Source organism: Rhipicephalus microplus, chromosome X (assembly GCF_043290135.1).
Source record: "Rhipicephalus microplus isolate Deutch F79 chromosome X, USDA_Rmic, whole genome shotgun sequence".
NCBI classification, from domain to species: Eukaryota; Metazoa; Arthropoda; class Arachnida; order Ixodida; family Ixodidae; genus Rhipicephalus; species Rhipicephalus microplus.
In genome coordinates, this window is record NC_134710.1 from 342,255,002 (window position 1) to 342,399,180 (window position 144,179).

At 43.3% G+C, this 144,179-nt stretch overlaps 4 protein-coding genes across 7 annotated transcripts in view; 3 read left to right on the plus strand and 1 right to left on the minus strand.

Moving 5' to 3' along the window:
* Positions 1–5,992, plus strand: part of SLO2 (slowpoke 2) — a 630,174-nt gene extending 624,182 nt beyond the window's left edge. For all 3 annotated transcript variants that reach the window (XM_075879797.1, XM_075879795.1, XM_075879796.1), the window contains exon 28: positions 1–5,992. This exon is cut by the window's left edge and continues 794 nt beyond it. The gene's annotated coding sequence lies outside the window, so the exon portion shown is untranslated.
* A 15,525-nt stretch (positions 5,993–21,517) lies between these two features.
* LOC119162342 (polycystin-2) lies at positions 21,518–88,689 on the minus strand. Of its 2 annotated transcripts, none has more exons than XM_037414763.2 (16): positions 88,315–88,689; positions 73,560–73,673; positions 72,283–72,413; positions 70,716–70,966; positions 66,321–66,545; positions 65,362–65,524; positions 61,089–61,154; positions 58,462–58,692; positions 57,349–57,470; positions 56,671–56,791; positions 55,742–55,840; positions 53,201–53,331; positions 50,453–50,692; positions 46,131–46,278; positions 39,279–39,383; positions 21,518–35,614 (listed from the first exon to the last, which is right to left on the minus strand). In XM_037414763.2, the coding sequence occupies exons 1-16, from the start codon at positions 88,559–88,561 to the stop codon at positions 35,594–35,596; spliced, it is 2,415 nt and encodes an 804-aa protein (XP_037270660.1). In that variant the 5' UTR covers positions 88,562–88,689; the 3' UTR covers positions 21,518–35,593. The 2 variants fall into 2 exon arrangements, with proteins under 2 accessions (XP_037270660.1, XP_075735913.1); XM_075879798.1 differs by lacking the exon at positions 88,315–88,689 and adding an exon at positions 79,560–79,631.
* An 18,556-nt stretch (positions 88,690–107,245) lies between these two features.
* On the plus strand, positions 107,246–109,266 carry LOC119165474 (uncharacterized). The gene has a single exon (XM_037417643.2). The coding sequence runs from the start codon at positions 107,329–107,331 to the stop codon at positions 109,123–109,125; it is 1,797 nt and encodes a 598-aa protein (XP_037273540.2). The 5' UTR covers positions 107,246–107,328; the 3' UTR covers positions 109,126–109,266.
* Positions 109,267–121,354: 12,088 nt separating this feature from the next.
* LOC142777269 (uncharacterized) lies at positions 121,355–124,075 on the plus strand. Its single transcript, XM_075881587.1, has 3 exons — positions 121,355–121,561; positions 122,231–122,275; positions 122,826–124,075. The coding sequence occupies exons 1-3, from the start codon at positions 121,423–121,425 to the stop codon at positions 122,990–122,992; spliced, it is 351 nt and encodes a 116-aa protein (XP_075737702.1). The 5' UTR covers positions 121,355–121,422; the 3' UTR covers positions 122,993–124,075.
* The last annotated feature ends 20,104 nt before the right edge of the window (positions 124,076–144,179 follow it).

The following is a 144,179-nucleotide window of genomic DNA, read 5'->3' on the forward strand; positions in this document are numbered from 1 at the left end:
GTATACATTCCCCGCACCACCACCTGACTATCTTTTGTTTTAGCGCTGCGATGTCTCAGCAAACTCGCAGTTTCTACTCCCGCAAGCAAAATACCTATACTGTGGCATCCGTTTCGCAAACCAGCCACCCTGTGAGGCTAGGCGGGATAGGCGATTCATTGAACAAAAGCGCACATTAGGCTACATAAAAGCGTGCTGTAAACATGCACTTGGTGCACTTTCTCTGCTGGTCACGTTTTGCGCCATTGATTAGTCGCCATGTCAGCAAAGGTGACTAGTACGCTGCACGGAATAACGGAATACCTAAGTCAAAGATACACTACTTGCTTCAAAGGTCTGCAGAGAGGTCGCCTACTGCATGTTATGTTTTCTTTTGCGTGACGTTAAGTCACTGTGACCACCATCTTAGCTAACTAGCTAGGGCTTACGTTGAACCTCTTGACTTCAGTCGAAATGAGCGTCGCATTGAAAATGCTCGTGATCTGCAGCCAAAATATGAGTATGGCTTCTCTGACGGTCTCCATAAGTTGCTTAAACGGACCCTGTACTATTTACATTACTATGGACATTAAAAAACGTACATTATTCTTGAGCATTATTGCCATGCCTTGCCCTTGCGTCAAACAGTTCATGTACCATGATCATGACTATACATACAGTATGTGTGTAGCAGCAATGAAACATCCTATGTTATCTTGTGTTCATCAGTACATGTTTCGTTGGATCGGTTTGAACATGAGCACGGCTACAACTTTTCCTGTATATCTCGGAATGGTGCGGTGTTTCATGGTGACAAGCCAGCTTTAGTGATATTTTGTGATGGAATGCGTGTGTGATAGTATATCTTTTTTGTGTATTTTAACCAACAATACTCAGTATTTCGAGCATGCAGGCACAGATACTGCAAGAGGGGAGAGGTGGTAATTACATAAATGAGATAAGGAAGGGGTGGATAGGTGTAAGGAAAAGCTGAATTTGTGTATCACCATTCATTAGTTCACACTGTGCCATGTGGTGGCGCTGGCAACGAGTAAACCATATAGCTGCCACGTTAAGCGCCGCGCGACTGGCAACATGACCCACCCGGCAACCACGTTTAAACCTGCGGCGAATATGCCCGTCTACTTTGACACATTAACCATTTCTGATACTGACCACTTCACTTGTGCTTACTAGTGACGTCGAGCTTTTTGCTTTAATTCTCAAGCCTTGTACATTGTCGCGTTTCTCTGGTAGCGAGCTGTTGTGATCGAGAGATTTACCTCCTCCGTGCAGCATGTTGGAGCCTGCCTGTATACCGAATGCCCTCTGGGAGTTCGGTGGGTCAGTGGGATGAGTAAGTTCATTGTTGCTGATTACACCTCCGTGCTCATGTAGCAAAACCAGGGATGTACGCGATACAAACCACATGTGTGAGATCATTTTCTTTCTGTGACTATATTTGCGATGCACGATTCAATGGCGCCTTTGTGATATGTGACTCATGAGGAAGAAAGCAGAACTAAAGCATGGTGATGTGATTAGCCACTCTGTAAATATTCGCGCTGTTAGAGTAGCGGGTGTATATGAAACGTTACGTTACGCACAGCCTTTGCATCTTTCGATAAAGCATCTCTCAGCCTGCCTTGTGTATAAGTGATACAGTTACTCGGTGCTTGCCGGAGCGAAACGTGTAGTAACAAGTCCGTATTTGTTGTTGCATCTTGTGCTCGCGTTGTGTTTCGGCTCCTTGTTTACATACGTCGTTCGTAACATGTCATCGTAGCTTTAGTAATACTGTGAAAAGAAAAATGAAGAAAAAAATAATATTTGTTTGAAAATTCATCTTTCATGAACAGGACACATGGAACGGCGTTTTTCACTGCTTCATAAACTGTAACGTTCCTCCCTTGTGAATGTATGGTCTTTACTTCACGTAAATGAAATCATTGAGAATGAAGGCATGAAGAAGTTTTGCTGCGTCTTACAACCGAAATTAATTCATTTGTCAGAGGAAAGATTTTACAGCACTTGCACGGCTTCTTTGCAGTAACATAGAAGTGTGCTAATCTATCCGAAATCGGGAGTGATTATTTTGCAGCGCTGCAAAGATCATACACATATATTGACCAACTTTAGTGAGCACCAAACGCCCACCAGTTTCCCATCTCTGGCATCTACAGCAGCAGAATTAATACTTACGATGAGGTTTCCAAATGGTTACAGTTCTTTTTTTTTTTTTTGCCTCGTCCGAGTAATGCCTTCATACATGATGCTGTTTTCACAATGTGACTCTACGCCGATCCCTTACTGTCAAGACGAGTATGAAGCAACTTTGTCACGTTCGAGAAAATACAGTCTGGGTGGTCTGCCCATTATTTCATTCCCCGTAATCACACTTCCATATTAAAGTACAATACTCCATGAGAGAACTTCTCATAGTTCAACGTCATACAGTAGACGGCGCCAAAGGGCTTGTACCTGGCCCTGCGAATATCACTTCTATTCAAGCTCAGATAACTTGCCGAAGGTGTCCTTCGTATTCAACAAAGCGAACCGCACTATTTTTAGCGTAGGCAATATCTGCCACTGTAGTGTGAAACAGTTTTAAAAATTTTACATGCATTCGTTGCTTTGGTTAGGAAAAGCAGCACCTTTTAGTCACCGGGGTACGTGCCGGCAAAGCTTTCCTTCAGAGTCTAGTCCCTTTTTTTCCTTTCTTTTCACTCGAAAAAGAACTGTCACACGTGCGGCACGAACTGTCACACGGTCGTGTTGACAGTTATTCATTTCACTACCCCAGAGCGAAAGTGGAGCAGTTTTAGCATCCGAACAAAGCACCTATGGTTGTCCAATGTGCGCCGATTTTTTTACACAACTGTACACGCGTGACAATTTTCAGGAACTCTCTTATTTTATCACATCGGAACGCGAAGACGGCCCTGCCTGCACTTAGCGCGTACTTGATATCTCACCTTTTTCACCCTTCGACTCTTTCCTTACTGTGTCAAGAACCCGCGTCGCCATTTTGCCCTTCACCTACGCTGCGTCAAGCGACTCCGCACGAAACAGTTTTCCTCCTTCCCGTGTTCTTTACGTGTGTCCCATTCTAAGACGTTCTTCAAGACTACGGTACGGTACGCATCTGTAGACGATAGTCAGAAAAAAGCTGAATGTGTTTACTTTACCCGCGTGTTCATTCCAGCCACACACAAAAAAAAATCTTTATTCCTTCCCTCTGGCTTCTCTGTGACCCATCGCTTTTTTCTTACAGACATAGTTTCTTTCATTTATGTAAGAATACGTATGGAAGAATACGTGCATTTGTTACGAGTTATATCTCTAAGATCTCACGTATATATTATGGACACACCCGTATACTGCCACAGATTTTTTTTGCCATTTATCCTTTGTGCTGTTCAAATCCTACTCTGTCATAACATCCGTAGAACACTGCGTTGAGATGAGTAACTAATTCCTCAAACGACATTAGTTACATGTGAGAAGGTGACGCGTGTTGGAAATGGAGTGCATGGCAAATGCATTACTAAACGCTCAGGTTTTAAAGGTTTACATATGGCTCGTCATAGCTAGACTAGACGTAACAGCGGTAGCGAATTACGTTGCGAAAACGATCTCTCGCTCTCTCTTTGACGTGCGTGCGCTGTCTTAGTGATCGGTGCCTCATTGGCTTTGTTTGCCGGCGTCCTTTCGCGCATGACACGTTCGCAAAAGGTTAGAACATTGTAATCTTGGCTTCGACGCTTCACTTTACACCACCCGTGACGCCGAATTCACAATCTCGGTATTTTAGTATTCTGGACACTCTATTCAAAACCCCCAACGCACACTTTTCAAGTACGGGCCGAAAGACATATTTCTTTGAATTTTTTGTGCCTTCTGTTTGACGGCCGGGCTAGGAATATTGGGAAGAGCTATATTTCGCGAAGCGTTTTTCTTTTTATACTTGCATACTGAATGGAGTTGGTACTTCACAATGAAATGTAATTTCACCTTAGTTTCTCCGACCCTTCGTATAGACTGACGTGAACACAAACCGAATGTTGTAAGGCATCGGCATAATAATGTGTCATTTGGATGGAGTCTTTAATGTGGCACTGCGGGCAGACAAGGTACGTGGACGAGTATGGTGCTCATGTTGTTTCTAGTGAATTTTAACCTGGTCGGACGTTGCTAAGTACCGTCTAGCATAAATCAACTTAGTATGCCAGACACGAGCAAGTACAGAGCTAGTAGGTTTAAGGTGGTGTTTGATATTAGTGAAACGCATTTCGTACACCCGTCAAACCATTTTTATGCCCTATCACATCTTGACAAGTTTTCATTCATCCCGTTCCGCTGATGTAGTTAAGAGATTATTTTCCACATCCCGATGTTCTAGCTCGGATTTGTAACTGCAGTTCGCATGGTCAATAACGAAACGCACACCCTAAATTATAATCTAGTAGACTGCAGAGCCACAAAACATTCAATGTTTAAGAGTAGGCGAGGACTGATGCCAGTCACGTGAGGTTTTTTTGTTTTGTTTTGTTTTTTTACAAAGCGCAGCTATATGGGAGGTAATTTCAATGGGTGACCCCGTGATTGTGACGCAGAAGATTTGAAACCACACGATATAGACGTCCAGTGATAGTGGTCCCCGATAGAGTATCTCGACTCTCCAACACACTATCAAAACACTGCGGAAATTTGTTCCGAAAAAAAAAACCGTGTCACAAGGACACTCCTGGTCATTCGCGGAAGTTTGTACTTAAGAAAAAAATGCGTATTTATTATGCTCTGTTTCCGCTATACCACAAAGGAACCACTCTTCCCGGTATACTCGCTGCCGTGTTTCTGTTAGATTAAGCAGCAGGGTGCTCTAATCAACAATTGTGTGTAGTGGAATATCGGGACTCGTCCTCTCGCTCATTGATTGGTTACATCAATGATCTACGTTCGTGGATGTAGAAGATTGTGATATTTCAGGGGGATCTCGGTTCATATTCATCGCCGTCAATGTTTCCGCCTGGTCCACTTACCCCGTGTTTTGTTTGTGTCAAAATAGCCGATATTAGGACAAGTTGGTAATTTTCACCTCAGGGGCGGCAACATGCACAAGCGGGCGCAAGCGAAATAGTACGGGACGGCGACTCAATCCTTTCGTTTTCACGCCACGTTGTCTTTGTTTCAGCATCCCCTCAACTCTGATCTCACACGTTGTCGAGTGTACATGAACTTATTATAGCTACCTTCATGCGCAACAATGCTGCGTATTTCATTTAACATTCCTTGTGGCTGAAAAGTGTGTATGCACTGCGACCAGGAAAGTGTCTGCGCCATTTTAGTATCGCAGTTTCTGATTAGCACTCTGCAAGTTGTTCTGCTATACCTGCACCATGGTAACAGGCATATGCTTGTCAGCTTGCGGGTATACTTGCGGTGGTGGTGGACAGACGAAGAGGTATTAAGCAAAAACAGTGAGCTGAAAGGAACACCTTCATGGAAGCTGCCATTCGTGGTGCTCGCAGCATTTTGTATCCCTTTGCAGGGCGTCGCACTTTTGCGCATGAATGAAACTGGTTTGTTCGTTAACCGTATATGGAAGATTAGTATATAATCATAGTATCATACAATGATTTCGACCCTGAGTGTGGTCAAACCGTCAACGGACCAGACGTTTCGGATCGTGAATGTTCTGAGACAAAAGAGTTACAAATGTGATTCGCCTCCTGTTGAACGCTCGTTGCCCTGAGCTTGGTGTGTGCGTTCGAGTGCAGTACACGTGGCATGCGCATATTCCTCTACTCGACAAGTCTGCTTATCGACGGCAGGCCCGGCGTTTTGTGCGCTGCATTTTTTCACACCAACCATGTGTCGACCTTTGCCTTGTGCTACCTAAATGACTATTTTTGGCCACCCTCCGATAGAGTGAGACTAAAAGATTATCATATCATGTACTGACTATGTATCATGTTTCCATGTGTAAAATAAAAACATTTTGATACACCTACTTTTGAGTGCATCTTACTGAAGTCTCGGCTGAGTGGCGTTATCCGCACAGGTTCTGCCCGCCTGCGTATTGAATTTGAAATTACAGAAAATAAAAAAAGAAAGTTGTAGTGACTTTCTTCATTATTCGCCATAACCCCATCCTCCCTTTGTTACAGCGGCAACGTCCAGGGGATTGTCAGCCGCGATGGTGCAGCACTTATGGTGCTCGCCTGCTGACTCGAAGGTCGCAGTTCGATCCCGGCTGCGGCGGTCGAGTTTCGATGGAGGCGAAGCTCTAGAGGCCCGTGTATACATGCACGCTAAAGAACACCAGATGACCAAAACTTCTGGAGCGCTTCACTACGGCGTCCCTCATAATGATATTATATTGATAATGCTTTGAGGTGTAAAACCCGAAGTGATAATATCGACGTCCAGAGGGTCGTACATACTGCAGCACATCTTAAAGGGGCCCTGCGACACTATTGCAGCATGTATTTTTCATTGGTTCTTCAGGTGCTCTGGAACGCGCCGAAATCGTTGCGCAAATGGCAACGCCGAAAGCGACGCTGTTATAATTTTAATTCACGGGACAAACATACCTTGGTTTCAGACTGCGGTGCCACACATCGGATATTTTTCTTATGGTAAGTGACGTAATGTCATGTGACGTGACGACAAACACCATTCACTTTTGATTGGCTGGACGCGAGAAATAGCGTGCAATAGTCATATGGTGGTAGCTAGGTCATACGAGTGAATGCTAAAAACACCAAAAACCTTTTTTTATACTTTCTCAGCAAGAAATCATTCCTGTTTCGAAACTATGCATTTGGAGAACAACGAACACAACACAGCCTGCGAACAAGGCTATGGTACGCCAGCCAGCAACTAAACATGGAAAAGCATGCCACGTTTTAGCGAGCCAACAATGCGACGGGCGATTGGCGCTGGCGTTGACGTAGAACGAGTTTTGCATGCAAGCTGAGAAGTAACCCCTGTCCATATTGTATGTGCGTATTCTACACAGTGACCGTGGGAGCATCTTCTAAGGTTCTACTCGTCGCACGTTGTTCATAGTAACCATGCTTACGACGCCGTCAAAAAGAGCGGTAGTGAGGTATTTTGTGAAGACCACCATGAGGTGACATTTCCGGAATGTCTTTATGAGACGCGCACTGTGACTGGAAGCGGTCTTCGACGTCAGCAGGCGAGTGAAATACGAGAGCGCTTCTCCTCGTCCTCTGCTCAAGTTTTAAACTTTGAGGACTCATAACTTCACTGTCCATGCACTAATTTGCATCCTTTTTGTTGTATTCGTCTCAGTAATCATCGATACGCGTGGTCCGGTGCTAAATAAAGCTGTTCAAAAAGTGTCGCATGGCTCCTTTAACGATGTATGGGCGATGATGGCGGAATGATGCTTCTCCTGCAAAACGGCTTGTACCCACATGGTAGACTCGTCAAAAAATTGACAGCTGAGGAATATTTAGTTACCCTTATGAAATATTTCATAATAATTTTCAATTTGAAAATTAAGAGAAAAACTTTAAAATATATCTATAGACATAACCTACACAGAATGTCGCTTCTGACTGCCACTCTGCAGTAAGAAGCGACAGATTAACAGTTAATTGAAATGTAACACTTGGGTCGGGTTATACTGCAATTTACATGAATCTTCATTGTAATTTACTTCCTCTTCAAGAAAATTATCAAACTAATAATCAAAATCGTATACAATTTTTGCCTGTGTAAAACCAGAAGCGGCATCGAAGACGTCCCATGGCTAAAACCCGGCACTGATTCTGCGATAGTGAGAATGAATTCTGAATTTTATTGTAAACTTATACTATTTTAGCAAGTGGAATTTCGGTTTTATGTCATATACAGTATTCCGGCGGCATGATAAAAGAAGCAATGTTCAATAGTTTCTGTCTCTAAGGAAAAGGTAGCATAGAGGCAATATCGTCAGACCAGCCACGTGTGAAGATAAGGCCGCAAAATCTGGTGAGCCTTTTCCGACTCTTTAGAAGGACGCCACTGAATATCCAACGGAAATTCAAGGCTCTGAAATTCCATCCATGTTGTCATTATGCTTTGATGGCGTCTCGATTATTTCCACATTGTCGATATACAAAAGTCCTTATTTAAGTTGCTACTGGAAGAACCAAAGTTGTGTACCCACGCTCTTTGAGATTATCCCATGTGGAGCCCACAGACCATTTTCACAGCGGAGCTGTTATGGTCGAAATGTTCAGTGTGTCGTATATTTGAAAAACTGGGGGATTTTTAAGCTTCACCTTTAAAATTTGAACGCAATAGCGATATCCTGTTTCTATAGTGCTGTCACACAGGTCCCGTTAATTAGGGAGGCGATCGCCGGGCTAATTCCAAGGGCCGAAGTATCGGCCCCCCGAACCGCACCACGAAAGCGTGGACAATTTAGAAGTGGTCCTTTTTGGCGCGCCAGCGGACGCCAGCTGTGGCCCAAAGAACAAGTCAGAGCCGAGAGTTGATAACCAAAACAAGACTATATTCTCAATAATGGCAGATCTAAAACTATACACAAGAATGCACACTCCATAATAGTTGAGTACAATATGTCACCAATCAAATAACGTACTACACAGTACAATCAGCCACACTCGAAACAACGGACACAGACAACAATACACACTACAATGCAGTCGCATGCATTAAACAACCAAGGCACTTAAAGACTAAAGAGATAGAAAACCCATTCAGTCCAAAGTTCTTGGAACAAAAGTCTGGATGATGCTCTTCCGAGAATCACCCACTCAAAGTCCAGCGTTGTTGTCGTTCCGCTGCCCCTGAAGTTTCTCTTCCAGGAAACCTCGCCGAAGTTTCTCTTCCAGGAAACCTCGCGTCTTCAATTGGCCTCTCTCCAAGCTTCAAACTCCTTCGCCGGAAACACGTCGACTTCACACACACAGCTGTTGCCACGCGTCTTAGCTCGATAGCGGTAAACACACACTCTTGCCTGTAGCTCGAGTCGTCACCCCTCAGGTGGAAATCATCTTCTTCTCCTGGTTTGTCTCTACAGACAAAACCTTCGCCGACTACACGGCGGAATCCCTACGCGCTCTGGCGCTAACTTCCGTCTTCTCCTGCTTTGTCCCTACGGACAAAACCTTCGCCGACTACACGGCGGAATCCCTACGCGCTCTGGCGCTAACTTCCGTCTTCTCCTGCTCTCTCGTCTCGGCTGCTCGATTAAATACCTTCCGCGCGAGATTCCAGAAGGTTCTCGTCATTTCGTCGGCGCGATACGCAGCGAATGCTGGGGAGAGGGCGAGACGGTTGGGATGCCCTCCGCGGCGGATGACTCAACTCGGTATGACCACGCCCCTTTAATTCTAGAAAAAATCGAGTGCTTGCTCGGCCGCCATTGTGGGGTGAGGAGGTTCGTCGGCGAAGCCACGCTTCCGCGGGGAGAGGGAGCGTGCACGGGGAGCTTGTTTTCTTTTTTCTTTTTCTTTTATCGTTGACCTCGCGGCGTCACTCCGGCGTTTCGTCGCGAGGAGTTGGCGGCGCGCTCTTTTTGAGCGCTCGTTCTGTGACAAGTGCATACTTAAGCCACTTAGTGAATACTTTTTATTGTATGATGTTGCTCGAGAAGTTTAAGTTGCAGATTACAATGAATTACTACAATGATTACTACAATTGATAAAGTTGAAAGCAGCTCGTGTCAAACTTTCGCATATGGCTGCATTTTGTGTAATAGGTAGCATGTTTTAAACCACGGGAAATTATTCGCGTAAAATCTTTTATAACTTGCTATGCTTCGTAAGGTCATTATCATAATCACATGTGATAATGGGTGATGGCAATGTTCACTTGTAGCGCGCAATATTACTGCGACAATACATGATGTATTGTGCCCCGCCGCAGTGGTCTAGCGGCTAAGGTACTCGGCTACTGACCTGCAGGTCACGGGATTAAATCCAGGCTGCGGCGGCTGCATTTTAGATGGAGGCAAAATGCAGCCCGACATGTCAATCAATTACATGTATTGTGAACCATGCATACAGCTAGGACGCGTGGCTTTTAAAACATGAAAGTTACTTTCACTGCATTTTCTAGCCGACGCGTGGCTGTGTGGTAGAACACCTGCTTACCATGCAAACCACCCGAGTTCAACCCTCACAAGAGTGGACCGCGAAGTAGCGTTTTAAATTATATGCCAATTTCACTCACAAGTGCTGCATGCAAAATACTTGAACATGTTCTGTCTACCAATATAATGATTCATATGAACACGTATTCCTTACTTAATCCTCAACAGCACGGCTTTCGTAGTCTTTTTTTCCTGCACAACACAGTTGCTTGAAATGACACACGAATTATCATCTGCTTTAGATAAGGGTTTCTCTGTTGACTGCTTGTTCCTAGATTTTTAAAAAGCATTTGACGTCGTACCCACTATTTATTGATTGAAAAACTAAAATGTGTAAAGTGAACGATATGGTTGTGAACTGGATGAGCGAGTATTTAAATTTAAGGAGGCAAAAGGTTGTTTTCAATAGTAATTCATCTCAGGAAGTTGATGTGTCCGCTGGAGTGCCTCAAGGGTCAGTGTTGGGTCCGCTATTGTTCCTCATCTACATAAATGACATTTGTTCCGTAATTTCATTACTTATCAAATTATTTGCCGACGACTGTGTTTTGTACAGGCTTATACATAGCTCCCACGGTTGCACTACTCTTCAAAACGATCTTGACACGGTTTCTGAATGGTGTGGAAAGTGGCGTATGCTCATTATTGCAAAAAAAAAAACAGCGCATATGTGTTTCACTAGGAAAGATGTACAACAAGACTCATTTTACACTGTAAATTTAACCAGACTGCTAACAGTTCGTGAACACAAGCATCTCGGTGTATATTTTACACCGGACCTTTCCTGGAGCCATCGCATCAATCACGTCACAAGTAAAGCAGGACGTGTGTTAGGTTTCCTGCTCAGAAACGCAAGTAAGTTACCACTTGAGGCCAAGAATCAACTATATATGACTAACATTCGATCTGTCTTAGATTACGCTTGTGCTGTGTGGGATTCGTGGAAGGCATGTGATGTGTCCAATTTAGAAAGAATTCAAAACATGGCTGTTTGGTTTGTCTGCTCTGATTTCACCAGAAATTTCAGTGTTTCAATACCAAAAGAAAAGCTTGGTTGGGAACTTCTAGACAAGCGAAGGGAATATCTGAGGTTGGAGCTTTTTCACAACATATTTCATAGCCGTACAGGTCTGGAACCCTCACGATACCTTTGCAAACCGGACTACGGTTCACAGCGACTAGATCATGCCATTAAGATAAAAGAAATAAGCTGCCACACTGACGCATTTAAAATGTCATTTTTTCACAGGAAGATAGCGCGGTGGAATAGGTTGCCTTCTGAAGTAGCAGAGGTTACCTCACATGAAGTATTTTCAAGATTACTTCAGGGTCTAGAGTAGTGTACTTGCGAGGATGTGTAAGGACAAAACGGTATTATGAAGCTGCTTTGTATTGTCTGCTCCCACGTGCCGCATAGTTGACAATGAATTGCGTTATTATTGTGTTGCAGAAGTGCGAGTAGCTGTATTCAGTGTTGAAATTTTGTATCCCCCCTACCACTCTAATGCCTTCGGGCGCTGTGGGTACTAAGATAAATAAATAAAAATCAGAGCCGCAACTTTTTGATCTATTCTATTTTAATCTTACTGGATTTTTTGTTTACGCGCAAGATGGCGATTTTGAAGCATTAATTACCTGCACTAAGCCTGTTCTAGAATAATAAGTACGATGACCTCTGTGATTCGTTCTGGCCGAGCGCCTCATAACATTGCGACCGCAACTTAACCTGAGGCCACGTGTTAATTATCAAGGTCAGCCTGTACATTCTAGCACGCTGCTCGGCTGATACGCGCTTCTTTGCCGTCTTCATTGTCCGCTAGCACCCGAGCGTGTGCGGCCAGCTAATTAGCAATATTTGACTGGGCAGTATACTTGGCTAGTTAGGCCAGGATATGCTATGACCAAGGTAATTAAGGCAAGTCGCTGTAAGACCAAGGTGACTGAGCCACTTCTTAATTAGACCATGCCCGCAGGTCGCGGGATCGAATCCCGGCTGCGGCGGCTGCATTTCCGATGGAGGCGGAAATGTTGTAGGCCCGCGTGCTCAAATTCGGGTGACGTTACTTTCGAACAGTGGTTACGTGGCTTCCAATTCCGTCTGTTCTTGAGGAATTTTCACCAAAATTTTATTTCTTCCCCTTTCTTTACATTTCTTTCTCCATTTCTGTCACCCTCGTGATACACGCCGCTCATCTATTACCCAGTTTCTTAAGCACCTACCCGTTCATGATGACGACTGTTTGGGATCACGACGTTACACCGAGCTAAAACAGCCTCGCTTGTAAATAAAACGAATATTGTTATGCAGCAGCAGTACACATTATACTCTGTTTCAAGTTTCAAGTTTATTGTTTTCCAAAAACAAGTTACAAAATCTGGGATATACAGACGAGGGTCCCAGAGCCAGAGACTTTAGTGGGACCATCGGTTTGTCGTTACAAATGACAGTAAAATTTATACAGAGCAATATAAAATTCTTACAATATACGGACATGAAAATACACTTTTATATCCTAGGATATCCTAGGATGTATTAGCAATAACGTCGCGGTGTTCAAAGCAGTTGTTTGCATCACTCGTATTTCGTGCTATTTAGCGATCTCGGAGAGAGTGCAAAACGTGTAGCACCAGTTATATGATGCAATTGCTTTGTTTTTCGCACCCTGTTATGACATAACCACAACGAACATGAACGGTGGCCACCTAGCCTCAATCAGTGCGCCCCCGTATATGCAGCATGCCAGCTCGTGCATTAAGCTGGCTCGTCAAAGTGAACGAACTGGAGCACTATCACGCCGTACGTCACGATGGCGCCCAGCACGCGAATAACAAAACCGCGCGAGAGGTCGAACACCTTCCAGACGGTTAGCTGGACGTAAGGTCTCGAAAAACGAGACAGCAGCGAGAGCACCCGCAAGTGTGCCTCGGAAGCGTCGACGTCTTCCGCATCGAGAGTCAGCCTCTCGACCTCGGACAGTGCCAGCGGTCCCTCCTCGTTTACCGCTGCCGCCGATGCCGAGAGGAGAATGAACAGAACCACGCCAAAGCCAAAACGGGCGTAGACCACCCAGCGCCGTAACCAGTACACACGGTGCGTGGGGCTGGCGAAGTTGTTGAGGTTATGGTCGAAGAAGTTGTACAGGTTGTTGCAAATGTCCGCCACGCTGGCCACACAAATCCAGAAGACCATAGGAGAGAAGACATCCTCGAAGTGCTCGGCTGCTTGAGCGAGGCGCAAGTGCAGTCGCTCCACGCGACGCAGCTCGTTACAGAGCGATTCGAATCCGCGCCAGTTGGTCACACCGCGATGACGGCGCCACTGAAGGGACATCCTGAAGTCGCACAGCCTGGCCTTCAAAAGTGCGCAGCAGACAGTGTACATCACGGCCACGTTAAATATATAAACGTCCGCGCTGAGGGCATACACGACCGATTCAACGGCCCACAGTGCGTCTGCTATCGCCGGCTGCAACAGACTGGCCTTCAGACCGAACCACAGCTCGGCGAGGTACGCTTCCCGCGCCTTGGCGTTCATATCCGGCAAGAAGCTGTGGGCGGCAGCAAAGATGACGTTGAAGAAGGCGAACACGTTCGCAACCCAAACGAGCATGTTGATCTTACGTGGCTGCAGGCTCGGAGGATTCAACTGCGGAAGACATCGGTAGAGGAATGCTAGTTGACACTTGGTTGCGGTCACGGAGGTATCACGTCGGAACATCAACGACGCAACGACTACGCTGCAGCCGACACGAAGGCACGCGAGAGCTCGGCGTATCGCGGAGTGTTCCTTACGCTCGATAATAATGGTTAGGAACAAGAGAGCCACGTGGTGCGCTAGAACCACTCCAAGCAGAACTGCCACGAAACATGCCTTGATCTTCCGTTTGAAATTTTTCGTAGCACCTGGGCAAGAAAGTCCCTGCGGAGTGCCGGAGTCGCAGACCACGGAGTTCAGCAGTGACTCGACTTCTCGTGGCAATGGGGCCTCTTGATGCTTGACAAGCGTTGCCTGTCGCGGCTTCATAACAGCGTTTTCTTCTTGTCAGAGGAGCTCTTTGACTGAACTTTACGAACAATTTTTCAAAGACACGTTGGGCGTCCTTCTGCTCAAGAAATCCAGACTGCAACGTGCGAGTACTTAGACGTGCGATCTATAGGCCCAAAGCAACGAACTAAAGCAGTGGTCGTAGTTCGGTCTTGCGTATGCAACAGAGAGTCAACGCTTAGTTTGTCAGGTGGGTGGGACGAGCGTAATGACGTCCATCAAGCAAAGCTGGTCGATTATCATCGTTTATTAATACGACAGTATCCCGTATTGATTACGCTTTTCAAGTGGCGAGCAGGCATGTTACAGCGAAGTTGCTTGGCGGTCTATGACTGGCATGAGCGCATAAAGAAGTGGCCAGAAACCTCACGTCGTATATAAGCACAGGCGGCTTTTCTTTTGCTCGTGCAAGTCGAAAACAGCTTATGTGCGGCGTAGTCAAACCCACCTCACTAGACCGGTCTTGCCAGAATTTTTTTCTGTGTGCGTCCTTAGCTACTTACTAAGAAAGAGCGAGGAACGGGAAGGTGGTCACGTAATAAACAGCGGAGAGGTGGTGCAACTGAAAAGTGGAGCGCACAAAAACTTGAATTTTTTTTTTTTTTACTGATGAGGCATTTGGACTCGTGTCGAAATTTCCGGAGCCCTCTACTACAGCGTCTCTCATAATCATATATGGTAGTTTCGGGACGATAAACCCCACATATGAAATCATCCCTTTTCACCCTCTTCATCAGGACTTTGTGCCAAAATTGCAGTACCTCCCCCGCCCCTACCTTTAAGATTTTTTCACCTGCTTCGCAAGCCCACGGGTGCTACGCGGGATGGCCCGAGCTTCATAGGGCGAAGGAGTTTGCTTTGAGCTCGCTCTACGGTGGCCATGACATCAAGACAGTGCGGAGCACGTGATAGCAGCGCCGATAGAAAGAAAGTCCCTGTTTCGCCGCAAGGGCGAAGCAATAAATGCGATATAGCAACAGCTTAGAATGTAACGCTGAGAACGGCAAGAAGATCGAAACGTGCAACGCGCTGTTCACGCGTATACGCGTGAATAACTAGCATACTAGTTATTTACTACAGTACCTTTTCTAGTGCATTATACGTTTACGCGTTTTTGCTATATATCTTGTTATGAGACAATGTTCCACAAAAGCGGTTAGATAGGGGCGGAGAAAGACGACGTGATTTTGGTGTAGGGCCCCCTTTGTGGGTATGCGCCGGGGCAACAAGTATCATCATCATCAGCTTTTGTTTTATCATTATTATTGAAGCGTGGCGCGATGTTTGAGAACAAGATAAATAAATAAATTTATTTATTTATTTATTTATTTTCAATACTGTTAGCCCTATCGGGCTGTTACAGGGTGGGACAGTTTACAATACAGAAAAAGTAAATGCAAACAGCATAAGAGTATACAAACGGGATTGCACAAACAGCACAATGCAAACTAAAAAAAGCAGGTATACACAGCGTGTAAAAATTTATAAAAAACAGCACTGGAATCATAAGAATTTTCGATATTAAACACCCAGTGACTGAAGTTTTTAGTCGGGACTCTCGAGCGAAATCACACCATCAATATTTCCGGGCTTAGTTTATTCCAGTCTTCAATTGTCTTCACCAAGAAAAAAATGCTCGCAGACATCAACTCTGGATGCGTAAGGTCGCACAACGCACAACATAAGGGTGGGAGCACCGAAGTGATACTCTGTCTGGAGACCGCAAGTAGAGTCCGGGATCGATGTTTAGCATACCATAATACAGTTGATATAAAGTTTTAGTCTCGCTATTTTTCTGCACGAAGCTAAACTTGGAAGGTTTGCCTCATTGATCAATGCAGTGATTTATTAAGTCCTTTTGTACTTGGGAAAAAATAAAGCGCGCTGAGAGACGCTGCTCTCGCTCGATAATTTTTAGCGTTAGTCGGTGCGGGTCCCACACTATAACCGCGTACTCCAGGGTGTGTCGAACAACCACCCTGGAGATGCCTGTTTTAATTTGCGTCGTAGTGTTCCCAGCTTTCGTTGAGCTTATCCACAAATGTTGACAACATGCTAACTCCAACTCAAGTTATTCGTGATAGTAACGCATAAGTACTTCATCTTCATTGCTCATCGAATTTCCGAACTCCTGATTTTGTAAGTAAATTGTGAAAGTGATTGCTTTGTTGTGACACTCATGCAGACTTATTTTTCAAAATTTATTTGCATGTCACATGCTGCACACCAATCGCAAATTTTTTAATGATTCATTTAACATTGATTGTTCATATGCGCCCTTAACGCGACAAAATAACACAGTCGTCTGCAAAGAGGAGAACTTTATTCTGTTGATTCACGTTAGCAGCAATATCATTGACAAAGCGAAAATAACCGGGGTTCTATCACAAAATTTTGGGGCACCCCAGAGGTCACAGGCAAGCATGAGGAGTATTCGTCGGCTATTTCCATAAATTGGCGCCTATTACACAAATACGCCACAATCCATTTTATGGCCATGGAACATATGTCATACGTCTTCAGTTTTCGTATTAGTTTCACGCGGCACACTTTATCAAACGCCTTAGATATATAAATCTAAGGCAATAACATCAACTTGTTCTTTTTGGTTTATAGCATTTATGAAATACTGTGTTGTCTCAAAGAGGGTTGTGTAACTGTTCATAAGCGTTGGCGAAAACCATGTTGCTTGGAATAAAAAGAGTTTCTTCTGCGTACTGAACCAAATATTTGCTAATGACATCTTCAAGTAGCTTACATGCAGCGCATGATGTAGAGATAGGACGATAATTATTTACTTTCAGTTGTCTCCAGATTTAAAGATTAGAACCACGTGGCCTATCAACCAATCATCCGGTAAGGTACCGTTTTCAAGATATGCTATAAATATTTCAACTAAAAAATTGGAGACCCATTCACCGTTGCCTTTTAAAAAGGCATTCAGTATTTTATTGGGACCAGAGCTTCTCCTCACATCTAGTTTAAGCAGGAGCACTACAATTCCTCCTTTGGAACTTATCACTTGTACGTTCTTCATTTACTCGAGCGTCCTCAACAGGACATTCACGTTTGTTGAAAAACACAGCGACAAAGTAGTTGTTAAATGCCTCTGGCATTCTTACTGGTTCACTACGAACTGCCCCATTGACTATAGCACTATCTATCTTTGATTTTAAAAAAGACAAGTACCTACCTCAAGTACCTCCAAAAATTTTGAGTATTATGAACCATGTAATCAGCAAGCGTAGTTGAAAATAAATGAGTTCTTTCAACTCATTCCGTATTTTCACGCTAAGCCCTGAAGTCTTTACAGCTATCCAAGGAATCTTTTTGCATGCACATCGCATTCTGCGCTTTAAATGAATAATATTGCCAGTTACCCATCGGTTCTGTTTCTCATCTCGTTTTACTTTTCTCGAAACAAAGCGCGATAAACAGTCCGATACAAAAGATTTAACGTACTGCCATACAACGATAACATTTTTATCGTGTGGAACCATGTCAAAACCTAGTTCTATGGCATCCAAAATCGACGTATCATCAGCACGTTGAAAATCGTACACAGAGGCAGTCCGCGCTTTCTTTAGCATTTCATTCATCACACTGAGAACAGCTACTACTGATTTGTGACCTGATATCGTGAATTCGACAGTGACGTCATGACTAAATGTTTTATCTCACAAGAACATTAGGTCTAAAGTTGACCGACAAAGGTGATTTGATTGATATGTGGGGTTTAACGTCCCAAAACCACCATATGATTATGAGAGACGCCGTGTGAAGGACTCCGGAATTTTTGACCACCTGGCGTTCTTTAACGTGCACCGAAATCTGAGTACATGGGCCTGCAACATTTCCGCCTCCAAAGGAAATGCAGCCACCGCAGCCGGGATTCGATTCCGCGACCTGCGGGTCAGCAGCCGAGTACCTTAGCCACTAGATTACTGCGACGGGGCTGTCTTGTATTAGTGTTGGACCATCGACTACTTGGACGGGACTATAATTTACCAATAATTCTAGCATTAGTTTTGTGTGCGAACGATTTAAAGAACCTGAAATTCTATTACACCAATCAACACCCGGTAAATTAATATTGCCCATAAGTATTATTCAGCTTCTGCGTGTTTGCGTTAAAATAGCCATCAAATTTCTTTGAAACCTCTAATGAACTTACTGGTGCACTGTCTACAACACCTATAAGTATTGTAGCCTCGCTAAGGAATAACCTACACCAAATACTTTCATGTTTTCAATGTCCGGTAGCAATTTATACATCAATGCGTTTTTTTATCAGCAGAGCAACACCACCGCCTCTGTTTGTCCTGTCTTTGCGAATAATGTTGTAGCGTATGGGGAATACTTCCTCACTGCTAATGTCAACGTGGAACCAAATTTCTGTTACTCCTAATAAATGAGGGTCATGTAGTAAAGCTACGTATTCTAGTTGTTCCTCATTGTCAACAATGGTTCTGGCATTAACGTTAATGAGTTTTATTTCCTGTAGCTTGTTATGCCATGCACTGTCGTGAGACAATGAAGTGGAATTCTTAGGTAATCGTACACGTACCTGGGCGTACAGATCCAATGTGTAGGCCATTCCATTTATAAATAGTCTGTCGTTACCAAGGTTGACTTTTGCGCCAGCCTGTTTAGCTGATGAGCCAGACAGTTGTGCTCATTCTGCAACAGTCCATAAATTCATCCCAAATTTGCTTCCATCATATGAAGAACATTATTTAATGATCCTAAAAAGTGCCATTCCTTAGGGCGACACCACGAAGCACTCCCATGTGGGGACGTATAGACTTGTAGCCTAACCATGGCATGCATCAGTGGTAGAAATTTAAGAACTACCTTCACAATCCTCAAGGCAGATGTGCGTCTCGGAAGCTAGCGCAAGCATTGAAAGAAACTTTAGCACGGCAGCGTGCATACGTGATGCAACTATGTAACTGTTTAAAGCCGTAATTTTTCGATAATTTGATTTATCACTAGATAACAGGCGAAAATTATACTATATATGCCACAAAAACTTATAGACTGTATATACTAGCAGTGGCGTGATGTGTGAAGCGAATGCTATATGACAGTCTTTTTTTTTCTCCCTTATGGCTGCTTATACTTATTCCTAAAAGCTGCATGTAGGGCACGCAGTTCGTTATAATGTTTATCTAGGTTATTACGGTTACTACAAAGGTCAGAAGTATGCCTTTTTATTTTTTATTTCTCTTACTGTGGCAGGATGCTGCTATGCTGAAGACATATGCTATATATACCCAGAGAAGTATACGATTGGCATAGTCATTAGCTTGCTTTAATTGGTAATAGATGTGGGAAACCAAACAAAGAACTATTGCCTTGTTCTTTGTTTTCTTTCTTACTGCGCTCCCTATTAGAACCGAACTCATGCTGCAAACTATTTTCCTTGCTAAAATATGTGTTACAAAATGCCGTTGATGACCCCCATTGTATCTAAAGAAAGAATAGGTACTGTACACCACTGCCAAAGGAAACGTTCATTGTACCCAGTTTGTATTTTGTTGCCACTGTGAGCCCCTTTTTGTAAGAAATTTCCGCAAGTTAAAGCATAATTGTGAGTGAAGCATGCACCAAGAAAGTGCAAATATTTTGTAACACCTTGCTTCGGATTCTATGGTCGCACCAGACCACCTAGACTTTTGGCTCGAACACCTATGGGTCCGATGAGTTGTTGGGCCGGGCTGCTGCCGGGTAAGCTAATTTTTTTCTACGGCTCAGGCCGCGCCTAAGTCTCACTCCGTGTGACTGGGCCGGATTCGTGCGAGTGAACTTGAAAGAAGTCCGGGCCCCAGCTGGCCGGGACTAGGCCGAGTATCATAGCTCATGGAGTGCTCTAACTCGTAGTCGCCATCCACGACCGGTTCGCAGCGACCACGCGTTTTCCTGCGCGGCGGTTACGGCAAACGGTGGTTTCGTTTTCAATTTGCGTCTGCCAGCCGCGCACGTACCATCAAAACTACGGCGTTTGTGGCCATCTATCATCGCATCTGCCGCGGTTTTGACCACAGAAGCAGCGATACTTTGACTGGCTGAGCGTTGAGCTCGGTTGCACTTATGGAGTTCCATCAGTTTCATTGTCGTCAGATAACCATATAAGTCAGACAGCGTGCGCGCTGGGCGCACGCGTATTTCCGCAGCTTGTAGCATGCTGCTCTCGGCCGTCACTCAACAGGTTTGATGCTAAAGTTGGTATCAACCTCCACACGGAAAATTGTTCGGAACATTTCAGTCCATCGGACACAGTAGGATTCGGCTGAGGAATTTCGCGAGTTCTTATGTGCTGGTTTCGTATAACCGAGATTCTACTGCATGTTTACATCAATGTCTACTAGTACTACTACATTGGTTTACATGATGCTAAACACGATTGGTTCGCAAAAAGCGTAGACTGGAATCACTGGATTGGTTTTTGTCAACGTGGCCAGAACATGCACAGAAATCTCGATTGCCAGAATATTTTCATGTCAACCGTACACACGCAAGAAATGGTAGAAATCCGGGAGTCTTCCGGAAAATCTCAAAGGCTTGGCATGTATGCGAGCTTCTTCTTGTTTCCAGTCGTGACACTCTTTCCTCACCCCCCCTTCAAAGTAGCATTTTACGAGTCCTTTTCAATCCATATTTTTATCATTCATAGGTACTCTGTCACCAGTCTGTAGAGTAACGCAGTCATGAAAGAGGCTAGAAGACAGAATCAACCAGTATTAAATATAGCTAGTTCATTGTGTTGCTTTGGAATTTCATTTGGAAGATTGTAAAAGAACTTGCTGTTGGGCTAATTGGTACAACATTTCTAAAAGTTACTTGAGCATAAACACACGACACAATCACTCACACACACGCACACCCAGGCATCAAACACACACAGCGCTGTGTGTGTTTGATGCCGGGGTGTGTGTGTGTGTGTGAGTGATTGTGTCGTGTGTTTGCGCTCGTATTACCTTTAACAAATTTGGACGATCGATGGCATCATGCAATTTTTTTTGTTTTTTTAACACATATGCACAGTAAAACCCCAGGTGACCTTCACAGTGGGTGCATACCAATTTCAGCGCCCCAGAGAGCTGTCACATTGTCTGCACTTCCTTCAGTTACCCTCAGTAAAGCGAACAAAACAGCTAAATTCTGTCCAGTCAAGTTGCCAGCCTGTAGGACTAGAGTATCGATCCTATGAACATTTTTTTTTTTCTGAGCATGTTGGGCTATGCACACAGTTGGCATTAATTGTACATTGTAACTCATAATGTTGGATGCCCTATGACATGTCGCTGCTTTAGCTAAAACGATAAATGACAGCAAGTACACACATACAATGAAGGTTGCAGTGAAGAACCACTTTATTTGTCAGTGATGCAATTTGTATCTACATATACAGCTGGTGTAAACGGTTGCTCATGACTATGAAATTAACACTATGTACAGACGGACACAAGTCTGAGCTATATTTTTCGGTGGGAACGTTTGCACATTATTGACTAGGGTTTTTTATCCATGTGCAGTTACAAGATAAAGTGCCAAGCACTAGACCAGCATCTAGGACATATAGCTGCATCACTTACACAACAATGATGACAGTAATACGAAAGCCCTTTTGCAGTAAGTTGACCTCAACAAGAAAACTACACACATTTTCTATTGCTGAAGCTTGGGCAATAGGGATATAACTATATGAGCAATATGCAGCCACTTTAAAATACAACCACTACACCAAACAGCTTACAAGATGTGTGTGTAACACAGGGAGCAGATAATGTGAAGGGGCCATGACACTAAAATTTTTGAGGTTGAACTGCATGTTAAATATTATTCATTGAGTGGCAACCTCACTGCCGTATTTCAGTGAAGCAGGGAGTTCCCACACTCACATTTTTTAATGATAAAACTGAGAATAGCTAGACGATTGAGTCATGGCCCCTTCAACCACAGGAATGCATTGTTATGTAGAGAGCCAGCGATCATATTGCGAGCTGTCAAGTTCACACAACGAAAGCCATATATGCATGCCATTACTACAAGTATGAATGCACAATTCAGGAATAATGTGAGAAATAACAATATCGTATTTCATTCATATGTGGGGTTTAACGTCCCAAACAATATCATATTTGCCAGTTTTGATTTTAGAAACCCAATCAGCTTGAGGCACCATTTATGCTACTATACACAGAACCTAACATCATGAAAAGAATGCCAAAGCAGGATCAAATGACCCAGAGTCCGATGTAGGAAAGCCTAAAGGGTTTAAATGACAGAAAATGTGTAAAAAATAGTTAAATGTTTAAAAACATCAACTGTGGTGTTTACAATCCAAACTGCACATTGAATTGAGGAATTCAGTAGTGGAAGGCTCAGGATTAATTTTGACCACCTGGGGCTCTTTAATATGCACACAATGCATAAAAATTTTTGCATGGCGCCGCCATTGAGCTATAGCTACCACAGTCAGGTTCAAATCTACAACCTTGTGCTCAGCAGTGCAACATGTTATATTTAAAGCAGCATCACGCTAATAATGTCAAATTATGGCACAGTGCCACAACATAAAGAGTGCTATCAAAGTGCCATTTTTTTATCACACATTTTACATGAAACAGGTGCACCAATGCTGTGAGACTTCAGTACTTCTAATAGTACTGCTTTTACTCAAAACAAAGATGGCACCTTCCTCTCTGTATGAAACGAAAACAACCAGAATTTCAATTAATGGTAGAGCTAGTGGAAACCAGCATTTTCTTACATCTTTGACCTGTTAACCTTATAGAAATATATACAGCTAGTAACAGACCTTTATATGTATATTTAGAGCCACAAGATGTACACAAAATATCCTGTTCTAAGAAGCCTAGCATCTGTGCAAATAACATGTGCTTTCTATAAAGAGCTTTATGTTGTCTATATGAGTATTAGCATTCATAGAAAGCTGGAGGCATAGTTCTGACAGATGCAGAAGTTTTCAGAAGCTTGAAGTGCCCCAGTAGTACAAGGCTGATCTTTAAGAGAGGCAGCAATAAAAAGAAACGTGATGTACGCTTGGCAATATCTGCTATGTCGGTGCTATACAAATTATCCTGCTATATTGCACAGATATCTGGGCGGAGGACTTTCCTTGGGGCACTCGAAAAATGCTGTTCAACAGGAACGCTGCCTGGAAGTTCATCTGTTTGTGGTGACACATGCTAGAGAAAATTGCAGAGAAAGGAAAAAAAGTATTTTATTGGTTTTACTAAATTTCTTGTAGACTTACGATCCTGTGGAGCATTACGTGTGTGAAGGCACATGGTATACTTGCATACCTAGTGCAAATATACAGAAGATCCTAAAGGCACTACCGTACAAAGGAATACTGAAGTGGAGTTCCGCAGATTTACTGCACAACCAATAAGACTGCTAACAAGCCATGTCTGGGTTGCTCTCTCATCTCTGCACTTTACACTTCTTGTTGCTAAATAGAGAAAAGAAACTGATAAAATGTGACATGGGTCCTGATAAGCACTACTGGAATTGAGAAGCTGTTGAACTCCATTGCCTGTATGCCCTTTTCTAAGCTGATTACATCACCCTCATAGCCATTGATGCAAGAGACCTACAGAGGCTGATGGACATGTGCTTAGAGGAAGCATGGACCCTTGATACACACTTGAGCTCTGCCATGCAAGAATGATTGGTGATGAATTAAGAAAAGACCATGCACAATTTAAAAATGAAGCTGAAGCTCCAGTGTTGCTCTACTGAACATACTATAACCACCTACAAGAATATGAGAGTTATATTGCCTCTAGCCCCAAACTGCACTCAAGACTATGCAGTCATGCTGAGATGCAAAGCTATCTGAAACTATGACTTTGTAAGCTTCAGAGTACTCTGGGTTTTCAACAGATCTTAAGGTCACCAGAAGCTATGAAAGGTGGCTGTATTACCAGCTTTGCCGTTTGGAAGCAGTGTGATATGCCAGTGGTCTGTGACAAGCCAACAATGGCACTAAGAATTCACAATAAGCTACCTGACAAAGTAACACAAAGGGGAGATGGTTCGCCTGCGCTCGGGGCACAGAAGGCAGTTGCATACCTTGCTTAAAAGAAAGCTGAGCAGCATACTGGAAGAGTGCTGTGCGCATTTAGCATTCAAATGCATTGTCATAAAATACACGCAGCACAAATAGATGCTACGTGAGCAATGCTTCGCCAAGCAGTATGGGGTCCCACCACACCACCTTATGGAACAAATGCAATGCGATGGACGGAGCAGAGTGTGAAAATACACCAATTGTTACTGAAATAAAAGTGGAAGGTAGCAGCAAAACCCCCCCCCCCCCAACGGCAACAAGAACTTGCAATAGAGATACTATGTCCGAGAGCTTTCAAGAACATCAGAAGGAAGCAACTTATGTAAGCCAGATCCAGGACCTACTACTGCAAACAATGTGCATATCAAACATTGGCCGTTCTGCAGCCTGAATGAGTGCCTATGCCACTAAACATGTTATAGTACTGCTTAAGCAGCACTTGAAATTAAAACTAGATGGCCCAAGACACAATTTTAATAGCAGTGTGAACCACCTCAGGATAAAATTGCAATGACATACTTTTGTTAAAAAGCAACTGGTATGACGACATTAAAATCAGCTTTATCTATGACATAAAATTGCTGTTTTTTCTTTCAGCGACAACAGTATGAAGCAAGAACATTTCTGATGTTTTGCAGTTGAGCCATCAGTGCCACATCTGTCAACCATGTCACTATTCTGGTATTTCATACACAAAAATACATATAGAGACATGCTAAAGATCTCTTATGTGACAAAAAACATTTCCAGAATAACATCCTATGCTTGGAACAATCTGCAGTATCATGCTAAAGATGCCACAATCATCAATATAGCATTGACTGTTAGAAACTAAGGTGGACGAACTTTGAAATCGCCATTTATGAATTGACAGTACATGCCAGGACACCCAAGTTCCACTCATTAGAAGCGGCAGACCTAATACGAATGGTCCATGGCACTGAAAAATAGATAGGTACAGTGCCTGTGTGAATTGCATTCCTGTCAAAGGCCTAATTATTGAGCCCTACATCTGGTAATAGGAAAAGTGTGACATGCCAAAAACAAAGGGTAGCATTTCTGCACAAGCAAAAGGAGCTTGTGGCAAGCTCTACCAGAGTAAATTTTATTCCAAAGGGCCAAAAAAAGAGAATACTAATGTTGATTTGCAAAATGCACCATGAAAATAGGAGTTACAAAGCAAATTAACGAGAAGCAATCAAACATCTGATGGCAACTTCTTTCTTTACCGCAGTGAAAGACTCCAATATTCAGATGGCTTTTATTTTACTCTATTAACTGTATTTCAACTGGTGTGAACACATTATGCAACAAATTAAAATGTAGTTTATTCATCTACCTTTTGAATATAATCAATGCAGAAGTGTGCAGTAAAAAGCTTTTCAGAATTATTTAAGATGTTTCAAACAGTGGGACAATGTGAACAAGACAAGCTTGCAATTTTACTGTCATCTAGGTCTGCATAAAACCTGAAGTCAACAAAGATACCACATCTGCACAAATATAATCTGGGCGGTGGGGTGCTTTCGACAACTTGGAAAATATTAAAGTGACCACATCAAAATTAAAGCACAGACTACACAATGTGTGGTAAACCGTAAGCCTGGACTAAAACGTTTGATGTAATGCGTGTGAGCACCAGAAGATACCACCCACATAGCACTGTAGAATTGAGCAGTGTGCACTGAGATAATGAGTTGCACTAGGCAAAAATGTTGGACTTCCTCTTCCACCCCGCATACATGGTGGCCCTAGGGCTTACCAGGATGCATACAAAAGACTTCTGCAGCTTGCGGTGCACAACACTCTGTCCCAACTCTTCAAAACTGCACAATCCTCGGTTGTGTGCTCTTGGCTGGCCTTGCATACCCCCATTCCTTTACAAGCCATTTCGTAGCACTTTTCTTAACACCATGCCCTTCCTGCTCTATCATACAAATTATCCAAATTACATGCTATATGGACTTAGAATAGAGATTAAGCTGCCATGAGGACCAAGTGTGGACAACCATGCACATTTTTGGAGACGGGACTGATTATTGTCATTTCATAAACATGAATGGCTCATTTTACATACAGACAAGCCATGGTTGGCATGGTTGGTGAGCAAACCTATCTCCGAAACATACCTCATGGCCACCTTATTGTGCACACTTGTATTGCTTGATGAAAACAACATTGCTTCCTTCATCTCTCATGAATTGCATGCATTTCCCTTAGCTTCAATAGCCCCCATACCACCACAGCAACAGACGACTTCTAACAAGCCTGTCAGGCTTACCTCTGTAGGCATGTTCACCCACACACCACTTGCCTTCTTGCCATCGCCCCTACATCATGCCCCATTGCTGCAACTATTCATATTGTGACTGCTACTAACCCCGCACAAACCCTACATATATCTCTCTCTGTGGTAATAAAGGTGCCCAAGCATTTTCTCATGATTTTATGAACCAGGTTCCGAAATAGTGCACATGCAACATTCTCAATACTGATGACCAAAACCAAAACATGAACTCCTTTGCTTTTACAAATATGTGCCAATAGTAAAGGGATTCTCTGCCGGCCACCCTTAGGTTCCATCAAACTTTGCTCAGGGTTCCCTCTAGCTGTTCCAGTACTAGAACTTTCTGCGGTGCCACTAGGCCACCACAGAAGGTACACCATGAGTACACCATGAGTGTACCGAAACTTCATCCCCAATACCGATTCACTACTACTAGAATACTCACTCGGTGGACGTACCTTGAAGTTTATCACTAGTCCTGGTCAGAGAGGCTGAGAAGCTAGGGCCAACTAGTCCTGGACTGAGGTGCTCAACCAGTGATGACTGAATCACTAATCTCTTTAAATGACTTTTGCTTTCCCCTCTCTCTCTACACAACAAAACTGAAATGCATTGTGTTGAGCATTCAGAATGTGTGCATGCTAGAAAACCTGTGTTTGAAAATCCAAGACCCATCAATTACACATTGCAGTTGCAGACGGGTTATGCCTTGAAATCGACACAATGCCTATCCACGGTCCACCCTTTGTGCATGATAGTCTCATTCTCTATAATTGGATAGCCGACTTTTTCGCCGTTGTTAGCTACTAGTGGTTAAGTTTGCTTTATTTCAACATACAAAAAAATGAACATACTATTGTATTATAAAATTTTGATCAGGGCTTCAAGTACTGTACTGTGGTCTGCTTTTGCCCGGTGGTAACCTCAATCATACGTGTTTGTGCAGATATCGTGCATGTATTAGTGGTTTCACTTTCATGCAACCTAATCATGACAGCCGCATTGGGAAACTTTCTTGGAGGGCAAGTTAGCCAATGTGATGCTTATGTCATGGAGTCAAGCAGCCACTTAGAGCCGTGAAACACTGATACACAACACAATGCTGTGTAGCATTGCACTTTTGTGAAATAAAATTCTCTGGCGTTCTTAAAACAGAAATTGTGGTATGATTATAAGGGCCCAGTATAGTGAGAGAGGCTAGAGTAATATTCTAAAATGAGATTCTAGGGGTTTTAAAAGAGAAATTATGATATAAGGCACACTATAGTGGGAGATGCTAGAGTAAATTTGACCACTTCAGGTTTCTTAACCTACAATACATCTAAGTACAGAGGTGTATTTATACCCGTCAAAAAGCGGCTGTCATGCCAGGAATCACAACCATTGCCTCGGAGCTTAGCAGCTAAGCAAACACGGACAGTCAAGCATTCTTTGCAACACTGCTCAATACTTGTATGCATCTTTTGAACTGCTGCATAGCAGAGATTTCAGTTAAATTTGCTGACAGACTATGAAGAATGAAAGCATGCACCGTCAATGTCTTCACTGAAGATCAACTTGATCTGTATTTCTGTGCAAGCAAGCTAGTCTGGCTGGGCACTTTAAGCTACTTCAGGAACTCCTGCACATATGTCCAGCAATTGGATCTGCGTATTTGCTACCCAATTCAGTTTACAAGGAACTTCAGATGTTGACGGAAGCTTAGAAGGTCATATTCAAACATCAGCCTCGCATGCAAGAGGTCAGTAGTTCGAATTTCATTGCCGCGCAGTTCCCACCCGGATTTAAAAAAAGTGCCCGCATGGTGATGGAACTGCATTAAGAGGCCTGGGGTGCGGCTTACACGGTGACCACCGCCGGTAACGCACTCTCTCACCAGAGAAGGATTGGTCACCCTGGTGCAGTATCTGGCCACTACCTCCCACATGCATATATGCATACGTCAATTAACTCACGGCCCTCAGTCCCCAGCGGCTGCGAAGCAACTGACCATGGCGGCGGTCAGATCTGCAATGCAGGAAAGGGTGCTAAAAATCTCTGGATCCGGACAGGCCGCCATTAGAACCTGAACTTGGCTACGTTTAATGCTAGAACCTTATCTAGTGAGGCAAGTCTAGCTGTACTATTCGAGGAGCTAGAGGGCATTAAATGGGATGTAATAGCGCTCAGTGCGGTTAGGAACAGATGAGGCCTATACAGTGCTACAGAACAGGCACATCCTTTGCTATCGGGGCTTGGCTGACAGAAGAGAACTGGGAGTGGGGTTCCTTATCCACAGAAACATAGCTGGCAACCTAGAGGAATACTATAGCATTAATGAAAGGGTGATAGGTATCGTAATTAAACTCAATAAGAGATACAAGTTGAAGGTAGAACATGCTTATGTGCCTACGTCCAGTCATCATGACGGGTCAGTTGAAAGCTTCTATGAAGACGTAGAATCAGCAATGAGTAAGGTAAAAACACATTATACTATACTGAAGGGAGACTCCAATCCAAAATTTGGAAAGAAACAGGCTGGAGACCAGGCAGTAGGAGATTATGGCATCTGTACTAGAAATGCCATAGGGGAGCTACTAGTAGAAATTGCAGAACACAATAATTTATGGACTTTGAATACCTTCTACCGAAACCGAGGGAACCGTAAGTGGACATGGAGGAGCCCTAATGGCGAAAATAAGAACGCAATAGACTTTATACTGAGTGCACACCCAGGCATCGTGCAGGATGTGAAAGTGCTTGACAAGGTACGATCCAGTGACCATAAAATGGTACGGTCTTGAATTCGCCTAGACTTGAAGAAGGAATGACAGAAACTGATATGCAAGAAGCCAATCAATGAGCTAGCACTGAGAGAGAAAGTACAGAAATTCAGTCTCGCTTCAGAACAGGTACTCGGCTCTTATCGAAAAAAAACAGCCTTAGCGTTGACTCAATGAATGATAACCTGTTGAGTATCATTACGGAGTGTGCAGTGGATGTTGGAGGTATTGCAGTTAGACAGGACACTCGCAAGCTGTCCCAGGAAACGAAGAATCTCATTAAGAAGCGTCAATGCATGAAAGCCTCAAGTACAACAGACAAAATAGGATTGGTAGAGCTTTCAAAGTTGATTAATAAGCGTAAGGAATCCGATGTAAGAAGGTATAACATAGAAAGAATTGAACATGCTCTGAAGAATGGAGGAAGCATCAAAGCAGTGAAGAGAAAACTTGGGATAGGCAAAAATTAGATGTATGCACTAAGGGACAAGGAAGGCAAAGTAACTAACAATATGGATAGGATAGTAAAGTTAGCGGAGGCGTTTTACAGAGATCTGTACAGTAGCAAGCACAACCATGACCTTAATACTATAAGAACTAGCAGTAACCAAGCTGACAGCCCACCAGTAATGATAGAAGAAGTCCGAAAAGCCTTGGAGAGCATGCAAAGAGGCAAAGCTGCTGGTGAAGATCAGGTAACATAAGATCTGCTGAAAGATGGAGGACAGATTGTGTTAGAAAAATTAGCGACCCTGTTAACGAGGTGTCTCCTGACGAGAAGAGTACCAGAATCTTGGAAGAATACTAAACATCCTCCTAATACATAAGAAAGGAGATGACAAGGACTTGAAGAACTACAGGCTGATCAGCTTGCTATCCGTAGTATACAAGCTATTTTCAAAGGTAATTGATAACAGAATGAAGACAACATTAGAATTCAATCAACCAAAGGAACAAGCAGGATTTCGAACAGGCTACTCAACTATTGACCACATTCATACTATCAATCAGGTAATAGAGAAATGCTCAGAATATAGCCAACCACTATACATAGCCTTCATAAATTGCGAGAAGGCGTTTCATTCAGTAGAAATATCAGCAGTCATGCAGACACTGCAGAATCAGGGCGTCGACAAAGCATATATAAACATCCTGAAAGAAATCTACAAGGGATCAACTGCTACCATAGTGCTTCATAAAGAAAGCAACAGAATACCAATCAAGAAGGGTGTAAGGCAGGGAGATACAATCTCCCCAATGCTATTTACTGCGTGTTTACAGGAGGTTTTCAGAGGCCTAGAATGGGAGCAGTTAGGCATAAGAGTTAATGAAGAGTACCTTGATAACCTGCGCTTCGCCGATGACATTGCATTGCTGAGTAACTCTGGGGACGAATTGCAACTCATGATTACGGAGTTAGACAAGGAGAAATAAAAAGTAGGTCTAAAAACTAATCTGCAGAAAATGAAAGTAATGTACAAACCTCGGAAGAGAACCGCGCTTCGTGATAAGTTCACTTGAAGTTGTAAAAGACTATGTCTACTTAGGACAGGTAATAATCGCGGAGCCGAACCACGAGACTGAAGAAACTAGAAGAATAAGAATGGGGTGGAGCACATTTGGCAAGCACTCTCAAATCAACACAGGTAGATTGCTACTATCCCTCAAGAGAAAGTGTTGTGTGGCAGCGGGTTCGCAGACTCTGTCCAAAATATATCGGTGTTGCAACGGTGGTTTCCTTCACGCCGTTTCCTCGCACCCCGCAAGCTGCAGACGCCGCGACGGTCGTTAAACTGATCATGAACAGACCACGACTCTTCCTCCCGATGATTACCGGAAATGAGAGGTATTTGTCTGTCAACGCACCTCTTGCTTTCTAATGGAGCGTCGTTGTTTTTCTACCTTCAACCCCGGTGGCTGGTGTCTGAAAGGCCACGGCCGGGTCACGTGATTGCATCGGAGGCGGGAAAGGATCATGCAAGCTACGGGAGTCGACCTACGGCAGCCAGAGAGACAGGCTGCTCGGGAACACCATTTGTAGTCTCAAATGGGCCTGGGGCCCTTTGTTTACGGTTGCGTAGAAAATAAAGACCCTTCATAACCTTCACAGAGTCCGCAGTCTTATACATCCCCAACAGAAGGTATATAACAGCTGCATCTTGCCGGTACTTAGCTACAGAGCAGAAACCTAAAGACTTACAAAGAGGGTTTAGCTTAAATAGAGGACGGCAATCCGAGCAATTGAAAGGAAAATGGTAGGTGTAACTTCAAAGGACAAGAAGAGAGCGGAGTGGATTAGGGAACAAACCAGGGTTAAGGATATCATAGTTGAAATCAAGAAGAGGAAATGGACATGGGCCGGCATGTAGACAGAAAAAACCCTGATCATTAAGGGTAACTGGATTCCTAGAGATAGCAAGCGGGTTAAGGGGAAACAGAAGGTTAGGTGGGCAGATGAGATTAAGAAGTTTGCGGATATAAATTGGCAGCAGCAAGCACAGGGCCGAGTTGACTGGCGGATCATGGGAGAGGCCTTTGTCCTGCAGTGGATGTAGTCAGGCTGATGGTGATGATTCTATCATCCATCTTTTCTACATAGTATGTATATGGCAGACGAGACACTAGGAAGAAATAAATGATTTAAAATTGTGATAATGCTCTCAACAAATTCATTTTCACCACCTGTCACATAATGTAGTCACAGGATTGAAGTGTCACCTTTCACACATGTACTGCTCATTGTCATAGTATTGTTTAGAACAAGGACTTTTTGAAGTCACTGTATACATCCAGACTTCTTTTTCATGCTGTTCAAACATGAGTGCACAGCGTTTGCTCTTACTAAAAACACGTTAAAACTTCAGAAGCTGATGCTACACATCCCATGGGACTTGATGAAATTTAAAAATAATATATCCTACTAATAGACAGACTATATATTTAGGAGATATAGAAGGTTGCCTTTTAAACTAGATACAGCACTTCTATTTACTGAGCAAAATCTTATACTCTAACAGGTTGTACGAAATATATATTTATGCACTGCTGTTCCATATTAGTTAAATAATCGGCATATGTCGGATATATTAGAAACAGTAAAGCTGTTTCTTTTGATAACTAAAATTACAGCGAGGGTCTATCTTCTAATAATCAAAGTGGTGCATGTATCATTTAGTATTTCTATTTCGAGCAGAGCAAAGGTTACCAAACAAATTGAAAGGTTGTTTGAGGTGCGGTAAGGAGAGAGACCAGCGTCCTCAAACCAAAGTTGCATTTTATGCCACTGGCACGCAGCATGGGTTAGAAAAGTTTGACAAAGATATAGTACTCTGAAGCAAACCTAAAGGCACCGCGTCCCCTTTCGCCTCCTTCTCGTACCCGTCCCCAGAATTTTTCATATAGAGATTGGGTGATGCTTAACATGAGAGCGCCCATTCATTCTAGATTAAGGTTTAGAGGGCTTGTTATACGTATATGCTTTTGTCTACTGGAAGAAGGTAATGAACCCATTACATGCTGATGAGCACAGATGCCAGCTCATCTCACAGTGTATATGCCTCATTTCTTATTCACGCTAATTTGCTCGAGTGCTACATATTACAGGACAAAATAATTGACTAGAAGAACTAGATTATTTTTCTAACTGCCAAATCGCAGCAATTATTGTTGCTCCTGAACCTAATGAATGTGAATGCAAAAATATGCTCTTTTATTTTATTCAATTTAAGTAAACATTTTGAATTATGGTGGTGCAATATTGAGTGACTTTAAAAAAATAAATATAATTTTATCTCCCTTTGTCCCTTGAAGCCTGCCAAGTGGTCATGGGTGGTTGTAAAATGTGTTGATGCATAACACATTGAACTCTCCTTCCCTCAAACACCCTGTCTGTATACAGAATAAATAAGTAAATAAGTAACAGTTACCGTAATTACTAGAATCTAACGCGCACCTTTTTTTCGATTAAGCAAGTTCATAAATCGCATGCGCGTTAGAATCGAGTACGAAAAAAAAATTACGGTCAATCTATTGCCATCGGAATTGCCAAAATGGCCGCCTCCTACGAGCGTCGGCATGGCGCGTCGGCCATTTCTGCCTATGTGTTTCCCATGTGCGGCACTTCGTACGTGTGCTGAGCGAGTTCGTCATTTAGTAGTGCATTAGCATCAACGGCGTGGAAGGGCCGACTCCAAAAACTTGAGTGCACCACGATGCCGCTTTTGAAAGAAAAGTCATCGCGTGTGCAGAAACGGACAGAAATCGGGCCGCATCGCGGTCGTTCGGAGTTTCCGAAACGTGCGTGCGGGACCGGCGGAAACAAAAGCAGAAGATTGTCGACAGCAAAGCTTCACACAAAGGCTTCAGTGGACCACAGCAGGGTCAGTTTCCGCAAATTAGAGCTGCTCGGCGAGTATGTGCTTGAGCAGCGAGCGGCACAGCGGCCTGTGACGACAGAACTGCTCCAAGTGCGGGCTATGCAATTAGTCTTAGAAAAAGGTCTAATGCGGAGCCACTTTAAAGCGAGCAGGTGCTGGCTAACTAACTTTATGAAGAGGAAAAGCTTTCCCTCCGAAGGGGAACATGCATATGCGAAAAGTTTTGCGGAGGAATACGATGAAAAGCTTCACAGTTTTCAGAGGTTCGTCCTAAACTTGCGGCGCAACAACGGCTACCTGCTTGGGCAAATCGGGAATGCCGATCAGACGCCTCTTTACTTCGACATGCCTGGCACCACAACCCTTGAGAAGAAGGGGGCAAAGCAAGTTCGCGTGCTGACATCAGTCTACGGTAAAACTACAGTGATGGCAATGCTCTGTTACACGTCAAATGGACACAAGCTTCGCCCGTACCTCATATTTAAATGGAAGATGCTCCCGAAAGGAGTCGTTTTTTCGAGTGGTGTGATCATGCGGGCCAGCGAGAAAAATGGGTGCGCGTTGCAATCGATGTCTTACGTTTTTGTTTTTTTTTCGACGTGGAAATCGGGTGCGCGTTACAATTGAGGGCGCGGTAGAATCGAGTGAATGCGGTATGTATAAATAACAAGGTGTAAAGAGTATTTAGTTTGGTGGTTGTGCCAGTGGAACTTTCAAGGTAAGCAATATTGAGCCTTAACACTGGGCGAATATGGGATGGCCGTTTTCGGTATGGCGACTACAGAAACACCAAGGCTTCAGACACAGATACATAGTCAAAATCTCTTCAATAACAGACCTCCCACAACTACGGTTACCCCTCACTTTTACCTTGACAACATTGTAAATGACCGGAAATGAAAGGGGATAATGGGAATACATGCATGAGAAGTCGGAAATAGCAGTGTGCACTTTGTCAGATCATTCAAACTAGCACAAATAAATGTGGGTACCAGTCTACCCCTTAAAACTCAAGTTGCAAAACAGAACCCAGTCGCGACAGCATAGCTCTCATTTAAAACAGGAGTGCATGCGATTACCGCTCAGCTGTAGATGGTGCTTAGCACGTGCTTATCTACTAATGTTGACTGTACTTGGAGGTCCTTTTGAAGAGAAAAGTCATTTTTTAAACACAAAGTTCAAACGAGTTGTTGCAAAATATGTGTGCCTTTTTTTAATAAGTTTAATGAGAATTGCATGATGGATGCACTACAGTTTAGAATGAATCTGTGCTTTTACAACCACATCACAATGCAGTCTGCCCAGGCCGAAGCTACGCTAGATGAATCTAAAGCAACAGCACAGCTTGGTAGTGCTAATTGGAGGCTTTTTTGCTAAAGCAGACTGCAGACTGATTGCACGATGCATCAACCATGTAAACTCTGCCAACATGCCAACAATAAGGGCCACAGGAGCCCAGTGGAATTTGTACAAATGTGACTTTGAGTCACCATTACTTTTTCGGGCAAAATATAAAACTTATGGTACTAACAGCACTCTTCTCTGCCATTACCAATATAATCATGACAAAGCATAAAATTTCTGTCAGCTAAGCTGAAACAGATGAACCACAAAGCGGAAGAGCCATCGATAATACATAAGAACTGGTATAGTACTGTACATTCTTGCCTTGCAAAAGTAAACTTTCATAAAACTTTTCTTCATATAGTGATTTGCAAGTTGGCAAGGCAACCATTCATGCTTGCGAGCAACAGTGTTGTTACATGGAACACTCAAAAGAGCTTGCCACAAAGAGGCTCACGAGAGATTGATGCTTCGTGCGAATATCCGCAAGTCATTCTGCACAGGATAGACGTAGCCTCCCTCGCTCCACATTTGCTCAGCTTGTAGTAGGCAGCCCAGTCTCCTCAAGGTGTGTTGCTCCTTTCCTAAAATAAGATCATTACGGAATTAGTTTATTTGCCACCCTGTAAAAAACATCAAGCTCTCAGACATATTGTTATATATGTATATGCAAGCACATAAATATGTTGCAATCAAATAAACAGGCTATATGACCATGCTGCCACTGTCATGCAAATCATACACAGGCAACCATACAACTATGACCATACTAGCTGAGAATTGGCCATGTCACAACACAATAGGATGCACTTCCAGACACACTAACATACCACAAGTGTCCACACTAGTCAACAGTCTGCGCTGCCTCATGCCACATTTCTTGTCACACCAATAATACAAAAACAGTGCATCACAATGTTTCAGTAACAGGTAGGAATGCCTCTTAGTTGCATGTACTTCCACAATCCCCTTTACATTTGCAGAGATGCATTAGGGGTACAAGCACAATATTCTGGGCCATTACTTCTCTGAGGCATCGCAGAATTAAACTTAGGCCTGGAGCTCTTTTAAGCCATTATATTACAGCTTTTATCCTGAGCTGCCATTCATATCATTGCAGTGAGATATCCAGAAAACTTGCATTTGAAATTTAAAGGGACCGACAACAGATTTTTTCAGCCAAGTTTTTTTCACCACGACCGAAAGCTTACCTTTCGCAGTGTTCGCAGCTGCAGTAGTTACTCCCAAAAGCACATAGTCATTTTATAAGCAGTATTTTTTTATATGAAAGGCTCTGAACACAGATGTGCTTTTTTGTCCAGCAACGCTGAGAATTCATAGCAATGCCTGTAGCCCTTCAAGAGACTCGTGCATGCTGTTATTGTTCTGCTTTCGCAGCAGTTCTTGTAACTATTCTGAACCACGTTTATTATGAACTTTACAGCTACACTTTGAAAATAAAATGCCATTACAATGAGACAATGTGGCTTTATAGAGCTTCCCTGTATTTATACCGCGTTGCGTGCACCTGCACCCAAGGTTGATGCACCTGTATCAGGAATGGCTTGTCCCGTCGTTGTTACTCTCTCGACACACGAGCCAACTCAAGTCACCTAAAATGTCACTGCGGGTTATTTCTGAGACAAAGTGTAGGTAAAAAAACCATGTCACTCCAAAACTTTGGTGACCTGTAAACTGCGTACACTGTTTCATGAGCACATAGAAAAGTTATTGCTCAAGGTGCACTGACGAGCACGGGATCGTTACATGATGCAAAGGCAGCGCCACTTTATTGCGCACTACTAACACAAGTCTAGATGTACATTTTTATGGATTAATATCTTTTACTGTAAAAAAGGAAACAATATTTGAACACTAACAGATAATTATTGACCGCATACCCTAGTTTACGATGACGTGACAGGGGAGCTCGGACAATTAAAGTTTTGCCACCAGATGGCATCACAGACTATTTTCGTGACCTTCAATAAAGAAATAAAAATATAAGTTCACTTCTCACGAAAAAGATAGGGTTCGTTTGAGTCACTATGAGGGACAATCTTTCCATCCGTGCAGTCATCTCATTTCATGTTCTGGGCACTTGTTGGTCCCTTTAAATCAGTTTTCTTTTAGTTATTCTGACATAACTGCTATAACCATATCTATCAATATTTATTTCATACTACAACTAGCTCCATTATCCCTAGTGCACATTTTTGGAAGTGAGCCATGGACAAACTATAGATATATAAATTAGGTGCTTTCTCTATAAATTAATTATACATGCAATTTCTCAAAGACTATAAAATTGAGCTCAGTCATGTGTGATCATAGTAAAAAACAGTGCAATAAAAAATTAATGACAAGACAGACTAGAAAGGACCAGCACTGACTACCCACAGGTGCATTTATTTTTGTTGTCCAAATATAGTATAAGAATTAGGGAGAGGGAAGAGACAGGAGGAGAAAGAAAAAAATTTCTCAAGCACAGGTGCCCTAATTCATCAAAGAATGTGACTCGCTTAACTGTGGAGATGCATAATTCCTTTGTTAGTGCAAATGATGGGGAGCACATAGATGAATGAACTGCAGCATGTATGTACAAGGCGTCACATACCTCGAGATAGCAGTAATATCAGTAGCAGCCCACAATGTGCATCTATAATAATTCAGTGACTGCATAAAAAAACTGGAGTATTTATTGTAGACATGTTTTAGCATCATTCCTAACAGACTGAAATGCAACAAGTTAAGGTTAAGTAGTACAGGTCATTTTGTTTCCACCGTTTGTTTTCAGCTCATGTCATATTGCATAATTTTGCCCCAATCATTTGCACGAGAGCAAGCATTATTTTGAATGGCCGGTTTCCTAGTGACATGACATGGTGATCTCAAGCTCATGTCAATTATAATAATGAAAGTCTTGGTGTCGCGTTTCAATCAGCGAGCACAGTAAAATCTGGAGAGATTAGTGCAAATAATGCCTAGGAATCTACTGCCAGACTCTATTTGAAGAGTTTGTGGTTATCATGAGCTAGACACTCAAGCCAACAACTCAGGAGGCCTGCGAAGACCTGCTACCTAGAACACATCTGTCTGTGCTCAAATGTAGTTGTAGCATTGTGTCAACTTTTTGCAAGGGCTACAGCAAACATGCTGAGTAGCATTTCTTTCCTTGTGCTGCCTGTGTCATATTTACTCTATGTTTTTCACACACTAAGAACTTTCAAGTTTCTTTTCAGTGTTTATCATTTGCCATATATCTTGACATTGACATCTTAGTGTCTTTCCAGCTGCATTTCCGATGGAGGCGGAAATGTTGTAGGCCCGTGTGCTCAGATTTGGGTGCACGTTAAAGAACCCCAGGTGGTCTAAATTTCCGGAGCCCTCCACTACGGCGTCTCTCATAATCATATAGTGGTTTTGGGACGTTAAACCCCACATATCAATCAATCAATTAGTGTCTTTCCAGTATTTACTATCAGCAGAAATTCAAATACAAAAAGCTAAGGAATATTAGTGTGTACTAGAACTGTGTTTCCCCTGTAACCTTAACTTAGTTTAGGCTCAGGAGTGATCAAACATCTGCTGTATGTAAGTGCATTAATGTGGTCTACAGATTAGACTTTATTTATTGTTAATGTTTCAAGTCATGCTGATATAAATTTTAGTGGCAATATGCACATAAAATAATCTCTTTTCTTTGCAGAATATAATAACTTGGATATCTGAACAGTTACTAATAACAATAATTGATGTGGTTTAACATCCCGAAACCCCGATATAATTATGAGACACACCATAAATAAGGCTCCGGAAATTTTCCCCACCTGGGGTTCTTCACTGTTTTTTACTATAATCACGCATGTGCATCCAAAAATGTGCACCTAAATCCAAGTATGCGGGCCTCAAGCATTTTCGATTCTATCGAAAATGCGATCGCCAAAGCCGAGATTCCATCCCGTGGCCTGCGGGTCAGCAGTCAAGAACCTTAACCACTAGATTACCCAGGCAGGTCAATCTAAACAGTAATCAGCCACATGGTTTATGTAGCTTTTTCTTTAGTTTGAATATTATTAAAGCCTGGACAACATGTTAGGAATATTATTGAATTTCTACTGTAACATTTGAAACAATGTAGTATATACTACATGGACCACTAAAAGTAATGGTTTAATTGCATGGTTAATAATAACATAATGATATTGCCATACTCTAATTGCTTTGTACTAAGAAGGAAACACTTACTCTCCGTGGAGTGTGCAGTGAGGCATCAGAATCCCAGTGCTGAAGCTCCTCTCGAACCAGTTTCTCCATTTGCTGACGCTTGCTTTTCTCATCCAAACTCTCATTCTGCAATGGCAAACAATAAAGTCCCAGCTACTTGTTATGAAGTATGACTCCAAATGATTACTCCCTTATATTTACTTGTATATCTGGTGTGACTTCTACAACCCAGTCTGGTGTAAATATGAACTGCAGAGGTTTGAATAATCAGAATGACATGTTATAGGTACATGTCATTCTAATTCTAATGACATGTATAAGCATGACTATATATAGGGACATGATTCTGAATAACAAGTTCATCATCATCATTTATTTGACATCCTTAGGGGCATTACGTAAGGAAGGCCACTGGTGGAAAACCTGCACCAATTGCGCCAACCTGCACCAACTAGAAGTTACTGTGCCATACTATGCCACAGCTGGTTTTGGAACCGAAAGTCATGTTGACAGCCCGCATCGTGAGCGGATATTACGTGATGGTCGCCATCTTGTACACGTGCGCTGCTGCATTTGTGTAGAGTTGCACTGCTACAAAAGCACGAAACCGGCCGATCAACTATTCCACCTTCTACGCAATTGCAGCGGTGTCTTTTCTGGCATCCATTGACAGAAAACGAAGGTGATGTGGCGACTACCGAAAGGCCCGTCAGTATAACTTATTGCCGATTAAAAGCCTACGTGTGTGGCGTAGCACTGCATTAAGCCTCGTGCATGCTTATATTAGCTGGCAACTACCTGTGAGCACTGAGGCACCGATCACTGCTGCCTCAATCGTTTTGCAAGACCGTGTTAAGTGTGCACCGCTTTGCAGAAACGAAAGCAACTCGTTGTTGTGGAGTTCAGCACTGTGGAGTTGAGCATTGTATATCTTGGGCGCCGAGACAGCAAGCATAGCCCACACTTTCATGAGGCAACAGCCCAAACACGCCTTCGTCCACTGCCAGGACCACTAGAGCATCACTTGCAGAAAGTTCGCATCGTTTGTTGACGCAACAGGCTTCTCACCGTATCAGCGCACGTAATGAAGCGGAGTGCACGCAAGCTGCTTGGTGCGGTGGGTACTCCGAGTTGGCAAAGCGCTGCATGCAGTCAACCAGTAGATGATCGACTACCTGCGACCGTAATGCATCTCAAAAAACTTTTTCGCTGCTAATCCTGGACTCTGCAGTAATTTTGAAATGCTCCTTGATGTTGCCACAGCATGCCATTGGGCGGCCGTGTGAAAATGCCAATTATTTCTGAAAATTGGCTAACATAAATGACTTTGTGGTGAGCACTTTAGGTAATATTTGCTCTGGCACAGTATTTCTTCCTTCTTTAGTGGCGATGGTGCTCGTAGAGAATTGGTATTTAGTGATTATTGCATACGCTTAGTGCCCAGTTAGCCGCGTTCTCAATGTGTATGTACGTATTCACGAGGTTTTACTTTAACAAGCTTTGAATGCACGTGTGGGGGGCGGAGACATAGGCCTGCACAAGGTTCCCCTTCAGGGTTGGCCGAAGGTTTGTCGCAGCGCCCTCCTGCAAATTATGTCAATGTATGGAATTAAATTTGTGCCCCCCTCTCTATTATGTCAATGTATGAGACTGGCTTCGTGCCTCCCTCTCTTGTGGCCTTGCTGCTTCTGTATGAATGATTATGTAAACTGAAAGAATATTAAACTAAATTAGAGCTAAATTTTCTTTCCATTTGGGCTTGTGCATGCTCCAAACACTGAGGTAGCTGCTCCAAATGGAGATTTTGCCAGTTCCAATGGCTGCTCCAAAATTTTTGGAAGGCACTCCCACCACTGCTTCACACACATGGTGGGCAATGGCATGCTAAGTGGAATAGGCAAGGGCTTATGTAATCCATGTCACCAGAACAAGAGTGTGGAGGTAAAAGCACAAACTATTGATACCATGTGCAGCAACACATGTTCAACTATTAGCCTTCTTTTTAAATGATCTTATAATGCATTCATGCAATAATGTCTGGTAGGAAATGGAACAGTTAATCAAAAGGTCTTATCATGATACCCAAAAGTTATGACAACAGGATTCAGATAAGCAACGAAGCTTGTAGCACTTGTAGAACATTACTTTTTATAAAGGCGCCCTGAAACACTTTTCTGAGTAACTATAGAATTAGTTCACTGGAGAAGCGTTTTACCTCACAAATTAAACGCCGCAAAAATTTTAAGAATCTGTTCAGTATGAGCGGAGTTGCAAAGATTTGTCACACGCTGCAATCACATTCTCTCTTCTTTCGTCCCGACGAAAGTGCTAAAGTTGAGCAGGGAGGGATGGGAGGGCCAAACAAAAAACGTCACTTGCACCTCATGACCTTAAGCATTTTTTCTCTTTTTTTTTTCTTCGAATACACAGCTTTTTCGGTGTGATCGCGCATGCGCGTTTGGACAAGTGACGGCCTCTCGCGGCGACCTCTGTAACAACCGAGCGCATCATGTTCAAATCAGCCAATGGCTGATAGATGGGCTTACTGGGCTTAATTGCGTGATTTCTTGAGAGAAAAGAAAGCTATTATTAGCTGACTTTGATAATTTATTGTGAATTCCAGGCCGCATGCTGCGCTATAATATTTTGCTCGGGCAATGTCGGGAACCTCTACCATCGATCGGCAGTGTTTTCTGACCATGGTCAAAAAGTGTTGAAGAGCCCCTTTAATACCCAGATTAGACAAACATGACAGGTCTAAAAAACAAGAAAAAAGAAATTCAGCTAAAAATAGTATGAGAAATCTGGTTGTCAGAATCGGAAAATAGAATAAAAAACAACTGTGGTTTTTATTGTCATAATCATACAAATGCATATTGGAACCTGCAGAAATATTAAAAAGAAAAATCAATGTTGTTTTGAGCACTGGTGTTGGCATAGAGTTTTGAAAATTCTATGGACTGCCAAAAGAACAAATCTTTCGACCATACTAGATTGGTTTTGTTTCACAAGGCATTTCCATTAGATTTGTTTACAAAATCTGATGTACTATATCTGCTTTCTAATTTCTAAAAGGGTGATCTCCTGACACTTGTTTGTTTCTTGCCCAGAAGAAAGCAAGTGAAGCTGTCCGCAGCAAGCGCTTGTATACAGATTGTGCTACTCCGCTAGCACATTTTGTTTTTTTAGGGGTGTGTGAATATATCAAAATTTTCGAATACGAATTGAATACATTGCTTCGAATATGAACCGAATATTGAATAATGAAGAGGTGCAATGTTTTTCACCAGTAATCTTTTACTCAAGTATATATTTAGGTTGTAAACAGTACAATTGTTATTATAGTCTGTTATTGTGCACAAAAATTTAAAATGTCACCATCTGTACTTCCCAGAAAGCATAAGACTGCAATATTTGAGCTTGTGACTGTGATGTCTTGGTTTCAATCTACATGTTGAATGAACCTTTTGAATCGTTTTTTTATGTGGAAGGACTTTATAACAAAACAAAAAGAAAAGCTTTTGTACCTGCAATGATGATCAGTAAGCATGAGGCCACTGGTTTGATTGTGTTAAAAGTTAACAGCAGTATAGTATACTTAAATTTAAGTGATTATTAAAGCAGCCTAGGTAGTCACAATTCATCCAGGTTCCCACACTATCAGTTTTGGCTCGAGAGACCCCGATTTTATAGTTTTCTTTCAAATTTTCTCCCCTATTCTCACCGGTCAAGCCACCAAAGAAAATAAGAGTACTTAGAGCGTTTTTCAACTACACAGCAACACTGGTTATCTCGTTTGCTTCCGTTGCCTTCCTCGAGAACTCTGTTCACCATTTTCTGATCAAGAACGCTGTGTTGCAGTCATATAGATGCACGATCGTGACTGAGTTGTACTTGGCACGCAGCGATGACGCAAGGTAAGCGAGCGAGATGGATGATTACTGATGTGTGATAGACGCCCCAAATACGCCTTTTTGTTGATGGAGCCACAACTCCCAGCGAAGAAGGCACTGTTTTGCCACATCGCGACCCCTTTTGGCGCACTGGCTGGAGACGGCAGTAGTAAACTGAAGTTGGCAAAAGAGCGAGATGGTAGCAACGGTGTAACGGAAAGTTACACCGTTTTCGGTGCTGTCGGGAACGCAGTGGAACTATGGAGTAATCTGTCCGAAACGTTAGGTGCGCCACTGTTAGCAACGAAAAACTATATGTGATGATGCCATTGTAGCGTTACCGAAAGTGCATGGCCTTTTCTATGTTTGCCATTGCGCGGAAAAACAATTAAGCTCATTCGCATGACCATATCCACTATCCCAAAATCATTTCGGAGCTATGAAGAGATTATACATGCTGAAGTAGTGGCACAGCTGACGAATGACTCGTCAGGCTTGACATGTGCACGTACGTTTCTACGGTGATCCACTAGGGAAAACTCGCGTGGCTATACATAAAACCCCTTACCATCATACGACAATCTAAGCGCGCCCCTAGCTAGTTGCATGCAGTCCATCGCCTACTAAGCTCATTCCAGCAGCGCCGCGCCCTGTAACGTATACGCATACATTTTCCCTTGTGTAGAGATTTTTTTCTTCATGCTCGCTCAGCACGGGACCGCGCCAAGATGTGAACACTATTTTGTCAAGCCAATGCGGCTGCCGCGAGTTGCCTTCATTTCCACGAGCGATACGCACATGCAGTCCCACACACAAGGGCACAACCGCAGACAGCGAGTTCGGTATGCTTACTTTAACCGTAACAACGCTAGACCACCAAGCAACACGCACTGCCGTGCAGGCAGTACATGATTTTGATTGATTGAGATGTTTATCATTGGTAGGTTTGTTGAGATGACTTGCCGCTACATTCCTTGGTAGCCGTCATCACACTTCCACGTATTTCCACGCAAGCATCCCCGCACTTGCGCCGAAGTCATTGTAATCACTGCATAATTTACAGAGGCTCTTATGGCAAATGCGCAAGATCGTAAGTTCTTCACAGTGACATATGCGAACGAATATTCGTGAAGATCAAGTATTCGAGAAATACTCGAGCTAATTCGAATACATATTCGGAATTTTTTAATATGTGGTTATCAAATTGAATACGAATATTACAAATGCAATAATCACCAAATATTCAAAACTTCTGAATATTTGCACACCCCTAGTTTTTTTTTTTTTAGAAATTGGGAAAATTGCTTGCCACTTGGCAATGATAAGATGAAAGATTAATGGATATTTCTCGTTTAGTTTCTCTGACAGGCACACAGCAATAGAATTTTTTTGCATACAGTCACATACACAGTGATTGCACTAAAACAGAGCCCACTGGTTTCGCTGCTGAGGATGAGTCAAGTAGATATTCTTTTTTTATTTGAACTACTGGCCAAATGTCAAATACAAGTGAGATTTATTGAATGCCAGTCACTGAAAAAACTAGCTAGTTCGAAATGTGAATTTGATTGAGGAGCAACTTTGTAAATGTGTCAGGTGTGGCAACTTTGTAAATGTGTCAGGTGACTGACTGGTCGAAATGTGGCACCAATCTGGTGCACACATTTTTCTAGGCGTGTAAAACACACTTATTCCACTCAATATACATTTTATGTTTATTATAGATTGCCTTCTCATTTTTATTTTTATTGCTTGCAAATATTTTTACGTGACAGCCTTAGACAGCTCATAAGAAGGGCGAAGAGTCATCGCCAATAATTCAGGTGACCTTTCAAGCATAGCTCGAGTCACACAAGTTGCGTGCACACTTAGTCTTAGTGGCATTTCCATGACTAAAGAAATAACAAAAAAGTGGCAATCACGAGTCTAAAACAATCCTTAAAAAGTGCAGAGATCTGCACCAGCTGTGCATTCACTCCAATCTTTGTGGCAATATTATACGACTGCACGGGCTATGTGTTCAATGAAGTGCACTTCATCACTGCCGTGTTCACATGATCTAAAGTGCACAGTAAAAAAGCAACACCACATGGCCTTCACCTTCGAGTCGTCTTAGGGAAATGAATAATAGACCCTGTGAGTTTTTTGTCACTTTACAATCATTGTAAAAAGAGAAACTTTTTTTTGGCCACTTTGAAGCTATGAAAAATCAACCCTAAGGAGTGACAACTGGCAAAATAATTAGAGCCTGGCTGCAACACAGCACCTTGTTACTGCCACTCCCACACAGCCTTACCACTGACCCTAAATTGACTGCGGAATCCCACATTCCACGCACCAAGCCTGCTACACCGATTTTTATTGTCGTGCTGTTTTCTTGCATAAGATTTTCAAACAAACTGCGCACAATTAAGCATGTGGCTTGCAGTACATGCTGCGTGTACTGCAAGCATGTACTGCCCCTGATGACAAAAAAGATAAACTGCTGTGCATGCGCTGATAAAGGCAAACTTACACTAGTGGCCAATGATATCACACGAAAGCTGATGACAATACTATCGCTTTTAAAGTCCTTACACAGCTGCAGTGTGTGTAATAAATAAAATTATTAGCATAATGATTCCCTTGATCAAGTGGGAGTAGGAGGCTGTCGAGACTTCTCACGCTGATACCATTCGCTCGCCAGCAGATGCAATGCAAAGTGGTTAAGTTTTATCAGCTGCTAATAAATGAAAAACTACAATAATCTCCTATGTCAAACCCCTTTATAAGAGACACTGATAGAAGAGATAAATGGGCATAAGAGACACCAGTGTGCCTACAGTAAAATATAGGTTGGTAAGAAAATGCATAAGAGATACCCTTTTTATAAGAGACATCTCAAAGACAAGAATTGCTGCCCGGAGCATGCCTGTTATAAAGGGGTTCAACTGTATAAGAATTTATCTTAATAAAGAAAGTCAAGGGGCTAATATCTGACCTCTGAAATGGTGTCAAGAATTTTGCTCATGTTGTCCCGCCGGTTGGCTTTGGCTTTCTCCATCGTTTCCATTTTGACCAGTACAGCATCAATCTTGGACACAATGCTACCAATGGAATGCTCCATGCGATCCACACGCCGGGTCAGACTGCGTACAATAAGTGGTGTACATCAGGCATCAAAGTAATTGAGATTGTATGTGAAACACTCGTACAAATACACTAGGCTACCGATCTTTCACCCCATTATCCGCTGCTTGAAGGACTTCAAAAACAGCATCTCTGCCATTGTGAGTCTTCGCACAAACAAATACACGGCAATTTCATAAAAACAGCTTATGGTAACAGCTAGCATGATGTTACCTACATGTAGTAAGACTCTGCAGTGTTTCATATGTAATAAGGGTTGCACAATACGTTTGAAACAATGCACAAAGAACCTGTACATTGCTTTCAAACTTTCTGTGTGTATGTGTGCAGAGCCAAAGCTGTCACTCCTTTACACCTATTCTCCTTTAATTTTTAGGCCCTCGTTTTCTTTGTCCTGGCAGTTCTATTGAACTTTTTTCTTGTTCTTGCTTCTTAGTACTTGTTTGTAACCACTACATAACAGTACCACAAAGCTCAATTATTGCCTCTTGAGTCACAGGTGCACTTGTCACCCTTTATTGATGTTATTAGTGTGTTAGCTTTGAGGAGCACACACACTAATAACCAGTAAAATCCTGTCTTTTCCTGTCTAAGCTTGCAAGTTTGGCGCCACGCACATAGCAGCTTAAGGAACTCATGTATGCCTATAAAGCTATCTAGCAGGTGATTTTGAAATGATTGTCCCATGCAGAAGAGAAGACCCATCTAAGTTGAACTTTTGCATGAGCATACTAAGCAAAGCTTGTGGGCTAGTACACTAGTTAGCACCCTAGAAAGCGCCTAAATAAACCCTCAATTTTCAGCGCTTTAGTTGACCACACTATATTTAGTAGCACAAGAGACGCCTTCTTAACTTTGATGTAAACACTTCCAAGAATAACTGTGAGAGCAATGACTCCACAGCACGGGTAAAAAAACGAGAAAAAGCTGCACAGGATGATACTCTTTCTTTGATTAAAACTAGATTTTTTTTAAAGAACCTGCAAGCTATCCAGTACAAAGAACGCATCAAGATCAGTGGATTTTTATATCTATAATTTAGGCTGAAAAAAGAAACGTAGAGCAAGGCAATACAATGTTATGGCCAGAGGAAATTGTGAAAGCTATTTAATTTTAGCGGTGATCAATCAGAAACCTACACCTATATCAAAGGGGCCTTCCAACACTTTTGTGCCATCTAATTTTTATTTGTCGTTTGCATAGACCAATAGCTGGGGATAATTTTAGCATAAGTATAAGAGTCGATATCAAATGACTTAATATTTTAATCACGTAATAAAGTGACTACATCGCTCCCAACCGCATCAGCACATAGTGGCGCTCGCCAGAACTTTACGGTCGGTAATGACGCTGGATGATTGCCGCCATATGAGTGGATAAATGTAACGTTAGAAGTGATCGTGGCGTAGGATCAAAACTGAGGTTACTAATCAGTTTGATTTTTCTTTTCTGTGCTTTCTCATCACACCACAAACAGACGCAGCCTCACCACAAAGAACACTGCGACTACAAAGCACCACAGAGATGCTGGTTACCATTTCGCCACTGAATTTTTCACTTGCATGGATCGGACATCCATACGAAAGACCTCTCTCTTTCTTCCCCTTTCTTGCTTTTGGGAGTTGGCGAGCTGTCTCTTTCCACACGTGTGCTGTTGAAGGGGTGCAGTGCACCATTGTTGTTTGTCGAGTGGCTCATCGAACAACGTGCGAAGGGCCAACAGTAGTATTTCACCGCCCTAGCCGTTCCACAAGTTCATTTCTCAAAATAAGAAAAGGGAGCAACTCAGATTGTTGTAAAGAACAGCATAAAATGCCTCACTTCGAAGCAGTAGCCCCCACTCATGTCCTGGCAAGTCAAGCGTCAGGCACCAAGTTTGTCACTGGGGCAATGAGGTTAACGAGGTCAACATTACATTGGCAAGAACAAGCAGCAATGGTGTGCGAGCTTCCTCTAGGTGCCCCCTCCCAGCTCATTTCATTGAGGGAGTCATCCGACATCATCGGGTGAGTGAAATGTGGTCAGCTGACCACACAAAAATAAAGTTGAGAGTAAGCTTTTTTTTTTAATTTTGAATTTTCTAAATTGAAAAACTTAGGACTGCATGCCGTTCTCACTGCCATTCTTGCTGCATTAGTGTGTCTATACATCAGTTTATATAACCAACGAATAAAAAATTGGGTGTTAAATAGTGTTGGAGGACCCCTTTAATGCTACAACTTTTTACAAAACATGATATGCACTCTGTTTCAGTTATTATATTGTAGTTAGCACTCTCACAAAAGAATTTGGGCCTTTGTTTTGTAAAACTGAGTTATGAATAAAAAGGAGAAAGAAAAGACTGGCACACAGATGTGTGAATTAATTTTTAAATTATATGTCTCACATTGTCTTTTCTTTCAAAAACTTGATATACACCGAGTGTGTTGTAAATGATTGATTGATATGTGGGGTTTAACGTCCCAATAGTGTGTTGTAAAACACTAAAAAAAACTGATTTCCTTAAAGTCAAACTGAGCACACTTAGCACAGTTCCAGAAAACAAAATAATAATACATAAAAAAATCACAGACTGCATCATGAACAGATAGCAAAAGCACGCAAACACAAATGAGGCAGAGGAAATGAAACGTGGATAGCGATGTCAATGCACAAGACCAGGAGGGTGGCTGCACGCATTACCTACCCTCTTCACAGTACCTTTTCAGAATTCATTTTTTTCTTAACTGATAGGCCAACTATGCAAAAGCAACTGTTTGAGTTAAAACAAGAAAAAAAATTTAACCTACTACATTTCTTCACATCTTTCTATCTGTGATTTCACTTCCTTTACTGTGCACATTCTCCATGGCCATGAGAGAGTTGATGTTTCCACTATAAAATCATGAAAGTTTTGTTGCCTGCTGCCTTCCACTTTTTCTGTTGGAAAACTATAAATGACTAACCGCACCAAGAGTTTGGCAACATCCCCATCTTATTGGGCATGGAGTGGGGCAGAAATGATATGCTCAACTGAAAGGGTGCCTTCTTCCACATTGTTTCGAAACTCGGGACTTTCTGTGAACTTGAGGTCACACTTTCTCATTTTCTCATCCCTGGTAGGCAATACAGCACTGGCTTCAAGTATCTTATTAAGTTCCTTGACAATTTAAGCTGATTTCTAAGTTCTTAATACCTTGTTTGCTAACAAGTTGCAGCCATGGGCCTTCTTTAGTGACAGCCTTCCCACTTTCATATGCCTATGTCTAATTTTTTCCCCCTTGAGAACTGAGCTGGACTCCCCAAAAAGCAGCAGAGACTATAGTATCTGTGTTCATCAATTACTGATGTCACTACAGTGAAAACTCATCACGGTCATTTTCAGTGTTTACAAACACATGCCCTGGATGGTATCCGGTTTTGTACACCAACAAAACATTGGAGCATTGCCACTAAAGAAAAGCCTTGGCGAGTAGCATGCAGACTGTCAAAACTTTCTTTTTTGTATTTAGCCAAATATCTCAAAGAAATAACAACTTAACCTCTTTATAAGAGACAATTGGGTATAAGTAGCACTAATATAAGAGACTGCTGGGTATAACCGACACTAGTGTACCTACTTTGAAATTGCGGTTTATAAGAAAATGCAAACATTTTACCCTATTTATAAGAGACGCCTTATATAAAAGACTAAAAGTGTTTCCCGATGTATGTCTCTTATAAAGGGGCTCAACTGTATTTAATTTTAAGAGATACTTTACCACAACAGGTGCTCTTGCACTTTATGCATCTTTTTTCATCCAAAAATTTCACACTTTCCTTACTCTGAGACAGCTTAAAAGTAGAGTTTCCGCTTCCGTGTTACAGAAGGATAAATGAAATGACCGGAAGTTTCTTGGGGCAGAAGGCTTTCTGCTTCTATTGAAATCACCAAACTACAAAGAAGTTGGCTATGATATGAAAGAGGCTTTGTTATATATAAAAACTTGATATAAACATATTCATACCACTGTATCAATGGCAAGGCTATTCTTTGTTTACTTCATTATAGCTGATGATTTGTTACATAAGTATACATTATAACGATGTTTGACCATACTACTACTACTACTACTACTGCTACTGCTACTGCTACTACTGAAGCTATGCTACTACTATGGAGAACAAGCAGAATGCAGAATACTCATTACTTACATGGTTAGCTCCTCAGAAGAGATGCCTCCATCCCCACCGCCGCCGCTGCCACCACCACCTCCACCACTAGCATTGTCATTGCCAGAGGTCTTTTCACGCTGGATCTCTTCATCAAGCAGAACCTTCTGTCCCTCAAGGTGTGCCATCATCTCCTTGGTTTCTTGCTCATTCAGCTCACGGTTGCCGTCCACATCATATTTAGAGAACAGCATCTCGATCTCCATATCACTGAAGTTTTGCCTGCATACGAACCCAGCGATGAAGATATATTCAGTTTCATGGCTAAGAACAGGCTAAGAGACATGCACCTGTGATTACATCAACATATACCTTTTAATCTTTTCCTGTCTTTTTTTTTTTAAGGATCAATACCAGATATTCAGCCTTCTCACAGGTCAAGCACTTTCTATATGTGCCCCATCTTTCACTGAATTGACAATAGACACAGTGACAGAGAGAGCATGCTTTGATTTAATAAGTAAATAAATAAATGTTATGATGTCTAATTAATAATGATTTTTTATAGATAAGCTTCAAAATAGGACACTTCCATCAGCCCCAGACGTTTGCAGATAACTGACTGATGCAGCCACTCAGCAGAGTTATTAGTGCCTGTTTCCAAGCTGCCATTATCTCCATCTACAAATATTTCATAACAAACTGCCCATTACAAAAAGGCCTGTTTGCGTTGCCATATTTACTACAGCACATCCCCATATGATATTGGCTCAAGCACTAGGAGAGCAAGGTCATCAAAGCACGTTTCCATAAAAGCTTTTTTCTTTTGTTCTGAGATAAAAGACACTTGAGATTTGGAAAATACCGTGGCTTGTATTTAAGCTCCTTCATGTTAATCTTTTTGTCCTCATGACGGCACCAGTGGTGTAAATCATGAGGATGTCAAGGGTGTTCTGGCTGGGGGGGGGGTCCACCCTATACAATTGTCCCCTCTCATAATTCATTTTTCAAGTATACTACGTGAATTTCTTGACAGTTTAGGACAGTACAAAGTACAAAAGTGACAGCTGTTTATCATTTTAAGAAGCACCGTGTAGCACGAGCTTTCATAAATGACACGGGTTACAATTCTGACATGCCACAAATGGTTATACAGTCAAAACTCGCTAATATTATGTCACTGGGCCCGCAAAAAATCTTCGAAGTGGGTTTTTCAATTAGCCAAAGATACGCAAAATTGGAGGCAAGAAACTTGCAATTATTTGAAGTAAAGGGCTGATCTTCGCTGTGCCGGCTAGATTGTGGCTCCGCCAAGGGTTATGTTTACTTGCAATATCTGGTCTTAATTTTTGCCGTAAACACAAAGGAACAGCGGGCCTCGCTGCTTCCACCAGAAAAGAAATAAAAGAAAAAGATAACGCTCTTGTGATTAACTGAAACGTGTGGCTACTAAAAACAAGACATGCTTCACTACAGCACAGTTGTGACACGCGGGCAGCATGTCGCCTGCCCCTCGCTGCGTCAGCACGTTATTATCTCACCATTCTTTCTGGTAAAATAAAGAATTTATTGATGGCTAGAATGACGGAATTCGCGATATGCTTTGGCTGGAAAACATTATCATTGAAGCTTTCGGACTTAGTTTTCGAAGTAGGCGTTGCAGGCAAGAACTCTGGCAGCGGTGCAAGTGCGCAAATTACTGGAGCCACCAGCAATCGCGGGTTCGCATACATCGCAAATTCCACCTGTCTGTCTTTCATTGAATTTCCTTATAATTCCAGAAAGAATGGTTACATCATGACGCACTGACGTAGCGAGAAACATGTAATATGCCGCCCACATGTCACCGCTGTATTACAGTGAAGCACATCTTGTTTTCCGCAGGTGCACCTATTGGTTGACCACGAGACCGTCTTTTTCTTTTTTTTTTTGAGGTGGAAGTCACAGGACTGGGATGCTTCAACAGCCACTTATTAGTATCACTACATTGCATTGCTTCATTACTTTTAAAGGCTGCCATTTCCGCGCATTTGCGGCGAAATCGGGATTTTTTACATGACACTCAAAGTTTTCTAATAAAAACCGCCGCTTCAAATTATCCGCTCAGACTTGCATTGCAAAATACGGGACTGAGGAAATATTTCGAATAAAGTGGGATTTCGAAACAACCGAGTTCAAAGTAATGAGGTTTTACTGTACAAAAAAATCGCCAATCATGTAGCATTATTTACGTCGAGGATTTGTTGGAAGCCATTCCTAATGAAGCATAAATGTAATTGCTGGGTTATGATTGTGTCATATTAGACAAACTGCCAAGGAGCACAACAAAGATTTGCAAGAAAATTTTCAAATGTAAATTGTTGGATGCTATTTTAAAGTTGAACACGAAGAATAAAGCTGAAGTTAAAAAAATGTGCAACTTTACAGATTATCCCACAACAGGGCTAGCATTTTTATTGCATGGTATAACCCAAATGACACATTAGCTAGAAATATGCTCAAGTCTACCTAGGAGCAACGCTTATAAATAAATTCCATCATGCAAAGATAGTTTACACTATTTACTGCTCAGTGCAGTTTTCCCTGACCCGACCCCAACAGTGGTATTTGTTTCTTTAATTTATTCCAAAACATGATGTAACTTTTCTATAATTAAAGACAACACATATATGAAAACAAGATGGCCTCCAGTGCGAGATGGGACCCCTCTTGGGATTTCAGGGGATTTGTGCCACTGAAAGGCACAATAGACTGCCAGCCTATCTACTTGCCAATTAGGTAATAGCTTACGCTTTGAGTGTCTTGCGGACTTCATCAAAGGTCAGTTTGTTGTCGTGGTTGGTGTCTGCCATTTTGAGTGCATTCTGAATGTCCACAATTTGATCCCGCTTGCCCAACTTGCCAAGAATGCTGTTGTAACCCTGGAAACAAGACACAATGTATATGAATTGGACAACGTAACATGATTCAAACAAATAATTTATTTGTCTACAAAACAGAAAGAAAAGACAAATCAAGTCTAAATTAATCTACACAATTTTAAACCATGTATTAATTCAATGCAAGTCTGTTTTTGCCAAAAGACGTACAAGTGTTCACTAGCAAATGCAGTGTACCACATAAATTAGATTAACATGGCATGTCATTTCCTAATTAGGCATGTGCGAATAGTAAACTTAAAGTTTACAGTGAATTCAAAGTGAATGTGAAGTGAATAGTGATGTGATCAAATAACTTAGAATTGAATTCTAATATTGTATGTCACGTATTATGAAGTAAAATGAGCATGTTTGTCATGAGCTATTTACCTGCATATTGTTTTTTTTAACTTACACAAGGCATATTCAAATGTCACTCTTTTGTGTTCAAAGGGAAGTGTAAGCAACTTCAATTAGTAGCAGGATTTGACTTTTGGTAGAATGCAAGTGATAACCTGTAAAATAGGTTACATATTAAGACTTACCAAACTCAGTGTATATAAGCAGGTATAACAAGCTTTTGAATTTTAAAAAATTATGAACCAATGAGAGGGTAATGTGTTCACTTAACCTTGAAGTGGGGCTTTGCGGCAGTGCAAATTTTTCAAGAACAGATGTACTCACAGTAGAGCACTTCTCTATTGCTGTGAAACCACCTTCACAGGAGTGTTGCATGTAGTTTACACATGTTTATTTGCCGATTTAGAATACTTCGAAATTTTAAAAAAGTTAAATTCATGTCGAAGAGAATTCAAACACTTTATTGTTTGTTTGAATACTTGAAATGGTAGGATAATCACACATGCCTACGCTTAATAAAAAGAGAGGTGAGTTTATCCTTACAACACTCTACAAAGAGCCTCAGTGACAAGCATGAGTGCAAGGAGGAACAGGCATATTCGTTAACCTCAACATATGCATTGCTAGGTATAGCTCACTTAGCCTCTTTAACAGTGAATGAGCAGCTGATTTGTTAATGTTTTTTATATAAATGTCTTTCAGCTGGCCACCAAGTGGACTATTTCATGAGACAAATCATTCTGTCTCTAGCCTTGATATTCTGGTGGCCTCTTCAAGTTAAAAGAGAAAGAAGTAACGTGCTACCCCAAGACATTATAAGCAAATGCAGGTAAGGTGGCCAAATTACGAGAGAGGAGTGATTGTCAAAAGGCAATCGTTGCCCCTCCTACCATCTCCCCCCACCCCCTAGTGTGAGCATCCATTTTGTCCCCAACTTCAGCAACTTGTAACAGATTTCCTTGGCTGATAAAAAGTAGGTGTGGGGTGCATTTTTCACTGTTTTTAAAACACACAGCCTGCCACTGTGAAATGCCTCTATTTGCAACATTTCTTATTAAGAAAAATTTATTTCAACATCCTTTTTTTTTTCTTTTTCATGCCTTCAGTGCTCCTTATACGAACGAAGTTATCAGCAATCATATGCTGCCACTGCCGTGGCCTAACCGCGTTCTTTCTTTTTTTTTTTGTCATTAAAACTACACTAGAACCAGCAGTGCCCTGCTACCGTAAAATGCCGTGCATGCGCCAGCCCCCCCCCCCCTTCTGCCCCCCCCCCCCCCCCACCCGCAGTGTAGAATAATCTGACCAGATTTGGAGGGAGGGCAGATGCTCAGTCCCGGACCGAAATATAAGATGGTGACTAAAGACGTGCTAAAAATAAAAAAAGCCCATCCATGTTCCTAATGAAATGCTCTACTTATAAAGCATTTCATCAGCTACATCAGATATGCATTCAGTGCATTCAGTTTACCCATTCTTGTAGTTCTTTTTATTAAAAAAAAAAAATGGCCACAGGGGATGAAGGGAGGCACTTGCTCGGTCATTGGCACTTACTTCAACCCAATAAACTTGCCTTTACTTTGTCTGGCTTAATTCTTAGTCACTTTGTACGGTTGTGACGAGCCCAAAAATCAAGCCCTCAGGTCCCCTTATTTTACTTCTTGTGATCAAGAACACTATGGTATAACATTTTATGCCCCCGAAAATGGTACGATCCTTCCCATCAGTGATGAGAGTCTTCACGTGTGATTTGTTGAAAGAACTGCTCAGTTCTGATGCCCAAAGTAGGCATAATATGTAAGAGACGCATATGTAAGAGACGCAAGGCATAATATGTAAGCAAAATAGCAGGAATTTCAACAAGTTGAACAAAAAAGCAGGCAGTCTTTTTGAACGAAGAGACTTCCCACTGCTGAAAGTACAACATTTAGCTAAGATGTTCATGGCAGTAATGTCTAGTAAGAAAACAGGTAAGTTTACATGTCCAAAATTGTTGTTGGGCCTTTCGAGTTTGGACTAAACAAGAAAAGAAGAGAAAAAGAGAACAACTTACCTTTTTAAAGTAGTCAACAAGCTCAAACTCATTCTTCTGTTGCGAGATCTCCGATTTTACTTCAGCATAGGTGTCGTTAATGATAGCCAAGAACATGTTCTGCAAAAGTTAGAACAATGAGGTAAAGATGCCAGAATCCCAAGAAAACAATACTTGAGTTTACACGGAATAACAACTGAAATAACACATGCTTATGAGAAAAAGAATCACTACAAGTACCATTTCATATGCTCTATTATATAGAATTTCACTTGCTCTCAAAAAGTCCACAGGGAGAGATTTAGCACACCAACTCTTACGCCTGTTTTCAACAAATAGCACAATGCATACACAAGCACATGTGCAAAAAGAAATGTCGCTATATAATAAGTGATAAATCAGTTCACAATGTACAGAAGACAAATATCAGAGTAGCAGTAACTCAGAAAATAATTTTTACAATATATTGCATCTACATGGCACATGACACATTTTCAGTAACAATTTTTTTTATTATATAGGCATAACTATAAGACTTCCATCAGACTAATTTTTAGGTACACCTTTAAAAGGAAAACATCCGTACATGAGAGGATATCAGCTTATGTATGTTACCCAGTGCTATCTCTTAAGCAGATCAGCTCTCTGTATATCTGCAATTCACCGTCAGATGAAATTAGTAGATGATGCCCAGGTAGAACTATGGCACTTTGCTTTTGCTTAGAAGTGACCTAAAGAAAGTGCACATGCAAATGCACAAAGCACCCAAAATATCTACAGTAGTGCTTATAGCAAAGTAAGCAAGTTGTAGAAATACAATATTATACATTGAATAGGCTATAACACTACATGCTACACTGAAACCAAGTAAGGCCAGGAGGACAATAATAGCTTGCAGTGAAATGCAGCAAAAAATACGCTGAAAACAAAAGGAAGGTGAGGCTACACACCAAGAGCACGAAGAATACAAAGAAGACATAGCTGAGGAAATAAATGGGGCCCAACACTCGGTTAGCAGCTTCCATTTCCTCGAAATCGAAGTCACCCAGGATAAGACGCAGGAGTGTGAACCTGTTTGGTTAATACAAGAACATGAAGATCAGATCGGAACATAAAGGTCAGAAATATTTGGCAAATCGAAGAATCTGTACCCGCATCCCTAACAAACTTCTCGCCAGATAGAAACATACTCTGTCCCTGTGTTATCTACTGCAAAACTTGAATTAAGCTTGAATTAAAGCTACAGACAGGACCTTCCATACACTTTATCAAATCTTCTGATACAAGAACTGCCCCAAATGTAGACATAAAAAAACAACCTCTTTCATGAACTACAACTTTTGTACAACTTTCATTCCTTTCATAAAGTACAACATTGTAGCATTCTAAAAACCCGAGGAGTTCACAGGCAGCGTAACACATAAACTCGTCACATACAACCTGTTGCCATGTTCATGTGACAATAAATTTCCAGCACGTAATCATAAATAATGAAATATGAGGTGAAACAAATTGCTACTGTTTAGTTCTTCAGTGTAGCTTAGCGATTTACTTAGTGAATATGTGCGACGGAAAATGCCGAAGATTGAAAACACATTGATACAAAGAGAGCCCTGCATTGTACTTACACGGCATTAACAAAAGAGCTGAAGCCTTGGATTTGAGTACCAAAGAGAAGGTAGCCCAGTTGGGCAAAAGCAAAAAACACAATAAAGAACATGATGCTGAAGCCAGCCACATCCTTGGAGCACTGCAAAGAAAGAACACAAATGCACAATTTCGTTCAATATCAAAATGCAAAGATTAATGAGAAAGTTGAGACTGCAGTGATCCCATTCATATGAAGGTATCAAACAATGCAAACAGGCATTCAACACGAGAGCTAGTTTTATAAGTCATGTCATTACACGAAGAGATCAAATGGTCCACCTTTTTTTTGTTTTGAAGCTGATCAGACATGCTTTTTTGACATCAGATAAAGAAGGGTGGCTTTTTATTGCAGTGTTTTTCGAATTTAATAAGTAATTTGACAACTAATTACTTTTTATTAGGCTGTGCCAGTAAGAATTCAGGAAAGTGTAGCTCACAGCACACAAATATATCTTAAAAACTTGGTGTTATATAACAAAAAGAACAGGACAAGAAAAGTGAAAAATAGTTGAATATCAAAGGCAGAAGAAATTATTTCAGAAAGCTAGTACTGTGATAAGCACTTACTGAGTATTTTAAAAGCATAGTATAGTGTATTATCTAGGTGAAAATGTGCAACTGGCAATTCAAAAGCATAGTATAGTGTATTATCTAGGTGAAAATGTGCAACTGGCAATTCAATTGGTTTCGTATGGCATTATTTGGGATCTGGCTCCAGTTGAAAACCACAAGGTCCTAGATAGAGACATTTACAACATTAGCAAGTATACAACCAGATAAGTCAAGTTCTAAAGAAAAAAGCAATCATTTTTTGAGAAAAAAAAAAGGCAACCATGCATATCTTTCATAAACAAAGCTGATTATTGTAAGGATGCTCTCACACCTTTTATTAACATCATATATAACCTTCTGCTATCACTTTAGTGAGCTCTAATTTCATTTAGTCAGAACTCTGCAAACACTATCTCGAAATTTAATCCTTGAGATTTTACTGCAGCCGAATAATTAAACATCAAGAAAAAAAGGATGTGAATAAAAGACAAATGAGAAGCCAAGAGCAGAAATCTATGAAATGGCATAATATATATTACCCGAGAAAGTGTGGATGAAAGCTGTGTCATGGTCTTGTTAAAGCTGATGTACTTGAAGACCTTAATCCAAGCGAAGAAAACCGCCAGTGCTACAGCATTGTTGAACTGCGTCTGGTAGAAACCCAGACGACCAAAGTCGGCAAACTCGTCTGGCTTGTCAAGAAGACCAGCCAGGAGCTTATTCACCATAACAGTACGATAGATGCTGAATCCAATGCACACCAGAGAGATCTGAGGAGAGCGCAAATGTGGCATGCCATGAGTAAATTAGTTATGCTATATATATTTTTCAGACTCCAATCGCTAGAAGCCTTATATGAATATGACAAGCTTATGCTAAACATCTCAAACAGTCTTGTTGCACAAAATCAAGAAGCAGATATAGTCAATGTTATACATACCACAGAACCATTGTAGGCATAGGCGAACAGTATAGAGGGGGGGGGGGGGGGGGGGGCCCGGGTTCTCTCAGGGCTGCATTAGGGAAAGGCCGAGTCCCCCTCCCCTCCTCCCCTGGCACTGGCCCAAGATATTTTTAAGATCTTTGCACAAGGGACTGTTTACGCCCGTTCCTCTTCCTTTCAGGCTTCTAAAATTCAGAATGGGGGCAGTGACAAGTAGGGAGTCTGGCGCTGAGGTCACATTGAGAATGAAGTCACGGGATGATAAAAATTGTGCAATTTACACGGCTCTGGTGCAAAATAAGTATGGGATGTACGCGTATGCATCAAGAAAATGAAAATTTCTTTATGTAACAGACATTTGTCTTTGTAACACTTTCTATAAGTATTTCTTTCGAGAGAGAGAAAAAAGTGGATGTTAAAGAGCGGGTTGGGCACTCCGCACCCTCTGGGATTATGAAAACTCTCTGCCTATGATTGTAGGTGCTTTTTTTCTTTCCAAGAGGAAGGATGGGGTGCTTAGAATCTTCTAGGTTCGCTGTATGTTCTATCTGAAGAATTATTTACTGCTTGAATTCCCATGTCATTTATAATTAATAATGAGAAGGCATTAGACATGTGTATTCATAGTTAATGTTGCACCTAATCCTGGCTGTACGTACTGACAAAAAACTAAGCTCATACGAGATATTTTCAAATTACTTGAATGGTGTGTAGATGTCTTGTGGCATCATGAAGTGTTAAATAAACACTTGTGACAAGATGTTTTCACACATGATGCCAAAGTGTTCACTTCAAAAGCATACTAATATATGTAGACATTAATATTATACGTCATGCATATACTATTTGAGTGTAGACAGTGTTGCCAGAAAAAAAAAATTAAGGTGCATGGTATGAGCACAAAGCATAGGTTAGTGTTTCAAAACTGCCTTTGATTTAACAAATGAATTATGCGCGATCTTCTGCAAACCTTATTTCACACTCCATAAACTGACCTTCTGAAATTAATAGAAATTAAGTAAAATCTACACATGTACACATTTCCAGTCGGCAGTTCATATCCTTCAGAACAATTTTCTATTACTCTGTGTCTTAGCTACTGCTTTTTTTAGAATTGAACAAGGCCCACATTTTTACAAATATTGCCCATGCCAACATTTAGCGATGGTAAAATTTCGATACAGCCAGCCATGTCTTAGCATCCTTTCCTTCCCCTTTTCTGCATTGGCAAATAATAACCAGCGACCCTAAAGCTTCGCCTTTAGGAGTTGACCGCGATAGCGGCATCTTGTTGATAGTGCAAACTTGAAACACTTCATGCATTAAACCTTTTCCAATTTGCTAGGCACCCACTACGTGGCCTTAAGAGAATAGGTGCAGTAGCCTGTGTGCCTTTTGTAGCGGGGTACGTGCTTTCGACCACGGAGCCATTATGATAATCATATATTCTGAGCCCTTTGGCAATGAATGCTTGCCCATGCATTATTACTACAATATTTCATGTTGCATTGTGAAGCATATATCCATGATTCATTTGTTTGTGAGCTCTTTACGCTATGGCGTTAAAACACAACTACTATGTGATAAGCACAACTAAACATGAACAAGTTGACCTGCATACCAAGACACGCAACAATCAATGGGTCCAATCAGCTTTTGTAAATATTCATTGAAACTAGTTTAGGCAAACAGAAACTTAATATAGCAAACTTGCATATGATCTTCTAGCAAATGCTAATTGCTCCCATTTAATTTTGTTCAAGGGCAGCTACCAGACCTTAGAGAAGTAAACAAATGTTTTCAACTGTAGAACATAATATTACTGCACATAAAAAGAATAATTAGAAACATGTAGTAGTTTCTCTACAACCATAAGTTGTTTCTGAAAAATAAAGTATGTACTAATGACCAGCACAGTTGCCAGAGTAGCTTCTCTCATAATGCACTTATTAGGGCACATCACGTCAGCACATGCCACAGGTAGCGGCACAAGCTGTGCTTTATCAAGGATCAAAAAACGTTATTCTTAACTCCAGTTTACCACTACGTGCCTGTGGCCTACAGTGGGGTCAGTGAGACGCTTGTACAGATTATATGGCAAAGAAGACCCAAGTGTGGAAATTTCGGTCTAAATGGTTACGTGGTTAAGAGTTATGCATGGCCTAGAACATATGACAACAAGCAAAAATTAAAAACAAAACAGAAGAGCTGCTTTAAGCTCACCAGAATGACGAGGATGTCAAGGATGTTCCATATAGACTTGAAATAGCTAGTCCTGTTGCTCTTGATCTGGAGAAAAAATCATAAAAAGAAAAGCACATCCTTAAGGGGGGACATGGGTCTTAGGGCTCCCTCATTTATTTTTGAACCAAATGAGACAAAAGTTGGCATGCTTATTTAGTTTGTTCTCCTAATTCTAAAAATGCAGTTATTTTTCTGTAGCTTCATTAGTTAATTAAATAATCAAGATAATTTCTATTATTCTTACCACAATAGAAGAATAACCACCGGTCAAAAATTTATAAATGACATAGGGATTGACAGTAGAAAGCATAAGACATACAACATAGGAAGCACTTTTTTGATTGGGTCATTATTTCTTACTTTACAGTGCACTAAACTTCACAGCTCTGTATGTGGCCATTGTGTGGTCACACAAAAGACTACTTTTAAAAACTTGCATCAAGAGAAATAGAAATCTGCTTCCTATGTTGTGTGCTCCAAACATATACCTTCAGGCTGCAAAAAAAATATTCTGTTATCTGTAATAGTTTCTGATATATTGCAGTAATCTTCATGCATGGTGTACAAAATTGCCATTTTGAGAAAATGAAGAAAACAAAGAATTCTAATGTTTTTAACTGTAAAAATGTATGTACTTGGAATTACATAGCCATTTACATATATATGAATGCTAGAAAGCCTAAGGAGTGCAACGCTGCAAGCTGATCGAAAATTGAACGAGTACTTCTCGAATTACAGCTCAGTAAAGTTCATTGCATGTAACCATATACAGAAATGTTTATATTAAAATAAAAAAAAATGAAGCTGCCCATTAAAAATAGGCTCTCAGCATTATTCTTTTGTGCACAGTTAGCTACATTGTGCAAAAACAAGTACAGCTCTAGCTGTCCTAGGTCCGCTTTTACTGAACAAGCAAAAGAAAGTGGTCAAAATCTGTGCTTCGAGAATAATGATGTTAAAACTTTATTTCGCCGTTCCGAGGGAAAAATATCATGCCACACATGCTTTTAGTCGGTTATTATGGACCGGGAATGTAATAGGACTGATTGATTGCACGAGCGTGTCGTTTCTTCTAGTCCTGTAGCAAGTTGTCGCCGTGTGCTCGTCTGCGGCGAGGCCGCTTATCAGTTCGGTGAATGTACTGATGGCGATGTGCGACAAATGTGCGTGCGTCATCCCCAATCCGTCGAATAACACGGTGATGTTTTCCGGCTTGTCCAGAATGAGTTACCCGTAAACGTTGCCAACCAAAGTTGCTCCCTCGCTCAAAAATTTCGAGGCTACACGAGTGCCGAGGTGTTAGTTTCCTTTTCACGTAAGACTGTCGCATTTTCGAGCGGAGATCGCGACAACGTAGCGAACACGTTGTTAAAAGCAGTCCACCTGTTGCCAATAGCCTCCATTGCGGGAGTGGCGGGCATGTTCACCGCGAACGGATTGCCTTTCTGTTGTTCGTCGACGTGCGGCGTACTCCACTCTAACGACCCGTCGCGCAGTTCAAGGTCCTTTCGTCAGGCGGGGGGAACCGCGGCATTGGCACGTTTAGCGGTAAGACTGCGCTTCCGTTCCGTCACTACAAGGATTGATATCTCTTGTAGCTTCACTTCTGCTTTTTTACTTGCCGCCCTGTAACTGTTGAGGCTGCAAAACACAGTTGTTCTCAGTAACGTTGTCGGTAACCAACGGGCTCGTACGTGAGTTAGGCCTACACCGGTACTCGGGCAACCGCCGTTGACCGCGTCGAGTTCGTTATCCTCATTGTCCTGAGCCATAGCAGGGCTCTTTCTGAAGTTTACAGCGAATGAACGACCGCCACACCCGCTTCACAAATTATTGTAGCACGGATCTCCTTTACTGCCGCAGGCAGTCAGTAGCACCATGACAAAATGGCGCATGTCCGTGTGCGTCACGATAGTCAAGCAGACGCCGGAAGCGCCCCTTGGCCAATCGGATGCTTAGGTTTTGTCACGTGCCCCAAGCAGCCAATTCAATCGCGCGCAAATGCTTCTCGATGAGACGTTTTTGTTAAAAAACCAATGCGCAAGGCGAGCCAGCATTGGCAGGAAATTGAAGATGAAGAACGACCCTTCCAAACGAGACCAAGATGAACACGATAGCTCGTGTGTAACAGTCACAGTTTGGCGCAAAAAAAGCGCGATTTTAGCGTCAATTTGCGCTCACATTCATCTCACAGGGATGTTATAAATTGATGTTGCGCCAAAAATAATGACACGAGAAGGTCGAAACTTCTCAGATAGGTAGAAAAATAGGTACAGATTTCGAAAATGTCAGCTTCAAAAAGTCGATTTTTTTGTGATTTTTGGCCTTCTAAGACCAGTGTCCCCGCTTAATATCGCGAGATATCAAAGAAGCACATTGCATGCTTGTAATAAACTGCACTGTGCTCTATACTGGTTTGTGTGTTTTAAACAGTACCAGCTAATTTCTAGCTCACATGATATCACAAGTACACCGTAAACCACAAGAACTCGAAGTAATGGAAACTTATAGCAGGTAGGTTGAGGAACAGAAGGGAATGATTATAAGGGCCGGCCTGAATCAACTAACTTTCTTTGCATTTTCACCTTATATTTTCCTGGCCCAATAAACCATGCTCAGTTATTTGTCAGTGCTCATGGACTGTTTCTCGCCTTCACAGCAATTTTCCAAGTATTATATACTGAACGATATGACTGCAGTATGTTGCAGCACTCCTGCAGTAATAAAGAGACTATTTTTCCTCTTTGCAAGTGCACTTCTCTATCTTATATATTTTACCAGCTAAATGGGAGACAACACATACGCTTGCCAGCATGTGCAACTTCTCGTTTCTGTCTTTCCTGCATGCTTCACGAGGAACGAGTGTTTACATTCACACAAGATACAAAGCACTCTGCACTCCCTTATACCTTGGCAGACTGTTTTTACTAGGTTAATTGAGTTGTTGGATGTATAAATATTTATATTTGCTTTATCGTTTCCTGTCGTAAGGATATGGCTGAACATATTTGGCATTATATTCGGCACTAGCACAAACAGGTTTTTAAACTGTTTGAAAAACTGTTTTAATTGCAAACCTGCATATATCTCTCAAAATACAAGGAATAGTTTGAAATGTTGCATAATTTAATATAAATCTGCTAATAAAATTAACATATTTTCGGAGCGAATTTCGGAATGCATGTTGGCTTCATCGCACTGCTTCACAATAATATAAGGAAGGTGGCTTCACAGAACTATGCGGGGACTTTTTATTTCAATTTTCATTTTTCCTCAGTTTAGAGACTATTTTACTTAATACATATGGGTGATGCCACCTTCGGCTGTTAGGTAGAAGTTTTCTTCTTTTTGTATATTGCAATATGAATTATTAGGGTCACAAAACATTGCATGCACCAGCCCAACTGTTTTGATATGTATGCATCTACCGTAACACTGTTCGTTTAGTAGTTAAAGCTGCAAAACACAAAGGCTAACAGCCCAACATGGAGACACTGAAACCCCTCTATAAAATAGGCTATATATACAAATTGGGGAGGGGAGGCCGATTATATGAAGGGACAGCTTATGCACGAGAAAATGTGGCATCTATTTAAAACAGTGCATCTCATGGAAGACTGCTTTTTACTTTCTAAATACATGTGCCATGGGCATTTATCAGTGTAAAACATGCCTAGTCTCCAATCGTATTTACTGTTTTCGTGATGATAGTTAAGCGTGCACTCATCAACATCACCCACTGGCTGAGCACAGCTGAATTCACAGCATTCTATTGATGTGCAGTAGCGACAAAGAACACCATTGTTGAAGATGATGACAAATAAGGGTCAGCTCTATGGAGTGCAAGAAAAAAGGTGGTGACGTCAACACGCATTTCATCATTATGGAAAGAACAGTGGGAGAAGGCACACTACAGCAAGCAGTAGTTTCTAACTGTTCCACGCACCGTTCTCATAATCACACCGTTACCACTACCACCAGCACGCAGGAAAACGCTCTTGATTGAGGAAAAGCTGACTACTTGTGAGAAAAAGCCAACTTCTTTGGGCATTTCGTGCTGCCCAGAGTTTGATGTATGAAGCTAATTTTGTTCGATGTAGCTGTAAGGTCACACATTCATGTTAAAGCAATGTCATGTTCAAAAGCAGTTTGATATAAAAGATAATTTGATTTACCAGAGTTCAATATAATAAGGTTTGACTCTACTACTCAAGCACTAATCAAGAACAAGCCTTGGCACCAAGACACTCACCTCAAGGACTTCTTCGACGATGTAGTAGAGAATGAACAGCGTGAAGAAGAACTCACAAGCCATGATGAAGTAGTCGCTAACCGACACATATCGCAGAAGCTTAACCGTGCGAAAGCTCCAAGACGGAATCATGCCTCCCGTTGCGGGAAATTCAAACACCAGCCTGCACGCAGACAGAAAAGCTTTGTTCACATGAAGGCCAATTCTTATAAAAATTAAAGCCTCATTTCAGTCATTGTGCAAGCATAAACACACAAACACAACCATAATTTGAAGCAGGTGAAGTAAATACCAGTAGTACTGTTATTTGCTCTGCCAGCTTCTAGACTGGTGTGCTGAACAAGTTCACCCACCTCACATAGTTAACTCAGCGATTACATCAAGGCAGTCAGCTAGGTATGATTACCTTGCATTCAACTATAATCACTTGAAACAGAAGTGTTCAAGAAGATTTAAAAAAAGAATGCATACTCCGCACATGCTATTTGTCCTAAAGTTTCCAATGTAAACTTATGGCATGTTCACAATGTGCTTACAATTTTCTTACAGTTTGCACTATGCTTACAGTTTTATTAATTACAAATTTACTCACTTCTTTGCAACAATTTCGTGTGTCCCACAGCACATAAAACAAAGAGCTGAAGTTTTGTGGTCTATCACCAGACTTATACACATTTCCTACATAATACTGCCATTTTATTTCAAACACATTAAAGAATGTGATATGCGAACCTTTGCAATGTGCTAAAGAGAGTGCTGAAAGCATTCAGCTGTTAATACCAGCCACACATAGTGTGCAGGCACAGAAAGCACTCCATAATGACAGAAGTGCTTTTTTCCCCAAAATGTGAATATGACACACCAAGTAAGAGAGCCATGCATCACATGAAGTTAACATAAGATGTGATAAATACGAGCTCAATTTATCCGTATTTGAAACGGGGAACTAAGATGCATACTTGATCACACAGAAGAGGTTGACATTTGCGTTGTAGACAGTGAAATCCAAAAAGACCGCCCGTGTGGCACGCCCGATCCAGAGATTCTCCTTCAGGTCAGCCATGACCTGTGTTGCTGCCTCTTTGGTTATACCCAGGTCAGCATAGTAGCCAGCACCGCTGTACGATGACAACAGGCCCCAGTGGTCTGCCCCATTCAGATCCTTTTCAGTGTGGTACGTCCAGCTAGGAAAATGGAGGAAAACAATCAAGTCATCAACATCTGACTTTTGTTTGCCTGCGTTTGTAAGTAATAATAATGCATGCTTTATAGACTGTTCTTTTGCTGCTTGCTGCAATGTGCAGGCAACAAGGTGTACTGAAATACAATAAAGATGAGCACCACCAAGACAGAAAAAGTAGTGGGAATGAGAAATTTGGTCAAAATGACCAATTTTTCAACTTATTATTTTCCGAGGTCCTGAGAATATATTTCACATCATGGTGAAATATTAGGCCACAATAAGTAGTAGATGTTGAGAAAAAAATATCTTAATGGTGGGTTGTCATCAAAAGCTATGTGAGAATTGGGCTTTAAAAGATGCAAATCTACAGCTTTCCCTTGGTGTGATGCCACCCTATTGGCATCATCATGAAGAGCACAGATCGAAGCTCAAGATAACCATAATGCTGCATTTCTCCTGTGAATGATAAAGCCAGCTTTCGTCCGAGTCACAATTTCTTAGCTCCTAGCTCCAATTTCTTTGAGCTCCATTTTCTCAGGTTTCGTTTTTTGAGCAGTTGCTGTCAGTCATCCCTGTGTCATTTCACAACAAATGAAGATTAACCACTTTGTTTTATGCACTTAGATTCTGAGACATTGGTGAGTGCTGTAAAGCTGTCCATATTTGTGTGCACATTGTACAGTTTTTTATATTCGGCTTCTTGTAAAAGTTGTTTTTAAGACGATATGCCCAGGATTTGCAAGATGTTTCAGCGCGCGAACAAAGGAAAAAGAACAGGGTAGACAGAAAGAGCGCTGACGTGTGGGTGCATCTATGTCGGGCAAACCGGCAGGTGCATAAATGACCGCCTCCGAGAACACCGAAACAATGTGCACAATGTGGTACAAGGGCATCTTGGCATTCATTGCCGAGATTGTGGGTGCACCCCTCTCTTTGATCGGTGCTCAATATTGGCAAGGCACAGGGACCAGCTTACCCGAGAAATTATTGAAGCCGAAAAAATACACTTGCTAGGAGATAAATGTGTAAGCACATCATCGATTGCTTTATCACAGGCTGAACGTGATTACCTAGCTGGGCTTTGAGGCAATAGAGGACCTGTCACACGTGTTTTGTTACTGATGTGCAGATTAGGCGTGCATTTTACCTTCATGCTCTGTTATCATCCTTTTTAGCAGTATATATTCTTGCCACTCTGTGAAATAAAGTTAGTTGGCAGCGCTCTTTCTGTCTACCCTGTCCTTTTTCCTTTGTTCGCGCGCTGAAACATCTTGCAAATATGACTACGCACCAACTAGCCCAAGTTACCACTCTTATGCCCAGGATATTTCAAAAAAGTTTTTGGTGTGTTTACTTAAATACCGAAAAACAAGCCAATAGCATTATGGCACAAAATAGGCCCTAGTAAATATCCTTATGCAAAAAGTATTGATGAACTTATCGCTAATTATTTATTTATTTTGTGATATTAATGGCAGTCTATCATGTGTTGTAACTCAAAAACTACATTAGATAGCTCCAAACCAATTTCAGTTGTGATATCAACACAACAAATGACATCTTCATGCCAAATTTTATCACTTATCGTTATAAATAACAAAGATAGTTCTCATTGCCCCATCCTCCACCCTTAAGAATAGAACAGAAAGGCCGTCACAGGCAACTAACCTTATTCTCAGAACATTAGTGACATATATAACCATAGCAAGCAGGCTCACATTTGCAGGAACCACAATGCACAGGTAAATGAGTATCTGTTCTTGGAAAGAGTAAAGATACCTTTGAGCATGAAATCATGGAAGCATACTACATTAAAAAGAAAAGAGACATGAGTGTTAGTGATACATAGATTGCTCTGCATGGTGGTCAATTTGATTTTTTTTAGTCTTTTTTTGTTTAGTGGAGTTCTTTATGGCATAACTTTTTTGTGAATCTTATTGTGAGTTTTCTGAAGAGCATGTGAGACGATGTGCCCGTGCATAGTTGCTACTGTTCTATATGTTGCTGATGTTCCGAGAATGAAGTTAGTTTCGAGTGATGCCCTTCCTGTTATCTTCTTAATTTTTTTTCCTTGATGGCACAAATTTTTTTTTTTGTATTTCAGTAAGCATGTACCAACCAGCCCAACAAAATGTTTTATTAAGTAACAAGGTGTCTACAGGCAACATTCTAAAGTAAAATAATCATCCTTATTAAATAACTATTGAAAAGAGGTTTATTGGCGTGTGCTGCAACGGCGGCCCTTCGATGAAAACACGATCGGGACAGAGCAACGGTCAAGCATATGCCGGCGATGATCAGCACGAGGCGAGGAAGAGAAGCCCAGAACCCAGTACCCAAGCGGTGGCGATGTTGCTTGCCAATGATGCGTTTTCTTCTTCACAATTTTTCCCCACCGAAAAAGAGCCATCCTGGCGACCTAAGAGTCTGGAGGCAGAGGACTATGATATGGCTTAAGGCGGGCGACGTGGACGATGTCACGTCCACGCCAGCGCATGTCGTCAGATGGAGAAAGTGGCTCAATGAGAAAACTCACCGGCGAGGTTTGCTCCAAAACGTGGTAAGGGCCCTCGTACTTCGGGACGAGTTTTGAGGAAAGGCCGGGGGTTCGGTAAGGAACAGCCAGCCATACAAGCGATCCCGGGGAATAGCTGTGGCTTCGTGAAGAGTCGGCGTTGTTTTCTTTTTGGCGCTGCTGTTCTAGTGACGTAAAGGTGTGTGCGAGTTTACGGCACTCTTCCGCTTTTCGGGCAGCTTCGGACATAGATGGGCATTCGGATGCGTCGGGACGGTATGGAAGGAGAGTGTCGATGGTGTGGGATGGTTCGCGTCCATAAAGAAGAAAGAAAGGTGAAAATCCAGTGCTAGACTGTGCCGCGGTGTTGTATGCAAACGTGATGAAGAGAAGAGTGCGATCCCAGTTAGTATGATTAGATGTCACATACATCGCGAGCATATCGCCAAGGGTGCGGTTAAATCTCTCCGTGAGCCCGTTAGTCTGCGGGTGGTATGCCGTGGTCTTGCGATGAACAACATGGCATTCAGAAAGCAGAGCCATGACGACTTCTGATAGGAATGCTCGACCTCGGTCATTTAGTAGTTCTCGAGGTGCACCATGTCGTAGTATGAAGCAATGGAGGACCAAGGACGCTATGTCCCGCGCAGTGGCACTTGGAAGGGCGGCGATCTTAGCGTAGCGTGTTAAATGGTCCACAGCGACTATGATCCACCGATTTTCATCTGATGTTGTCGGTAGAGGACCATAGAGATCAATTCGGATCCGATCGAAAGGTTTGGCAGAGCACGGAAGCGGTTGAAGCGCACCGGACAAGAGGAAAGGCGGTGATTTGCGGCATTGGCAGTCAGGGCAGCCCATAACAAATTTTCGAACAATATTATACATTCCGCACCAGTAGAAGCGATGGTGAATGCTTTCGTAAGTTTTGAAAACTCCGGCATGGTCACATTGGGGATCGTAGTGAAAAGAGGTGCATATTTGGGATCGCAAGCTGCGGGGGACAACCAAGAGCCACTTACGACCTTCAGGGGCGTAGTTGCATCGGTGTAGCAGCTGATCACGAATGGCGAAATGAGCAGCTTGACGTCGGAGAGATCGTGATACCGCAGTGGTTGACGATCCAGAGAGACAGTCAAAAAGGGAAGCGATCCACGAGTCCTTGTGTTGTTCACTGGCAAAGGAGTCGAGGTTGAGAGATGCGACGGAGTTGGTACCAGTGGTTCCGCAGGCCGAGTCGGAAGGTTATATTTACATTTCACTGCAAGATTAAGGCCTCTACAAGTGATCACCATTACCCCTGCTTTGTACCACCTGTCACCATCTGATGCCTGCAAATTTTCTTATTCCATGAAGCTACCTAATTATCAGCTGTCTTGAACTGCTTCTCTTCTCTTGGTATCTACTATTTTGTAACCTCAATAGCCAACTGGTTATCACCTCCAGTGAACAAGATCCCTCTTTGCATTAACAAAGTGTTAACAACAACAATGTTATTATTATTTATATTATTATTATTAATCATTAACTTAATCATAAAGATGTCTTTAATAAGGTGCTCGTCAAAGCCTGCAAAGAGTGACTACGCCTAAAGAAATATGTAAAGTGTATAAGAAAAGCCACAGGGAGGCAGACGACAAAAACAGAAATACTTACGCAGTGCCATTCATAAGCCCAAATGGACTCTTGTCCTCGAAGTGCGGAGAATAGTTGTCGAAGCACTGGGTGATAGCCTTCTTGAAGTCTGAATGGACATTGCATGAGTCATTGCGCACACGCAATTGACGAATGCGGGGGCTCCCTAGAAGCCGATTCTCATATAGAATGTTTCGATCATCTGCTAATGTGCTTTGATTATTGTACCAGTTCTCCCAGTACAGAGCACCAAGCATCACATCCTCCACGAACTGCATTGGTGAAGAAGAGAAACAATACGAAAATTGATTCAGCCAAACCATGCGCGCCAACTGACTTTTTGTCGAGTTCAAACACACCATTTCCTTTGTCATACTAGCAAGCACCAAAGGTCCGAATGGGCGCAAGCGTGCACAGAGTACCGATTTAAACAGGCCTACAGCACTGCCCACTTTTCACAACACCTAAGTGTTACCTGTATGCAAGAAAACAACTATTATGGCACCCTGAAGCAAACATAAGTTATGCAACCTAAATTTGCAGATGAAATACATGCAGAAAGCTACAGCCTTCCAACAATTTTTGAAACATGCACAGTGCACAATTAGATACCTTTCTTGCTCCCCCTTAGAGGAAAACCAGCACAGACGTTTAGAAGAGTTTTCTACTACAGTCAGTAGCAATTGATCCACTAATAATTTTTGTCACCTGAGTTACACTTGCATGTGATAATTAATTATACTTGCTTTTAATGCAGACAGCATTTATTTTGACATTGAACGTTAGCAATGGCATAGCACTGTGGAGCACTTAATTCTAGCAATAACGGCAGTCAAAGTTTGCTTATTGGACGAGCCTGCAAAAAGGCACATCACTCCGGTTACGGCATAGTACCCCAATCTGCTAATGTTCCGCAGAAGGAAGAGTACAGATAAGATTATTAGATTACTCAAGGTCCTTAAGAACTATCTGGAATAGCATCTCACTATGGCTAAATTGGTTATAAAACAATCTTGTAGATACTGCGGACACAACGTTGGGAAAGCTGCAAGGCAGGTATTTGTGTAGTTACAAAACACTACTCTCATAACACCTTCGCAACCAACATGGCTACTTGGTACTTGGTGGTTACAATTTGGATCCCTTAACAAGGCCCCAAAAATTTCGATCCCGCCACGAATGCTGTCTAATCTTAGAGGTCGTGGCCAGCAGTTGCCTGAATTTTCAACATTTCTGGTTCTGTGTGATTTCTAGTGAAAGATAATGGCACCAATCTTTTTGTTTTGTTTTTTTTTGGTACCAAAACAACTCTTTCTGCCAGCTTTATGTGATGCATCTGCTTTTATAATAAAATAAAACTTTGCATGAAAGCAACTTTATACATTTTGAAATGACTTTTCATGCAATACAAGTTATTTTAGTTTGTTGGTTGGTTTATGTCAGGAGTCACCAAAATATGGCCTATGGAGGCCTACCAACTGGCACAAATGTGGCCCATGTTAACCGACAAAGCCTACATTGTGCCTCCTGTCCCATGTGTTGCACTGTTTTTTTTTGTGTGTGTGACAATGCATGACAGCATACATACCGACCAAAAATTATCAAGGTTAGTTGAGCCACGGAGGTTGCTGGTGTTGTCTTTGTATGTAGAGTCCAAGAAGAGGTCGCTCATAACTTTTGTTTGGTAGTACATAGTAGGGCTCATCATGCCAAAGGTCACTGCAAAAAAGGGTAATCGACATCTATATAACATGGTGTGAATGGTATTACACAAAGCTGATGTGGCAACGATATTGAAAATGTAGTTGACATTCATAAGAGGTCCCACACACAGTTTTGCAACTCGAGGACCTCGTCCTGCACAAATATTGAATGAAAGAATAAGTGAACATCTATGACGAAGAAATTGTATGAAGCAGTCTTGCAACTTGAACTATGGTGATCAAGCTGTTTATTAAAAGCACTCAAGAACGTACCTGATATGCCAAAAAGGGTTGACAGCTCAGATGTATGATATTTAGAACCAGACTTACTATATATATATATATATATATATATATATATATATATACATACATACATATATACATATCATCCCTGATAGAGATATTTCATTTAAAGCTGCTTTTATGAATAGCGAATGTTGTGTTTTTGAGAACTTTGCAACAAAATTCGTAGTTCCTTTATACTGATATGCCATTGGCACATATCTTCACATCCTCAATTTTTTTTTCGGCGTTCCCTTTAGGCACACTGAAAGACAGTGAAAGAAAACCACCTATATTTTTTTGTTCTCTAAATATTGGTATCGTTGATTTGAAGGTGTTTTAACTGAAAGTACTTTGAAATAAATTTGTTTTAAAATCTACATGAGAACAAATTGCTTCTTATATTGGATATTGCAATAAAGATTTTAACTGTGACAATTATTTTTGATCACTACCTATTGCACAATGACAACAGCCAACATTCTACACGATGTAGCTTAGCAATGAACTCCTGAACAGAAACTTTCTCACTCTTACAGTCAATCTTATATGACATATATTCAATCCATAAGGTTGCGACTTAAATTTCTCGACATACCTACATAACAGCACGATCCAACAAACGAGTACATATATGACGAGCGACTTGTCTACTGTGTACAGTAAAAATTGTACCTAAACAGAAAACTAAAAATAGATGTGAACACATGCACTTTACCACCATGTGAGCTTTAGTTTCGCTGACATACAGCTGGGAGCGTCCATTGTTCAGCCAGCAAAAGTTATGAAAACAGCTCTAGTAGGCACTCCGCATCAACACATCCTAAAATAAACACCTTCTGAACACCATAACCAAGAGCCAATAAGTGTAACTTACATATGCAGAGCACTACGAGGAAGACAACATAAATCAACAGTTCTCGCAGGGTCGTTCGAATGTACCATTCTCGATCTGCTTTGGCCCCGCCGAGTTGACGGGTGGACCAGAGTCCTGCGTAGAAAAGGAGGAAAGGGATAGAGATAAACGCAGCAGTGATTAAGGCTATGCTATTCCAAAATTAGAAAAAAACACTTTATTAACTGATGACAGTGAGAACATACAACTGAACAATGACTATAATTAGTGACTGAACTATTTGGCATCCACTTTGGTTTAAATTTCTAAGGCATTTATGGGCATTTATTTTCCATATAAAAAAATTTCGCACTTATTAACACTGTATTTCTTGTTTCTTTCTTTTTCTTTTGCTGTGCCCCTTTTTAGGCACCTGTCTTTCAATGCTTCTGTCCAAAGGCAGTCCACATCACCAAGGCCGCCGGATTCTCACAATAAGGTTTCTTCCTCCACTTCCTCCTCACATATATTCATATCAGGAAAGAAAATGTAGAATGTAAAAGCTTCATATTCATAAAGACAGTGAGACAAAGTAATTACACCTGACACACGATAAAATACATGCCAATACAGCTACAGGGGTGGTCGAAAGTTTTCAGGCCACTATCCCATGTAATCCTACCATAGCACAGCCTGGGAGCTTTTGACCACCCTCGTACATGTAAAAATTCTCTAAGTGAGCTGACCAAACTTATTTTTTTTAAGCCTGAAGTGGTTATGTTGGTGCGCTTATCCATGAGACTTGCACAAGGATTGGCTGGACCATAAGTGCTAACTAGGTTTCGTTTTCACGAGGTCTCCCAAGAATTTTATAAGGTCTCATAAGACTGTTCAAAAAACCAGCATGATTTTCTAGGACTGAGCAATGACATCATATCAGGAAGTTATCACATAATGATTCACATCATAATGTAATCAATTGTCATAATCGACCGGTCACAGCTGGGCCAATCTTGGAGGCATTGCAACACCAGTCGGGGCAAAGACAGCTACAGTGGAGAGGGGAGAAACATTACAATTGACTGAGAATGTCAATGTGATTTATTGCATGTCTTTCGCACAGCAGCTCATTATGTCTAGCAGGATGTCTCATCTCTGATTATTTAACTTAATGCATTACCAAGGCGGCAGCAGGCTTTTGCCTTCAAATTTTAGTGTGTGTAACATGCTGAAAATTTCTGTTTGTCATTTACATTTGTCCAAAAAAAAGCTGAATGCTGCATAAGGGAACGAAGAAGGAGAAGAATTTTGTTAATAAAGTCCAGTGAAGTTGATTCGGGGCGAGCCTGAGCCCCAGCGCATCGGCCACAAGCCCTTGGGCTCGGGCGGCTTCTTCAGCTCGCTGGACAGCACATAGTTGCTGTTCTAATAAGGAGCTGAGCAGAGCCTCTTCCCAATGCGCCTTGCGGTCTGAGACTGCCTCTTCGGGTTTTACAGTGAAAGCTGTTACGAGATCAAAACTCGGGTCAGTGCTGCCGTAGTTGTCCGCCACCGGTGTCTGTAACCATAACGCACAAAAATAGAAAAAAAAACTAGTACCCATGACACAATGGGGCTCGAACCCGAAATCCCCTGGGATTCTACCACTGAACCACGCCAGTGCTTGTTGGCAAACTTGCCTTAGGCAGGCTTGATGTCGGGAAAGCAATCGCACTAATACAACTTATAAAGTGTTTTAAAACAGCGAAAGAACAACCAGTCGTAGCACAATGCGAATAGCATAACGAGTGGGTCGTCCAATGCTCCAGCCCATTACAAAAGCTTGTTCTTGTTCACCTATTAACTGTGGCGCATACCCGCTTCAGACACAATTCCTGATCGTCATCAGCCACTGCATGAACAATTGGCACAAAATCTCTTGCAAGTGTTTAGAGGATACCATACTTCTCAGAAGAATGATGAAAAATAGCATAGTAGAATGCCAGCCTACTACACAAAAAGTTTTATTATTAATGCCGTAGTGGGTATCAAGCAAGTGTGCTTGCAGTAGTTACCCAATGAGTGTTTAGAAAAGGCTCCGAAAGGCCGCTTTTCTAGCCTTTGCTGTGACCGTGCTGCACCTTCCGCACAGGGTTTTTGTCTAATCTGTCATCTAAACATGAGCATTCACATAGTATGTGAGCAAGTGTTGCCCTGCCATCGCAAACCTTGCATTTTTCTGTGAAATACACATCAGGGTAACAGAGACAACAGAGAACTGAATTAGGAAAAAAAATTGAAAAGCCATATCCGAGAGGTTTTACCACAAACAATGGTGCATTTTTTGAAATACAACAGATGCTGGTCTTCCACTGTATACAATATAGTTAGGGTCCTTTGTTTTGGGGAAAAACACGTAATGTAATTTCTGGTTTCAACACCTCAACAGGTTTTATGAAATATGACTTTTCCTTGAAGGTTACCCCAAAGCATAACTTGTAAAGTGTGAATATAAAGAATTCTTTCATCCCGTTCAGCGGCAATGTGTACAATTGTGCACACAAACTTCAGAGGCGTGTGACACACCTTATGTTTCTTTGAAAAGCTTGAAAAGTAGCGTGCAAATTCGTGTAGACCTGAGTGGACAGCCAGTGCTCATTCAACGTTACTGTGCTGCACGTTTTTGCAGAGCAAAAGTTTGTTTGAGACATTATCGTGTTTGGCAACCGTTCGACGGGCCGTGTTCCAGGACCAATGTCAAGAGAATTATTTTTCTTTGCCCAAAATGGATACAACTAAAAAACAAACTGTGTGTACTATTCAGGCCCTATATTTCAGTCTTTTTGTGCAAAGATTCAAGTTCACTGACTGCAGAATAGTCAGGCACTTATTTTATGGTACTTAACATAAATTGCTGAAACTCACAAAAAACAGCACATTGCTTTCTTTTTTTTTCTTGCTATGCAATATTCAGTGCCTTGGAATTATCCCATGTGAAGTTCACACAATTGCAGACAGTGGATCATAATTTGCACCTGAAGGGGGTTATGACGAAGCCTTAAGAACGTCATTCACATGCTGGCTTTCTGACAATGCTACCCAAACCTAGTAAACACAGCATACTGACGTTGCTCTGCATTGCAAACGATAGTTATGATGTTGAGAGGCTGTTTTCCAAACCAAAATATATTTAGAGCCCCAATAAGATTCGTATAGGCCAAGAAATTATCAAAATTTAAATGAAAATGTTTCCTGACTAGAATTTGTAAGTACATCGGTGTGCACAACTTCTTTCCTTATATTTTAGCTTTGTCAGTGAAAAGCAGAGAACAAATTAAGCGAGGAATTGCCTGGCGTATCTTTATCTGTTTTTGTTTGTGATTTGTTTGAAAAGTGTTTATGATATATTCCAACAAAGATTGCCTATTAAGTTCACCACATGACATCTCAGCAGTTATTTTTCAGTGTATGTCCCATGAGTGATTTCACTATTTAAAATATAATGTTAGTGTATCCAAAAGGAGACTGTTACCTATTTCAAGCAAGTGATGGCCACTACAGAAGTCTTAAACATTGGCTACCAGTTAACATCCTAATTTCTCCTTAGTTCCTTTAACGTCTCCTTGAGACATCATGCCTCTTTTATATCTCTTGATTTTAGATATACATAAAACCAAAAAAAAACAGAAGGTTCTACATACTTATTGTGAATAATTTCTTTATACCTCAATACTCTGGACTGACAGAACTGAGGCACAATTTTGTACATGTTTCATAAACGAACAAATATTTTTGCTGCATGCAACTCTTTCAGTCATGTGTACACGTCCTTAATTTGTGACATGCAATTGAGTCTTGACAAATTTTGAGTGGCAGAAATGTTAATTTGTTGATATAACACATACAAAATTGTGTCCCGGTATCACTCCCTTCAATTAGGTGTTTCTTTTCGCCCATAAGCCATAAGTGCTTGCCACGTGCACTTCATGTGGAAATTAAGACATGAATTTCACACAGCCAAGTATCAGCATATGTACTCAGGGTGAGATGGTTATGTCTCTACATTAACACATCTTGGCACTGGCCTGTGAACAAAGATGAGACACAGCCATTTTCTGGAATCTTACTGTATCCAGAATAGCCAGTCTACTTATGACTCTGGAAATAAAGATTTTTAAGTGTGTACTCACCCTATTTGTATTTCTTAGCACATCTTTCGTTATATCAATCAAAAATATCTTACAAAGCTCAATTGGAGTGATACATAAAAAATAAACATAGATGTTAGGGGTGTGCCATATGCAGTGCTTCTTGCAACAGTAATTGCTTTTTCTACATCTAGATACCTCGACAAGCTGATGCAGATCAATAGAAAGCATTCAATCACCTTTTATCATGATACAATTGCCAATGTTTATGTTTGATCACAGACCTAAGTATCACCAGAAAGCCCAATGTCAAACAAAGGTAAGCTTTTGTACTGACTGGGCATGTGCACCCAACACATTTGGAGAGTCTGGCTGCATGATGCTAACTCCTTTTGATGAGCCATTGCCAATTTATAGATTGAGAATTTCAGCATAAAGCGAATTGATTGAATATGTGTGGTTTAACGTGCCAAAAACCACAATGTGATTATGAGAACCGCCGTAGTAGAGAGCTCCAAAAATTCCGAACCTGCCACCAAATTTATACACACGGGCCTACAGCATTTTTGCCTCCATCGAGTATAAAGCTGAAAATGAAATCATCAGCAGGACCCATGCAACATTTACTGGTAAATATTTAGAATTTTTTATCCCTAGCCATATCAATGGTTTGATAGGCTGCTGTAGTGTGGTGTGGTAATTTCAAAATACTTAATCTGTAATTATGAGCCCCGCCGCGGTGGTCTAGTGGCTAAGGTACTCGGCGGCTGACCCGCAGTTCACGGGATCGAATCCCGGCTGCGGCGGCTGCATTTCCGATGGAGGTGGAAATGTTGTAGGCTGGTGTGCTCAGATATGGGTGCACATTAAAGAACGCCAGGAGGTCGAAATTTCCGGAGCCCTCCACTACGGCGTCTCTCATAATCATATGGCGTTTTTGGGACGTTAAACCACACATATCATCATCAATCTGTAATATGGGCCCCGTCAGGCTGTTTAATGATGGCTGTACACAGTTTAGCTGAACTATAAGACAATATCTAGTAATTTAATATAAAAATGGGGCTGATAGATAGAGACATGGATGTGCGACAGATGTTGAATGAACATGAATAAGGCGACTCAGACAGACTGGCCCACGTTTCGATAGCAGGCCCTATCATTGCCAAAACTATACAGTAACATACATGCCGCAGCAAGAAGCAAGTGCATGTAAAGGCAGGGACACTACAGCTTTCATTCTGACGCTAGTACTGATACTACTCGTGCCTAGACGCGGGCAAGGTGTTTAAATAAAACAAAAAGGTGACAAGAAGCTGAAGAATACACATAATCTTCAGCGAGTGAACATGATATGCAGGTGCCTCAGTCACGACCTTGTCCTGCAGCCAACACTTGGACAAGAGAATTTATCTTGATCAGACAAGTCTGCCCTGAGTTTTTCGTAGCTCCTATTACCTACAAGTTGCTCGCCTAAGCGTGCACAAAAGTATAACATGCTCAAAAGCAGGTACTGTGATAATGATAGCGAGACTATACATGCTTCCATAGTGGTGGTAGCCGTAGTATCACCTGTCTGTCGAGTAATTCATTCACACGGTAACCGTATGGTTCTTTCCTGTTGGTTTGTCGCCTTCATCACTCTGAGGCGCAGATCACGATCGAAAGTCTTCCGGGGAATTCCTTTATCAGTCATTTTTCACGACAGTTCGGTCTCAGAGATAACGCTGCTGTCTTAAACTTGCGCTCCCATTTATCGTTTCTGATCATAGCCCAACGTCCACGCATCCACCGTGACAACTACAGTGACTAAGCGGTGACATGGACGTGTTTCCAGTGAGAATGAGCAGCGTTTATACCATGTTTCCCTTCCCGGTCTTTTCTCAGGGCTCATATCGCTGCGATTACTACTTACATTCGTTCCTGAAACGCGCCAGAGAACGTCATGTTGCGCGACGCAGCGAAAGGTAGCATCATTTATGCCGCGCGCTGTGCCGCAAAAACACGTACTCGATGGCGATGGCGATAACTATAGACTTTGGATCGGGTCACTAGCACTGAATGCACGGCGTAGCCTCGACAATATAAAAAACAAAAAAACACAAAAATATCTCATGCACAAAAACACCGAACAAGAGCTTAGTCAATAACATTGTTTTCAAGCTCAGCAGCGCGCTGCCGAATCCAGCAGTACACTGTTCGCGCGGGAAATTTAAGCTTTATTTGGCATGCTTTGGTACATGAAGTCGCAGCTGTGGAGGACGCGCTTTCTTCTTCGTTCTACATCATGCCGAAGTTTACCTGACCAACACCATCAAAAGCCACCGTGCTCGTATTCAGTATGCTAACGTCAGTGAAAACTCGCCACGGTGGTCTAATGATGGTTATGGAAGGTCGAGGGATCAATTCGGGCTGGTCGCGGAGGCCGAAATTGATGGGGGCAGAATGCTAGAGACCCGTGCGCTTAGATTTAGGCGTACGCTAAAAGAAAAACCCCACGTAATCGAAATTTCAGGAGCAATCCCGTGCACATAAAGCTGTATTCACATGACGCCCCACCGCGTAGGTCTAATGGTAATCGGTCGGCTGCTAACCCGCAATGACGGGATCCAATCCCGGTGGCGGCGGCTGCATTTTCGATGGAGACGAAAATGCTGTAGGCCCGTGTACTCAGATTTGGGTGCACGTTAAAGAACCCCAGGTGGTCGAAATTTCTCGAGCCCTCCACTACGGCGTCTCTCATAATCATATGGTGGTTTTGGGACGTTAAACCCAACATATCCATCAATCAATGTATTCACACGACGAACGTGATCGCGGACGGATCAGTCACGTGAGATGTGACAGCGATTTGGGCTGCCGTCGTTCCACGAATCGGCCCTTGCGGACCGAATTGGGAGCGCAGGAACGGCTGACGTATGGTGACGTAGTACGCAATCCGCAGGCTCGAATCGCGACTTGGTCCGTCTTGTGAATAGAGCTTAAATGGGGGCCAAAATGCCTGAGACTTGCGCGCACCTAACGTGCAGGCGGGCCTGAAGCATTTTCACCTAATCTTGGTTGAACAAAACACCCGAGACGACGACGAAGTCAGAAAGGCGCTGACTCGCGACTAACAATTATTTGGGAAAGAACAGCTGATGTATAGGTGAGGTGCAAATTAATGTTGATTGCGAGTCAGTCTGTGTTCTTTTCATTCGTTGTCGTCTCGTGCGCGCTGTTCAGCCAAGATGAACGCATAAAAAATCATTCCAGCTTCCATTTTTATGCGTTTTCGCCTCCATCGAAAATGCGTCTGCCACCCCCGGGATACGATTCTGCGACCTGCGGGTCAGCAGTCGATCTCCATAGGCGTCGCGGCGAGAAGGACGAGATAAGAGGGAAAGGTATTACAGTGGCGACTAACCTCTCCGCTCGCACTTGAGAGATTCCAGGACTTTCTGCGGCGGTCGATTCATGCGGCATTAAACTGGCGGATGCAATAAATCCCGAAGGTGGCGGGAAAATTCCACAGTCCCGTTATATTAAACATGCTCTGACAGATGTTTTTGAAACACCGGGTATGTAGCCTCAAAATACGTTGAACAATCACGAGACATAGCATAAAAATGCGCGAACACATGTTTGGTTAATAAAAACACCCCTACACGCTCACTCCATAGTATACTTTGATATCGCTTGGATTAATAAATAGTAGTTTGATAGCTAATAGACTGCAGGGCCATAGTCAAGGTGGCAATTTCGAAACCCTGCCTCCCCGACCTTATAGTTTCGCCCCGCACTTTTAAACGATAGTCTATCTTAGCGAACATCTCGGACGTTGTATAGACTGTGAGCTATACCTATCTATAGGCTTCAGAGAGCACGGTGTTGCCATAGCGCACCGCGCATCGCTTGTCAGCCAGCGGCCCAGCCTAGGCTCTGCTGTCTCACACGTTCATGTGTTGCCGCGCATGTGTGTTGGTATGTCTCCCTCCCCCAGTGATCCCGGCATTCCTTCATAAAGGACAGCCAACCACGCCGTGGGGGCATTCTTTCGTACACCTTATTTCGGCAAGCATGCCACATTAAAGTGTTCGTTCTTCGTTCTCACGGAGTCTTCCTCACCCGGTCTAGAGCCCACTTGGGCCATACGTGGCAACGGTTAAACATAAGGGCAATTTCTAACTATCATGGTTCTCCGTGGAATAGATGACAATATCGTGGCAGAGAAACGCTGTACTCCAGCCGTAGTATATCTCCCAATCGGAATCAGATGCTGTAAAAACTCACGAACTTCGATCATACTGACTTTCCAGGAATACGAATAATATACAACGTACGCATGGCCTATATATTTAAAACATGTGTAAGGACCTATGCAACCATAATATTGGCTGCCATGCACATAAACGCAGTCACCCCGACCACCATAATGAGAAGTCGTTTTTTTTTTAAATTTTTGACGTCATAGGTTCGATTGTATGCTATAGGGTAACAAGTTGTCGCTAATGAAAGATAACACACTTTCATTGAGTCTAACCAACAAAAAAACGATCCCTCAAATTTCCACTTCTTTCCTTTAGGTTGTTATTTGCGTACTAGGTGACCACTCCTCTAGAGCAGCCCCGCCGCGGTGGTCTAGTGGCTAAGGTACTCGGCTGCTGACCCGCAGGTCGCGGGTTCGATTCCCGGCTGCGGCGGCTGCATTTCCGATGGAGGCGGAAATGTTGTAGGCCCGTGTGCTCAGATTTGGGCGCACGTTAAAGAACCCCAGGTGGTCTAAATTTCCGGAGCCCTCCACTACGGCGTCTCTCATAATTATATGGTGGTTTTGGGACGTTAAACCCCACAAATCAATCAATCAATCAAATCCTCTAGAGCACCAAAGACACAGCGGGGACACCAAATCCGGAAGGCTGATTCCTGCTTTGATCTCTCCACCGAGTCTTATGTACCCTGGAAATCCCGCGCCATCCAGTTTATTATAATTTCAACTGGTGCTGCCCCGCCACCTCCATACGCCATTCACAAGCATCTTCCTGGTCAAACGTCCGCCCATGACGGTCGCATTTCGATGACAGCGAAATTACAGAGGTGCGTGCCCTAGGTGGTCGAGATTGTATTCAGAGAGCTCCAATACCGCATGTCTCACTACCATATCGCAGTTTTGGCACGTAATACCCAAGAAATTAGATCCTCGCCTGCTGACAGGGGCGTAAAGAATATACTATTGCAATAATGCTTCTTTTAAAGACAGCTATACATCAATGCGATAATCGAACCTAATTAAGTTATCACAATCACGAAACCGGCGTTTGGGAAACAGGCCACAAAACCTGAACTGGAAACACTAAATGTTTCCCGGGGGTATCTACGACAAGCTGGGACTGCGTTTGCTGGTGCTCGTCCTTCTATATACCTTTTCGGTGATCAGATGGACGAACGTCTCCTTTATAAATGGAACAGATAGCTGCACACCACCAAGCTATAGAAAATAACTTTTTGGCATTATCGTCTCTTAACTCGACATCATGTGTTGTCCACCTCAATTTTTTTCTTTAATAGAAAGAAAAATTATTAAGTTAACATTCCAACTTTCTGCGCCTTTCGAAAATGCAACCTTAGTTTCTTCCCTCAATTCATTTTTTTGTTTGTTTTTCGCATAACTAGTTGCTGGGCTAGTTGGTAAGTTAACTTGGATAACCTATAGACACAGAAAAAAACAGACAGAAAAACAAAAAATACGTCATATCTCGCTAATTTTCTGCTACCAATCCTTCAATTGCCTTTCACTTATTTCGATCACGGACCTATTTAACTTCCTAGTGCTGTCCCTGAAATCCAAGGCTTCTGAAGACCAGTGCATAAACATACACCCTGTTTGATATATTCAAAGAGTCTGCTACATTCGCTCTGTCATTTCTCTAGCTTAACCTCAGCAGCTTAACCACGACACCTTTTCCTTTACTGAATCTCGCTTAATAATCACACCTTCTAAAAGGCAACCCGACTTCTCTTCAAACAGTAAAGCGGTTTTCCTTTGGCTATCATAAAATGCTCCACACCTTATTTCGACGTTACCATTTAGGTAGTTACTTACAGCGGTATTTTTTTTCACGCTGCAATCCAATTAATCTTCTTCACGTGCCACACTTTTCGCCTAATGCTCTTTGTTGCCATATCGCTTACTGCAGTGGCAGCCGTGGCAAGTCTCCTAGAGATTTCTTTCTCTACTGTGTATCAACATTCCTTTACCTGAACACTTTCCTTGACCCACTTAAAACCACATTTCGCTCTGAGCTTCAGGTAAAGGCTAGCCCGTTTCTTAATGGCCATTACAGCCGACTTCGTTGACTTTCCATGAATATCTAACGCGGGGCGTTAGATATATACGTTAGATATATACTTACTCTGACGAAGGCCGTGCCACGGCCGAGACGTTAGTAACGATCCTTTTCTTATGTGCTATCTGCAAGTTAATTCAATATAGAAAATACCCGGACCTGTCGTGCCTTCCCTTCAAGTTCTATATATATATATATATATATATATATATATATATATATATATATATATATATATATATATATATATATATATATATATATATATATATATATATATATATATATATTTATTTATTTATTTATTTATTTCAGAAGTACTGCCAGCCTCACACATGAGGCCTTAGGCAGGGGTGGGTGATACAAAAAAGGAAACATATGAAGATACAACAGGAAAGGAAACACGTCACGTAAAGCTACATCATCAAGAACTAGTGCATCAAAGTAAAACGCTAGCACTTACACAATTGTAGTGGTTTACGCGTACACGTACAAAAAAAAAAACTATGATGACAAACATCTGTACACTCAGAACTAAGAAACAAACATCATATAACAGTGCAAAAATCGGCAACATTTCAAAAATACAACGCATTGATATGAGAAAAGTGATAGAAAGTGGAACATAAATGTAAGCCTGTTCAGGATGCGCGGTGGAATAATAAAGGGCGATGCGCAAAGAAAGATCAAAGTCAAGTGGGTTGCTGGTGTTTAAGTTTTTCCACGAACGACTGAACGGTCTCGCAGTTCACCAGATCGGCAGAAAGAGCATTCCAATCAGTGACAGTGCGTGGAAAAAATGAGTTTTTAAAGGCTTTCGTTTGACAGGAATATTCCTTCAGTTTTTTTGGATGCTCGGAACGAGTTGATCGGCGGTGAACCGTTTTTATGTACGCGTGCTTGTCTATGCGTAGCTTGTCGTGGTAAAGCAGAAACATGTACTTTAATCGATCATGTTGCCGTCTTGAGAGAGAGAGAGAGAGGTTGATAGATATATAGATAGATAAGCATCAGCAGCGAAAAGAGACATAAGATTGCCGTATACATGGCCATAGATAGTTATTTGGAAACATGGAAACTCAAAAGTACTTCATTTTTGTAAAAAAATATGTGTTTATATACACGGGTTTTAGTTATGTTAACAGTGCTGCTGTTTAAAATGTCGCAGTCCTACCACATTAGTAAGAAATTTTACCGGAGCAGAATCCAAAAAAAAAAAACACCCATGCTCTAGATTGAGGAACCTCAGGTCACCAAATCAATCAAGAGTCTGGGCACAGTATGGCGTCCTTCGTAATACTACCGTTGTTCTGGCTGGCAGAATCCCTAAACTGGGATTGAATTCGCGAAACTTTCTGCTGCAAAGTGATTTCTGCAATAGGCTGGCGACCTTCACGAATAATATGACTCGCGTCAGTATTTGTTGACATGTTTTTTTTTTTCACAAACAACGCCACATGGAGCAAGAGCTTTATGTGAATACGGGCCTGATTTTGAAATTGAACAGGTTACCCAAGTGATGTATAGGTCCCACGTAAAAGGTGAACAATAACTAAAAAAAACTCATTCCGCCCCTTCCCATGCGTTATGCGTGGTTGCACTCCTCCATTTGATATACATGCACTCCTCCATTTGATATATAGTTCGTGTATAGGTATAATTCACGCAGTTAAAAGGAGCGCTGACCCTAAATTATTTTTTTTTTCTGTTGCAGTAAGTAGCTAACCACCCACGCATGAACCCCGGCTGAAAAGCCCGTCTGCTCCAGCGCGCGACAGTTAATTGTTTGGAGGTGGTTTTATAGCGCTTGGTCACAGTATCGGTTTCACAAATCGCCAAGTGAGGCACGACTCAGAGTGATATTCGTGTAAACATAGCTGGCTACGGGAGAGCACATAAAACCGCGTGAGAATGAGCGCCACGCTGAGAACTCTTTTTAACAAAGGCTTCTTGGGCATATGCGTGACCTATATGCTATCTTTAGGTACGTAATGGTAGCATATGACGTCAGCTGAGTGCGCGCCTATCAGAGGCGTATACAGGATTTATTTATCGGAGGGGGCAGGGTGGTCTCTTGATTTCGGGCGGCACACCTCCTTGAAATCGTCATTTTTCACTGTGTATGCCATGGGGAAAAAATTCAAGAGGGGGGGGGGGGGGGTGAGCCTGATGTACCACCTCCTGGATACGCCACTGGCACCTATTGGTAATGCCGCGGACTTTTGAAATTGTACCCGATTATAGTCTTGGTATCTTCGAAAACAAAAACAAGCTGTGGTATCTGATAGAGGCTCGTACCAGGCACCGAGTTTTGCATTTGTTTTACAACGCTGCAATTGTCGTGTCTCGCAAATATTAAACATGGAGCGCGAAACCGCGTGCTCAAACGAAGCGACCATCATATCACGCTGTGATAAGCCGTCTTTGTGCTTCACTTATGCAGCCCGTTCAAGTCCTAATTATTGGTGACGGTTTCTCAATCACCTTTCCAAGACACCAGTGACGCTTTATACTTCTGAATAAACCTTTATCCTATACGGATATAAAAAAAGGCAGATCCCACGTGCAGTGGGAATCGATTGTATGCGAAGCACGAATGAGGAAGGTTGATATGCCACCTTAAAATCAGCACAACATTACGAGGCGGACGTAAATTCTGCCATGCATGACTTCCATGTAATGATTACTATGTTTGGACGTGTCATTTACCTTCGTCGTCTATTCACGTCACGTGATACCAAATTTGGCACACGTGAAGCTAGCGAAACGGCCGCGAGCACATTATGAGCTTAGCATGCAGTCATGTTTTGCATGACACGCATGTCATGATTATCATGTTTGGACGTGCCATTTACTTTCGTCGTCTATTCACGTCACGTATTAAAAAACTTGGTATATGTGGAGCTAGCGAAACGACCACGAGCGTGCTATTAGCGTAGCATGTAGTCTTCTTTACATGACACGCATATCATGATTATCGGTTTGGACGCGTCATTTTCCTCTGTCGTGTATACACGTCACGTGATACCGAATTTGGTGTATTTGAAGCTAGCGAAACGGCCGCGAGCACGCTATGAGCGTAGCATGTAGTAATGTTTTACATGACACGCATGTCATGATTATCATGTTTGCACCAGTGATATACCTTCGTCATCCGTTCACGTCACGTAATACGAAATTTGGTATATGTGAAACTAGCGAAACGACTGCGAGTGCACCATGAGCGTGGCGTGTAGTCATGATATAGATGACATGCATGTCGTGATTTCTACGTTAGGCTCTGTCACTTACGTTCGCCTTGCTGTCATGTTATACCATACCAGTTTTGAATTATGTCATGTGAGCGAAACCACCGCAAGAGCTGCAAGACCATGAAATAAATATAATGAAATTCATGACATACATGTCATGATTCACTAGTTAGGACTAGTCGCTTATGCTCTCATACAGTCATGCCATACCAATTTTGGCATCGATACCATTATCGAAACGGCCAGGATAGATAAAAGTCGTAGGCATATAGATAGATAGATAGATAGATAGATAGATAGATAGATAGATAGATAGATAGATAGATAGATAGATAGATAGATAGATAGATAGATAGATAGATAGATAGATAGATAGATAGATAGATAGATAGATAGATAGATAGATAGATAGATAGATAGATAGATACGCTATAAGTAGTCGAATTTCGTCAAGAAATGCTACGCAGTTAATAAACTTGCTACAATTTAACACATACATCCATTTTAACTCCTTCGTCCTATATGCGCCAGTACATGCTAAGACTAAAGTTTATTCGACATTATCAGTGTTCTTGTTGCCGTGTTCATATTATACATGTAAAGCGACGATGGTGATCGAGACTTGGGTTCACATGTAGAAACTCACTCGAGCATCAAATTCTTATTTTTTACGATTACGATCCACATAATCAGAAAATAGCTGCCGTTTTGCTTATTGAAGGTGCACTGAGTGCAACAGCTCATAATGCATAAATGCACGAATGACCGTAGCTTTTCTCGATTGACACATCGTCTGAACCCACTTTTTTTCTTCTTCAAAATACGCGCCGCTTGTTTTGATTGGGCGTCACTGACGTGGCGCCAGCCAATAGTTGAGCAGCCGACAGGGAGTAGCGCGCCTCTTCGAACTGAGCCACAGCTGCACCGATGTCACACTGCTTTCGTTCTTACGGAAAGTGGCAATTATGCAGAGTTGTCAGCGCATTATCGCCGCTCAAAAAGACCAAGAAGTGAACAAGTTCGCTTCTTGCGTTCGCTTCTTGGCCAGGGCGTGCGGCAACAGCGAGAAAGTGAGCGAACAGGCAGCACTCACCTCGGAGGCCTCTCAAGCAGCTCGCGAGGCATCCTTTCTGCTCGGGAACGGTAACTATTTCGCTGTCGTCGACGATTTCGAACTGGTCGTTGGCGCCGAAAGCTTCCAGGTCTCGCGACTCTTCGCGTGTAAGCTGCGCCGTGTTCCAGGCCGTGCGACCGGCGCTGGTAGGTCGGACGGAGCTGCGCGACCTCCGTTCACTGCTAGGCCGAGATGAATCGGTCAGATTACTTGCTGGGTTGCTCATACCCCGTTTTAACGTCCGGTAATAGCTGTCGATCTCCCTGCGACGCGAAGATTACTGAGTGATCTAAACCGAACTTCGCGCTTCCCCGGATCTTTGAAGCCCTTCTTTCGTGTCGACTCAGAAGAGCAACGGAGTACTGAAACCGAAAACCGAGAGACGGGGATAGAGAGCGCCCAACATTCATTCCTCCGAGGTTGACTGCTCTCGACGGGCGATTGGCCAGCAGCGTGGTGACGTCATACAAGAGCGCGGTTGACGATGTCGGGGTTGTTTGTGAGGGGGTGGGATCAGAAGCGTAGTCCATTTAATCAGAGTGCGAGAGTTTTCCTGCCCGATGAGGGCTGGGGGCTGGTTCCCGTTGTTTCCACAGTTGACTGAGGGGAAAGGTTGAGCTGCTTTTCGGTTTGTTTTTCGTCGGGATGAATTTGATGTTGGTTGCGTAGCATCGCAAGTACTTCATTGCTTCGCAAACATATCCTCGCTGCTGATCGCAGCACCGAATGGCCCTCATTCATGTAACGTATGACGGGAGTGTTTTGTCATGCGTGATGAGATTTCCCTGGTCTAAATATAATTATTGGGACTAACTGCTAAGGACGCCGAAGCGCACAGATCCGGAATAATCGTTGTAGATGCACCGTGACACTTATTATTATTATTATTTTTTTTGCTCAAGCATGCTAAAAAATTGCTTTTGTCGTCTGGATCTATCTGAATGCAGCCACCTCGGCAGGTAACCGAACTGACGACCTCGCCATACAGGAGAATGATTAAGCTATATTGCTAGGATATGCGTAGCAATTCTAACCTATGTGCCAAAAATACCTATGATGTTGCTCAAGACGAGATGGAATACTAAAAGGGACACTTAATAGCTAAACGATTATTCGCGCATTAGCTAAGCACATTTTCACAGTACCCAAAACACCACTGTTAACGCGACATGACCTTCGGTCGACGAAAAAACGCGCGAAAAGAAAATGCTGGAGGAAACACCAACATTCCCGCACCAGCACGCGGGTGTATGAACGCATCGTTGAGGGAATATCGTACGTAATAACCCTGCTTCAATCTGTACTCACAGAAGAGGCACAGCCCAGAGCAACATGGAGCCAGCAAACACTAGTATCCTCGGCTTATTAATGACCCGGGAAAACGCTCACGTACCCACGAAAAGGCCCATTGAATTGGAAACTTTTCCCTGCTTTCGCGGCGAGTCTTTTGTGATTCGTTGATACTATCCTCACGTAGATGAAGCTTTTTTCATTTGTTATATTGTAAGCAGCACCGTACAGCTTCATTATTAGTACTTTGTGTCGGGCACTATCACTCGTGATATGCTTCCGTGCGATACGCATAATCGATATCGAAATACTGCCCTTATAAATAGCTTCGATCCCCACTATGCTTTGCAGATTTGAACACTAATTGCCAGTTTCAAATGCAGCATGTGAGAAACTTTGCACTTTGGACGGTGAGAATAGTGAAAACCAGGACGAATACTTCGCATGCAGTATTTGTTTTCAAACAGCGTAAAACATGCTTTCTCTGCGTAGTTCTTGTTTCCATGACTGTGGGTTAAAAATCAACTCAAGAATTTTGGACCTGATTGCGCGAAAACTCGTGACTGGTTAACAGTTGACTAGTTAACTCGTGACTAGTTAGCAATATAAGGGAATGAGCGTCAGTGTGCGTAATTCACACAATATTCTATTTTACTGTTTGAGTTCCCGTGATCTTTTGTTTCACTACAGTTTATGATTATACTAATTTAGTAATTTGTCATTTGAATAGATGCCCCTCCAAGCTTCCAAAAACATAAACCTTTCCTTTCACTTCGTCAAAAGGGCCGTGGAGAAAACATCTGAAGGAATCGTTGCAGGCGTATTCAGAAGGAAACATTTCCACAGCTCTAACATTGTTATTGTGCTAATAACCACTCAGTACCTAGGCACAGTATGTTTAAGTGGGAAAACCTTGATAAGTATTGCTGTGGAAGGCTGGTAATGGTGAGTCTGACCTTAAAATCAATGGTCAAAACCTAATTGAGTGTGGGAAAGTTATATAAGGCAGTAGCAGCACGTACTAAATCAGTTGGCGATGTGACAGAAACAAACGGCGAGTGTAGCCTTTGTTGACAATAATCAAACTACAACTAGCACTATTTGCCTTGACACAGGGAAACAAAAAAAAAATGATATGCGCAAAGTCGAATAGTTGAAGCCTCTAGGTTTATGGTCAGTAACAAGCAGACCCAATTGAACGTAACCATGCAGTAAACAGAAAAATAAACACCACATAACAGTGCAATAATAAAAAAAAAGCTCGCAGGGTTTTTATGCATTCACCCAAGGGGACCTGAAGGTGACAGCCGTCTGGCTTTTTTTTTTCAGTCAATTTATTGGCTCTTACCCCCCCCCCCCCTCTGCGAATATTTTCTACACCCCAACTGACTTTGCACTGGTTCTATTGAATGGAGATATTCCAAACTTTCAGCACCTCACCTGATCTGCTTGGCCTCCGTGATTGGTGGGCCGATCACAGAGCAATGCGAAGTGACGATGTGGTGTGATGACGGAATCATGGGACCATCATGATGACCTTAGACGTTGTGGTGATTCGTGATGTCACGATGGCGTCCTGGGGTGACGCCATCACACGATGATTTTTGCATCACTCTTGTTGATGTCACCGCTGCGGGAAGAAACATATAACGTGTTGACGTCGCCACCGTGGGATGCCGAAGCCACCGACGGTCAATTAAGGCTTTTAGCCGAACACATTAGATGCCCCATAAAACGTGAAACTTGACCGTTTGCGACCCACGTCGGCGGCGTCGAATGATCGAAAAAAATCATCACGTGATTAAGACCACGAATGCATATAACGTCAGATATCGCCAAAAATTGTGACGTTATCAATACGTCGCGTGACTTCACGTGATCACGTAATCGCATGACATCCGAACTTGGTCAAATGTGCTCGGATCACAGAGGCAATGCAAAATCAGTTTCACACTGCCTTCGATTTCGGAGGCAGTGCAAACCTCGTTAAGTATAGCTAGTTTTCAAAGGGTGGTGTGAATGTTGACGGGAAGGGGCGTCGGCCGGGGGGTGCAAAAGGGGCACTGGCCTCCTTAAAAACACACCAGTACTTGCCTACGTTCAAGTTACACCAGTGAACTGTCCCAGCCACATTGCAACGCTGGTTTGCACCCACGGCAAAATCATGGTGACAGTCATAGACTGGCGAGGTAGGATCAGTACAGCGATTGAGAAGAAAAAGAAGATGATTTTCGCCATCGAATCGTCTTTATGGGTGAATGGATAGGGCACCCTGTGAGTTTCTAATGAGCTATCTTATCCTCTAGCTTTACTGAAATCGCGTAGTTAATTACATGGTATGCTTCAGGTGTAATATTTCAGCACCATAATCACAGTGAATGAGGACACAGACATCTTAACGAAGGTTCAACTTAGCTGCAGCATCACGAAAATAGAAGTCATGAACTTAGCACCAAGCAATGAAAGAATAGTAAAATAAAGTTGTCGGGGTGTAATGTCCCAAAACCGCCATATAATTATGGGAGATTCTGTAATAGAAGGCTGTGGAAATTTCAGCCACCTGGAGGTTCTTTAACGTGGACCTAAACCTAAGCACACGGGCCTCAAGCATTTTCGGCTCCATCGAAAAACGCGGCTGCCGGGGCCGGGATGTTATTCCCGATCTGCGGCACAGAAGCCGAGTGCCTTAGCCCGACCACCGTAGCGGGTAAGCAATGAACGAAACGTCCGGTGGCTTTCCCGCGTTATCACATCCAAGAACCGAGCAAGTGTGCTCGCCATTTTTCTTATTCGGCATTATCAATGATGATTACGGTTATTTCCGACAGACAACACAGTCCAGTATGTGTAAATGAGAGTCAGAGAGATCAGACGTAGCGTTTCTTCACAATAGCAGCTCCTTATGACAGCCAAAACCACTCACGGCGCGCAATGGAAGCAGGCGAAAGCGGGAAAGCGTCTGCTGCTCGGCCCGCCGGCGCTCCGCTCTCCAATAATGCCCCAGCGCCAATACAGCAGGGGAAGGCGCGGAGCTGCGATTTCTGGAAAGGCATCACCAAACTTACGTGATCATGCGTCTCACTTTTTTAAAGACGATAGTCTTTCTTGGGGTACTTCGACGCAAACATTTTGGTGTCTGCCTGTCTGCATGTACATTAGGCTATTTGTCCAACGTTACGATACCCCAAACGGCCGACCCCATCCTCAGCACCCACCAATATTGCTCAGGTTTAAGCATTCATACTTGCGCGATTGTCAAATAAAAAAGCAAATATTGCGCATATCTGAAGCATCATTACAACACCCCAATGTTTTTATGTGTGTCTTTATACTAGAGAATGCATACATTAGTAATTCTGAGGATCGTAGCGTTTATCACGCTGCGCTGACAATGCAACGCGATGCTGAAAAGGCAAGCGTTTTCAACGCTTTGCCAGAATGACGCGGTGGTGGCACCTGCCCGTCACTTTGCGTTCTACACCTCATAGCCTCCGAGACAGGCGTGCATCTTTTTCCATGGGCACGCACGCCTTCCTTCGTTTGCGAAGATAACTGCCAGATGGCATTCGTGTCTAACGTGCTTCGATGCGCTCGTTCGCCTCCGTTGCAAGGATCGAGACTCTCTAACACAGCGATTCCAGAATACAATTCACCAGTTTTTTCGTGCAAAACATCAAATAAATGTTTTGTTCACTCTTTCTAGACGTAGGACTATCGTCTTTCGACGACATTTGCAGTGAAACATGCATATACGGGGCCAATTTTTTAAATATATTGACTAATTTTAATGCAAGAGGCAGTGTCAAACCGGTGGGATGAGACGCAACTATTCATTACACATAAACAGTAGTGCACGTAGCCCAGACTGCTACAAAAAACTGTTTACTGCACTTGATACATGGTCATTTTACAGAAAAGTAAAGCGTAAACTTAAAAAGGGAAAGGATGAATGGTCGTCTACCTAAAAGGAACATATATTCTTTTTTTTGTCCTAATTCCCTTTTAGACCCTTCCGCCAACTTGGAGGTGTCTGCGAAACTCATTTACAAGCCATAAACGTGTGTTTATGCAGTCATTAATGGATTCTATATAGGCGAAGTAATCAATTAAAAATGCACGTTTCTGTAAATGCGTCAAGAATTTGCGCTAGTAAACTTGATTGGAGATTCCGCAACGAGCCCCAAAAAGCTGACATACTTCGTCGAAGCACTCTTCGTAATAAAGAAATAACCAAAAGAACAATTTTACAACCACGGTATTTACATGCTTGAGCCGCGGCTGCTCAGTGGCTGATGACATCGAGTGGCCTATGTCGAGGTGTTGATACCCACCGGGGAGGACGAATTCTACTGTGAACGTGTCACATAAAAATACCCGCGTACTAAGCACGTAAAAAAAGAAAAACAACAAAAAAAACTAGGTGCGCTGAATATGATTTGTGGCGTCCAACACATAACTCTGCGCAGTTATTGGTAATTAAACAGCACATGTTAATTTACATTGCTTGGGCGATTAGTTGACCCACTGTGTGCCTTTCCAGTATACAGCGTGTCACGCTGGTTTTTCAGGAGCCAGCAAAGAAAAATCTATACACTAATACCTGTACGTGCAGGATAGTATAAAATATTGAGGATATATTAAATGGACTTGATTTCGTGCGCAGAAAGTATAACGTGCCCAACCCCTTGCGCTAGCCGCGCACGGGGCAACTTTTCATCAGGTGCTGTATGAGGTGGCAGCTTTATTGCCTGAACAATCGTGGAAGCTTCGTAAGCAGTCTGCTGAGTCGACATCGTGGAAGCCAGGAGAGACCGAAAGAAAGCAACGAAAGAAGGAAGAACCGACAAATGAACGAGAGCGAGCTTGGTATAGTATAAGCTTCGACAACAGGATTCTCAGGTCCGCCAAGTTGGTGTATAACGGTCACTATGCTCGAGTGCTCACCCGAAGGTCAAGGGTGCGATTCCGGCCCCAGTGTCGCATTTCGGTGGAGGCCAAATAATAGAGGTGATAGAAACGATAGAAATGATAGGTAATAGAAATGATAGAAATGATGTCGGTGCACGTTAAAGAACATGATCGGAATTTCCGGAGCCCTCCACTATGGCGTCATGTAGGTTTTGAGAAGGGAAACTCCAGGTATTAGTATTAATAGTTAAACAGGCTTCTCAGAAAATACATGCGCTACCAGGCAAACGTGATGAATTAACCAAGCTGTTTGTCAATGCTCCAAGTGCTTATGTCACGTCCGCTATCATAACTCCACAAAGGTGCCTGTAACGAAGTGCTTCGGATGTAGTTCTTTTACCCAGTCAACGTCCGTGCCCGCTTTGTCGAGAATGTGCGGTATAGTAAAAAAGAGTCGCGGGCGAGTGCGTATTTAATTTGTATACGACCTGGAAAAGCTTTCGCGATGCCTGGTAGAAAGTACAACCGCAAAACGTTTAACGCTGAGCAAGAAAACAGTGTTAATGTTGCCTCTATACAACAGAAATAAAAAAGTCCTATATATATAGAGTGGACAAAGTGAACGCCATCTCTATACTAAATAGCACAAATGGAGGCCTAGTCATGGCGAGAGGGAGAAACAAGCTAGTAATGGTGACGCAGCGATGCGCGGCAAAATGTCACCTAACAAAAAAAAAAATCTGGGTCAACAAAAGAATCTCAGCGTTAGGTTCATTCGTTTCAAAGAGACCAAACGAGTCCGCAAACAATATCATCACCAATGGCGCCATGGCTCCACTTTTAACCAATATTACCACAAGCGCGCTTCCCTATTTTCATTTTTAACAGTGCGGGAAGTGAAGTGCGTCTGTTAGTACTCACAAATACGCCTTTAATTGAGCCCACTTTGAAAGCCGCCTGCGAGGTGAGCTGGGGGCGTGAAGGGGGGCAGAATGAGGGTGAAAAAGTGGTGGGATGACGACGGGGTTCACTCAGTTTACACGGATAGAGAAAAAGCAACACGGTCGAAAAAAAACTAAAGAAGTGTCACGGCAGCAACAGCAGCAGCCCCAAGGTGACCGTTCCACCTGAGGGACAACGAGTGAGGCAAACTAACAGGCTCTCCTGCCAAAGTGGTGGCGTATGCACCGGCTCACCGCTGCTGGAGTGCAAAGCCATGGTCGCGGCGGAGCAGGGTCTGTTGGCTGCGCCATTTCCGCTAATGGATCGACCTAGGGCGCATGACAAGCCAAGCAGCGCGCGCTCGACCAGACCATGAGTTCGTGTACAGCCCGGAGCGCGAAGTAGATTAGGCGCGATTGCGGTCGACGTGAAGTCCATTTGGAAAACCACATCTGTGCGTGAGTGTGCGGGAACACATACATATGAAAAAAAGAAACAAGTGCAACAGTAGTCCCTGCAGCCAGAAGCCAAAGGGGGAGGAAGAATACGCAGTTTTAGCCCGTCAGTATACAAGGAAATCGTTCACTTGTTATGTGGAACCACCTTCCCTTGCCGCTCTGGAGCGAGTCTGTTCGTGATTACCGCCGTGTCTGGATCAGACGTCCAGCAGTAAGCACAGGAGCAGAAAGGTCCTCGCGAAAGGCCACCAAGATGTTTTAAGACGAAAATTTTAGATGTTTCATTAAGTGCAAAACATGGCGATTGGCATCAGCGGCGTCAACACGAGTGATGCTAAAAATCATCGTCACGTGATGATGTCACCACATAACATTATCACGACGCCACACTTCACCAAAATTTATAAGGTCATCCCAGTGACCCATAATGTGACGTCAAATGATGACGTCATCGCATGACACCATAGCTCGGTCCAAGACAGGGCGATAACAGAGGCAGTGCAAAACTACGTGGTGTGCAAAAAGTTTTCAGAGGCGGGTGGGGGAGAATCAATAGATAAAGTTCGGCAGATCCCACATATACCTCGGGAATTGATGTTATATGGAAAGCTTGTGCATGGAAGGTGATTGTGCTGCAATTTTATTTATTGAGCGAAACGTCTTGAAGTGGTGCTAAAGACATGTGCAAGTGCACGCACAGACTTACGTTAAACAGCCGCATATATCTATATAACCAGTTGTTTACAGTTGTGGGTAACGATGCCACAGCAAGTTGGTTATCAGCAACACTACAAGCGGTAAGCTCGTATGAAGCGCTGGTGCTCGCGAGGGTGGTTGTTCTGCACCATCTGGACCATGCAACATTATGCAACTTCAGTGGATTGCACCTATCTACAACTGATAACCTGACGTGACGGCCGTATTATAGGAGCACGTATGTTTATATTATAGGATAGCCAGTACTCCAAACAGGATTTACGTTTCACGAACATTAGGGTCTATTTGAAAAGCATTTCAGAGACCTGGCGTGGCTCTGTGATAAAACACTTCATTGCCACGCAGAATGCTAGGGTTGGATTCTTGCTGGGACTTTGAGGTTTATTTTTTGCACTCATAAGGTCAACGCTGCCAATGTCAGGTTTCGCCTAACGCTCACGCCTTAAAATTACACATGTGTGTTCTCGCAGTTCCTGGGTAGATATATTAAGTGTCAATCATCTGTGGCGCCTACACGCATAACAGTAGCGTATACCCGCCTGTGGGTATGTGTCACTGTTTGGCGGAGAGGGTTTGACGACGTGTGCGAAGGGACTCTGTCGTTATTCATGTCATGACCAGCAATTAGTATTCGTTAAACCATGTTATACCCTACCGTTTTATTTTCGGCTTGCCCCAAGTTAAGGGGCTGATCACAAGAGCACCCAGATGTCGATAGATAGATAGATAGATAGATAGATAGATAGATAGATAGATAGATAGATAGATAGATAGATAGATAGATAGATAGATAGATAGATAGATAGATAGATAGATAGATAGATAGATAGATAGATAGATAGATGCTCAAAGTGCCTGCAGTAAGCAAAGAAATGTATGTTTCGCGTTTATTAACTTGAAAGCGTGAAAAGACGAGAAGAACGAAGGCTTAGCGCTACAAGACTAGCACTGTGGAAAAATAGGATCAGAACTGGGCTCGACGGAGGCAGCGAGCCATGGCTACCTGGACTGAGGAGGCCACGCACCTTAGGGCTGAAGTACAAAGAGCCTGGTCCAAATAAAGTTCATTTCATTTCAATATATCGGCTGAGAAGAAAATAAAGATGGCCTTTGTCTTTGAAAAAAAAAAGGGGGGTTGAGCCTCCCCTCCCCCTTCCTGTTCCCTCTTTCGCCTCGGATCATCTGAGGGAGGGCGCCCTTATCTTCTCCATACCTCTTCACCCAGTCGGTCCTGTCACATCGTTCTTTGAAACGCAGGGCTACGGCCATGCAGTCTTTTGACCATGATGTTGGCCGAGGACAATGAAGCTGCGATCCAACAATTGTTTGCTTACCATATTTACGCATTGAAAGCGGGGTACCAAAGGCAGGCCGTCGTAAAATACAGGTAATAGCTTCATTTTACTTTTATTTTTGTTTTCTGCCAATTGCGAAGCTCGTTTTCTTACTACAAGGCGACACAGGTATACAAAAAAAAAAAAAAAACGCTACGCCTGCGCGGAACCCGCAGCAAAGTAACAGCGAAAGCTGGAAGAGCAGCCTTTCAAATCCTTTTTTTTCAAACACCTTTTGGGTAACTGATACAACCACACTTATATGTACCCCCTACGCTATAAATCATCATAAATTTTGTGTAGTTGACAGGCATTCACTAGGCCAGCTTTCGTGATTCTTCGCAGAAGCATGGTATACCCACTGCACACTTGCAAGAAATTTTGCTTTTCCCACAGTGGTTATGCGCCACAGCTAATAGGTGAACAAGAACAAGCTTTAGTTATGGGTTGGAACATTCTATGACCCACTGGTTACGCAATCCTCACTATGACAGGCATGGTTGTGCTTGGTTCTTCTAAAACACTTTATTACTTATTATAAAGCGATTGCTTTGTCCACATCAAGCCTGCCTAGGGTTAGCTGGGAACAGAGTTTGAAGCACAGGCTTGGCTCAGTTGTAGGACACTGGGCTGGCGTATAGGTGACCGGTGTTCGAATCACATATGGTTCCTGGTGTTTTTATATACTACGTTTAATTTTTTTTTATTTCGTGTGATAGTGGTTATGAACATTAGTGGTGGTGGCGGACAACAACGGCGCATGTGATTCTTGTTGTGATCTCATACCAACTTTCGCGGTTAAAAAAAAATTCTAGTTTGGCACGCAGTGTTATTCAATGCACTCTAGTACTAATAATGCAAAGCAATGCAACATAAACATACTCGAAAACTACAAATCAACAGATAAGAACATATCACAAACATGATTTGCATGAATTTAAAAAAACCAAAGAACTTAAGCAAACAGACGTCATAAAGTTGGTGGATACAAACATCTACTGCCTGCATTAACCCATTCAGAGAGAGTCATCATATATATATATATATATATATATATATATATATATATATATATATATATATATATATATATATATATTGCCGCGTGCATAGCTGCATTTAGCGACGACAACGAAGAACGCGGATTTGCTCGAGAGGCGCAGCGCAGCAGAGTGAAGAAGACGACAATCTTAGCGGCCTTCTCTGAGAGCGTCTCTACAAGTCCTACTGTCCGTGTTTTTAAATAAACCCCCTGTCATTTATAACCCGCGGCACTGGTGGAGGAGCTGGGTACTACCACCTCATGATCAGCACCCCTGTGAGAAGCCCCGAGTCCAGCCCTACACTGTAAGCAAAAGTTAGCCGAGATGGGAGTTTCTCCAGCACATGAGCCCACAAATCTCCCCTGCCCCAATTATTTACTACCTCGTAGGGAGTGAACTCGGCACATGTCATCGTAAAACGCCCTCTCCTTAATCACAGAGTTTATGAACGACATGACCTTGTTAAACTCCCCAGGGAGTTTCAGGTCACGTGGTTACAAACTCCCTATAGGAGCTTTAAAAACCCTCTTTGGGCGTGACGTGTGTGTGTGTGCGTGTGTGTGTGTGTGTGTGTGTGTGTGTGTGTGTGTGTGTGTGTGTAGGTGTGTGTGTGTGTGTGTGTGTGTGTACGGGCATATGTTTGCACGTCGGTGTGAAACACATGTGCTTTGTGTGGCTAACCGTGTAAGCATCTGTCAACAGCCAACGAAATTATCAGTGCAGCGAAGAATAGCAACGACCGGTTGGTATTTACTGGGAACATTTCAATATATTTCGCGCCGTTAAACCACGCTGCACATCGGTCCGATTCCTCAACGAAACGTCGTGAATGCCGCGCTTCAAAGGACCGAGTAACAAAAACTTAGAAGAATAAATTAATGGTAGCAAAAGTAAGCTGTTACGATCGTCAGCGGCTGCTCCTGGAGTTTCACCATCAGAAACTTCGAAGTGGTCTGAAGTAGGCTTCGCTCGACTACGGCAGGCTGGCCGGCAACCGGTCTGAGAGTTGCGCCGGCGACGCGCTCGCCCCGTCTCCGCCGATAGCGGCTTCTCGGAGTGTCACCGGTATTTCACCGGCTGCAACATCTAAGCGGTAGGAAGGCCTCGCTATGGCGTCGGTATCAAGCCGGCATCGTATCGAGCTCGCACTGCGCACCAGCCGCCGTGGCGAGCTCTGCGAGCTATACATGCAATGCATGCGAGCAACGGGAACAGCGGCTGCGAACCGTCTCATTCGTTTAAGTCTATCGCTCCGTAGCTTAAACTGCGTGGATAGCGGACACCTATTTCTGTGCATGGGAAAAACGAGACGTAAACTGCACATCAGCAAGCATTTTGTGATCGCCAGCTGTCATTCATCGAATCACCGTGCCGTACTCGTGAGTGAGGCCTAGTCGTCGAACGCGGTAGCGGCGGTCTACCTCGGTTCATCGCTGGAGCTGCTAAATGTGCCTCGTTAATGTGTTCATTCAAGGCCACGCGCACTTTGTGTATGATTCCGTGCATTTTACGGGTCCACAAACAGTACTGCTAATGCAAATTCAGCCCGTACGACAGAGCGTCAATTGATGAAACTTTTTCGCTATAGTAAAGAAATAATAAATATTAGGCAGGCTTAGGATAACAGGCATGTGTGTTGAAGTGCTTACATCAGACCACCGCAAGTTCATACTTACGCCGTGCGTATTTATTGCCTAATTAACAGCAAAAAAAGGCTTTCACCAGGGCTACATGGGAGGTAAAAATGTGGTGCATATATATATATCCGGTGACTATTTGGTAGGTGTGTACTGCGTGTGGCAAGCTGTGGTGAGTGCGAGTGTTGTGATATAACGTGAACGTTGTGATGATGTTTGAGTACTGTAATCATTGTTGTGCGCATTAAATGTTATGTAATGAAAGTTACGCTAGCGCATGGTACGGCTGCTGACGTAATTTTTTTTCTTTGTCGATGCAAAAAATTTACTCCCATACTGACCTGAAAAAATTCCCCAATGGATGTAAATAAAAACCCCCCTGGCACCATGCAAAAACCCCCTACGGATGGGGAGTAAATTTTTTACTCCCAACGGAGGGGTTTATAAAACTCCCATCGGGGCGTGCGCTAAAGGACAAGGTCATTTACTTCCATCTCGGCTTATTTCTGTTTACAGTGTACGAGACAGCCACGCGTGGAGACGCCTGTGCACCGCTCAAGCCGTCGCCTTCAATGTCTTGAACCAGAATTTGGCCTTTTAAAGGGAGCAACACTTCCGATAACCACCCCTACTCAAGAAATGGCAAGGAGTCCTGCACAGGTGACGGTCCAGAATATGCGCATTCCTGAACCATTTCATGGCCGGCCGAACGAAGATGCACAAGACTGGCTTGAGCAGTTCGAACGGGTAGCTAAATCGAACTACTGGAGTCTCGATGGAAAGCTCTTCCACGTATACTTCGCCCTTGAAGACGGCGCGAAGACCTGGTTTATAAACCGGGAGGCAGCATTGACGACAGGGGAGGAGTTTTGTCGTCGGTTTCTTGACACCTTCGGTAACGCGGACCGACGCGAAAACGCACAACGCCTTCTTGAAGGACGCACCCAGCAGCTGCATGAAAGCGTCGCCATGTTTGCTGAAGATATGGTGCGCCTGTGCCACCGCGCGGACCCCAACATGCCCGAGGCTCGAAAGCTAACCCATCTCATGAGGGGCGTCAAAGAGCAGCTATTTGTTGGTCTTGTGCGCAATCCGCCGACAACAGTGGACGAGTTCACCAGGGAGGCCACCGCAATAGAGCGTGCGCTACAGCAACGGTACCGACAGTCTGATCGCCCGGCCACCGGCGCAGCTGCAGGCGCCGCCGCACTTACCGCAAACGACGAGTTTGCTCTACGCCACCTGATTAGACAGATCGTGCGTGAGGAGATCGCGAAGGAGAACGCAAAATACACATTGCAGTCACAGGCGCCCCCGCAGCAGGAGTCCACGGTAGCCTCCGTCGCTGAAATAGTTCGCCATGAACTTCGACAAGCGTTTGCCTCTCCTCCGCAATATTCCGCTCCACCGCACCGTCCAAACTCGTATACCTATGCAGATGCTGTGCGTCGTCCATTGGCTCCAGAAGTATCGTACCAGCCGAACGGATACAGCTATGCAGACGCTATTCGTCGACCCACGCCCATGCCAGCGCCCCAGTACCTCGAACCGTATCCTGTGGCAGCCTGGGCTCAGCAGGATTCTGTCAGGCGACCCTATATGCGGAAGACCGACATATGGCGCACTGCGGATCGTCGACCACTCTGCTACAACTGTGGAGAGCCAGGGCACATTTGCCGTTTTTGCCCACATCGCCGAGCTGAATACCATGGTAGTGCACCTACAGCTACGCGCCGACAGTTCGACGAAAGCCGTGCCCCCATCGACGACGACCAGGCTGGCAGGCGGGAAGGCTCTTCTACCTTCCGGACGCGGTCACCATCACCGGCTCGCTTTGGTTCACCAAGCCGCCGTAGTTTTGCTGACGCCGTCAGAGGTCGGTCTCCCAGCCCACGGCGGGGAAACTGAAAGCAGCGACCTCTGGGGGGAAGGTTGCAAGCCATCGAGTTGCCGAAAAACCCCCACTGCTGCCGAAACACGTGAGAGACGACGATGAAGACTTCGCCGAAAAAACTGTGACTGCCGACCTTGCTGTGACGATTGACGGCATTGAAGTGACGGCCTTAGTCGATACGGGTGCAGACTTCTCCATAATGAGTGAACGATTGGCAGACGAACTCAAGAAAGTCAGGATGGAATGGACGGGCCCTTCTATCCGAAGTGCTGGAGGCCAGATAATGACTCCCACGGGAAAATGTACAGCAAGACTCACTATTGAGAATGTGGCTTTTGTAGCCACATTTCTGATCCTACCGGAGTGCTGCAAACCTATGATTCTGGGAATGGACTTTTTAAGAGAGTACGGTGCTGTGGTCAACATACGCGACAGTGTGATCACATTCGCCGCTGACAAGTCTGTGACCACTGATCCAGACCAAGAACCCAGGGTGTTACGTGTGGTCGACGACGACGTCTGCGTGCCACCACTGTCATGTAGTCTTGTTTCCGTGTGTTGAGCCGTGCACTGTAATGAAGACGCCATAGTCGAACGCATCACTGACCTTCTTTTTCACCAAGGCATCGCCATCGCTCGCGGTATTGTCAGCTTAGTGGATGGGCGCGCAGACGTGCTTCTGACCAACTTCACGAAAGAGCGCCGGCACATCGGTAAAGGCACGGCTGTGGCGTACCTCGAAGAGCTGGACTGCTCTCATGACTGCCTTCTAATGCAAGGGGAAGCCACAGCTCAATCACCTCCACATACACCACCAGTTGATATCGGTCCGAGTCTAACACCGACTGAAAGATGCCGTCTTATGGAGCTGCTCGACCAGTTCAAGGACTGCTTCTCATCGACATCACGAGTGGGTCGAACGCCTCTGACTAAGCATCGTATAATTACGGAGGACACAGCAAGACCGATCCAACAGAACCTTTATCGCGTCGCTCAGAAAGAACGTGAGGTAATCCAGCAGCAAGTCAAGAAGATGCTAGAGGATGACGTTATCCAACCATCAAAAAGTCCTTGGGCATCGCCAGTGGTACTCGTGAAAAAGAAAGACGGCAACTTGCGTTTCTGCATCGATTATCGTAAGCTGAACCATGTTACAAAAAAAGACGTTTATCCATTACCACGGATCGATGACTCTTTGGACAGGCTACGGCATGCACGCTACTTCTCGTCAATGGACCTTAAAAGTGGATACTGGCAAATAGAAGTAGATGAGCGCGACCGAGAAAAGACCGCCTTCGTGACGCCAGACGGGCTTTATGAATTCAAAGTCCTCCCTTTCAGTCTATGCTCAGCCCCAGCCACGTTTCAGAGACTAATGGATACCATTCTGTCCGGCCTGAAATGGAAAACATGCCTTGTGTACCTAGACGACGTGATCGTTTTTTTCGGCCACGTTTGAAGAGCATCTAAAGCGGCTACTGTCAGTCCTTCAAGCCATACGGTCCGCTGGACTCACACTCAAACCGGAAAAATGCCACTTCGGCTTCGAAGAACTCCAGTTCCTGGGACACGTGATCAGCCGCGAAGGTGCGAAGCCTGACCCAGATAAAACAGCAGCCGTCGCAAAGTTCGCAAGGCCTGTTGATAAGAAAGCGGTCAGGCGTTTTCTGGGTCTCTGCGCCTACTACCGGCGATTTATAGCAGGCTTTGCACACATCGCCTCTCCACTCACCCGCCTTACAAGGGAAGACATCGCATCTGTATGGGGTGAAGAGCAAGAAGCTTCATTCAACGAGCTGAGACAGCGTCTACAAACTCCACCTGTCCTCGCTCACTTCGACGAGAATGCACCAACAGCCATCCATACAGACGCCAGCAATGTGGGCCTAGGTGCTGTTCTTGTCCAATGCCAAGATGGTGTGGAGAGAGTGGTTGCCTACGCTAGCAGAACGTTGACACGCGCCGAGTCCAACTACTCAACAACGGAGAAGGAGTGTCTGGCCGTCGTTTGGGCAGTCGCGAAGTTCCGCCCGTACTTATATGGCCGCGCTTTCCAAGTCGTAAGCGACCATCACTCTCTTTGTTGGTTGACCAACATGAAAGACCCATCTGGACGTTTAGCACGATGGAGCTTACGGCTCCAAGAGTACGACATGGCCGTAGTTTACAACTCTGGAAGGCAACACTTAGACGCCGACTGTTTGTCAAGGTCACCGATTGAATCACCGGCTATAGAGGATGATGATTTCCCAGGTTTTTTAGGAGTTGTTGATGCAGCTATCATTTCTCGGCCACAACAAGATGATCGGGAGCTCAACTCGCTTATAGAATTCTTGAACGGACGAGCCGCCAATGCACCAAGAGTGTTTTTGAAGAACTTATCGTCATTCTGTTTACGGGACGGAATTCTGTACAAAAAGAACTTTTCATCAACAGGTAGAAGCTATCTGCTGGTAGTTCCTGGAGCTCTCCGCAGCGAAATTTTACAAGCCTGCCATGACGAAGCCACTGCGGGCCACCTCGGTTTCACAAGAACACTGACACGCATCAAAGAAAAATATTACTGGCCAAGAATCGCAGCAGAGGTTAAACATTACGTCCGAACATGCATTGACTGTCAGCGGCGCAAGGTACCACCTGTCAAACCCGCTGGGCTATTACATCCTGTGCCCGTGCCAGAAACCCCATTTTCTCAAATCGGAATGGATCTGTTGGACCCATTCCCAACATCGGACAGCGGCAACAAATGGGTTATAGTGGCGAAGGACTACCTCACCCGATACGCGGAGACCAAGGCAATCGCGAGTGGCACTGCAGCTGAAGCGGCTCAGTTCTTCATTGAGAACATTGTTCTGAGACATGGTCCTCCAGCTGTCGTCATAACAGACAAAGGTACCGCGTTTACAGCCGAGATTTTGCGCACTGTGCTTACGCTCAGTGGCACAGCGCATAGGAAGACGACAGCTTACCACGCACAAACTAATGGGCTTACAGAAAGACTTAACAAGACAATCGCTGACATGCTTTGCATGTACGTCGACGTAGAACACAAGAATTGGGACCGAATATTGCCGTACATCACATTCGCGTATAATACGGCGCGCCAGGAAACAACAAAAATGACGCCGTTCGCACTAATTCATGGCAGAGAAGTTACGACAATGCTTGACGCCATGCTGCCTTACGATTGCAATGATTCAGAGATAGACGCCGCAGACTTCACTGAGCGCGCCGAAGAAGCAAGGCAGCTTGCCCGCGTCAGAATAATGAACCAGCAGCAACTTGACGCCCAACGGTACAACCTTCGCCATCGATTTGTCATTTATCAACCAGGAGATAGAGTATGGGTTTGGTTTCCTGTACGACGACGAGGCCTCTAAGAGAAACTTCTACGCCGATACTTCGGACCCTACAAGGTTCTGCGTCGTCTTAGCGACGTGACGTACGAAGTCGTGCCCGACGCCTCCTCTTGTTCAAAACGTCGCCAGCATCTGCCTGAGACAGTGCACGTGGTCCGCATGAAACTTTATCACTCTCAGTGATGTAAACACTCGATGGCCGCATCTCTACCTGTTGAGCGTCGGGACGACGCTCACTCTGGCGGGAGGGTAATGCCGCGTGCATAGCTGCATTTAGTGACGACAACGAAGAACGCGTATTTGCTCGAGAGGCGCAGCGCAGCAGAGTGAAGAAGACGACAATCTTAGCGGCCTTCTCTGAGAGCGTCTCTACAAGTCCTACTGTCCGTGTTTTTAAATAAACCCCCTGTCATTTATAACCCGCGACAATATATATATATATATATATATATATATATATATATATATATATATTGAAGCGGTATGAGCCTTTGGACAGAAGATGAAGAAGCGCGAGGGCCGGGGCAGGAAGGAAGAGGAGGATGAAGTGAAAAATAAAGCAGATTAAGATGGACGCCAGTTCCATACTGAAGCTTTAATGCTGTTCCGTTATTTTAAGTAGGAACACTACATTATTTTGGCGCAGCCGGCCATCGAAGCCATCATGTGGGTGACGTTCTTCATAGACGAGACCTCCGAGGAGATCATCTTTTCGAAGTACCAAGTTCAAGACGAAGCAGCGGTAGACCTACCTCGTGAGCTCAGCTCGGAAGAACTCGTAAACCTGGTTGTGGAAAAGGCAGCCGTAGACACTACTGAACTACGACGGAAAGGTGCTGTGAAAGTGAACTTGCGTGTGGCGACCTTCAACGACCTAGTTCTTGAACCAGCGCGTCGACAACACTCAGGATCACGATCTTCGACGGAAGAGGTGAGCCTCGTTTTGAAAGCTTTTCAGCTGCAACAGGAACAGATGCTTCAACAAAACCAAATAATGACATCTCTTATAAGCTCTCTGAATGCTGAGAGACCGACACCTAATTTCGTAGAACCTGATGCTTTCGACGGTGTGTCTTCAAATCCAGAAAGTTGGCTTGATTTCTACGAATATGCCGCTGGAAAAAACAAGTGGCTCTCTGATGAGGCTAAAATCACCAACATGCGCGTTTACTTGAGAGGTGTTGCGCGAAAGTGGTATGAAACATGCATTCTGGAAGACAGTGACGACTCTTGGAGCCAGTGGAGGAAAAAGTTTTTGACTGCATTCCGAAGCAATCCAGTAGAAAGATGGAACACGGCGCTTAATTTCAGGTCTGAGCAAAGCTGCCTTGTCGAGTACTTCTTTGAGAAACGCCGTCTTTTAAAGCTGGCGGAGCCTTTGCTTCCATCTACGGCCGTAGTTGCCTTAATAATGCATGGATTGCACACTAACGTGTTGAAGCAAGTGCAAATACTGTCACCAAAGACTCTAGATGACCTCCTCGCGTGTCTTCAGAACATACCATCAGCTTCGGAAACAAGCATAACCGCCGAGTCAAGCAGCTGTTTCAGTCGGAGTAAATCGGACTGGTCAAGCCACCAGAAGCGCATCACGCATCCAGGCGGGCTTCCAGCAGCTGTGACCGGCACCCGGCCCCTTCCGAAGATAACCGCCAACTTGGCAATGGGCGAAGAGAGTCGTTTCAGTGGCAGGAAGAAGCCTATCGTCGCCGAGAGGATCCTGGGAACGGTGAAGTGGTTTAATGTCAAGAACGGCTATGGCTTCATCAACCGCAACGACACTCACGAGGACATCTTCGTCCACCAGACGGCCATCACGCGCAACAACCCACAGAAGTTGCTGCGCAGCGTTGGCGAAGGTGAGACCGTCGAGTTTGACGTCGTGGTCGGCGATAAGGGCTGCGAGGCAGCCAATGTGACCGGACCCGATGGTGAGCCTGTTCAGGGTAGCCCGTACGCGGCCGACAGGCGCCCGTTCCGACCCCGCTGGATTCCACGTCGCAATCAACGAAGGCGCGGGCCGGCGTCAAGGCGTGGCCGAGGGGAAGATCGAAGGGAGGAAGCAGGAAACCGAGACTCATCGCGGTCACTGCCACCGCACCAGGACCAGAGCGACCCGGCTCCTAGACGGTGGATCATGGACGGCGTGGGGAGGCCCTACCCTTGGCGATACAACCAGCGTTTCAGAGGAGTGCCACGAGCACCTCCGCGAGCCCCACCACCGCCACCGCTTCCACCGCAGCGTTTCATTGTCGATGAGCCACGGCCAGCGTACGCCGAAGAGGAGGTTTTCAACGAACCCCCACCCCGGCGCCCTCCACGGCGGTTCCGTGGCCGCTACTTTCGTCGGCGACGTGGCCGCTCGCGAAGCAACATGGAAGCAGTAGGACAAAACGGCTCTGGTGGTGGCCGTTTTCAGAGCAACCTGGAAATGACAGGACGGAACAGCTCCGGAAGAAATCTCGAAGAAGGAGTACGGGGAGGTAACGGCGGAAGTGGCAACAGGAGCCAGGAGGACTTCCAGGACAGAGGGAGTGCCCCTTCGTGGCAACGACCTCCTCCGATGTACCGACACCCAAGGTCCCACCGACGCAGAACGAAGTCACCATCCAAGAAGGCCGGGGCCCGCTGCTCGCCTCGTTCTCGCGTCGATTACAATGTATCGATCAAGTTCTGTGCGCCATACCATCCTGCGGCGAATGGGCTTGCAGAACGTGCCATACGGGACGTGAGACAATACATCAAGATGTACGATAGTTTTCCTGGGGGATGGAAATGTTCTTTAGAAGCAGCCGTAAAACATCATAACCGATCCTACACAAGTGGCTTGGGGTGCAGTCCACAGTACGCTTCTACAGGAGAGACCCCTATTCTGCAGGCAGACCGTGAGTTGGGACTCTTGGAAAACCTCAAGATTGTCGAGGAGAGGCAACAAAAATCACAGGAGGAGAGGTACCGAAAACGAATGAAAAAGAATTTCGACAAGAGGCATCGAGCAGACATGCCAGACATTCAAGTCACCGACCTCGTACTAGTGAGAAAAGGAATAAGAGATTCCAGTGCCAAATTTTATGGGCCTTACTCTGTGACCAAGACAGCCACCCAGAACGGAATTTTGAAGACTGTCTGGTACACTGGTGAACGTGGATCTGTTGAATGTGCTTCAATTGGGAATGTCTTCAAGTATTACCCCAGGAGGGGTAATTAAAAGAAAGCGGGAAGGGTGAAGCGGTATGAGCCTTTGGACAGAAGATGAAGAAGCGCGAGGGCCGGGGCAGGAAGGAAGAGGAGGATGAAGTGAAAAATAAAGCAGATTAAGATGGACGCCAGTTCCATACTGAAGCTTTAATGCTGTTCCGTTATTTTAAGTAGGAACACTACATATATATATATATATATATATATATATATATATATATATTTCAGGTTAACCGGTCGTTCACTGCATCGTATATACGTGACGTAACGGCTTGCCATCGTTTACTAGACGACATGAACCACTTTCGCTGCCACTTGTGTTATAGACAGTTTATAAAATATTCTATATTCTTGCAAAGTGTGATTTCTGTGGCCAGGAGAAATCGCGCACCTCCTGAATGCACCGCAGCACTAGGCGATAAAGGAGTTCCTAAACCGTATTAGGCATGCCAACGAACGACTCTTCTTCGGAGCAAAATTTCATGATCATGCACGCACATGAGACCCGAGTTTAAAGCACAATTTTTGTACGCTTATTCTTAATCGAATGTAATATAACAGATCCTCACACTTCGTCGCCATATGCACCCTCCTCTTTTTTTGGTGGGGGGGGGGGAAAGGGCCAAACTTGTCGTCTCAGTACAAGTTTTTTTTTTGTCTGTCTCTTTGCGCCAGCTGAGAGTGTCAGCCATTCCTGTTGGCAAGGCTCCTATGTTTTGCTCATTTCCCCTGTAAACTCTGCGCATACCACGTCGGATGAAATAAGGACGTGTCATAACTCCGCGCACATTTTTAATTAATATTTTTAGAGGCGTGAACAAAGATGGCGTTCTTCTAACGTAAACATTTCTGATGAATGAATGATAATAATTGCTTTTCATGAAGAGTTTACAAAGGCAAACTTTTTGCTTCTCTTATTGAGGTGCAGTTCATGAAGGCGGTATGCGTAAATGTTCTTGTCCAACTTTTAGGAAGTTATAATGAGTAGCGTTAGAGCAAGCAATAGTTCTTAAAGTATGAATTTCTAGCAGTTAATACACAGGTATACGAGAAACACTTTAAAACTGACATTTCAGGGATGGTTTTGAAGAAGCCTCTAGCTCATCTTAAAACAGCAATGTGATTTTAAATGAAGGTTAAGCAAGCACAGAAAAGTGGCAGAATCTCGTGGATGACCGGTGTTCATTCGGCTTTTCAACGATTGGTGGACACGCACGTGATTGCCTCAAAGCCACCTATCCAACCTTAGCTTCTCGCGAAATAGGTCAGCAAATAACGAACATTAGAAGACAGAAGAAACGCCGATAGTGTGCGAGATTCCATCGTATAATCTAGTGTCCTTTCAAACAAATATCCTTCACCTATCATGGCGGTCTGGCGGTTGCTGTGCTCGACTGCTGATCCAATGGTCGCGGGATCAAATCCCGGCCGTGGCGACACCATTTCGGTGGAGACAAAAGGCTGGTGTGCTTAGATTTAGCTAGGAGCGCGTGAACGAACACCAGATAGCTGAAAATATCTGAGCCCTCTAGTACAGCGTTCTTAATAATCATATCGGGTTTTGGGACCTAAAATCTTGACGCTCATTATAATAATCTATTCTAACAGGGTGAAATTCAAGAGGTAAGTTTACTTAACTCGAATATATTTCAACGAAAGCATGACGCCCTTTTCAAGGCTTTGTCGATGGTGGCTCAACAACCATTGAACACCAGCCTAAAAACTTCAAATATTAGTGGCCAGCCCTCGGGAGCTGTCAACATTTATTTTAATGGCATTAGACATGAGCAACGCACCGCCAATACAATTACTCACCCCTGAGAATGGTTTCAGTTATATATATATATATATATATATATATATATATATATATATATATATATATATATATATATATATATATATATATATATATATATATATATATATATATATATATATATATATATATATATATATATATATATATATATATATATATATTGTCCTCCTACCTAGTTCAGATGGTCTGACAGCTGAATGCGAAAGGCAAGCGACAAGCTAAAAAAATATTGTTAGGAGCACTGTTTGGTAGCGTTATGAAACATGGAAACTTGAAGGCGTGGAATGAAGTCGTCTCTCGCGGGACAAGGACAAACCAATAAAGTCACAGAGGGAGGCCTTCGTCCTGACACGGCCAGGAATCACAGACGTTGCGGCAGTTGACAAAGTGTCCACCAGGATGTCATCACTGGGTTAAAAATTGTGCCCGTGCTGCGCCTGCCTTAGCAGTGGCTAGGGTATCTCATGATACATATGTATACTCTTCCTCGCTCTTGCGCTCCCGTACCCCCTCCTAAGCATTGTGTCTTTGCTCGATACATCGGATGGCACCGGCTTTCACCGTCGCTACAACCATCGCTAGTTTGGGGTACAGGCTAGTAGGCTACCCAAGAGCCTATTTTTACGGACGACGTCGTCGCGTACTCGTATACTGCTGCGATTGCAGGTAATTCAGAGGCATCTTAGAAACTTCTTAGCCTATGAATTGAATGATTTTTTTGTCACAGTATGATGCATTCATGTAAAAAAAATTTTCAGTCATTGTCCAGCTGTACTACTGTTATTTATAAAATTATTAGGGCGAAATGCAAGTGCGAAATCGCTGAAAAAAAATATTTTAGTTCTGCTGCACTAGGTGTCAAACTGCATAAATACGCGATTGAGACCATTTCACATGAGATCTTCTCTAGAAGCGTCGGCGCTTTATAATCGACTCACCCAAGACTAGGAGATTTAATATTCTTTCCATTCAACATGGATTCCAATGTTTTCTTTCTAACGTATACCCCTCCTTCATTTTGCTTCACTCTGTACGCCAGGACGCCTGTGTACAATGAGGGGTGACAAGTATAGTTTGGTCCCGTCTCCACGAGACCTTGTTACGCTGGAATCGTTGGTAGAATGCTGTTGGTAAATGTTGGTGTATGCTGTTGGAATGCGAACTAAAATGATACGGAAAAGAAAAAAGCAGTACTCGCCCTTGAACAGCTAGGATTTGGCAACAATAACATGTTGTAAAGAAATAAGGCAACATGTTATGCGTAATAACGTTGCTTTCTATTCGTTGCTCTCTATTCGTTAATAACGTTGCTTTCTATATTCACCTCCCTACGTCTTTATCTTTCGAAACTCCTGTAGCCCCATCTTGGTTTCTACCGAAATGACAGAGCCCATAGTGTCATCCTAGCCTTATGTGTCTGACCAAGTCAACCTGGGTCTCCAGATAACCGCAGCGCCATGGAACACGAGGAGATGAGACAGCTGGGATGTTTTTCGTGCCGTCTTACCGTCGGTACCAAACACTAAGGCGATCAAGTCCTTCTGTTTCCAGAGTTGCCGTTTACCTTCGTTAACCATAAGTCACTCAGATGCCATTTGCAGAGACTACGTTGTAATATCTCGGTTTAAAATTGGCGAGGAATAAGGAAGAATGTAGACTCAGGCTCTCTTTTTCGATGTCAGTCTTACTTTGAAACTGATAACTTCTAATCGGCATTCTCGTTTAGTAATGACTGGATAGCCGGGAAAGTTTCGATCACCCACGAAAACTTGTAGGAAGTGTCTGCACACACAGTGCACGCGCTCGTCAGCTCAATGGCGCACAGCCGCTCCACCTTCGCGTTGCACACCGACGCTTGGACTGCCACGGTGACTGCAGGTATACGTCGTGTGGTGGGCTGCTGCCCGCAGGACGTGGCGTTCGCCGAAGCGTAGCACGCTTGAGATCTGGCCCGTGGCCGAGTGTGGGTGGAGGTCTCGAGCTCTGTCCATTGGCATGCGTGGTTCGTAGAGCCCGCGGATATGATAGACTCTCACTCGGGGTGCAATTTCCAGAGAAAGCGCTCGGAGGTGACCACCAACGAACTGGCTGTGGTGAACTGAAGGTCAAGTTCGACTCGCCTCGCTGGCTGACGGACCAGGCGTGCGTCATCGCACCAGAGTGGCGCAGGTCGAGTGGCAGCATCGATTCGTGTAAGCGCATGTGCGCGTGGCGCGAAGCAACACCCGCATGCAGAATAGCACGACGACCCAGAGCACTGACTTGACCTGCGTGCATAATTGAATGCCATCCCAAAAACCCACAGAAGCCTGACTGCGCGCATGTAAATGCAACGATCAGTAACACTGATAGTTAGGGCAAGGTGGCATGGGTTCATGACTATAAACGGTGCGAACACGAGATCAGCCATCGTGTATTCTGCGTTTGTGCCTGGTGTTCTTGCGCCCGATGAAAATAAATCGATCTAATTTAAATGGGATTTAGGAACATTTCGTTGTGCCTTTTTTCCAACCACTATACGTGGAGTAATAACATTAAAGGATCCCAAATATTTTCCATGACACAGGCAGTGGCTCATCACTAAACAAAACAAAATAAAAATGGACACAAATTAAGACAAAAATGAACATGTTAGTAGTCTCAAAATGAATGGACATTTTTCTAGGCATGCCCGGACAACATGCTGTAATGCACGAGCTACTTCAGCCCTCAGGACCCAGTATTTTTCCAATTATGCACCTTGCCAACATTCTTCAGTGTAACATATACAATTTAGGGTGCACAGCTGAAAAACAGTACATCCAGATATTTTGTTCCTGTCTTGATCATGAGTGTCGATCAGGCAAGAAGCTTGCAAAAGGTGAGCTAACGTGAACAACACCAGCTTTAACTAGCCAGGCCCTACTTCGAAAGACATTAAAGTTAGCGTCCTCAGCCAATACTGCCATTCTTCCAAGAAATAAATAAGCGAACATGTGGTCGAAAAAGGCCACTCTAATTAGGCATTTCTATACACTAAAAGCAGAAATCAGTGCATCTAGGGATAACTGACTGAGGTAGCCAATTACAGGGGCCTAATGCCGTTTATTAACCACATTTTTACTCATATTTAGTGCCCACTCGCCAACATAGTAAAACCCTGCCCTGCGGGAGGAAATAAATAGGCACTTGTCCATCATCCTGCCTCAAATGTACATTATTACGTATACACATTCTTCGGGAATATCTTATTGTACAGTAGTTGTTTTCACATTATGACGTAATTGTAAATAGTGAGCTGTATCGTGTTTAAACTTTTCTCTGTTTAGCTCTTCCACCATATGTTCCTAAAGAAATAAGTAAATTAATATGCTGTACTCCCATGCTCGTGCTTGTGCTGCAGTGAACATATAATGAGGTTGTAGCCCTGTGAAGCTATTAGGTTCCACATTTTATCTGAGGCTTCTTTGTCGACTTGTAATTATGTGTTCAACAAAATCAAATGAATAACTTATTCACAGCTGGCTCTGGCTCTCTAGCACTATTCTGATCTACACGAACCATTTATTTCAATGGCACTGGAAAACTAAGCTCGTTGCAAACACCACTGAAAGTCCTTTCTCATCATCCTTGAAATTCTGTCTATTCGCGCGAAAGGTAATTTTCGCGCCGAATTTTGTCCATGCTAAACGTACATGGTGACGTACTTAGGAACTTTAGTTAAAGCATCTTAGAAAGCAGGGTGCCAGTGTGCAGTACATTTGTGACAGGCGTATAACCAAGCAGAGGCCCGAGTAGAACTCCCTCCCTTTCCCGAAACTAAGGGGCCTATTCCCCCGTTTTTCTAAATTATAGGCACTATAGTATCATCTGCGTGGCGTGGTAACAATCGCTCATGAACTCAGGGCGTGAAGATACTGATATTCTCCCGTACCTCATAACATACCCGCAAAAATAGAAATTTACGACCTTGTAATGTTAGCATCCATTCCTGCGAAATGATGTATCTGCATATCTGGCCGTTACAGATCACCAATTAGGGGAAATACTTGTTATGTTTATTGTATAATATTGGCTAAAGCTTTGTGCTGAAGCAGTTAGCGCATGCAATACTTGCGCTTGCTGAGTTGTATCATTTAAAGAGGTATTAAGTTAGAACTACTTCCGGTGACAACAACATGAACTCAAGCTGAGGAGAGGGGCTCGTGGGCCTTGATCGGCAAAAAAAAAAAAGTGGAGCTCACTGAGACTCACGTTAACGTACACTTAAAAGAAAAAAAAAAAGATTTTGCTTATAATAATCACTATTTGACAATGCGAAATCGCCACGCTTATTGCGCGAAGACGCTTAGTAAGCGATGCAGTGGTGACGCCACCTTTGAAATCCCACATCAAACACCGTGATGTCATATATTTTGGCGGCGTCTGCTGGGCCCTATGCACTTGTAATCAGTAAAGCTGAAGTAAATTGTCTTCTAAAAGGGCGAGAGACTTAAAGTGTCAAGTTTTAGGTAATCTCGCTTGAGCAAATGTTGCCACAATATGAAAAGTACGCGTTGCATTGCATGATGTAACCCGTCACGGCGTGCAATTTTGGCGTGAAATTTAAAATTGAAAGTTACATTTTCTCCTCAGTTACGAAACACATGAGGGTGAAATTAACGTAGTTGGAGTTCTTGAGTAGAATTTCAAATTAGATAGATGCATTGCATCACTTTAGCGTCCCTTTAAGAAATATATTTCGCCCTTAGGGCTCAATTCAATTAGGCTCAAAACTTTTCTTAAGCTCACTAGAAAATGCATATTCATCATCATCATAATCATCATCAGCCGGACTAGACCCACTGCAGGACAAATGCCTCTCCCATGTTCCACCGGTTTACTCGGTCCTGTGCTTGCTGCTGCCACTTCATACCAGCAAACTTTCTAATCTCATCTGCGAACTTAACTATCTGTTTTCCCCTTACCCGCTTGCCTTCTCTGGTAACCCAGTCACTTCACATTAATGACCTGTGGTTATCGTGCCTACGCACACGTGCTCGGCCCATGTCAATTTCCTCTTCTTGCATTCAACTATGATATCCTTAACCCCGGTTTGTTCCCTGACCCACTCTGCTGTCTTCCTGTCTCTATAAGGTTACACCTATCACTTTCCTTTTCATCACTCGCTGCGTCATTTTCAGTTTAAGCTCCACCCTCTTTGTAAACCTCCAGGTTTCTGCTCCGTAGGGTAAGTACCGGAAAGATGCAGCTGTTATATACCTTTCTCTTGAGGGATAGTGGAAATCTACCAGTCATGATATTAGAATGCTTGCCGAATGGGCTCCACTTCGTTTTTAATCTTCCAGTTACTTCAATCTCATAGTGCGAATCCGCGGTTATTACCTGTCCTAAGTGAACATAGTCTCTTACAACTTCAACTTTACTTCTACCTATCTCGAATCGCTATTCTCTCCGAGGTTGGTGTACATTACTTTCGTTTTCTGCCGGCTAATGTTAAGACCTACCTTTCTGCTCTCCTTGTCTAACTGCGTAATCATGAGTTGCAAATTCGTTCCCTGAGTTACTCAGCATGCAATGCTATCGGCAAAGCGCACGTTACTATAAGGTACTCTCCATTAACTCTTATCCCTATCTCTTCCCATTCTAGGCCTCTGAAAACCTCCTCTAAGCATGTGGTAAATACCATTGGGAATATCGTATTATTTCCTTGTCTTCGACGCTTCTTTATTGGTATTCTCTCGTTTTCTCAAGGGAGCACTATGGTGGCAGTTGATGTTGTGTAGATTTTTTTTAGGACATCGACGACCTGTTTCCGCAGTGTCTGCACGACTGCTGGTATCTCTACTGAATCAAATGCCTTCTCGTAAACTATGAAGAATGTTATATCATAATTATTTCACTAAAGTTATGGAAGTGGCGCTGTTGCGCTTTTTTCTTTTTTAAAATTCGCGGAGCTATTTTCTGTGTCTGTCTAATAAATTTTGAATTTTGTGAAGCTAGCGAAATGGCCACGAGTGCATCATCAGAGTGGCATGTAGTCATGTTCTTACATGGCACGCATATTATGATTATCATCTTTGGATATGTCATTTACCTTCGCCGTCTATTCTCGTCACGTAATACCAAATTTGTTATATGTGAACTAGCGAAATGACCACGAGCGCACCATGAGCGGGGCGTGTAGTCATGACTTATATGACACGCATGCCATGGTTTGCAGGTTAGGGTGTGTCACTTATGTTTGCTGCCCCGCCGCGGTGGTCCAGTGGCTAAAGTACTCGGCTGCTGACCCGCAGGTCGCGGGATCGAATCCCGGCTGCGGCGGCTGCATTTTCGATGCAGGTGGAAATGTTGTAGGCTCGTTTCTCAGATTTGGGTGATCGTTAAAGAACTCCAGGTGGTCGAAATTTCCGCAGCCCTCCACTACGGCGTCTCTCATAATCATATCGTAGTCTTGGGACGTTAAACCCAACATATCATCATCACTTATGTTCACTATGTGGTTCTCTCATGTCATACCAGTTTTGCAGTATTCCATGGGAACGAAACACCGCAAGAGCAGCAATACTATGAAATGTAAATCTTGAGATTCAAGCCATATATGTCATAATTGTCATGTTATGACTAACCACTCATGATCGTCCTACAATCAGGCTAGACATACCAATTTTGGTATTGATACAATTATCGAAATGGCCAGGAGAGCTGAATGTCGTAAGTGGATAGATAGATAGATAGATAGATAGATAGATAGATAGATAGATAGATAGATAGATAGATAGATAGATAGATAGATAGATAGATAGATAGATAGATAGATAGAAACGCAGACATGCTCAAAGTCGCTGAAGATCGCTAAGAAATGTTTTGCATAGAATACAAGTTTGAAGCCCTAGGTCTAGAAAGCAGGCAAATAGGAAGCACAATGTGAAATGTGAATTAGATGCCATGGGGCTTTTTGTGAAAGTAGAAAGAACAATTAAATCGTTCATTTTTTGATGCCTCTATATGAAGGCAGTAAAAATTGTACTGATTCCTGAATTTTCACAATTCTTTGAATTGTTATAGGCGTGATAAAAGCCAATATATCTTTAATGTTTTTCAGACCTCTTCGCTGTTGCCCCGCCGCAGATAATTTGTTCTCATGTAAAGGAGAAAGCAGCTATGTCTTCGCTTTTTGTACATGAAGATGTAAGTTTCTTGCACGTTTTGCTTAATGTACATGTCTTGAACGTTGTAATTGAATATTTTTCACATTGGCTCAACACCCTATTAAGAATTTGGGCCCGGATTCACAAAGCTCACTTACGAAAACATTTTTGCGCAAGAGAAATTTTGTTGCGTAAGTCGATTCACGAAACAAAAAAACGTCGTAAGAGGCCATAGTTGTCACATCGGCCGCTGCAAATAAAGCGCGCTGTGACTGCCCGGGAACATGTCAGCGATGATGATGCAGTTGCTATATTTGCTTACGTCCCCGAAAAGTGCTCGTAAGTGGATTCACGAAGCGAAATTGTGCGTAAAAACAGCATGGCTGAGAGAAAATCCCAAGAGTGGTCCGGACCACTCTTAGGAACAATGTGGCTACTTAGAACCTGCTGCCACAGTGGTATACTTTGGTGCCCTGGCTGGTTTTGAGTTAATTAACGCCCATTAAGGGCTGCCTGATGGCTGCTGGTGCGCTTTTATCTCTTTCGGCACTTTGAGCTTCGCGTGTTGTTTCCCTTGTACGCAGTGAATGGTGTTGACAACCACCACCGTCCAATAAGTTCAAAGTCGCAGTAATTTAAGAATTCTATTGGGCGTCAATGGCATAAAACTACGCATGTTAAGATTTGTGGTTGGATGAAAACCAATGTGATACGTGAATGGTCGGTGCATTCGAACGCGACATGACATAGGATCAACCTTATTTGTTATGTTGTTGTGTTGCGCCCCATCTCATCCAATTAAAAGTGAGACTCGAGATCCTTGCCTCATTGGTGGAAATTACCACCAAAGAGGTTAATGGGAGCACATTCTTTGCAAGCTATTGGAAATAAAAATGAGAGAAAGTTTCCAGTGAGTGGTTCCTAAAGTTTGTGCTCTAGTGTACTTTCATTGGCTCTAACTGTCCAATGGTTGCGATCTCTGAAATACAGCTGTTGATACACTTTGGGACGATGTGGAACAAAGCGTACTTCGTAAACCAAAGCGTATTAGGGGTGCGCGTGATTACGCATGGAACTACAAACAAATCATGCATTTTCACCTTCACTGTTCAGACACCGATATGGACCGTGATATTATGGCAAGCAATCGGAATGAAATGACCCTAGTAACTTTGTATGACACCAAAAATATGCAAACCTTCACGATTCTGGAGCAAACCTTGGCTGAATTCATCCCTGCGTCAGTTACCAGTCATTTAACTTGGCGCACGAACATCATTCAAAGGTAGAGCGAGCCACTGACATGTATCTTGTGCGACGTAGTGACCACTTGACCTGAGAATAATAGCGTTGCGAAGGCGAATCCCCTGTCGCATGCTCTGATCGAAGCAGACGACGGCTTGGCCGACAGGCACAGCTTGTTTGTTATTGGTTGTGAACCAATACCCTCTACACCAGCTCACTCCGTGACGTTGCCAAAACACTTCTTTCATCTGGCACGCATGTCCTGTTCGTCATATCACCCTCCTCGCACATAAGAGAAATTTTTTTCACGCCGCGAAAATAGTGCAAGTACTTTCTAAGAGCTCTCTTACGTGCGGTGCAGTTGTCGAAAACAACATGGCGTCGTAAACAGCATATCGGTCGGTGCGACTTTCAGCAAATGCTTCTCGCACGAGTTACTTCAGCGTTTAACCGGATGTGTTGTGATTACAGCAGCTCTTTCAGTGCGTGTGAGCAGTGCGGAAAGCTGTGGCAGTGCAATGGTGTACGGTGAAGCGCAGCGAAGCCTGTGCGTCGGTGTGGTTATCAAGCGGGAATCGGCGTCGATGTATCGACGGCAACTAGCACTCGAGAAGCCTGCAATGTGTGTTTGTGTGCCGGTAACAGTTCGTTCGCTTGACTTTCCAGTCTCTCAGTTGGGTGCTGTGCGCCATTTCGGATTGACAGCGTTTTGACACGTTACTTGAGTGACCCCAAGTACGTACGGAAACGTATGAAGTACGCGCTCGGTTCTTGCTTCACCACTAGTTAGCCCGTATGCTTCTATTTACTTGAGAGCAATGTACTGTTCGGGAGTGAAACGATGTTCGTTGTGAACAGTGGTGCTGTGTTGACGTTCCAAGACTTGTGAACAAGCTGTGCTTGTGTGACCGAAATTGAAAGACAGCGTTGATAACTGTTTTGCCCGGTGAAGTTTTGGTAGGGCAGCTTGGCGCTTTTGTTTATTAAGTCGTCACTTCTCCTTTTTGTGATAACCATAGTCCTAGCGCTGTGATGTGATCAACCAAAACTGCCAGATGCTACATTCTGTTGTGGATCGTGTTACTTTGGAAGCGCGCCAAGACTGTTCTTCGGTAACAACTTGAGAGTTCTATGGGGCAGTGAGAGCCCGTGAACGTCAAGCTTCCCTCCGGCCCCCAGAAAAAGCAAAGATTTCACCGGTGCCTTGCTTTGGATGAAGTTGTAGGCCAATATCGCCTAACTACAGGTTTCCGAGTTCGTCTGGCCATCGTTTTTCACGGCACTAGAGCCTTGACAACAGCCGGTCATGGCCAGTTCTTACACTTTATCAATGGACGTGCACGCCTGGCCAGCCCTTCATTGCTGTCATTGGCAGCTTCCAGTCTGCAGATGCCCTTTGCCTGTTGGCCGTACTTGGTTCCTCATGACACCGACGGCTACTAAATTCTGCCATCGGTGAGTTCACCTTGCAGAACTAAATTTCACCAGTACTATAATTCACGCAGTTCTATAACGTGTGCAAGTTTTTAAGCCCATCAGATGTAATGTTTCTCTATGGTAAGTTGAAACATGAAAAATATACTACTACTGTTATATACATACATATATTATGAAGCAAATACATACAAAGTTTTTTGTGATTTGATACAAGTGAGCTCTTGTTTGATTATGAGGTTGGGCCTGTCGATTGACCACGTTTGATAGTTGGAAAGTTAATGTGAATTTATTTTTCAGAAGCCAGGTTGGACTTGAAAAATGTATGTTATTTTGGAAAATTAGTTCTATAGACGATTACCACTGTGCTAGTACTATACTTCAGTAGGACATATATATTGCGGTACGTAAATTTTACATGAGGCTTCAGTTTATTTCAAAGTGATTATAGCAGATTTTGGTCACATTAACGAAGTGATAGCTTCCTCAAATAAGTATTAGAAGTGAGTGCTTTAATGATTGTTTTTAAATATCTCGTTTTTGGCTCTTCACAGATCGCAGAGATTGGTTTGTTAATGTCCTGTGATTCATTGGTTGAACATTCTGGCACATCAATCCTCATCATTACTTGGAGCACCTGTACAAAATTAGGAAGGACGCGTTCTCTCTAACTATGCAAGCCTATGTCACTGCTGGGACTGTTATCATTCAGCGGATGGGGCGTGGAAGCATGCATGGCAGCCTCATCTGGAAGGACTGCGATCTGCTTGGGAGCTTCGAGCGCACAAAACTGCCTAACGGCTGGCTGCAAGGTAAGTTTTTCTTTAATACATACGATTATGTGAACACCACTTACTGTGCACAAATAGGAAACCCAAGCATGGTTGCTTTCAGTGGATACCTGTAATATTCTTACACATAATTCTTATTCAACATTTATAGAACTAAATTGCAAGATAATTGAGAATGTTGAAAGCGGAAAGCCTGCAGCTTATGAATGAAACTCCAATAATCTGAGGCTCAAAAGCTTGTGCTTTGACACGAGCACAAATACTTTGATTCCTTATTGGGCTCTCGAGCTTGTGACTCCCTCTGTGGATCAAGTGCTCTGGAAGGAAATAGCAAGTGGGTGAAAATTGCCTGGCTGTTCACAACTTGTAAGGAGAAAGACCTATTGAAGAAGCTTCAGATGACATAGGGCCAGTAACAGCATCTTTTACCTAATGTAGCTTTTTCTCTCTCAGTGCTGTTGCTTATGTTTCAGCCGAACATGTTCACCACGATTGCATTGTGATATATTTTTCTACAAATTGTACCTGACCTAAGTATGCATTGTTGATCTCTAAAGGTGACGTTCAGTGTGTTTCAAAGCCATGGCTTCTCATTTCTCTGTCTGTGGCTAGCCTATTTCAGCAGCAGAGCGATGCAGCTTGCACACATGCAATCCAAGTCATGGAGCGCTCCTTTGGTGTTCTGTGCAGGACGCAGCATATCCATCCGGCAAGACACTGGTATCAACAATAATGGTGAGTGTTGGTGGCACCTGTAGGAGCCCGTTGTGTTTGTTGCGTATGATTATTTCCTCTGATGAAGTGCATTTTTGAAAGGTTTTCTTCATTTAGAATAATAGATGTCAGCAACAAGCACACTCATAATCCACAAGTTCTTTGTGTCTTCTAGACTGCCCATTTGCTCCTATACGCAGTACCGTGAGCTGGCTATGTTAGACAGCCTTAAAGTTAGGAACATTGGCTGTTGCGTTGTAATGCCGTCTAACTTGTATTTATTAGTGAACTTATTTGTGGTCTGCTTCTCGCACCTAGTGTAAAGTCAAAATAGAAGAAACTTTATTGGCTTTTTATGTCTGGCGGAAGTTTCATGCCTTCATCTATAACATTGTAGTTTTGCTCTTGTATCATATTAAATATATTTTCAGTCTTCACTGTTTGTGTGTGTGTGTGTTGAGGCTTGTCATTGGCTTCTGAAAATACAATATCTGTAAATATGAGCACATAATTGACAACTATACACTCCTGCATGTAGCATGGTTGTAACAATGATCTGTATTTTTCTAAGTTCCAGCAGTAACAAGGGGTTTGGTGCTCCACGGTCATGTACAGTGTATCAAGAACAGAGCACAGAAGACCAACAAGTATAAAGGGATTGCCAGTGACTGTTCTCCTGCTCAAAGTTTACAACAGCAGAAAGAGCACATTGTGATGTCAGGAGCAGCTGCTGCTTAACTTCTTAGCAGTGCATTATTCAGCAGTTCCTTTGCTTGCATTCAAAATTATTTAAATTTTGCATGGAAGATACCAAACTATGACACTAATTTAAAAGCTGCTGTAGTGTTAGTGGGCAAATATTTTTGAGCTGAAGTTTTTAACATGTGTGTTAAGTGCCTGCGTGCCTCTACATTTACATGCCAGAAATCACAGCATCCATGGCCGCCAATGGTAACTGTGTCTGCATTCTTTGTAGTACAAGAAGTAAAGCCATGGATGCAGTAATCATGTACTTAGTCGATGTAGTCCTTCAGTGTACACTCATTTGTATAGCACCAATGATGCCATGAGTGTATAAGCTCTGGAAAGTGAATCTATGTGAATTATTTTATTTGGAAGGAAGTAGATCATCACTACTCCTAGTATATCTTAACAGAAGATTTTAGTGCTTGGGTATTATCCCACTGCCTGTCCGTCCTTCAACAGTCTACTTATCTACTGTGTAAGTGTAACTTTTTAAATGTATACTTTGCTCGGATAGGTTTGTTCATAATGTAATGCAAGTGACTTATCATCTATGCAGCTCTACTCAGACTAGAAATAAAAGGACTTATTTTTATATGTAGCTATACCATGCATTCACTTGTGTTTTTCTAGGTGCCTGTACAATTGTTTAGCCCTACAAAAGTGCTGGTATACTCTAATATTGAATCTGGCATCTTAAAATAGTTTGTTAGTGGAAGTAAGAATGTGTTTACAATCAATATTACTATCCTCAGATGAACTGTGAAAACTCTGTGGAAATTTATTTACATTTTTTGAACTTTGTGAAGGCAAATGTTGTTATGTTCTTTTATTGTGGTCCCTGTTTCATGCAAATGACACATAATTACTTTGCAGTGGCATAGTATTTGTTGTTATTTTACACATATGTGCTGAGCAACATCGCAGTTGAGGCCAGCAGCAAGACATACATGCAGTGCACTGGAGCATCACCTCACATAGTGTACAGTCTTTGCCCACCAGTAAACTCAATATTTTTCAAGCAGACTAATAGACAGCTGTATGGGAACTGTGTTGATGTGCAAACTTTGAAGTCTTCTTGAGGAGTGTTTTTATCATTTTTGACCAAGTGAAGTAGTTACCCAAGGCCACAACTGGTGGGAATGTGGTGGTTTCCTCTCTCCAAAAGCACTCTTACCAGCTGCCTCAATGTTAGCATGGGGTGAATTCACGAACTGGAAAAATAATTGGTCTTTGTTTTCTTGGCCGAAAGAGTCGCTTCCACCGTTGAGCCACCACGCCGCGCCAGAATAGAAACTTTTAGCTAAATAAAGTTGATTCTACTTTTGAGAAGTGTTTTGGGGAAGCGAAATGGCACCTATAGCTGTCAATATAAACACTGTTTGCACCAAGGAGCTTAGTAACTTATAATTGTAATATTCATGTTTTGTCTAGAATTTACTCGTGCTGTGCCAACTTTCAGCCCAAGTGTCCTAACATGCTTTGTTAGTGGGTTGTAAGTGAGCCAAGCTATGTAAATAAACAGAGTGATATTGCGGACATGCACAAAATATTGATGCACAGCCCTTTTCCTTACCATGACATTGTCAAGGGCTTTATTCTTGTGTTTTTTATAAAAACTGCTTGTCACTGGGCAGCAGCAGAAAACTATGCATCAAGCTTTTGCGAGATAATTCGAGAAACACCGTGTTCAGACATAACAGTGCCGGTGGATATCTCTCGTAAGTTACTTTCTGTAGTATATTCAAAATGAGTGTATTAGAATTGTTGTTTTATAGCCATTCATTTTAATATTTACACATGAGTGTGTGTGTGTATGTATGTATGGGTGTACATATGTATATGTGTGTGTGCGTATATGTATGTATGTATGTATGTATGTATGTATGTATGTATGTATGTATGTATGTATGTATGTATGTATGTATGTATGTATGTATGTATGTATGTATGTATGTATGTATGTATGTATGTATGTATGTATGTATGTATGTATGTATGTATGTATGTATGTATGTATGTATGTATGTATGTATGTATGTATGTATGTATGTATGTATGTATGTATGTATGTATGTATGTATGTATGTATGTATGTATGTATGTATGTATGTATGTATCTTTTAAATGAGAATCCGTTTATCATTGGTGAGTAAGTTTGGTAATGATTTGGCTGAATTTGCTTCTAGTTATTTCTCTTTTGAGCCTATATACATTTCAATTTGTTTTGTACTGCACAAAAATAAATTTAACCTTACACAGAATATGTGTGTTCGAAGAAGTTTCATTTACCAACCTACAGTCATGGGCAAGAAATTGGGTAAAATGGAATGAACCTGCGAAGATTAGTTTCGAACATAGCTACTCTACATGGCATAGCTCGTACACATTGCGTTGGTTGAATATGTCGATTTCAACCTTTCAATTTTAATCGGAATAAGCACGCTATCACCCGTGGTTGTATATGTGTGTGATATTTATGCATACTGTGATACCGGTTCGCAATTAAAATTAAGGTCACAAACCTAGTCAAGCTGAATACACAAATTTTGTCCAAGCACCTTTAATCTGCACTGGAACTGTTGTTAATAAAAAATAAACTTCAGTTTAGAAATTTATTCTAGTAACCAAAAGCAGGGTATCTCTTTATCACACAAATCAAATTGCCATTGTTCTGTTCCATTCTGAACAATAGGGGACCCTCTCAGCAGAACTCGATTACCTGCTATAGTTCATTTTAACCATTGACAGCGACATTACACTGAAGCGTGCAGCATGACAAATAGCGGGAGAGAAGACACAAACTAATCACTCTGTTTGCGTCAGCTCTAACTGTCCGTGCTCTTTGGTCTTGCTGCATGTGATGATGCCCACCAAATTAGCACGAAAGCGTGTCCCTACAAAGGCAGTCAACTTGACTGCAAGCAGTTAGCTCACTGCATGTGTAGATTTTCTTCAAAACACCGTGAAGACTGATTGCTGGTCGAATATCCAAAGACGTGAGAAGTAATATACCAGGTATGATATTGGTATTTCAGCACTGGACACTTTTGCGATAAGAGAGGATGGAGGAGAAAATTATGAACCCTCAATTGTTTAATTTTTGAAGGAGCACAGTACAGCGCTTTTGGGTCAAAAGGGGAGTGAAAGAAGCAAGTGCGAAAGCCTAATTCTCAAAAATCTAGTACCCGCAACCACGCATAATGTCAGGCCGGGCAACCTCTTGAAAAAAAAAGTGCTCAGTGATTCTGCGAATCGAACCAAGTACCTCCTAGATTGTAGTTGAGCGCTGTAACCGCTCGTCCACTGCAGCAGTGCTTGTGTTCGCCCTATTGCTGATATATCGTCATTCCTTCGAATGAAGCCAAATGCAAAAACGTCCGGTGAAACGTTGTCAAAAAATAGAAAAAATAGTTAGAATGCGTTTTCCCAAGGTTACTAGAAGATAGAAACCGCCACGTGTGACTGTATAACCGTGCACTATTTATTCTTGTACATTACTGTCATGACGTTGGAATAGCCGGCTCTAACGTACGCTACCTTCTCATATTTTGTCAAATATAGATAAGAAAATAAAAATATATATCGGCCTGTGACAACGCTAATCAACTATTATGAGTTCACTGTCACTAGTGTCACTTTCACTAGATGAATGCTCAGTTTGCTTCCATTATCGTTATTTAGGAAAGTATTGGCTCATTAACTCAACTCTCTTAATTAGCATTTATTCTCACACCTAAGGACAGTCACACATCATCTCGCTTTCTGAGTGGCTGTCCCTCCCATATAACGCGTACTCCACTTTTTTATGCTCTCCGAGCATCTGACCCTGTTTTGCGGAGACATTCCCTGACGTCTGCTGGGCCAGAAAATTGTCTTTATTATCTATCAATTTCAAGCTTTCGCGAAGCCGAAACGAGAGTCTCTCTCTCTCTCTTTTCATCCTTTTCGCACGTGTGATAACGTCTCTCGACCTCAAGACTCGTATACACGTCCCTTGCTTCGTTTGCGCACTCAAACAACGCTGGGCGAAATATTTGCACCGTGTTTTGTGAAAAGCATTAGCACTGAGACACCTCCCGACGAGTCTCCCTCATTTTACGTAGACATATACCTAAGCGTAAGCGTATGCACGTTCTCGCATTCCGGCTTTATAAAAACGCTGCGGTGCATGGAACCAGCGAAATTGCGCTCACAACTTCATTTGATTACTGCTGTTATCTATTTCCGCACAATTCGTCTGCAGGCACCAAAGTCGCTCATGTGTATTGTAATAAGAATATTGTAACTTTGACTATAGGTACAAAACACCCTTACGTTCACCACTATACCGTGCTAGATTGCACCGAATTAGTTAAGTAGCAGCGCAGCTTCAATGAAATGTAAGGTAACTGGTCGCGTTAAATAGGGGAAGACATTCGAGGCACATTTTCAAACATTGCATGCATCGATTTATGTGTGGTTTCATTTATGTGGTACACCTGGAGTGTTGTTTACTTGTACTTGGCGAGATAGTGCATGGATTGCTCGGTGGCTTAAGGCCATCGAGCAATTATTTTTTTAGCTGCAGTCGTTAAATAAAGGCGAGTGCTTGGCTTTGCACAGCCCACCAAAACGTCTATTACAACGTACGCGGCATCCCGTAAGCGCTGTAGCAGACGCTCGCGGAACTGAAACTTAGATGCAGCAAATCATTTTGCTATCATCGTATACTCTCGATGCTAGACGCTTTGCGTGCTCCCTTGATATTGTCGGCACACACTTCTTTCTTTTCTTGTCGTTTCATCGGCTATCGTGTGTCCTCCTTGCCCTCTTAAGTGCCGAATAAGTTAAATTCATACCCGCGCTATAGTAATCCCTCTAGATAAGAGAACTTTTGGCTAAGAAAATGCGTAGCCAAAGAGAAAGCTTTGTGAATTCGGCCCTTGATTCTTAGGTGCAGGATTTCGTTAGTGCGATTTTTAAGCTGTAGTGTTACACTTAACTGCGGTTCGGGAAGTAGCTATCGGCTGGAAAACTATCTTATGTGGATTATACGAAATTATTTGAACGTTTGGGTTGTATGCTTCGAGTTAAGTGTTGTTAATTACATGCAATTTTATAGGATAGGCACTACACATTCTTAATATATGGTGTGGCCAGTACAGCATGAACATCATCTCATGAGAAATTATATTTGCTCTTATCAAAGGATGAGAGGGTGCTGCTTACGCCACGCGTAGTTTATTCCGGCCTCAGCCTAGAACAAGCCCAGTTCCTAAACCTACACGTGCATGACCAAAAGAATCTTCCGCGTCAGTAATGCCGAAGAAGGAGGGACAGCACTGATGAATCTACGTTTTGATTTTTAACATTTTTTTCTCAGCATGAACAACAATTCGCCGAGAAATGTTACTACAAAGTTTGTCAACAAAGTTGTTCAGGCAGTGCTGACAAGTTCCGTGTCACATTGCCCGAACAACTTTTTTTAATGTGATCATGGTAGACGGTAAAATAACGTTATTTGTGTAAGTCATTTTATTGACATTTCATGCTGAACGTCCCAGCCATTTTGGCGACTATCTCATTTGATAGTTGCCAAACTCTTCATATTGACACAATGTGACTTCAAGTTACGCGCGCCAGCCGATACTTGTGCCCTCCAGATGGTTTGCAACGCACGAGCCTGCAGGGCCCAGCTGCGCGTGAACCATGTTGGAAAAAAGGAGAACGTGAAAGAGGAGGCAGAAGTGAATACTCGAGACAACTAGATTTAGTTTTAGCTGTGTTATTATTCTCGGGCCCAAGTTCGCCCTGCCTACGTTAGCTTATTAAAAAGTGTTCTTTGAACCGTGCGTTACAATATTTGATTATAGCACAGCTGCCGCCTTGAACTTTCTCATTAACTGCAATGGAAACTTTAAAGGCGGCCGCTGTCGTATGACCAAATAGGAAGATAGCTGCGAATGGGAAACTTCAAACATTTTCTTCCTTAAAACAAAAGTCACAGTGATAATAATAGCCATATAAAAATAACTCTTTATTTGCTCTCGCTGTAGGTGTAAAGTTGATTTCTAATTGAACCACCGCATGGTACAAATTGCGTCTCAATATAGTCAAAAATGACAATTTAGTGAAATTCATGATTTTTTCTTGTAAAGCTTAGGAGCTTTAGAGGTCTAAAATATTTTTTCTCTAAATATATCTTCTGTGGAGTAATCATTTACCGCTCAGATATTCATACAAAGTACAGTGTTTCAATAAAGAGTTCAAACGTGACGCATTTTGGCTAAATACTTGGAGGCATATGTGCCAGAAACATCTGGTATTATTACTGAGCATCAAATACCTTACAGAAGCATTTTACCTAACATGTAGACTGAATTCAGTATAGAAAGAAGAAGCGGCGGTAAACAACAGCCTGATGAAATTCCAGGAAGTTCAGAAGGCAGCCACATGACCAAGAATTTTTTTCTCTCTTAAATACTCTAGCAGTTCACTGTATTCACTGCAGTAGACCAGCACGATTTTTTTAATACGTTTGAGGCAGTTGCCAAAATGGCTGGGATGTTTGGCGTGAAATGACCCAGCTGTGTCATTAGCTATAAATATGCATTACTTTTAGGGGCGAAGCTCCTCAAGGCGTGGGTCTGTCCATAATCGGCATATGTATGTAGCCACCTCTAGTTTGTAATAGAATCCGTTCGCTGTTGGCGCGCGCTCCGAGTTGCCCGATGGATAAGGCCACCCCTAGTTTCTAATAGAATTCGTTCGCTGTTGGCGCGCGCTCCGAGTTGCCCGATGGATAAGGCCACCTCTAGTTTGAAATAGATTCCGTTCGCTGTTGGCACGCGCTCCGAGTTGCCCGATGGATAAGGCCACCTCTAGTTTGTAATAGAATCCGTTCGCTGTTGGCGCGCGCTCGGAGTTTCCCAATGGATAAGGCCACCTATAGTTTGTAATAGAATCCGTTCGCTGTTGGCGCGCGCTCGGAGTTTCCCGATGGATAAGGCCACCTATAGTTTGTAATAGAATCCGTTCGCTGTTAGCGCGCGCTCGGAGTGGCCCGATGGATAAGGATGCAGAGCAGCGAGCGCGCAAGGCGGCGGCAGCGCGTGCTCGCCCACAGAATCCCAATGTGCGAGCCCGCGAGGCAGAAGCGCTTCGTGAAGCTGCGCAACGCCGCCGCCAAGATCCTGCCGTACGAGAGCGGGAGGCCGAAGCGTGTCGTCTGGCTGCGCGACGCTGCCGCCAAGATCCCAGCGTTCGAGAACAAGAAGCCCAAGCGTCACTGCAACGGCGCGAGGACCCTGCCGTACGCAAAGCGGCACGGCTGCGGCGCGAAGAGGATCTCCGAAACGTCAGAGAACGGGAATTGGCAAAAAAGCGCGCGTATCGGCAGACAGACCCCGATGCTGTGAGAGCTCGTGAGGCGTCTGCAAAACGCATCAGGCGAGCTCAGCCCCAAGGCGCTGACGCGCGGTTTAAGCGAGACCTTTCTAAGCGTTACGTTCGGACACAGTTCCAGTGTGTGCGACAGATTGTGGTTCTCAAATAGTCTAGTGACAATATCTTCTATCAAGAACGACCAGTCACGTCAATGCCATCGCCGTGCTGCAGCGCGAGTATATATACACACACAGTGTTTCTCACGTCTTTCTTGATGATGTAGTCCGCGAACTTTCACTGAAGAGTCACGGTTTTACCAATTATTTCCCCTCAGGAGCTTCGCCCACTCATCATCATTCGCCCCGTGGATATGCTGTGATTTTTTTCTTTTGTTTTTTGTGTGTCCTGACTCAGTTTCATGTTCGTTTTAATCTTTTACTGTTTCTATATTTTGTATTGGTCTTTTCAGTATTTGCTGAAGTTAAACGTGGAAAAACTCGTACATGTTTGCGTGTACATCATTTCTCGTGACTGATTGTTATACATGCAGAAATACAAAACTGAAACCACTGTGATTGTTTACATTTGAATGAACTATCAGTAACTATTTGCGTGTACATATTTTCTCGTGACTGATTGTTATACATCCAGGAATAAAAAAACTGAAACCACTGTGATTGTATACATTTGAAGGAACTATCAGTAATTATTTGCGTGTAAATCATTTCTCGTGACTCACTGTTATACATCCAGGAATACAAAACTGCAACCACTGTGATTGTATACTTTTTAAAGAACTCTCTGTAACTATTTGCGTGTACATAATTTCTCGTGACTGATAGTGTACATGTAGGCGTATAGTGTGAAACCACTGTTATGTATATATTTGAAAGAATTATCAGCATATATATTTGCGTGTATTTCATTTATATAGTCACCGGTTGTGTACATGAAGGATTAATAAACTGAAACCACTCTCATTGTAAGTTTCAAAGAATTTTCTAAAAATGAAACAAAAATATAAACATTTTAGGTGTCGCGTTTCAGGTGTATACGTATGTGAACATGGGACACGTCTGGTGACAAAAATGTCTCGCAGGAAAAAGTATACAGGAATGGCATCGACTACTGAACGGGTTTTATTTGCCTAACAAATGAATACAGTATGCAAGGCCATCAAGGCTTAGTTTTCTGTAAGGCGCAGTATATATATATATATATATATATACATCTATATATATATAGGGTGATTCCACGAGAGATCGACACGGGTCCAAAAGTTGATATTTTAGATGTCATTGAGTAGTTTATAGTTCATGCACCTCTCACCAGGTAGCCCGAAAGTCAACTTCGTTTTATGATTAACGGCATAACTTACGAGAAAAAAATATGAAACTTCACCAACACAGAGGCACCAATTTCGTCGCCTGTCATTTTCGAAAATTGCAGATGCCATACAAAGACAAATATTTTTGTTTCAAGGAAGATATTTTTTACCTGAAATCCATGTCTAATAAAGAATGAATTCATACGATTTCAAGTTTGTAGACCTTAAGAAAATAGATTTTAAAAATGTTTAATTTTGTGACAGTTTACTGTCTGTTATATCTCATATATATATATATATATATATATATATATATATCATGAGAATTCATGCATGCGTATGCGCTATATATTTCTGTGCACACTCATTAAATGAACAGCTGGCACACCATCGCCAATCAGGACCACTTCCATCAAGTACTGCGTAATCAGTGCATGCTGATATTTATTAGCGCACGCTAAAAGAATACTGGCATCCCTGATATGGACACTCAACAACTTTGTGCACCCTTCTGGCTTCTTGCTTAGAGGGTGTTAAAGAAGTGGAGGACGTTGAGCGCACCCTTTTAACAATTTTCTTTAATTTACACCCTTAGGGTGCATGGAAAAACACCCTTTTTGGAAGGTGCTGTGTTAACACCTTTAGAGTGTCGTCTACACTCTAAAAAAAGTACCACCATATCCACGACGTGAATGATGATGAGTGGGCGAAGCTCCGGAGGTAAACCTGGTAAACTATGAATTCTCCGTAGATTTTGCCCACTCGATTTTATTACAACGCTCCCCCTAGCGTACGTTGCTGCACAAAATCGAACGATTGCCTTCCACAAATGACACGCGCCGCATGTCACATCATTCCTATTTTATATCATCTCACATCTTTCATTACCAACTACAAGTACCGCCGTCTAGTTTATAACATCTTGCATCTTTTCAACATCAGCTACAAGTACCGCCATCTATTGAACAGTGCAAGAACTAAACGAAAGATGCCTACATACAGGGGATAGTACCGCCATCTAGTGAATACTGTAGGAACTAAACGAGAGGTGGCTACATACAGGGGACGCACAGCCCACGCCTTAAGGAGCTTCGCCCTTAAAAAAAGCGAGTAAAAAGGATGTCTTTTTGTCCCACAACAATAATCGTCATCTATACTGCATTCCATCCTTGCGCTATATCGCCCCCTGCCCGGTACATTCCGGTCCCGATCGACATGCCCATTATCAGGGTTACATTGCATTCTCGATAGGAAAGTGGCCAGTGCCGAGTTTTCAAGAAAGGAAGCGTACGCGAGCCTGATGACGATTATTGTTGTGGGACAAAAAGACACCCGTTTTACTCAGTATTTTTAGAGTGTATGAGACAAGCCCACTTACACCCTTTTGGTAGTAAACATTTTTACTGTGTATCTTTCAAGGAGGGCGGGAGGGGGGGGGGAGTTTGTCGCGGTGCCCCTGTTCCCTATTTATATGGGGCCAATTTTGCGCTCTATCAGGGGGCTAGCCGCCACCTTCCCCCGTGGTTTTGCCTGCGTGGTTTGGCCTCCGTTAAGCCAAGCAAAGACGACAGCATCAGTGAACGAAGTGACTTTCAGGTCTTTGGAGCATACCTTGGAGCAGAAAAAGCACCACTTTGGAGCCGCCATGAGTACTTTCGGAGCAAAAGAATTGCTAGTTTGGAGCAGCTATTGCTGTTTAGGGAGAAGACACAGAATTTACCATAAAATATTTGGAGTTTACAGCATGGTTGAATGATATCTTAAATAATAATATTGATTATGAAATATCTTTATCAGACAACATTAAATGTAAATTTCATAAAAGAAATAATGGTGGATTGTTAAAAATGTGCTGTGATTTAGTTAAATATGAATCACAGCTATAATTTAAAATACTAGTATTTGTGGCGGAAATCAAATCAAACCAGCAAAGCTGAGAACCACAATTTATAAGTGATCACAGTCTCATATAACTGTTGTCAAATAAGCAGTAGACAATCAGTATAATACAAAAGCAATTGTGCTCATTTTCACATTTCACCTTAATAGCCTAAGTGTCTAGGTGAGAAAAAAAAAACAGGAAAATGAGCGATATGCCTAATATGCTAGTTCATGTTGCATAAATAAGATTGAAGCCGATAATGCTGCAAAGTGGGTTAATAATAGAAAAGTGGGATCATATTACGCAGATTTTTTTCAGTTTTTTGGGAACCTATGGGTCGGTCAAAATGTAAACGTGCGTCATTCTCATTCTCGAAGTGTCATTTTGGAGCAGTTAGGCAAATGTGACTGTTTGGAGCAGCATGGAGCAACATTTCAAACAATTTTGAGGTAGTTTGGAGCAATTCGAGCAACACTTACGTCACTGCCGCATACGGCAGTGACCGACGCGGCTTGGTCGGCTTGGCGCGGCTCATCGTGCGCTTGGCTATCTGCGTCGTAACGTGCGCCTTGTTCCTCTCCCGGTAAAACTACTAGTACACTTATCTTGTTCGACCAAAACTTGAGTACGCTTGCTCAGTTAGGGACCCACATCAAACTAACCTCTCATACACGCTGGAATCTATACAACATTGTGGGGATAGGTTTGTCCTTTCGGAGTATTCTTATTACACCAGGGTCACCGAACTCAAGTCATGTCTTCATCGTCAAACCCTTGAGCAGCGCCGCAAAACTGCAAGATTGTCTTTTTCATAAGTTCTATCACCTTCAATAGCAACAGGCTAATATTAAATCCTTGCACCCTTCTTCATCCCGTCATGAGCCTATAAAAGCCGCTTATCCGCCGGCGTTGCGCAGTACCACTCGCGAGGAATCATTTTTCGTTCGGACTGCAAAGGACGGGAGTCGATTTCCTGCCGACGTGGTGCACCACTCCAGTCAAACATCTTTCGAGGCATCAATAGAAGCCATCATGTACTAGTTATACACATCCCTCATGTAACACCTCTGAAGGAGACTTTGAGGTACTAATAAATAATAAAGAAGTCTGAAGTGGTTCTCTACCTAGGAGGGCAAGAGTAGGGGTTAGTTGGTTGTGCGTAGTTGACACTTACGACGTGCTGTTTGAATGCGAAGAAAACGCACAAAAACACACGTGGCACAGAATAGGAGCACTCCCTCTGTTTACGTTATGAAAAAATGGCAAATATACGTAGGGCGATGATATACCACCCTGTATATATTTTTATAATATATGGACAGGCTTGATGGCGTGACACAAAAGGCTCCTCTCATGTGCGCATCGCGCGTGCCCCAGGTGTCCTAATTTATCTAACCCTGAATATATTTGTCAGTTTTCTGGGTTCTACTTTCCGGCACCCTCTATAAATTAGCCATGATTTCATGAAATAAACAGTTCGCGCTCGTTTTGTGTACTTCGCGTGTGTTTTGTGTGTATTTAATTGTGTTCAAAATGCGCGTCACAATTGTCAACTGGTTCTCAATTCTTGAATTTGTGGGCATGGTCTGTTCGAACAGAAGCATCTGTGCGTTCATGCTTGTGAGCCTCTCTCACCCCGTGTTCCGGTCTTTGCGCAGACTGTCTCATCCGAAAATTAGAGCCACTCAAATACCAGTGACGGCAAGATTTGTGAGCCTTGCGGAACTCGGGACATCAGACCCTGGCCACGTCATTGTGCAGCTTGCAAGCACTCTAAGATACAACGCCACACCTCCACAGCTCTAGAAAAACTCTCATCGCTAGGTTTTTGTTTTGACCATGTCCACGCTGACATGTCGGCCCACTGCCACCATGCCATGGAGATACTTACCGGTTGACCTATGAGGTCACGCTCAGCCGCCGGGTGGAGGCCAACCCTAGCACGGACATCGCCACCAAGACGATTGCAAGTGATTTACTGTACCACTGGGTAGCCCGCATGATGGGGCCCACCACGATAACAAACAACCGTGGCCGAGTGTTCCGATTCACCCTCTTCACTGTTCTCAGTCAGCTCATGGAAACCTCTCGCACACGTACTATGACGTATCACCACAAAATCAATAATATAGTGGAGAGTTTTCAGCATCAGCTGATGCTGCGGTCCCAGCAACCAAGAAACACAACTCAGTGGAAGCCTTCCCGTTGATCTTTATGAGCACAAGGTCGACTTCGAGGACATTCGTTGCAGCGCCGCTTAGTTGGTCATGGGCACGATACTAAGGCTGCCAAGAAAGTTCTTGACACACTGCTTAGAAGAGGTACCCGTAGCTTGCAGATACTAAGCACTACCCCTACTCAGTGTCATAAGCAAACTTTGCGTGGTACCTGCTCGGCCTGCATGGTCGTGTGTGGTGCATGCACGTCGACCCACAGCTCACATCAAGCCCATATGGGTTCTTACGACACGATGCGGTTCGGCAAACTCTCTATGACCAGCTGTTTGAAGTCATCCGCTGTGGGGAGAAACATTTCGCTATCAGTAGATGTGGCCGTGAGGGGGTTGTATCGCTGGACCATGTGAAGCCAGCACGCGTGGATAGTGAAGACGCAATGGTGTCTCCGCCAAGAGAGTTCTCGCTAGGACTCCCGACTCGCTAGTTAACAAGGTGCTCACTTGGCTTACGCTCAGTGGACTACTACTACGAAAAGCACCTACTCACCTGCATCTTTAAAATCTGTTCGGCAGCTCACTAATAGTGGGAAGTGCTGCGGTGCGCACGAACAGGTGAAGAGTCAGCAATAGTCATTCACTCTTAACCACTTCTCTTCTCACGTTCTCAACTTCTCCACCACGCGGGTGAAAGGATCTATGAGGCGAGTGAAGAAAAAATAATAAAGAAAACAGTTAAAAGCTGGGATTCATGCCGTCCGGTGGTTGTTTTTGTCTACCGCTAGTACTCCCGTCCAAACAAAGGCAAAACCACTGAGCTGAACGTATCTCCATTCCTTATGGCTTGTTCATACATTTTCTGTGCGTGAGGTGTCGGTAGTTCATTCGAATAATGTTTGAGGCAACGGATGTCGCTGAGCGCGAGTGCCGGCTCGTGCAGCGCTTTTACAAGGCCCCGGAAACTCATCGCTAGTTTCGGTTTCACACTACGTGTATGTATGCTTTTATAGAAAACGTGCAATAAAGAAAGGTGAGTTTATTTGTGCCGATCGAGTTTCGCCTTAATGAGAAATCAGTCAGCTTAATTTTTACCTCTTCAGAAAACGCGAACAAAATTAAAAAAAGAATAACAAAATTTTCAAATGACTGCATCGCCCAAGCGGCCAGCGGACCTGTGAGAAGGCACGAGCGCATTACGCTTGCATGCGAAGTGGGAAAAAATCGCTTCCGCGGCAACCTCCTCCTCTCAACTTCACGTCCTGTCTCCTTTTTTCAGGACATCCCCAGTGACGTCATGAAAAAAGTTTTCTATTCGAGATTTATTTCTAGTAGGATGCCCGGCAACCGCCAGTGGTAAAAGCCGCGGCCCAGAGCGAATACATGGGACGATTAGGGAGCTTACGCCCCCTGCGAAGCTGTTACAGCGGAGCTGTTAAGCCTTTAATTAGTGAGACCGTTTCACGTAGAAATTCAAACAGTGCACGCAATCTTTGTCCTCTTCTGCGGCACTCACAGAACACTTATGCTGCTTGGTCCGGTGGGGATGTAATAACTCTAATGACTGAGACTGACGGAACGGGTACAAAGAGAGAGATATAGAGAAAGAGATAATTTTTAGGCAAAACAAAAATTCTTGACGAGACTGGATTTGTTAACACGTATCCGCGATCTGAAGGCGAGCTTCTTAATCACTCGGTTGTCCAGGCAACGTAGCCGACAATAACAGAGCCTTGTATAGTAAAGTATGCAAAAGATGCGGCAAAGGAAGTGATGGTGAGGGTGAGAGATTTGAAGGTGAGAAGGAGAGGAATGGCGGGGGGGGGGAGCAAAACATAACAAATATAAAGAGAGAAATCACGAGTAAGAAAGGCCAGAAAAAGAGAGAAAAAAATTTCTTTATACGCTATGCGCTTTTAACAATAACTGCTGCATTCGTAGAAGGCGATTGGTAACAAACCAGCGGGAAACAGAATACAAAGTAAGAAGAAAACAATGGAATGGGCTGGCATTTTCAACTGAATAAAAAGCATGCATAGATACTTGAAAGGTTTACTTACACCCTCCGGCAACCACCTTGCACATGCGCGAACAACCATGTGTCGCATTATATGAAATATTAACTATATAGCAAATATGATGTTCGCGAATCTTATCCTTTTACCAGACAGGTACGCGTTCATGTCGCTGGTGTATTTGTTTCCCCGTTTATTTATATAGAAAGCTTACAAAATTGCCCTCAGGGAAATGATCACCTCAACAAACGAATTGGCTGGCGTGCCACGAGTGACGGTGCTCATCTGACGAGCCGTTGCTGGCAGTGTGGTAAGCTTTCAGGTATGCTTTTAGGGGCGAAGCTCCTTAAAGCGGCACCCGTTCGTCACTTGTTGTCGTAGTCGTAGTCGTAGTGTGTAACCAGTGGTACGTTTTGACCTGAAAGGTGGTGCCGGTGGGAAATTTCTTCGGTGCTTTGTTGAACAATAAAAAGTTCGCGGCCTGCGCGTTACCTAAAAGCCGAACGCTCCTGTCTCGCATTCCCAATTAGCAGTCATTGGCATGTACATTGAGCACTATATGACAAGAAAGGATTGCTACGTTATACACGCTGGGTGTAACCTCCTTAGTTTTAGAAATGTTTAGCGAGCGTTGAGCTGCAGTACCATGAATACAATGACCTAGTATATACCATGAACTCGAGGTGGTTGAAGGTGGGAAGTAGATACGAAGCGCAAGCCATAATAAAGTAAAAGCCGAATTCTCCTGTTAGCAGCCATTGGCATGTACATTGATCACTATCTGACAGGAAAAGGTTGCTACGTTATACTCGCTGGGCGTAACCTCCTTCGTTTTAGGAAGGTTTAGCGAGCGTTGGGCCACAGTGTCATGAATACAGTGATCTAGTATATACCATGAACTCGAGGTGGTTAAAGGAGAGAAGTAGACCCGAAGCGCAAGCTGTAAGAAAGTGTGCGTGTGCCACCTCTCGTTTAGTCCTGGAATGTCCGCTGGATGGCGGTGCTTCTATATGGGGAATATATGATGAAAAGATGCGAGATGGTGGTACTTGGAGTGTTGAATAGATGGACGAACGGACACATAGGCGTGTCCGTTCGTCATGGATGGACACATGAACGGACGCAGGGGCGGATCCATGGACGAACGCAGGGATGGACGCACGAACAGACGCACGCACGGACGGGCGAATGGACGCATGGACGGACGGAAGCGAGAACGAATGAACAGACGAATGCTTCACCCCACTCTCCATCATTCACTTCGTGGACATGCTGCCCTTTTTTTTTTTGTTCAGTCGATTATGACGGCGTTGCTGAGCAACTAGACGCCGAATTTAGCGAAGCGGAAATTCGGGCAGTCCTTTTTGAACTAAACACCCGATCGGCGCCCGGCCTGGACCGGGTTTCTAACAAGGCTCTCCGCAACTTAGATGACGTGTCAATCTCCCGATTTGTGACTTATATCAACGAGTGCTGGCAACGCGGTTCCCTTCCTGAAGCGTGGAAAAGAGCTCGAGTTATCATGATTCCTAAACCGGGCAAGCAGGTTGCGCTTGATAATCTAAGGCCAATTTCGCTCACGTCTTGTGTAGGAAAAGTTCTGGAGCACGCAGTCCTCAAACGCGTGACTGACTTTCTCGAAGTCCGCGATGTATTTCCGCACACCATGCTAGGATTCCGCCGCAATCTCTCCGCACAAGACGCGTTGCTTCAGCTGAAGCACCACATTGTTGATGACATTACCAGCTCAACCAAGGCGATACTTGGCCTAGATATTAAAAAGGCCTTCGACAGCGTTAAACACGAAGCAATTTTAAACAGAGTTCAAACATTAGGACTAGGACAAAAAACATATAATTACATACGTGACTTCCTTGCCGGCAGACGCGTACGCGTCGTCGTTGGAGATGTGGAACTGCACGAATTTGAGATGGGCTCGAGGGGCACGCCACAAGGTTCCGTAATTTCGCCATTACTCTTTAATTTAGTTCTATTGGGGCTATTTAGTTCTAGTGTGGTACCGGATGCCAAGTGACACATCCTCGAGTCACTTGGCATCCGGTACCACACTCAGCAGGGAGAAAAAGCGGATGTTCCTGCCTCGGTTCGCGACCGCCTAATTGTTCCGCCGCTTCCTAAGAATATGCACCCGACGCACCACGTCGGGCGCCGTAACCAGCGAGCTAGTGACCTTCAAAAGAAGTACGGCACTAGCGACGAAGTTGTGTACGTAGATGCCGCGAGATATGGGGACGGGAGACACGCACACGCCGCTGCGGTCGTTGACCGTGCGGGCAAATGCCTCGCGAGCGCCACGGTGACCACGGGACATACGGAGGCGGCCGAAGAAGCCGCGATAGCCCTAGCAATCGCCACGGTGCCGAACGCTACGATCGTAATCAGCGACTCGCAGGCAGCAATCCGCGGCTTCGCGCGCGGCCGCGTCTCGCGGGAAGCGGCCCGCATCCTTAAGAGGTGCGGTGATGGTGACTCAGCGTCGCGATCGCCACAACAAAATTTAACAGTCTTCCTCCTTTGGACCCCGGCACACAACGATGTCCCGCTTCCGGGCAACGAGGCGGCCCACGCCGCGGCTCGAGGTCTCACTCGCCGAGCCGCGGCACATTCCGTGGCCGCCGCCTCCGCTCCCGAGAACGGGGCTTCTGATCTGCCGGATCGAGACACTTTGACAGACACGCAGCGACAACACAGACCACAATGGTCGTGGGGTGATCGTCTCATCACGTTCCGAGATATTACGCAACACTACAGACTGGAAAGGCGAAAGTTCCCGCCACCGCATGACAAATTAAACAGACACGATGCCGTAAGCTATCGCTTACTACAAACCCACTCTTACCCCAGCCCGGTCGTCTTACGCCACTGCTACCCGCACTTACACATTACCGATCTATGTAAAGCATGCGGGCACAGAGCAACGCTGCGCCACATGCTCTGGGAATGCGCCGATAACAATGGTCGAGAAACGGCCGCCGTTCGCGATGCGCCTATGGCGGCTGCCAATACCAGGCAACAGGAAGCCTCGAGCTCACTCGTTCCCGCCGCCGTCCCGTCTGCGGGAGCCGCGGGGGACCTTCTCCGTCGGCGACGCCGCCGCTGGGAGGCGGCGCTCAGAAGCTCGGAGCTCAACGACCAGCTCTGGGCTGTCCGGCAGGCCGAAGATGCCGCCCGAGTTCAGGGACTCAGCGCCGCCATCTGAGGCCACCAAGACCAAGCTGCCGGCCAAGTTCTAATAAAGTTTCCTCTCTCTCTCTCTCTCAGTCGTAAGCGCCAGCTTGTCCCTTCGTTTTCTTCTCGCTGTGCCTTGTGTCTCCCGCTGGGTTGTTATCCCCTTCAACAATGTCCAGACCATCGCCTTCACATTTCAATCATTCTAAATCAAATGTTGAACATTTCCTTTACAAGAGTTAGGTTTGAATCAGCACATTAAAGGGGGGGGGGTGATATTTGTTTATAAGCACACAATAACGATAAAGTGAGTTGTTGAGAGAAGAAAAAGTTATACCGGGTCAACTATAACTCACTGAATATTCAACGTTCAACATTCAACGCGAACCACTTGATTAGTTTACTTAGCCTTTGGCACAAGTGGGATAAGACGCGTTACATTATTCCAAATTAACTCCAAGTGACAAAGAAAAAAGGGACAAGTATTTTATGAGGTGCGTAATGTGACGCCTGGACGTTCCTTTTGATGATTTCATTTTTTTAAATGTTTATCAACATGAACATGTTAACCTATACGACTGTTGACTCTTCTCCAGCGTATTGAACAGACAGACATGTTAGAACTGATTTTAACTTGTCAATTTTAGTGAATTAGTCGCCTCAATTACCTCTTAGGTTCCGACAAGAACGGTAAACGACTTTCAAGGTCAAAAGCAATGTATACGAAATGGTGGATGCCCGTACAGTTAGTACTCAGATTTAGCCGCATGGTAATGAACACAAGGTGGTGAAAATTTCCGGAGCCATCTACTACGGCGTCACTAGTAATCACAGAGTGGTTTCAGGAAGTGAAACCCGAACAGCTTCTGCTGTAAATAAATATTATTATTATAAGCAGCTTTAAAACTCAAAACCATGATATGATTGAGACATACTCAAGTTTCAGTGTCTAGAAATATACCACCTAGTGTGCTGAGCGTGCGCATTCCGTACGAGACTGGGTAGCCGCGCATGTGATGACTGCACTCAGATGCCACAAGCGGCGCTGCGTGTCGAGGGGGTGCACGAACGCGCGAAATTCCTGTCGTCCTGTTGCTGCCGAAGCCTCGCCGCGATTAAAATCAGTGTGACAGCTGCCATCTGATTTACTGTGAAGTTCGACGGCGCCATATGTACACTACAACACCCTGAGATGTTAAAAGCTAAGCGGCGATGCAAAAAAATGACGTGTATTGTGCCGCTGTGTCAAAGAAATTATTGGTCGAACAAGGAAAAGGTGTCTTGTTCCCCGCACTAACGGATCCAGCATGGTTTCCTGAATGAAAAAGTAGGATCAAGAGGGCAGACTTTTCTCCCATCTCAACGTCGGATTCCCTTTCCAACAACGTTTTGAGTATCATATGCGGTGAGTGTCAGATTATTCATTGGCATGTTATCATTCTTTGTTTTCACTCGAATCCTAATGGAATGCCGGCTAAGAGGTAAAGGTTTTAGGATCGTTTGTGATAATTCTTGCTCTCAAGATATCAAAACACATCTTAAAAATAACTCTGGTGGTTATACTGTCAATGGTGTTTAAAAAATTTCTTTGCGTACTGCAACCACTTTGAGCATCTATCTATCTATCTATCTATCTATCTATCTATCTATCTATCTATCTATCTATCTATCTATCTATCTATCTATCTATCTATCTATCTATCTATCTATCTATCTATCTATCTATCTATCTATCCGTCCATTCGTCCGTCTGTCGATCTGTCTGCCTGTCCGTCCGTGTGTCTGTGTGTCCGTCCGTCTGTCTGCCGGTCTGTCCGTCCATCTGTCTGCCGGTCGGTCCGTCTGTCCGTCCATCTGTCTGTGTGTCTGTCCATCCGTCCGTCCGTCTGTCTCCCTGTCCGTCTGTCTGTCCGTCCGTCCGTCTGTCTATCCGTGCGTCCGTCCGTCTGTTTGCCTGTCCATTCATCTGTTTGTCCGTCCGTCCGTCTGTCTGTCCGTCCATCCGTCTGTTAATCCATCCGTCTGTCTGTCTGCCTGTCCGTCCGTCCGTCCGTTCGTCCGTCCATCTGTCCGTCTGTCTGTCTGCCTGTCCGTCCGTCTGTCTGCCTGTATGTCCATCCGTCTGTCCGTCCACCTGTCTGTCTGTCTGTCCATCCGCCTGTCTCTCTGTCCGTCCGTCCGTCTGTCTTTCCGTCCATCCATCCATCCATCTGTCCGTCTGTCTGTTTGTCTGTCTGTCCGTCTGTCCACATGTCTGGCTGTCTGCCTATCTATCTATCTATCTATCTATCTATCTATCTATCTATCTATCTATCTATCTATCTATCTATCTATCTATCTATCTATCTATCTATCTATCTATCTATCTATCTATCCCCACAGGGGCGTCTGCGTAAGCAGGCGTTTGGTGTGTAGCGACACCACAGACCCGAGCTAACGGGGGGGGGGGGGTTCGACTCCCTCCCACGCCTAGCCGTGCGTGGCTTTGCCGTGTCCGGGGGTCCGGGGAAAAGGGGATCCTGGGGGTTGAGCCGACGCCGGGTGATTGGACCTTTAAGGCCCCCCGGCGGAGGCAACACACCCCTTTGGCCCCAGCTTCACGTAGACGGCACCCCTGGGCTGACCCACCCAGGGGAAATCGGCAGTCGCATTTTTCTATATCTCTCTACCTACATCTTCGTCTTTATCTCTCACTTTTTATCTGTCCTGTCATCTTTTCTTTTCGTTTACATCCAAATTTTCTGGTGGCGAGGATTAACCCTGTGTTGTTATTCAACCTTGGGTAGTTATATTCGGTTATAGCGGCGATGCATGGCTGGCGTCTCCCATTGTTCACTATTCAACCTTTTAGCGTCCTCTTGTTGGGCTCGGTGGTGGGTGGCCACCATCGCCGCCGAAATTAAAATGCTTCTTATGGAAAACCCTTTTCCCGCACTCCCTGATCGCCACCTGAAAAGGTGGCGCACCGATGACAGCTTCTTTACTGCACAGCCTAAACAGACCTTCCCCAAGTACCATGTAATCCACAGCCAAAATGAAAAGAAAACAGTTCGATATATTTCACCATTTATTGTCTCGAAAACACTGACAGATGCAATTGGCCTTGGCTATAAAGTAACTAAGATGGGGAATGGCGATCTCCTTCTAGAAGTTCGTGACAAGACTCAGTACGACAAGCTCACAAAACTAATTTCATTTGATAACATCCCAATATCAGTGGGCCCACATAG

Excerpts from the sequence above, each read along its gene's own strand:
- LOC119165474 (XM_037417643.2), top strand. The coding sequence starts at position 107,329 with ATGCATGGATTGCACACTAACGTGTTGAAGCAAGTGCAAATACTGTCA.
- LOC142777269 (XM_075881587.1), top strand. The coding sequence starts at position 121,423 with ATGCAAGCCTATGTCACTGCTGGGACTGTTATCATTCAGCGGATGGGG. Across the intron at positions 121,562-122,230 it reads GCCTAACGGCTGGCTGCAAG|GACGCAGCATATCCATCCGG; the intron begins GTAAGTTTTTCT and ends TGTTCTGTGCAG. Across the intron at positions 122,276-122,825 it reads CACTGGTATCAACAATAATG|TTCCAGCAGTAACAAGGGGT; the intron begins GTGAGTGTTGGT and ends TATTTTTCTAAG.
- LOC119162342 (XM_037414763.2), bottom strand. The coding sequence starts at position 88,561 with ATGAGCAACCCAGCAAGTAATCTGACCGATTCATCTCGGCCTAGCAGT. Across the intron at positions 61,155-65,361 it reads TCGTCGAAGAAGTCCTTGAG|ATCAAGAGCAACAGGACTAG; the intron begins GTGAGTGTCTTG and ends TTTTTTCTCCAG. Across the intron at positions 53,332-55,741 it reads TTGTTGACTACTTTAAAAAG|GGTTACAACAGCATTCTTGG; the intron begins GTAAGTTGTTCT and ends TCTTGTTTCCAG.